This window comes from Amphibalanus amphitrite, unplaced genomic scaffold, assembly GCF_019059575.1.
Source record: "Amphibalanus amphitrite isolate SeventyFive unplaced genomic scaffold, NRLGWU_Aamphi_draft 000936F_arrow, whole genome shotgun sequence".
Lineage (NCBI taxonomy): Eukaryota > Metazoa > Arthropoda > Thecostraca > Balanomorpha > Balanidae > Amphibalanus > Amphibalanus amphitrite.
The window spans coordinates 5,449-146,763 of NW_024882430.1; the positions used below are offsets into that span (position 1 = coordinate 5,449).

At 49.0% G+C, this 141,315-nt stretch overlaps 10 protein-coding genes across 21 annotated transcripts; 4 read left to right on the forward strand and 6 right to left on the reverse strand.

Moving 5' to 3' along the window:
* Positions 1-10,019: 10,019 nt before the first annotated feature.
* Positions 10,020-39,871, reverse strand: LOC122368287 (mediator of RNA polymerase II transcription subunit 20-like). Its single transcript, XM_043342086.1, has 5 exons — positions 39,706-39,871; positions 35,981-36,123; positions 27,650-27,921; positions 27,154-27,264; positions 10,020-10,766 (listed from the first exon to the last, which is right to left on the reverse strand). Exons 1-5 carry the CDS (start codon positions 39,717-39,719, stop codon positions 10,674-10,676), a joined length of 633 nt encoding a protein of 210 aa, XP_043198021.1. The 5' UTR covers positions 39,720-39,871; the 3' UTR covers positions 10,020-10,673.
* Positions 39,872-41,829: 1,958 nt separating this feature from the next.
* Positions 41,830-48,165, forward strand: LOC122368286. Its single transcript, XM_043342085.1, has one exon. It carries the CDS (start codon positions 41,985-41,987, stop codon positions 47,559-47,561), a length of 5,577 nt encoding a protein of 1,858 aa, XP_043198020.1. The 5' UTR covers positions 41,830-41,984; the 3' UTR covers positions 47,562-48,165.
* Positions 48,166-52,047: 3,882 nt separating this feature from the next.
* LOC122368288 (keratin-associated protein 16-1-like) lies at positions 52,048-53,102 on the reverse strand. The gene is made up of 2 exons (XM_043342087.1): positions 53,033-53,102; positions 52,048-52,766 (listed from the first exon to the last, which is right to left on the reverse strand). Exons 1-2 carry the CDS (start codon positions 53,100-53,102, stop codon positions 52,048-52,050), a joined length of 789 nt encoding a protein of 262 aa, XP_043198022.1.
* Positions 53,103-57,575: 4,473 nt separating this feature from the next.
* On the forward strand, positions 57,576-62,027 carry LOC122368284 (transmembrane protease serine 9-like). Of its 3 annotated transcripts, XM_043342081.1 has the most exons (6): positions 57,585-57,839; positions 58,318-58,515; positions 59,738-59,907; positions 60,159-61,104; positions 61,412-61,537; positions 61,614-62,027. In XM_043342081.1, the coding sequence occupies exons 1-6, from the start codon at positions 57,752-57,754 to the stop codon at positions 61,760-61,762; spliced, it is 1,677 nt and encodes a 558-aa protein (XP_043198016.1). In that variant the 5' UTR covers positions 57,585-57,751; the 3' UTR covers positions 61,763-62,027. The 3 variants fall into 3 exon arrangements, with proteins under 3 accessions (XP_043198015.1, XP_043198016.1, XP_043198018.1); XM_043342080.1 differs by having other exon boundaries at positions 57,576-57,839; positions 61,412-62,027; XM_043342083.1 differs by lacking the exon at positions 57,585-57,839 and adding an exon at positions 57,975-57,993 and having other exon boundaries at positions 61,412-62,027.
* A 138-nt stretch (positions 62,028-62,165) lies between these two features.
* Positions 62,166-71,535, reverse strand: LOC122368285 (microspherule protein 1-like). The gene is made up of 12 exons (XM_043342084.1): positions 71,263-71,535; positions 68,565-68,640; positions 67,889-68,038; positions 67,417-67,511; positions 66,998-67,182; positions 66,347-66,496; positions 65,358-65,426; positions 64,911-65,049; positions 64,473-64,599; positions 63,773-63,929; positions 63,266-63,481; positions 62,166-62,902 (listed from the first exon to the last, which is right to left on the reverse strand). The coding sequence occupies exons 2-12, from the start codon at positions 68,621-68,623 to the stop codon at positions 62,807-62,809; spliced, it is 1,443 nt and encodes a 480-aa protein (XP_043198019.1). The 5' UTR covers positions 68,624-68,640; positions 71,263-71,535; the 3' UTR covers positions 62,166-62,806.
* Positions 71,536-72,085: 550 nt separating this feature from the next.
* Positions 72,086-75,640, reverse strand: LOC122368289. 2 transcript variants are annotated; one of them, XM_043342089.1, is made up of 4 exons: positions 75,492-75,640; positions 75,157-75,210; positions 73,450-73,627; positions 72,086-73,097 (listed from the first exon to the last, which is right to left on the reverse strand). In XM_043342089.1, the coding sequence occupies exons 2-4, from the start codon at positions 75,199-75,201 to the stop codon at positions 73,033-73,035; spliced, it is 288 nt and encodes a 95-aa protein (XP_043198024.1). In that variant the 5' UTR covers positions 75,202-75,210; positions 75,492-75,640; the 3' UTR covers positions 72,086-73,032. The 2 variants fall into 2 exon arrangements, with proteins under 2 accessions (XP_043198024.1, XP_043198023.1); XM_043342088.1 differs by lacking the exons at positions 75,157-75,210; positions 75,492-75,640 and adding an exon at positions 73,980-74,504.
* A 576-nt stretch (positions 75,641-76,216) lies between these two features.
* LOC122368290 (RNA-binding protein 39-like) lies at positions 76,217-96,707 on the reverse strand. 8 transcript variants are annotated; one of them, XM_043342092.1, is made up of 12 exons: positions 96,616-96,684; positions 87,586-87,660; positions 87,279-87,328; positions 86,177-86,226; positions 84,952-85,954; positions 84,287-84,401; positions 83,768-83,920; positions 83,070-83,285; positions 78,639-78,846; positions 78,275-78,413; positions 77,689-77,876; positions 76,217-77,343 (listed from the first exon to the last, which is right to left on the reverse strand). In XM_043342092.1, exons 5-12 carry the CDS (start codon positions 85,455-85,457, stop codon positions 77,234-77,236), a joined length of 1,635 nt encoding a protein of 544 aa, XP_043198027.1. In that variant the 5' UTR covers positions 85,458-85,954; positions 86,177-86,226; positions 87,279-87,328; positions 87,586-87,660; positions 96,616-96,684; the 3' UTR covers positions 76,217-77,233. The 8 variants fall into 8 exon arrangements, with proteins under 8 accessions (XP_043198027.1, XP_043198028.1, XP_043198032.1 ...); XM_043342093.1 differs by lacking the exons at positions 86,177-86,226; positions 87,279-87,328 and having other exon boundaries at positions 84,952-85,212; positions 85,899-85,954; positions 96,616-96,707; XM_043342097.1 differs by lacking the exons at positions 86,177-86,226; positions 87,279-87,328 and having other exon boundaries at positions 84,952-85,209; positions 85,899-85,954; positions 96,616-96,701.
* An 849-nt stretch (positions 96,708-97,556) lies between these two features.
* LOC122368292 lies at positions 97,557-101,632 on the reverse strand. Of its 2 annotated transcripts, none has more exons than XM_043342099.1 (3): positions 101,027-101,632; positions 100,441-100,658; positions 97,557-99,405 (listed from the first exon to the last, which is right to left on the reverse strand). In XM_043342099.1, the coding sequence occupies exons 1-3, from the start codon at positions 101,553-101,555 to the stop codon at positions 97,903-97,905; spliced, it is 2,250 nt and encodes a 749-aa protein (XP_043198034.1). In that variant the 5' UTR covers positions 101,556-101,632; the 3' UTR covers positions 97,557-97,902. The 2 variants fall into 2 exon arrangements, with proteins under 2 accessions (XP_043198034.1, XP_043198035.1); XM_043342100.1 differs by having other exon boundaries at positions 101,522-101,576.
* Positions 101,633-118,047: 16,415 nt separating this feature from the next.
* LOC122368294 (endothelin-converting enzyme-like 1) lies at positions 118,048-127,406 on the forward strand. Its single transcript, XM_043342101.1, has 2 exons — positions 118,048-118,236; positions 124,846-127,406. The coding sequence occupies exon 2, from the start codon at positions 124,872-124,874 to the stop codon at positions 127,323-127,325; it is 2,454 nt and encodes an 817-aa protein (XP_043198036.1). The 5' UTR covers positions 118,048-118,236; positions 124,846-124,871; the 3' UTR covers positions 127,326-127,406.
* Positions 127,407-136,522: 9,116 nt separating this feature from the next.
* Positions 136,523-138,061, forward strand: LOC122368295 (tubulin beta-4B chain-like). The gene has a single exon (XM_043342102.1). It carries the CDS (start codon positions 136,627-136,629, stop codon positions 137,968-137,970), a length of 1,344 nt encoding a protein of 447 aa, XP_043198037.1. The 5' UTR covers positions 136,523-136,626; the 3' UTR covers positions 137,971-138,061.
* Positions 138,062-141,315: the final 3,254 nt, after the last annotated feature.

A 141,315-nucleotide genomic window follows, 5' to 3' on the forward strand; every position in this document is an offset into this window, starting at 1 on the left:
GCGTGGCATCGCCGCATCTCTTATCAGTGAGCTGCGTATGGCATGTGTGGGTTGAATTTTCGATGTTTTTCTTTTAGGGCGAACTTGGCTTGGGATGAATACATCCAAGTAAAAAGTAGAACAAACACGCATAATACGAGCGCACGTGTCGTCTCGTTCCTTTCACGCTTCTCCTCATCCCCTCCCTACCCTTCAGACTGACCGGCATCCATACATGACAGAAGAGGCCTGGCCGGAACTGTCCGCAACCGTCACCCACGTCAGCCGACACAGTCTGAGCGAAGCGACACAGGTGCAGTCACGGGCTCAGGGCAATCTCTTCTGGCAGATAGGCAGGACTCGCGTAACTCCTCCGCGGCTTCGTGGAAAGTCCAAAGGAGGCTCACGGCAGCGCATACCGAACTGGTCGGAGAGTGACAGCCGCATTCTGCGGACTGCCGCGTCATCCGGACGACCCAGCGCTGCCTGGTTGCTCTGTCAAAATTATGAACTCTCAGCTAGGCATTCCGGTCTTGACGGACGGCAGAGGAAGCGCACGTGCTTCGGAGACAGGACGCGCCGACGGCCGACGGCGCTGAAACGTTCCATGAAATACCAATATCTATGAAGACTGTCATAGTGACAGTGTTGAATGACAGCATGTACGGTGTCAATGTCAGGCGTCAGCGGACTGACGTCTCGTCACTGTCACTCACCAAGGGTCAGACCTATGTTCGACGATAATTCCAGCCTTTAGATTTTATCGCAGCCAGAATCCACAGAGGTATGAGGCAATCAGCCAAAATGTGCGGGATACGAAAATATAGATTTAATTTTAATCACTTATTAACTGATACTCGAAGCAACAAAAGAAAACACAGCACAGTGCATACGCCGATTTCTACAGTCCTGCTTGAACCCAAAGATACAACTGCGACCTCTCAAACCTGCTTCCGGTAGTTTGACATTGATAAATATTACCCTCTGACACACATTGTTTCAGTATGAGACGCACGTAACACAAGCCAGACATCACCCAGCCTCCGCCCGCCCCTCTCTGACCCTCCGTGCGTGCCGCTGCCTCTGAGGACAGTCGCACCGCCCGACCACCGAGCGACGAGCAGCGGACGGCGGGCGGCGGGCGGCGGCGCGGTCACTTCTGTGTCAGCCGAACAAACAAACACGGCACCTACTACACGTCTGGACACGGAGGCGGACGGGCGGCGGCGGCACTGGCCGCGGGTGGTGGTACCGCAGAGGTCGAGCGTCCGACATTTGCCGAGGAAATTCAAAAGTCGAAACCAGTAGAGCTAGGGATGAGGACCTGGAGACAGCATATTTTAGTTAGGCCCCCGTTGCCCGCGCCACTATCACCAAGCGTTCGCCTCAGTTGGCTGTCAGCGGCCGAAACCACTCGCGTCGGCTCGTTTGTAGGGTAGGACGGCCCCTAAAAAACGCACCGACGGAGTGATAACGACGAGGTATATAGGTCGGGATTAAGGATATGCAGGTTTGACGAATCTAGAAGTCGCATCTATTAAATAGGTGAGGGTGGGTGGGAAACTTCTCGCCCACTCTCTGCTCCACTCGCCGTCCGTCGCAGTCGACGACTGCCGTTCGCGCCTCTCAGCTCTGCTGCCAGCGGCGCGCCCGTTCCTACACTCCCCTTCGCACCACCCCTAGTCAGGGTCTGCCCCGCGTCTGTCGGCGGGGTGATTTATCTGTCTCCGACCCCCGTCTCCCTTTGCTCCGGTCACGTTCAGTGGCGCCCGGGCAGGGTCCTAACCTTCCATAGCCGCGTCGCCGCTATGAGTTGATTAGGCCCCCGTTGCCCGCGCCACTATCACCAAGCGTTCGCCTCAGTTGGCTGTCAGCGGCCGAAACCACTCGCGTCGGCTCGTTTGTAGGGTAGGACGGCCCCTAAAAAACGCCAAATACACCCAATGGAATGAAAAAGTCTTAGGCTAAGCGTCCGCTGCCCAAACCTTTCTCGATCTCTGCTGAGCAGTTAATGGTTTGACCACGAATCCGGGCACATGCCGCATGCGGAAAGGTTCCCAGTGTGTTCCGCTGGCGGTGCCCGGTCTGTTATTGCGGCATGGCTCTTGGTGGTGAGTTTGGGTCGAACCCTTAGTTAGTGTGAACCGGGGCGGCGAGGGACTCCCTCCACCCCAAGGTCGGCTCCCGTCCTGAGTCAGCTGTGACTGGACCCCATACTCCCCGCACAGTGCCGCCAGTGACTCACTGTCGACCGGCGTGGGGGCGCCGCGACCCACTAATGGAACGTGACCGTGTTCGGGGTGTTCGTTAGTCGTCTGCCTCTCGTGGCCGCCGGGGGACCAGCGGGGGAGCCGGGTCGTGCGGCGTCGGCTGGTATCAGGTTGCGGCGGGCGGCCCTTCCCGCCGCTGTCGCCTGGTTTGAGGACCGTGGCGGCCCCACTGTGGGCCTCTGTGGCCCCGCGGACAGTACCGGCAGGCGGGCCCGCGGCTGCCCCGGCGTTGACTGTCTCATCAGCCGGTCCGGTGTCGTGGCGGTGCCGGGGCTGTGCCAGCGGCCGGCGGCCGGCTCTGGCTCCGCCGATGGCTGTCTTTTCTGACTGGCGGTCGGCGCGGGCGGCCTTGGGGGGGGGGGAGGGGGGAGGGGCGACTGTGGTTCCCGGCGGCCCTGCTGTGTCGTTCGCTGATATTCCAGTGTGTGTGAAGCCATGCCTGGACGCACTGCGGTCAGGGGGGGGGGGGTCCGATCCGATGGTTTTGTCCCCGTGTCGGTCTTGGACCCCCGTGTTCACGGCCTCGGGGTTGTGATGTTTAGCCCCGCACGCTTCCCGGCGCCTAAACCGACGTCATCGGTGCTGGCTAAAATGGAATGCCGCGAATCTGGGATCAGTGGCCTGGTTTCGCCTTTGATATCGTGCTGCAGATTATCTAGTCGTCGGCAGCGGTCCCGTAGACCTATGTTGCGCGCAACTTAGCCGCGGCGTCGGCGGCGGACCCGGTTTACGTGCTCATACGACCGCACATACATAAATAAGGTTTGTATGGCCATGTGGCCGTGAATGACTGGTAGAAAAGGTTGTGCCTGGATTCCGGTGCTGTGATGGCACCGCACGCAAAGCACAGTGCCTCACGGAAAGTAGGAACGGTGCATTGTTAGCGTACTTTAAACGCACCTACCCCTACCTAAGAATCACGTGCTGTTCATGAGGCCTGTGAGCACGGGCGCCGATGACTTTTCTGCCGCTCCGTTCTGGCCTGCGGGATGACGACTTTGCATTGCCAGCGCATGTGGGGACTCACATTTGGCAGCTGCTCGCACGGGTTACCGTGGGTGGGCAGGGTTCGCGAAAGTGTCGGCTGCCAGCTTGCCGCAGATTGCAGTGTCGCGACGCTTACTCGGAGTCTCGAGATTGGGGAGCCGGCAGGCAGCGGCGTAGTCGGTGTATTTGTGTCCGGGCATGATCTTGCATGCATTTTGTCTGTGCTTGCTCGATTCCTGCACTCAGAATACACTTTGAGAGCAGTTTGAATAAAGACTCAATTGAGCGCTGAGACCAGCCTCAAATGTGTCTGATTTTAAAACGGTTTCAGTAAGGCTTCCTAAGGGCTCATGTACCCGAATACTGGATTCAAGCGATACCGAAACTGGGGTTCGGACTGGAAACTGGTTTCATAGTGAGACTAATTTTTAAAAGCTTGACACCGAAAATAGGTACCGACTGAGCTCTGTTTCTGCGATCAATGGCGTTGCTCAGAAAATATTCTCAGAATGTGTGATCTGTTTTGAATCGGGGACATTAGCCCGAAACTGATCTCTGAGACCGAAAATGGAGAAACTGTTTTCTCAGTGTGTGCGGATTGTTCGTTCGGTCTCGTCTGCCACCGCTGAGCCCAGTGTTTCAGACATTGAACGAAAGAAGTTCATAGTCTGTCGATAGCTAGATGCCTGTCGAGTTGCGGAGCAGCCGATGCATGACGCAGACCGGGTGTGTATGTGTGTGTGTGTGGGGGGGGGGTGCGTGTGTGTGTGTGTGCGTGTGTGTTAAGCGCAAAGTGGCCGAGGCGTCGGCAGCGGACCAGGTGTGTAGTGTAGACAGAGTGGCCGAGGCGTCGGCAGCGGACCGGGTGTGTAGTGTAGACAGAGTAGCCGAGACGTCGGCAGCGGACCAGGTGTGTAGTGTAGACAGAGTAGCCGAGGCGTCGGCAGCGGACCAGGTGTGTAGTGTAGACAGAGTGGCCGAGGCGTCGGCAGCGGACCAGGTGTGTAGTGTAGACAGAGTAGCCGAGGCGTCGGCAACGGACCAGGTGTGTAGTGTAAACAGAGTAGTCGAGGCGTCGGCGCCGGACCGGATGTATGCGTATGTCGATTTGCAGAAATACGGAGGCGGCCACTTAGAAAATACTTGAGACCTTTTTACGAAGAGACTCCTTGAGTGCTAAACCGAGCCTCCAAGGTGAATGGCTGAGATGTGTATCTGCGGCAGCGTATGTCCATCAAGTTGCGTTCGGAAGCGCTTCTCGAAATGCGTGGTCTGTTTTGACAAGGGGCATTATCCTAAAGCTGGTCTCTGAGACAAAAAAAAAGAGATGCTGTTTTCCAGTCCCGGCGAAGAAAAAAAAAAAAGAATGTCGAGTTGCGGAGCAGCCGAGGCGTCGGCGGCGGACCTGTTGTATATGTATCTACGTATGTATGTATGTATGTATGTATGTATGTATGTATGTATGTATGTATGTATGTATGTATGTATGTATGTATGTATGTATGTATGTATTCACGTCATAGGGCACATCCACGTAATTGAGGCTTTCCTGTACCCTGGAGTCGTTAATATAAAACGGACGATCAGTTGGGTCAGCATACACATACATACACATGCACACATCTAACCAACCCCCCACGTTGCCTCGTCAACAAGTGCTGCTTTATCTCGCTATTGAAGCGGCTCCCGGGCAGGTTTCGTGTCACGCTTGGCAAGATGTTATATGCGATGACAATAGCGTGTCTGAACTACGCCTGCCAGACTCCGATCGAATCGCCGGCGTGACTAAATGGTCTGCGTTCCGTGTTGTACGGTACGGCGGTGAACATCTCCACGAGTGACCAGGTCGCCGGCGATCGACTCAGGCTCTGATGTCACTAAAATGCGCTTTAGTAAGCTAAGTGCCTACCGTGTTGCAGAGGGCCGAGGTGACGGCGGCGCACCTGGCGCCTGTAAGTTGCAGAGTAGCCGAGGCGTCGGCGGCGGGCCTGATGCGTGTGCATGGGTTGCAGATTAGCCGAGGCGCCGGTGGCGGACCCGATGTGTGCAGGGGTTACAGTGCAGCCCAGGCGTCGGCGGCGGGCCCGATGTATGTGCATGAGTTGCAGAGTAGCTGAGGCGTCGGCGGCGGTCCTGATGTACTTACGTGCAAGGGTTGCAGCGTAGCCGAGGCGTCAGTGGCGGACCTGATGCGTGTGCGTGAGTTGCAGAGTAGCCGAGGCGTCGGCGGCGGGCCTGATGTATGTGCCGTTGCAGAGTAACCGAGGCGTCGGGGGCGGACCTGATGCATGTGTGTGAGTTGCAGAGTAGCCGAGGCGTCGGCGGCGGACCTCATGTACGTGCGAACATGGGTGGAGAATTGTTTTCAAAGTTGGTATGGCGCCAGTTGCTTGAAACAATAATATCGTGTTTTATTCTTATCAAACTGAAATCCTTAAATTTCGTAGCTTTTACCCTGAAAAGTTGGTATGGCATTGCCATACCATCTTTTAAGTTGGTGTGGCGCGTGCCATGCCTGCCATACCATATTCTCGACCCATGTCGGTGCAGAGTTTATGGGGTGGCTGAGGCTATACGACGGCGGGCCTGATGTGTGTGCATGAGTAGCAGAGGAGCCGAGGCGTCGGCGGCGGACCTGATGCATGTGCATGAGTTGCAGAGTAGCCGAGGCGTCGGCGGCGGACCTGATGTATGTGCGTGATTTGCAGAGTAGCCGAGGCGTCGGCGGCGGACCTGATGTATGTGCGTGATTTGCAGAGTGGCCGGGGCGTTGTCGGCGAACCTGATGTGTGTGCGTGGGTTGCAGAGTAGCCGAGGCGTCGGTGGCGGACCTGATGTATGTGCAGTGCAGAGTAGTGATGTCAACTACGGAAAATCGGAATACCGATACCAAACCAAGTACCAACCTAGGGTGCATTATACCAACAAATTACCGAACACATTAGGAATCAAATACCAAGTACCGAGTTGGTATCAGTATGGTATCGGTATACCGAAAAGTTGTATCCGAGGACATCTCTACTGCAGAGTAGCCGAGGCGTCGGCGGCGGACCTGAGCATGTGGGTGCCGAGGCGTCGGCGGCGGACCTGATGTATGTGCGGTGCAGAGTAGGACGTCGACTACGGAAAATCGGAATACCGATACCAAACCAAGTACCAACCTAGGGTGCATTATACCAACAAAATGCCGAACACATTAGGAATCAAATAGCAAGTACCGAGTTGGTATCAGTATGGTATCGGTGTACCGAAAAGTTGTATCCGAGGACATCTCTACTGCAGAGTAGCCGAGGCGTCGGCGGCGGACCTGATGCATGTGGGTGCCGAGGCGTCGGCGGCGGACCTGATGTATGTGCGGTGCAGAGTAGGACGTCGACTACGGAAAATCGGAATACCGATACAAAACCAAGTACCAACCTAGGGTGCATTATACCAACAAAATACCGAACACATTAGGAATCAAATAACAAGTACCGAGTTGGTATCAGTATGGTATCGGTATACCGAAAAGTTGTATCCGAGGACATCTCTACTGCAGAGTAGCCGAGGCGTCGGCGGCGGACCTGATGCATGTGCGTGCCGAGGCGTCGGCGGCGGACCTGATGCATGTGCGTGCCGAGGCGTCGGCGGCGGACCTGATGCATGTGCGTGCCGAGGCGTCGGCGGCGGACCTGATGTATGTGCGTGCCGAGGCGTCGGCGGCGGACCTGATGCATGTGCATGAGTATGTATGTGCGTGAGTTGCAGAGTAGCCGAGGCGTCGGCAGCGGGCTTGATGTATGTGCAGTGCGGAGTAGCCGGGGCGTCGGACGCATTGCAGTTGCAGAGTAGCCGAGGGGTCGGCGGCGGACCTGATGTGTGTGCATGAGTTGTAGGGTGGCCGGAACCAGGTGTTTTGTGTGTATCGCGTAGCAGGTTGGGGTGCCGCGTTGCACGACCCTTCAAAGCGTGCCTACCAGGCTCCCCGGTTTCCTTTACGATTGTGTGTGCGCTTAATATGCCTCTGAATAGCTGCGCGTCAGTCGCCGGGGAACCATCCTCATGGTGGCGCCGCGTCAGTCGCCGGGCAACCATCCTCGTGGTGTCGCCGCCAAGGAACCGCACTCCGCTGTACGTACCCCCGAGCCGTGCTCGATACGCCTCACCTGCCGTGCCGGCGTTAGTGTGCCTGACCATAGAATCCTTGTAGCCGTTGGTACTCCCCACAGCTTCCCTGGCTCCCTTCTCGCTCGCTCTCCGCTCCACTCGCCGGCGGCCATGTCGGCGTTAAGGAGTGCGTGATCGGATAAACCTCGTAGCCGTTGGCACTCCGCACGGATTCCTTAGCTCACTTCTCGCCCACTCTCTGCTCCACTCGCCGTCCGTCGCAGTCGACGACTGCCGTTCGCGCCTCTCAGCTCTGCTGCCAGCGGCGCGCCCGTTCCTACACTCCCCTTCGCACCACCCCTAGTCAGGGTCTGCCCCGCGTCTGTCGGCGGGGTGATTTATCTGTCTCCGACCCCCGTCTCCCTTTGCTCCGGTCACGTTCAGTGGCGCCCGGGCAGGGTCCTAACCTTCCATAGCCGCGTCGCCGCTATGAGTTGAGTAGGTACATAAAGCTGGAGCCGGAGGAGCCACGTATTTTTATATTGAACTTGAGTCGGAATGCTCAAATAAAGCCGTACGAACTCAGAGATTGTTTACGGCTCCGCATTCCGCTGCAAAGATTCACGGTTCACATGATCAGCACTAAGCAGTAAGGGGCAACGTTTTTTTGGCCTTGGGTGCAGGGGTGCGGGAACTACTTTCAGAGTTCAGACTGCAGGGGGCACACCATAATAGAGATAAACTTAGGGTACCCTCAAATATACTTTTCTCGTTTAGTTTCAGGGCATTTATTTTTCATCCCTTGGCTTTTTCAACAAAAGAAAACAACTGCAAAAAAGTGCGGTATTCCGCCTCAAAGTTGTGGGAGCACCGCCCCCATGGCCCAGAGTTGGGGGAGGCAAGCTGCCCCCCCCCCCCCGGTTCCCGCGCCTATGCTTGGGTGTGCGTCTGTCTCCACACATCTGGAACGCACATTGGCTGGTGGTGGCGGCACTGACTGGTAACTGACACATGAGGTGGTGAGGGGCAGATGGAGTGACCGAGCCCGCACTGTACGCAGTAGGTCAGGGGCTGACAAGACACCTCCCGGGCTGGGTTGTCGAAACAAGTTCAGACCGGTCCGGTTCATGTGAACGACAGCCGCGAAATCAACGCGATTCATGGCGAAGGCGTTGTCAAGTTTGAAATGAATACGTTGAGAAGTTCGTTCTAAAATAAAGCTCTCTGTGGTGCCGACTGGTGGGTAGCTTTAAGCGAAAGCAACCGTCTCCGATGCTCCGTCCAACCCGGAACCTTTCTGTCCCGGTAAACCACTCAGGACACCATGGATCGACAAGCCACCCCGGTACCCACCATCCCACCCCTCCACCTCGGTCGTTCCCCTTTGGTGTGCTTACGTTCGGGAGCTCCGTACGGCGGCCCCGCGGGGCACACAACGGGTGGTGCGGCCAACCCAAATACCCACTCTACGAGACCGTGACGCCCGGGGCGAGGCAGGGGCGGGGGGAGGGGAGGGGGCTCTGGGTTACCGGGTCGTGTCCGAATACCGCGTCAGACGCTGACCTGACCAGATGTCAGGCGGTCAGACTGCGTGGCGCGGAACATCAAAAACGCTGTCGTCAATCGGCCCAAGCTGCGGCAGCTGGGGCATCAGATAGTGACGTGAGACATGATTATGCAATTTTGCAGATCGAGGGTAACTGGGAGAGGCAGCAAATGACTGACGCACAGTCGGCCTCGAGTGAAAGAGAGCGCGCAGCTGAGAGTGAAAGGTGTTCTTTTAGCTGTTGCACATTACTCATCGTTTGTCGGTTTCTATTTCGGTTACGTTAGCAGCCCGTGACGACCAAAAACAAACGAAGCAAGTAAAAATACACCGGTCCGGCCCCGAGCAGACGACTGAAAGCGGCAGCATGAGACGCGAAAAAGTAGCAAACAACTTCAGTTACTCAACAGCAAACATCGTCTCGAATAACCAACTATCCATTCTTGGTTTTGTCCTTCAGGCTTCAGCCTCAGCCCTCAGGTTTGCGGGCTGATTTGAAGAGCGTAGAAATGTGGTTGAGTGTTTGGACAGCCGTTCCTCACGCCCCTGATAACTGGATCAGCGACCCACGTGTGTGGTATACCTAGCCTGGTTTGAACGACGTCGACATCCGGCTGTCCACCCCCGGCCTTGCAAGAACGAAGGCATGCGGACTTGTGTGCTCGCAGGCTCGCAGCTATGCAAACTTAGGACATTTCACCAATATCAAATAGATTCGGCCATGGGGCGGTATCAGCTGAAGCGTTCTTGAGCTAGCTGGAGGACTCAAAATCTGTGTATGAAAGCTATCAAGACAACGTATACCATTTCTTTCGCGTACATCTTTAGCATGACTTACCATCTCCAAATCACTACACACACACGTCAAGTTTCAGAAATGTTAAAACCAAAATGTCCACCACTTCCCAGCATTATGTTCCAGAATATTGAAGTCCCTGTCTTCACGACAAACTTATCAGCTGAACTAGTTCCCTGGGCTCCGGTAGGTCCCAGTAGGTAGAGTTATTACCCATTCCAGAGACTTATGATCAACAGATTATGAACTATACGCGGTGCCACTGACTGACCTAAAACTCGCACTCACTCACTCACACACCCCGTGGCCGACCCGTCAGAAAGTCTCCGTCAGCTGAGACTGAAAACACGACGGCTGCAACTGGCGGTGTATATTAGCTCTCGATGATGGCAGCCGGGCGGCGCCCACACGTCCACGTGATGTACACGAGTCTGAGCGAACGGTGCACAGTGCACACTGCAACTGGGGGTGCAGGGCCGCCGCTACGGATACAGAGGCCACCCAGGGCGTCAGGGCAGTGCAGCACGGTGAGAATCCAGGTCGAATACACATCAGCCGCATGGCTGCAGCGGACACAGGAATGACAACAAAATGATGGAGGGTATCTACGGATGACGGTGGATAATGTTGGATGACGCCAGCTGGAGATGAGCGGTATCGGCCGGAATGAGAGAATGACATCGACGATGGGTCTGGTCCATATCCCTTCTGTTTAATGCAGGCCATCACAATATTCGGTAATCATCAATGATCAAACAATACCGAACCTCAGTGCTGGGAACAGACAGGTTTTTGCACCAAATCGACACATTCCCTGCATCACGAGTGTCTTACATATGATACAAATGTCTTCTGAGATGTACAAACTTTGCTTTAACAAAGTCATTACACCCGAGTTGCCAGCACTGATTCGTAACACTCACACAGCACAAGAGGCCGAGATATGACTCGCCGGGCGGGTCACGTCAGTCCCAGCGGGGTCGGAGAGCACGTCAGTCCAGCTACGACGTCACCGTGCCACCGTCTGCTTCCTGAACTCGTTGAACTTCTCTAGGTACATCTGGATGGTATCGGTGGGGCTGAACGTGGCGTTCTGTCGGCTCTGCGAACAGGCAGAAACACGACCTCAATAGGCGCGACGTGACTGTATATGGTCAGAGTGGCGGAGATGAGTTCCAACACGGCACAGATCAGCATCAGTCACTCGTGCCACATTTCTGAACGAGTGACGCAGTGGCCCGCAGGGACACTAACCAGGAAATCAAACACAAAATGGAATACATATACAAACAGCGCTGCCGATCTAGGCTGACAAGCATAAACACATACAGCTGCTATCGGGAGAGCCAAGTATCCCCGTGAGATTATCTTAACTGGATTTCAAACAGTACAGCCCAGTTGAGGGGTGGTTTGAGATCTATGAATTACCAACACTAAACGATTCACTGGAAGGAATAATTCCAAGGAGATCCGAAACATCAAAGCGTGTACAATGCACATTGCACAACTTGGCCACCACCACGGCAGCGGTTGAACAACGAAGCACATTGCTGGACGCGCAGCAATGCGAGTCAGTTGGCCCACAGAGCTCGAAGGTATTCTCCGGGACCAATCTGACATATGGTTTCTGCCGTGGTGATTTGTGGTCTCTGGTGAACAGCTGTCAGCCAAGCCGACCATATTGGGCGCGGAAACTGATGGCCAGTCTCATTTCAGTCTCGATAAGAACCATGTCGCTTAATAGTCGCATTTTTCATGACGTGAAACGTAGAAAAACATCTGCTGCAACGAGACAAATCGCCTCGCAACAAAACAGATAGTAAACAGCCAGCGAATAAATATCTAATTGAATAATAGGTTGACGAGAAAATGCATTCCACTGTTTCATTGCTCTGATGACGAATTTTCCTGCACTTCCACGGGACGGGTATGAATTTATGACTCAGGTAGGCTGCCAATAATAATAATAATAATAATAATAATGTTTATTGCATACCGAAGTCGGTACATATAATACACAAACCGCACACATACATTACACATCATTCATCAATATACACAAAAAATAACTAGTGCAAAACAGCAAGATCCCTAGAACAACTGGTACACAAACCGATCTGCGGCACCATCATTCCCCCTCTGCCGTACAACATTTTCGATGCGCGCAACGAACACATTATTTAGCTCAGAAGGGGAGATGGCGGACAAATCCAAATCATTCAGTTCATACTGCTGACGCAGTCGCAAGTGCGTTTGGGCCGTCAGCCCCGTTTGGCCAGCTGGACTTGCCAACACGGCAGCAACCAGAGTGTTGGGCGAGAGCGAAAGGCGGCGCCAAAATAACATCTGTCTATATGCTATTTGCATTGGACAAGTCAACATTCCAAGGTCATGGCAGAGTTCGTGATTACGTGCCCACTTCGGAACCTTGAGAAGCCTTTTCAAGCAGTTGTGGTACGCAACGCACAGCTCGCGAGCTGCTTTCTGAACACGATACGCTACCCAAAGCTCGCATCCATACAGGCTGGCACAATGTGTTTTAAAGAGATTCGTTAGAACATCTCTCTTTGCGAAGCCAACAGTTGCTAACAACATGTTCACATTGCTGTACAGAGTGCGTTTGGCCCTACACATATCGTCAGTATCACGCAAGTCTTCTCTGATCACATGACCGAGGTACTTAAAGCACGGCACCCATTTCAGTTGCAGCCCTGTGAGTAGTATTTGGGGTGGCCTAGAATGAGTTTGGAATACCAATGAATGAGTTTGGAATACCAGACAACTAAATACCACAGAGCATACTGCATTATGAATTGATTGCAACGATGCAATGCCTTGCGATATTTACATGCACCTGACTGAATAAGACACGAACGACAACACCTAACAAAACTACCGTGCATTTAGATAATAAAAACATCATTGTGACATTTTGATAATGAATGCCGTTAAAATCAAACCCATCCATCATTAAAAGTGTTTGTCGGCCCATAACAGAACAAAAGCAGCCGCAAAAGATCAACCGGCGATTAGATGACCATCGAACAAGCCCCAAATGTTTTGACATGTTTGATCTAAAAGTCATACCGATGATAAATTATTGGCGCTGTGCGGGTTGGTATTCCTGGAGAGCAAGGTTTCCACACACACTGAACACTGAACAGGGCTTCAGCGGACAACGTTTGGAAACAGGAATGGTGAGCGTTGTCACCCGTATTCACCGAATTCCATCGCAAAGACACCAGTGACAATTAAATTTTATTAAAAGAACGCCTGGGTGTGACCAACTGCCAGGTCCAGGGCGCTCTGGTGCGCGTATGGTTTTTAAACTTTACACTTTTTTGCTGTGTATAGTGTACACTGTAGGCCATTCTCAGACTATGATAGCAAGAGTTGCTTAAAGCGGACGCCAAAAGACCAAAGCGTCATGTCGGCGATAAACGATCTAGGTTTCAACGTTTCTCTTGCAGTCAATCGTAAATTATTCCAAATACACGAACTAAACCGGGCCGGAATTCATAAAACTAAATATAAAAACATTCATCTAAAAACTTTTTGTACCACTATAGGCTGCAGCCCCTCCCGTGACCTACAGTGGACCCGACACTGACCACCGTCGCCGGGCCCATCCGGCCGTGAGTCACCGTCCGGCGACACATTCCTCCTGACCACCAGAGAACATACACAGAGCGGTCGAGCGGGCCATGATCCGACCCAGGGCGGCCGGCGCGGGCGCAGCAGACCGCCGCCGGACGCTCGACTGCCGCCCGGTCCCGCGGCGCGCGACACGCCTCCAGACGGCCGCCGCTTCCGGTCAGAGTTCGGGCCGGGATCTGTCCGCCGCCACTGCTGCCAGATGGACGGGCGGACGGACGGATGACCGCCCACTTGGACAAAACATCGCAAAGCGTCGCAGAACCGCAGCCGAATCGCCGTCGCAGAGAGCGTAAACTTGAATAGCGCACGGCGTGTTGAAATAAGGCCGTGGGTCGACCGGCTGGCCCTGGCAACTGTCTGATCTGAGGACGTAACCCATCATATTTCCCCACCCCGCCCTCCGAAGCGCTGAGACACGGCGACGGTGAGACACGGTGATGAGACACGGCTATGAGGCATGACTCCACGTAGAGCGGGCGTTTCTCTGCGAGTGACGCTCGGCGGCGGCGGCGGTGCCGAGGTGATGTCAGCCCGTGTCACCCGCCCGTGACCCGGGGGCTGCCGACGTTAGGAATAGTCTGCCGTCTGCCCTGCCGCCGACCGCCGCCAGCCACAAACAAACACACCTACTGTGGACGTCAAACCGCGTGGGACGCGACTTTTTCGCAATAACTTTTGAATGCGTTGCCTCTCAAGAACGAAACTTCGGCAATGGACGTTTCAGACCCCGGCCTAATTTTTATTACTAAGGTTTTTCAATGTCCGATCAATATTTAGGGCACTTCCCGTTCACTCGTAATGTTAAATTTTGCTCCCGAAACTCTCTCGGTGAGCAGAGGCTACACCACAAGGGGCGGAGCCATAGTGTGACGTTGGAGCTAAGCTCCGCCTCGGCTGGCCGTTGCCTGAGGCGCTACCTGACCCGAGACCGGTCAGTCGCGGTCCGTAGGGGTTGGTACGGTTCTCCAGGGTATTAGTCGTTGGTCGCTCGGCGAGCGGGAGGGCAACCAGTTCCGCCCCTGTATCGCGTGACCCCTTGCTCCGCCCAGTTACGCACGAGCGTACTCCACGCCGCGTAGTAGCGTGGGGAGGGGAGGGTTAGAATGGTGGCATGTGTAGAGGCTAGAACCGGTTTCCATCGCCATGCCCCCGCCCAGCGACATGGAGCGGGGTCGGTGACCAGGGCGCAGGGAAAGGTCAGAGGTCAGCTATAACGTAGAACTTTGTGTCTCTCTCCCCTCCGCGTGTAACGACCGCACGACAGCGGCCGGCCGCCGATCAGGCTAGACATGTCAAGGTCACCCGCAGTCAACGGGCTCAGAGGGTTGGTCGAGTGCGCGTCCGTGGCTGAAGACAGTCTCGACCATGTGCTATGGTGCCGATAGACTAGCGTGGGTAATAAGTTTTTGTTCAGGCTGCTGGGGTGTGTCATCTTGATATGATGCTTTGTAACATGTATGATACGCAACCTCGCTGGCAGTGGCCGAGAGGGGGGGGGGAGGCGGGTGCCGCCTTCACATGATTATTTCTGTTGATAGCTGCGAGAGCTGAAATTTGGCAAGCCTGACCTTTGGTTCAAGCTGAATTTTTATGACAGCAGCTGTATTAAAGTATTTTCACCCTCGCCCATATTGGTGTTTTGCCAGCGTCTATCGTAAAGAGGGGGAGGAGGGTCCGTTGGACCCCTTTGCCGTTCAGCCCCTAATCGAGCTAGAGCTTCGCGGAAAAAGAGCGTGTTGCCCGTGACGAGAGGAGGCCGATGATACCCAATTTTAACCCTCGCCAGCACAGGGGCGGTTGATGCAACCCCCCTAAGGTTTTTCGCGAATAACTCGCGTAAAAAGCGGCCGATCGCGACGAAACTTTCAGTACCCTCGCATTGATCAATTTTACGCCTACCCTGAAATTTTTTTGACCCTGACCCAAATGACCTTTGACCTGTGACCTCTTTTCCGAGACCATGTTTGGCCGGAATCGCGATTCGGCGTATGTCGGCTCGCATTAGCCGCGCGTTTGCAAGCTTTTCGTGGTTTCAAACGTTCAAACATGTGATTTGATGTTGCTCCCATACATTAGGGTGGGTTTCAAGGTCAGCTGAAGGTCAGGTCAGGTCATTGACCTTTGGTGACCTCGGGTGACCTTGGTTCACTTTTTCGAGTTTTACATGCTTCTAGGCTAGTTTTTGGAGCTGAATTCGAATTTGGCAACCATTTGAACATTTACGAAGTAGTTTTGGTGCCTTCGTAACATGTTACGAAGCTGTCAGAGGCGGTTGACACGTATTACGAATACCCGTCACAACCCCTACCGGTTGACCTGACCTGACCTGACCCGACCTGGTCTAAATTCTTAAAGACATCATCTCTGATCAAAACTAATACGATATTCGTGATCAGCACCCCGGAAAACCACATAGCAGCCACACTTTACGACTTTCTAACAGGTCCCGATTTTCCCGCTTTTTGGGTCATTGACCTGACCTGGAAGGTCACCCGATGACCTAGGACCTTAAAATTGGGTATCATCGGCTTCCTCTCGTGACGGGCAACACGCTCGTTGGGACCTGTTAGAGCTTCGTAAAGTGAAGCTGTTATAGGGTTTTGAGGGGTGCTGATCACGAAATTCAAGTTAGTTTTGATCACAGATGATGTTTTCGGGCATTTAGGCCAGGTCGGGTCAGGTCAGGTCAGGTCACACGTTACGAGTGAACCAAAACTACTTCTTAAATGTTCAAACGGTTTCTAAATGCGAAATCAACTCCAAAATCTACCCTAGAAACATGTAGAACTCGAAAGAGTGAACAAAGGTCATCAAAGGTCAGTGACCTGACTGATCTTCACGTGACCTTGAAACCCACTAGAATCCATGCGATCAACATCCTTTCACATGTTTGATCGCTTAAAGCCACAAAAAGACAATAAAACGCTTTCTACTCGAAATACGCCAAAACGCGATTCCGGCCAAACATGGTCTCGGAAAACAGGTCACAAGTCAAAGGTCTTTTGAGTCAGGGTCATGCAAATTATAGGGTAGGCGTAATATTGAATAACTCGAGGGTAATGAAAGTTTCGCCGCAATCAGCCGCTTTTTGCGCGAGTTATTTGCGAAAAACTGAGGGTAGGAGGTCTGTTCGACACCCTCCTACAATTGCGAAGGTTAAGGTCAGGCTGTTGACCAATGGCGTCAAAAGTGAACCTCTGTAAGGCCCCAAAATGTCGCGACGTCGCAGCACCCTTCGTGCCAGGGGACTTTTCAACGGGGAATGAAGCTTATATGATCTAGTACTATCTCCCAGAGGCCTCACAACTTGTATGTAGCTATCTCGTATTTTTCTTAAGAGTCACCTGAAGTCAGGTCGGTCACGCAACCTCACGATTATTAATCAATTGGGAAATATGAAAACTGTTATTTTGGCGCCGGGAGCCATCTAAAGCTGTTTAAGCGCATGCATTCGCGATTTTATACAATTTTTGCAAGCCCCAGCATTCACTTTTCCATTCTTAAAGTTAGGCGACTTCATTTATGACGTCACTAAGGTCACAGGAGATTTCACCAAAAAGTCCCGATCAAATTGAGCTAGCGAGTCGGGAAGCCACCAATGGACTTGTAAGGACCTACCGCATCGAAGAAGCGATATGACCTCCTTGAGTCAGCCTCGTGGCCTGAGTGGCTCTGCCCTGACATGACCTGAGGTAAACACCTTAAATTGACCTCAACAAAAACAAAGCGTAAACTATTCGACGCGTTTTAGCATGCAAAACTCTTGGCTCTGTAGTCTGTAACCACTTAAGGTGAAGTTGTTTACCAAAAACCGATCCCGCGACTTGGAGCACTTATACTGACCTCAGAGTTTATCGGTGGACCTGAGACATTCAACTCGGGTACCAGTTGCTGCATCTCATACGACGCACGCGCTCAGTTTTATCCGCAAGGCGCTAGCTCAATTAGGGGCAAAAAGACGGAGAGGGGTCGTAATCGCCCCCCCCTCGGCCGGGGTATATGCAGAAAACCCAAAATTCCGTTGAAGGTTAAGCACTGAAGTGATATATTATGATGCGAGAAGGTATAGGTAAAAACAAGTATGCACACGAGCGGATGTGAATTAAACTGTGTTTGAGGTATGCCTTTTTATTATACATTCGATTTGCTTTAGTTATTGGTAAGAACAGATACAACCAAGAAGAGCGCCCCTGAAGAAAAGGTGGCGCACCGGACGGGTGCGATTTTAAGGTCCAAGGTCAGTCGGGGACCTCAAGTTCGGATCAAGCGCTGCATGTTAGGGTTAAAACTTAATAAATAAAAAAATGGGAGCAAACAAGCATCCCGATTTTGGCAGCATTGTCCGGCTTTGTCACGGCACTCATCCACTCCCTCGGCCGAAATATTAGTTCCTTTTTGTATGAGTTCTGGCATAATCCCGCACATTATGGTGCATGTTGTTTGCCATGAAAAAAGCATGTTCAGCTACGTTCTACGCAGTACGCACTAACCTAACCACCATCCCATCATCCACCACTAGCCACCATCCCGTTCTGTGATCCGTTCCACCCCACACGAATCAGCCGAGATACTAGTCAGTCTGGCTAGCGCTATCCTCCCCTCCCTTCCTGACTGCACAGCGCTAAAACCCAGAGCCGAGACTTCCCGAGCGCGACCTCTGACCCCACGCGGTCCGAAGGGTCGGCCGATGCCTGAGGGCGCGCCGCGCGCCGGCCACCCGGATAGCCTCTGCCGAGTCTCCCTTCCATACACCGTTTACTACGCGCTCGATTCATTCATGATTCTGTGTTTCCGCGTCCCTCTCGCTAGGTGGCACCATGGATGTCATAGGCGATCCCAGGAAGATTGCGGCCAGAATACCCCAAACGGCAGAAAGTGAGGTTTTTGGTGGATATCTCGGAAAGTATTTGGCATACAACGATGAAATTTCACAGTCTCGTGGTAAATGTGCATATACATAATCCGGGTTGATACTTATGCATTTAAACATTATATAGGACCAGATATGTCCGAAAAAGCAAAACCAACAAGACTTTTACTGGAGAGCCGTACGCGGTGCTTCCTGCCAACACACCCAGCCGCATGGCGTACGGTTCTCCAGGGTATTAGTCGTTGGTCGCTCGGCGAGCGGGAGGGCAACCAGTTCCGCCCCTGTATCGCGTGCCCCCTTGCTCCGCCCAGTTACGCACGAGCGTACTCCACGCCGCGTAGTAGCGTGGGGAGGGGAGCGTTAGAATGGTGGCATGTGTAGAGGCTAGAACCGGTTTCCACCGCCATGCCACCGCCCAGCGACATGGAGCGGGGTCAGTGACCAGGGCCTCGTTTCATAAAAGGAATTACTTACGGCGTTCCGTTAATTATGCCAGATTTGGCGTATTTGATGCCAATTCGGTTTCATAAAGCCGGAGACCGGAGTAATTCACCCCATCGAAAGTACGGAGCTTCATTTACGGCAAATGCTCGATTCCGGACCAATTGATGCCATTTGGGTTTCATAAAACGACGTAATTAACGCCAAATATTTTATCAAGCTCTTGATATCAGTGGTGTAAACTACGCACAAAAATGTTGCGTGATTTTGAATTAATGTGAAGATTCGAAGCTAATTTTTAATATACCTATTTTATAATGTTGAGCCCGGTGAGGAAGAAAGAACAGCCAAAATGAGAAAAAGAAACTGCAAATCTTCTGTACCAGTCGCTTTTTGTGGCCACTATCGGAATTTTGTTTATTCGCCGCGCCGCGCCACTTTCGTAGTTAGGCACTTCTGCTTAGCTGGCTTTCTGCTGTTTTTAATATATTGTTTTAATAAAGGATGGTCATCAATATCAATTTTGTTTTTTCATACATAATTTTTTAAGATTTAAATTCAACATCATTGTTTTATAAATTCTCGTAAAAAAATAAGTGTTGACATGAAATTGTAATTTGTAGAACGCTTGATAAATTACGGTAACTACGCAAATGTGCTTAGTTACGAAGGTGTAAACAATTCCAGTTGTGGCTTTGTGAAACGGATTTATTTGCGCTCCGTAGTTTGAAAGGGTGTGAATTACGGAAAGGTGTAAGTTACGGCAGAGTTTTATGAAACGAGGCCCAGGGCGCAGGGAAAGGTCAGAGGTCAGCTATAACGTAGAGCTTTGTGTCTCCCTCCCCTCCGCGTGTAACGGCCGCACGACAGCGGCCGGCGGCCGATCAGGCTTGACATGTCAAGGTCACCCGCAGTCAACGGGCTCGGAGGGTTGGTCGAGTGCGCGTCCGTGGCTGACGACAGTCTCGACCATGTGCTATGGTGCCGATTAGTGATGTCAATTACGGAAAATCGGAATACCGATACCAAACCAAATACCAACCAAAACCGTGTAGAAATACCGAAAGTCGAAACCAAACCAACTTGGGAACATGAGGAAAATACCAAATTTTTACCGATTTCTTAGCCTCCTAACCATTAGCAAGGGTTCATGATACCAACAAAATACCAAACACATTAGCATTGAAATACCAAATACCGAGTTGGTATCGGTTTGGCATCGGTATACCAAAAAGTTTGTATCCGATTGACATCTCTAGTGCCGATAGCCTAGGGTGGGTAATAAGCTTTTGTTCAGTGCATATGGCTGCTCGGGTGCGTCATCTGATATGATGCTTTGTAATGTGTATGATACGTTTAAAACCTCGCTGGCAGTGGCCGAGAGGAGAAGAGGGGGCGGGGGACGGGTGCCGCCTCCACATGTCTATTTGCTGCGAGAGCTGAAATTTTGCAAACCTGACCTTTGATTCCAGCCGAATTTGTATGACAGCAGCTGTATTTTAACCCTCGCTCATATTGGTGTTTTTCCAGCGTCTAGCATAAAGGGACCATGTTTGCGTTGACCATGTGTTGGACCCCTTTGCCGTTCAGACCCTGATCGAGCTAGAGCTTCGCGGAAAAAGAGCGTATTGCCCGTGACGAGAGGACGCCGTTGATACACAATTTTAAGGTCCTAGGTCATTTGTTGATAAGTCAATATATACTCAAAAGTCGGCAAAATCGGGACCTGTTAGAGCTTCTTAAAGTGAGGCTGTTATAGTGTTATAAGGTTTTGCGGGGGTGCTGATCACGAATTTCAAGTTAACTTTTATCACAGATGATGTTTTCGTGCATCTAGTCCAGGTCGGGTCAGGTCAGGTCAGGTCACATGTTACGAGGGAACCAAAACTACTTCGTAAATGCTCAAACGGTTTCTAAATGCGAAATCAACTCCAAAATCTACCCTAGAAGCATGTAGAACTCGAAGCAGTGAACTAAGGTCATCAAAGGTCAGTGACCTGACTGACCTTCACGTGACCTTGATACCCACTAGAATCCATGGGATCAACATCCTTTCACATGTTTGATCGCTTAAAGCCACAAAAAGACAATAAACGCGCTCATAATGTGAGCCGAAATACGCTAAATCGCGATTCCGGCCAAACATGGTCTCGGAAAACAGGTCACAAGTCAAAGGTCTTTTGAGTCAGGGTCATAATAATTTTAAGGGTAGGCGTAATATTGATTAACTTGAGGGTACTGAAAGTTTCGTCGCGAACAGCCGCTTTTTGCGCGAGTTATTTGCGAAAAACTGAGAGTGGGGCGTCTGTTCGACACCCTCTTACAAGAGCGAAGGTTAAGGTCAGGCCGTTGACCAATGACGTCAAAAGTGAACCTCTGTAAGGTCCCAAAATGTTGCGACGTCGCAACACCCTTCGTGCCAGGGGACCTTTCACTGGGTAATGAAGCTTATATGATCTACATAATACTATCTCCTAGAGGCCTCACAACTTGAATGTAGTTATCTCGTATTTTTCTTAAGAGTCACCTGAAGTCAGGTCGGTCACGCAACTTCACGATTATTAATCAATGGGGAAATATGAAAACTGCTATTTTGGCGCCGGGAGCCGTCTAAAGCTATCTCAAGCGCATTAATTCGTGATATTATACAATCTTTACGAGCCCCAGCATTTACTTTTGCATTCTTGATCTTAGGCGACTTCATGTATGACGTCACTAAGGTCACAGGAGTTTTCACCAAAAAAGTCCCGGTCAAATTGAGCTAGCGAGTCGGGAAGCCACCAAAGGACTTGTGAGGACCTACCGAATCAAATAAGCGATACGACCTCCTTGGGCCAGCTTCGTGGACTGAGTGGCTCTGCCCTGATCATGACCTGAGGTGAACACCTTAAATTGACCTCAACAAAAATAAAGCGTATACTATTCGACGCGCTTGAGCATGCAAAACTCGATGGTGCCATTACCTTGGCTCTGTATCCACTATGGTGAAGTTGTTTACCAAAAACCGATCCCGCGACTTGGAGCACTTATTCTGACCTCAGAGTTTATCATTTGACCTGAGACATTCAACTCGGGCACCAGCTGCTGCATCTCATACGACACACGCGCTCAGTTTTATCCGGAAGGCGCTAGCTCAATTAGGGGCGAAAAGACGGAGAGGGGTCGTAATCGCCCCCCCCCCCGGCCCCCTCGGCCTGGGTATATGCAGAAAACCCAAAAGTCTGTTGAGGGTTAAGCACTGAAGTGATATATTATGATATGAGAAGACATAGGTCAAAACAAGTATGCGGGTGTGAATAAAATTGTATTTGAGGTGCCTGCCTTTTTAATTATACGTTCGATTTGCTTTAGTTATTGGTAAGAACAGAGGCAACCAGGAAGAGCGCCCCTGAAGAAAAGGTGGCGCACTTGACGGGTGCGATTTTAAGGTCTAAGGTCAGTCGGGGACCTCTAAGTTCGGGTCAAGCGCTCCATGTTAGGGGTAAAAGAATGGGGGCAAAAAAGCATCCCGATTTTGGCAGCATCGTCTTCGTCATGCTGTGTCACGGCACCTATCCACTCCCTCGCCCGAAATATAGTTCCCTTTTTGTATCAGTTCTGGCATAATCCCGCACATTATGCTGCATGTTGTTTGTCATGAAAAACAATGCATGTTCAGCTACGTTCTACGCAGTACGCACTAACCTAACCACATCTCACCATCCATCACTAACCACCATCCCGTTCTGTGCTCCCTTCCACCCCACACGAATCAGCCGAGATACTAGTCAGTCGGGCTAGCGCTATCCTCCCCTCCCTTCCTGACTGCACAGCGCTGAAACCTAGAGCCGAGACTTCCCGACTCGCGAGCGCGACCTCTGACCCCACGCGGTCCGAAGGGTCAGCCGTTGCCTAAGGGCGCGCCGCCCGCCGGCCACCCGGATAGCCTCTGCTGAGTCTCCCTTTCATACACCGTTTACTACGCGCTCGATTCATTCATGATTCTGTGTTTCCGCGTTCCTCTCGTTAGATGGCTCTACTGATGTCATAGGCGATCCCAGGCAGATTGCGGCCAGAATACCCCAAACGGCAGAAAATGAGGTTTTTGGTGAATATCTCGGAAAGTATTTGGCATACAAGGATGCAATTTTACAGTCTAGTGGTAAATGTGCATACACACAATTCGGGTTCATACTTATGCATTTGAACATAATATAGGACCAGATATATCCAAAAAAGCAAAACCAACAAGACTTTTACTGGAGAACCGTACGTTATTCATGCTTGCCCTAAGGGCTGCAAGAATGTATTTGCAATGCGCCTCTTGTCGGTATTTAACCGTGAAGGAAGCCGCGATAAACTGCTCATCAGCCTATCTACCTACATAGAGTATTCTTTTTAGAATGGACCGAGTGTTGACTGTTCGCACTTCTATCAATGAAATATTTTCTTCGACTCGCTAAGATTGTCACCCAGATAGAAAGACTATACCTACGCGTACGCCAAATATTACGATGTTTAAGAATAACAGAAAATAATTAAATGATTATTTAATAAGTTTGTCAACGTAATTACGTAAATGAGATACATAATAATATAATATATTTAGGTACACAGTCAAGTTACTTTTTTTTAATTAAAATTTTAATTTTAGGTTCTTGTAGATATCAAACCGCCAGGAACGTTAGTACACTTCGTGTTATCCTGCCAAGCCCCAATATGCCCCAACTTAAATGTTTCCGTAATGCACCGGTACGCATAGCCGGAGGGGAGCCGGATCCGCCGGAGCCGTCATATTTTGTCCTGAGTGGGAGCCGGAGCCGGAGCCGTATTGCCATTTTACTCAGAGCCGGAGCCGGAGCTGGAGCTGACTCAAATGTTCAAAGCTCTGCATCCCTGCTGCTAAGTCAATAATTCGTATAGTTAATTTGGTAAATGACCATACTGAACAATCTCGGTTTTTTTTCTCGGATTAAAAAACCTGGTAAAAGGCCATACTGAACAATCTCGGTTTCGAGATGTCCGCCCATCTGAGACCCGACGCACACAGCATGCAGAACCGGTTCTGAGTGAGGATCGACCGACAGATGGCAGTCGTGTCTGAACTGTAGATGGCAGGGAATTCGTAGTTAGTAGGCGGGGCTTCGCGAGCAGCCTGACGATAGCCGCCATCCGGGCTGATATTTCACTTAGCATTACGAGTGAACGGGAAGTGCCCTAAATATTGATCGGACATTGAAAAACCTTAGTAATAAAAATTAGGTCGGGGTCTGAAACGTCCATTGCCGAAGTTTCGTTCTTGAGAGGCAACGCCTTCAAAAGTTATTGCGAAAAAGTCGCGTCCCACGCGGTTTGACGTCCACAGTAACTCAGAGGGTAGGGTGACCACCGGCGGCAGCCCCGGATATCTTCCATGAAGCGGACCTCCGGTGGAGCGGTCGAGAGTCCAGATGAAAGAGGACACTGGACAGTGAACAGTGTACCGACTTTCTCCATACCACTCGTGAGTCGACACACGCTCAACAATCATCCAAACTTGAAACTCGTACTTCAAAACTCGACTATCCATAGCAGAGAGTACTTCAAGTTTGAGAGCTCGCATCCAACAAGTGTCCTTCCACTAGAGATCCATTGTCGTCAAAGAGGCGTGCCCGGACGCTGTCACTGTCGGCGGGGCAGATGAGACAGGCGGCACGCGCGACAGACGAGAGCGGTGGCCACGCCACGAGGGGCTGACAGGCTCGCCACCTCCTGCCAACGCCCGCTCACTCGAGCGTTACCTGAGGGCCGCCTTTTCCGTCCCACTCCTGGCACACAGGCTGACTCGTATGGGGGTCGCGTGGCTGGCGCAGGGCAAGAGTGACCACTGACCAGTAAAGCCACCTGACTACGTGGGGAGAGCAACTGCAGTGAGTCACGGGGGATGACGGGATCCGCCGCGGCCTCCGCCGCTGCGCGGGCGACTGACTGCCGAGTCGGATCATTAGTAAAACTGGGAGCCGCCGCATTCCCCGCGGACCTCCCAGCCACCCGTCGCGGAGCGCGCGGCGCCGACAACCAATGACCTGTCCCGCTGCGCTGGCGAGGCGCCTCACCCGGCTCCGGGAAACGACCGAAAATACGCCCCGGGGAGACAGCGGTCGTCCATCGCCGAGAGCCTCTGTCGCCCGAGCGGCGGGCAATCTTAAGTCACACCATCGGCAGACAGTATGTTACAGTCGAAAGGTCATACGCCATGTGTATCACTAATTGGGTGTTGTGTTTCCAAAACAGCCCTAAACGAGAAGGCAATGCTGGCTAATGAACAGCAGTCTCGGAGGCCAGGCGCGCTCCGACCGGCGCCCTCGAGTCGCCGAGCGCACACCTGCTGTAGGCCGTACTCACAATCAGTGGCCGTATCGGCGCCTCATTAGAGATAGTGCCGCTGCGACGCGACCAACGGGCTGACAGTCGCAGATAAACTAGCTGAGAATCGAGGATTAACTAGCTGAGAGAAGTGGTTCTAGAGACTAGGAATCGGGTGCCGCCTCGGCGCTGGAATCGTGTCGGTTTGAGTCGTCAACCGAACGCCGGTCGGATTCGGTTAGTACGGTGCCCTGCGCGGCCGTCATGGGCGCAGCCATCCGTGAGAGGTCACTTAGGGCCATCTTCAGGCCGTGAGGGTCAAAGAATTGAGGCATGGTGACACGGTGGTGACATAAGCCCGCACATAAACGCACCCAACGGTGTTAGCTGACACTGGACAGTTTTGTAGCAGCAGCACTGAAATGTGTTAGGTGACACTGATGACATTGTCTGGCGACAGTGAGCTAAGTACCGTCTGGTGACACTAACATGTGCCATAGTTGCCCGATGAGTGGTGGCGCTTGTCAATAAATATCGCACCCTAGCTTGACTGGACAGATACACTTTCGTTCGGCGTCACTGGATTACTCATTGCACAGCCCTGACACCATCACTTAGCAACAACGAACTTCAACCTCCCTCAGCAGTTCTGACGAACGTGTTCAGACACACAAACGTCAGTCAACTATCCGTCAACCACCCGACATCCATCCGTCACCTTCTGACAACCGCCCGACAACCATCCATCCCAGGGTATCATCCATCCACCCCTCACACCGCCGCCCGTCCACCGGTATGCGACGATCCCCCGTCGCTAAGCAATGTCCGTTGGGTCCGTTGGGCGGCGGCAAGAGTGGCATGTGCAGTGTTTATCATCGATCCTCCTACTGAGCTGATGTTTGTTACCGGCACGATCAGACTGGACACTAGCCGGCGTTGATGGATCACTAACCGGTGCAGTTAGATCAGCCACGGCCAGCTGACGCAAATGATGACGCGTCCGGGGCAAATGCAGCCTCTGCGAGCCGCAATAATGAACCCAGAGCGCCAAAATCCGGCCGTGATTGACCATCGAGAGGAGCCAAATTGAACGCGAATTGACTGATGCGTGGATTTGGTGATTAATGGTAAATGTCCGGTCGGCGACAAGACTGATTAAAAGCGAGCGATTTAGGGCTGTTTGCAAGCAATATTGGCACAGGTATTTGTAAAATATTTGTTAGGTCGTTATGTCGCCGTACATTATCCAAATAGGACAATTAAATTAGCAAGGTACAGCCCACCGCTTAAGTAATGTAGGGTTTTACCAATCTCAACGGTTGGCTTTGACTGGCGATTGTTTAATGCGGAGTGATCGAAAAGAAGATGTCAGTAGCTAAAGTTGCAGCTGCAAGGGTGACGATACATATAAGCTACATTCAAAGTTTCATTGTAGTCTGGTAAATCGTTCCTAAGCTTCAGAAGCAGAACATACCCATGACTGAAACCCCACATTACTTCTGCTGTGGACTGTACATGGGACAATTTATCATGCTTAGAACAATCATGGTTTAGTAAAAAGTGAATGCAATTTTGCTGCTAATAAGGGCACTGATGACTAGCTGGTTGCATGACTAAAAAAATCATCTTGATCTCGAAAATGTGATGTCACGCGACATAAAAGGATTTTGGAATAATTAAATATCTTTTAACTATCTTAACTAGGTACTTGAACTTACTATGAGCTTCATTAGCTATTATCATTCTAATTGAGACATACGCATGAGAAAAAAACATTTTTACATCCTTCCAGTGTCATCGACATTTTCATTATACGGAAAGCCCAAAGCGTAGGTGGCAACGGAAAACTACGTACTGACAACATATAAACAAGCCTAATAATCACACCTCCAAACGAGCTGATCATACGGAGCGACGGCGGCCCGTCTCACGGACAGACCTAATTGGCCCAAAAGCTGCCGTCAATTACACCCAGCTCCATGTAAACAGACGGCTTACACACGTGGTGGCATCTGATACTGGTGTCTGCAGCGTGTCAGCGGCAAAAGGAGCCGATTTAACCGGCCTGGGCCATGTGGGTGTCGACACTGGCGGTGACGAGCGTCGGAGGTTCGAGCTCGTGGGTCGAGAGGCGCCGTCATGACCAGCTGCAAGAGTAGCTACTAGCTAGTGAGTGGGAGATGGGGTGTGCGCTTACCTGAATGTATGGAGGCAGTGTGGAGGGTACTGTGCTGCCCAGGAAAGACTGCATGAACTCCCAGACCATCTCCCAGCAGAGGGCGGGCACCACGCAGGCCAGGTAACACACCTGAGGGTGATGGGCGGGCGTTAGATAACGAGATGGTGACTGAATGATGATGACGAAATGTGTGTTTAATGGAAGGCAAGTCAGACTGGAAGGCAAGACACAGCGGAAGACATGTGCGACAGAGCGGTCTTGGCAGTTCAGATCACTTCCCATAAGAGCACACACGGAAGATCGTACCGTATGGTTGAATTCGCTGGCGTCGCACGCAGCCCATAAAATAAAATATAAAAAGTAGACGCGACGTTTGTCTCAATAACATCTACACCTACATTGCTACTTCACCAGCATTTATCCAACCTTCCCCTCCCAAACATTTCCCTTCTCGCTCACTCCCCTCCCCCACACCCACACCATCCTCATGTTTCACACATCCATCCACCCTCACCTCCACTAGTATGCCCTTGAAGCTGCCGGACATGGTAACACTACCCAGCTTGACCACGAAGTCGCCCATCTCGTATCGATTTCCCTTGGACTCGATACGCGTCTGCTTCTTGTTGGATGTGTATAGGACGGCCATCTTGGGCAGCAGCGCGTCCAGCAGGGTGTCTGCCACCAGCACCGGCTGCTTGGCGCCGCCCTCGAGGATGGCGAACACGCTGGCTGGTTCCTCCGTGTTGTGTAGCACGTTCAGGACTCGCTGAGAGTTGCCCGGCACTGCAACACAGGGAGGAAGGCGTCAGGAGGGTAGCATAGGCGGCGGAACGGGGGGGGGGGGCACCGGGGCACCGTGCCCCCCCTTGAATTCTGCAAGGGGGGCACCAATAGCAAGGTGCCCCCCCTTAAATTTGATGTATTAGTACCAGGGGCGGATTCGGGAAAACTCCAAAAGGAAGGTCATGAATCGAAGTGGTGCCCCTACCTATACCCAAAATTAAAACCTCAACGGATTTCGGCCACTCAATTTTGGTGGTGCCCTATTTTCAGTTTTTATATTTTCTTTATTTTTGGTTAGTCATGTGATGACTGGTGCCCCTGCTAGGCCGCTGGTGCCCCTGGAAATACTGTGGAACCTAACTACTCTGCCCCCTGACAAGCCTACGGTGGGCCCTGACATGACTTAGGTGCCCATGGGCCCTGACAGGCCCGTGGTGCCCCTGACAGGCCTGTGGTGTCCTTGCTAGGCCTGTGGTGTCCCTGGGCCGTGGCAGGTCTGTGGTGCCCCTGGCGAGCCTGTGGTGCCCCTGTTAGAACGCAGGTGCCCTTGACAGGTTTGTGGTGCCCCTGGCAATCCTAAAGTGCCAACGACAGGCTTGTGGTGCCCTTGACAGGCCCATGGTGCCCTTGCGAGGCCGGTGGTTCCCCTGCGAAGCCGATAGTGCCCCTGGCAGGCCTCTGGTGTCCCTGGCAGGTCTGTGGTGCCCCTGGAAGACCTGTAGTGCTTTTGCTAGGCCGATGGTGCTCCTGACAGGCCTGTGATGCCACTGACAGGCCCGTGGTGCCCCTGCTAGGCCTGTGGTACCCCTGGCGGGCCTGTGGTGCCCCTGTCGGCTGTCAGGCCTGTGGTGCTCCTGGCAGGCATGTGGTGACCCCAGGCCCTAAGTCATGACCCATGTGACCTCCCCCCTGGGATTCGCCAATGATTAGTACCTACTGCGATGGCTTCTTGGGAATTTGATACATGTAGGATAAATGGAATTTATCAAACGACAATAAGGAAGAGACAAACACATAGGTACTTGAGGATCAGCTAAAAGTTAACCACACATACGGGGGTGAACTGCCATTTTCGTTTAGTAAAAAAAAAAATAAAAAAAAATCATCGTGTCAGGGCTGTGACGAAAAATAAGTGGCCTTAATTCGATGAGAAAACAGGATTTGGGGGTACCCTAGGTTAGGCTCCTCGAGCTGGTGCCCCCCCTTGTCTCAAATCGTTCCGCCGCCTATGGAGGGTAGTGTGAGGTTGAGGGTGAGGGCGAGTGAGGGTGGATGAAGCAGGGAGGTTTTTGGAGTGTAAAAAAGAGCGTTAAAGAATGTGTGAGGGGGCTTAATGATAGGGGCGATGGGTGTTACTGCAGACTCGACGCAAGCATTCTGTGGTAAGGAGTAAGGACACTACGTAGTCGAATGCAGCCAGAGGGAGGAAGAGAAGAGGATGACAGTGCTAAAAAGAAAATACTGACCTAAAACAAACATAACGATGACTACGGGATATGACCTCTGCGGACCAATTATACATAAATAGTTTGCCTTGTATGGTGCATGGATGGAAATTTTCATTCGATTATTCATTCTAGCGTTTAACCTCAATATCTCAGCCCCGCTTGGAGCCGACGGTGCGCTGACATGGTAGGGGCCGAAACACTAGACAGACTCTGAGACAATCCATATCGTATCGACTTAGACACTAGGCAGACTTGAATAAAGTTGTAGCTACCAGCCGGATCCATTGCGACAGATCTGTTCCAGGCCAAACCGGATCGAATCGATACAGGATAAAATTGCGAATAAATAAACAGCGGAGGAAACAGAGACCATTCAGAGATTGTGGGAGCGGGCAGGACTGCTGGTAGAACTCTAAGCTAAGTAACCAGAAAGCGGAGCATCGCTTTGTGCTCAGCTACTGCCAAAGATACTGCACAGTGCACGGCTTACAGTCAGCTTCACTGTCAGTCAGTTTTAGCAACAGCTTAGAGTCAGCTTCACAGTCAGTCAGTGTTAGCAAATACCTAAACCGTTTGTTTGCCACAGTTCAAAGCCGCACGCGGTAGAGATTCGGTGCGATACCAACGGATGTCTATTCAGCATCACGCACCATCGGCCGAAAAAATCGGCTCGCTGCGGTCTCAAAAGGCCAAAATAGTGACCGCTCTGCACTGCGACCTTGGCTCCACAATGTGCTAGAGTCGAGAGCGGCGTGTTTCGCCGCGAGGTTGGCGCCGCGGGTTCGTTTACGGCGCTGGGATCAAGGCGGCGAGGTCCGGCCGGTTGTCTCGGCGCCGTCATCCCCGGCCGACCCTGCACCCGTGAGCGGCTCCAGACGCCCTGTTTTGCGAGCAGGTCGGCCCGAGCTGCGTTTAAACAAATATCTGTGCCCGGCAATAATACCAATTATGAGCGTTTGACGTCAAATACCGCTTCCGGTTGGCAAGGCCCAGTGCTGATTAGAAAACCGCTGAGATGCACCAGCAACAGAGAAAAGGATTAAATTGGTAGATTGCATCAGGCAGACCGGTTTCGGGCAGTTTATTTAAAGCGAGATCTGGCATTCATGACCAGCCGATTCGGAGAAGGGCAGACGTTCAGAATGGCTAATTGCAATAATGGCATTGACAGCAACACGACACACCGTTCCTTACATCCCATTCAAGGAAAACGTGGGCCTCGTGATCATGATCGATAAAAACATACGCTGAGCTTTTCAACCACCGTTCACATAATAATTGTGAGCCACCTGGATTGCCACAAGAGTTGACAACAGTCTTCAAGTGCAAACACGAATTCCGACTGACGGTACATACACCCAAACATGCTAATCAAACGGAATTATTTCAGCATCTCATCGCTGAAATCAAGTATAGGTAGGGAAATTACCATTTCAAGCAATGATGGGTACCTACCATTCTGACTGTAAAAAGTAAGCACCGAATTCAAGTAGGATATCATCCTCCGTTGTTTTGTACTAATAAATTCTTCCTAATGCTGTTGTAGTGTGTACGTATGCCTACCAAACACTACATCCGCTGTAACACAGACCACAATCAACGCTCCAGTCGCAATATAAACCATCCCACACACAATGCTAAGGGTCATGGCCGTAGCGTTCGACGACCATGATCAGTGACGAAGTGACAGTGATCAGTGACTCCAGAATCAGAACAAAGGAGCATTGTCACTTCTGGCCACCGGTTAACAGCTCTGCGATTGCTATCGAAGCTGTTGGCTGATATCTGCCACGTTTACATTTGAGGACGACGGCTGGACGTACCAGATGGGTGAGCCACCACATTGGGAGGGGACGCGCCGCCAAAACGCTGCTCACAGACCAACGTGCAGCCCCGGGCTACAGTGATCGATCGATCGCCGGATGCTTCAAATTCAATGAATAACAAAATGGATACGCATGGCTGAGTTACTTCTAAAGAAGATTAGTGCTTTGAAACAAAAACATTAATAAAGTCAGCTTATACTTATACGTACAGCTCATAAAATAGTAATGAAAATCCATGGCCAGTCAGTAAAATATGTCTGATTTGCATAGAGTCATGATTCCATCACCCGGAAGTCGTGGCCAGTTGGCTGTGTTCTTGGACACATTGGGACTGCAAGACAAATTGTTAGGGCACTGACATGTAAACGTTTTAGCAGCTTAGGAATTAGGAAATAAGAACTATGGTGGCTATGATTCGTAAGATGTTTTTGCCACTCTTCAGCTTATCTTTCCTATCAAATTAGGATAGTATGACTGAATCACTCTAAAATTTACAGAAACAAGAGAGCTTTAACAAACAGCGTCGCCGTTCCCTCCTGTTTTGTGTTACCCTAATCCAAAAAGGCCATTGACACGGTATGTACTTCAACACGTGCTCCACGAATGTCCATTATCTGTCGCTTAAAAACACCGATAGTCTCCAAACATATCATGAGCAGACACAGCTAGCTAAAGGGCTTGTGGCTATAAGTAAGAGCTCGACGCCGGTGGGCGAACAGTAGCAGCCAAAGCCCTCCAATCCCGAAAACTGGTTTCCCGCCGCGAATACATATTCGGTCCATGTCGTCAGCATGCAGACATGCTGAAAATGTGCACATTTACGTATCCTAGCCCGAGGCAGCAGTTGCGCCATCGCTTCATGGAACATGTTGACAATCCGCTTGTATCAGAGCCCGAGTTCATACCCTGTCATTCTATCCCAGCTGGACCGGAGCACTACATCACGGTAAATATGCGGCGAGCAACGCCCTGTTGATAAGAAAAAAATAAACGGACGCAGAAATGCGGACAAGGTAAAAATGCTTGCGTCTCTTAAATAGTACCGCTTTTATGGCTCAAGTCGGTGCTTTTGTATGCGCCAAAGAATTCATCTTTTTACTAGCAAAGCAAAAACTGGCCAAAAACTCCATATAAAACCGCCGCCAGATCACACCAGACAGCTAAAAGACCGGCACGAATTGTTCGCGAGTAAGCATCTCAATTGTGAAGAGCCGCGAGTTCCTTTCATCGCCAAACACCATCAGCGTTACGGCACCTAGGAAAAACCTCCCGAGAACACAGGGTTTCTTTGTAAGCCGCCAATCCGGCGGAAAACTGCGCGCAAGGCCATTGGGCGGCTTTGTCCGAGCACGTGCCGTCAAAACAGGGTGACAAAAACGGCCGATCGCCTAAAGCCGGCCCGATGAAGCGGTATCACGCAGGCCGTCCCCAAACACCGGGCGTTTGAGGACGACAGAGAGTGGGTGGACACTGGACAGTGGACACCGTGCTGTTGGGACTACCGCAGCTCACGGTGACGTCACACCGGCTGGACGTGACGTTACAGCAATGAGACGTGACGTCCGGGCGGTATATGTAAATAGAATTGCCATCGCGACATCTTGTAGTGAGCCAGTGGATGGATATGCTCTCGCAAGTCGCATTTTTACTGTGATTATAAAATCAGTCACAAGAATAAATTAAGCACTTTCGATTTCTCCAAGCGACTATCCAAATTTCCCTTCACCAGCCAGTAAACAGTAAAACGGCCAACAATGGAAAGGAGCTTTCTCAAGTCTCTCAAAGGTCCCGGTATCTCTCAAAGGTCCTCGTCCTTGCTGCGTAACCCAGTTGGCGCTGCGACAGAATCAATCGTCCCTGCTGCGTGCGGTAATCTATGGCCCCGAGGCGCGTTCATCCCAGCCGCCTCTCAATGAGATTGTGCAGGGGGGGGGACGGACGGGGAGCGGGGGGGGGGGTGAGAAATGGGTGGAGATGGGCTAACAGAGAGTGATGTCGCACCCCGAGGGCGTGAGATTTGGAGGAAAATGAGAGGCTTTGGCCAAGGCCGATGGGCAAGACAGATAGGAGAGAGATAATAGCTAGATGGATGTTAACCCACGAGCCGCTGGGGGGGGGCATAAAGTTGCCCCCCCTTTACGTTTTGTGAAATATCTCCGAAACCTGTATTTGTATTTGTATTTGTATTTACATTTAAGAGCGATCCACATACAAAGTGCGTGGCGATTACCTGATGATGAGTTACCTGATGAGCTACGAACGTGAAACTTGGCATAGCTTCAAATGAATACCTAGGCAATGTTTGAGGAAAGTTTGGTGGTTGTAGCACCTAAGATGACGTCACAGTGACGTCATAAAGTTTTGCCGTTTTCTGATATGGACCGTTTCTGATGACGCTGAGCATGAAACTCAACTGTAAATGAACTAGACAGCACCTGCTGTCATCCTAAAACATCTAACTACACTTCCATCTAGTTTCTGACCAATAATTGACCGTTTATATTCGGTCCCATATATCTGATGTATCGTGAGGAATATGAGAGTCGCAAATCTATAATTTCACTTCTGACGTCACTGTGACGTCACTTCAAATGGGATCGACACCAAATTTGGACACAACCTCGGCTAGGTATTCAGAAAGATGTGTGCAAAGTTTCGCTTCTCTATCTCTTCGCGTTGCGACGATATCGTCGCAGAAGTAAAGGGGGGCAACTATATGCCCCCCCCCCCCCCCAGCGGCCGGCGGGTGGCGCGGAGGCCCAGCGGCCGCCGGGTTAATGGACGAATAAAAGACAATATCTGGAACTATCTGGTGACCAGAGGAACAAGCCATAGGCGGCGGAACGGGGAGGGCACCGTGCCCCCCTTTGATTTTGACATTTTAACATTAGCCCTATGGGCGTTGCACGGAAAGAATGGGACCAAAAGTCGGCAGTGCCCCCTCCCCCCTTAATTGAGGGTGTTCCACCGCTACTGGTCACTGGAACAAGCCAAAACATATTAACCCTCGCCCGTATAGTTAGAGGGGGGGGGGTCGAACGGACCCCCCCATGGTTTTTCGCGAATAACTCGCGTAAAAAGCGGCCGATCGCGACGAAACTTTCAGTACCCTCGCGTTCATCAATTTCACATCTACCCTGAAAATTTCATGACCCTGACCCAAATGACCTTTGACCTGTGACCTACTTTTTGAGACCATGTTTGGCTGGAATCGCGATTCGGCGTATGCCGGCTCGCATTAGCCGCGCGTTTGCAGTCTTTTCGTGGTTCAAGCGTTCAAGCATGTGATATGATGTTGCCCCCATGCAGTAGGGTGGGTATCAAGGTCACCTGAAGGTCAGGTCAGGTCACTGACCTTTGATGACCTCGGTTCACTTTTTCGAGTTTTACATGTTTCTAGGCCAGTTTTTGGAGCTGAATTCGAATTTAGCAACCATATGAACATTTACGAAGTGGTTTTGGTGCCTTCGTAACATGTTACGAAGCTGTCAGAGGCGGTTGCCACCTACTACGAATACCCTTACTGGACCTGACCCAACCTGGCCTAAATACATGAAGACATCATCTGTGATCAAAACTAACATGATATTCGTGATCAGCACCCCGAAAAACCCCATAGCAGCCACACCTTACGACGTTCTAGCAGGTCCCGAATTTCCCGCCTTTGGGGTCATTGACCTGACCTGCAAGGTCAACCAATGACCTAGGACCTTAAAATTGGGTATCATCGGCTTCCTCTCGTCACGGGCAACACGCTCGTTTTTCGCGAAGTTCTAGCTCGATCAGGGGCGAAACGGCAAGGGGGGGGGGTCCAACGGACCCCCCCCCCCTTATATGTTCGCGGCTGGAAAAACACCAATACGGGCGAGGGTTAAACAGCAAGACCTCAATCATCTAGTTTGCACTGTGCATATTCACCTCCTAATACCAACCACACTCCTCCAAAAACAGTACCCATAACGACTGGTCTATGGTGGTAACATTTTAGGCATGGAACATCTTGTCAGACGAAAACCAGCAGGTGCTGCCATCATTCTACACGGTGGAAAAGTTGTATGATTCGCGGATGAAGTATGCGTTACATAAGAACGTAGGACAAAAGTACGTACGCAAATATTCGTGCGCAAAAATACGTAGGCGATTAAGTATGGAAGGACAAAAATATGCATCGCTTGTATTTCAGTTGAGACAAGTATAATAACACAGAACAAAAATGATAGTTCCGTGTTGTTTTGTTTCGTGTATACCAATACGTATCGCTAAAAAAGTATCACCAGACGTGACCTAGCCTAGCTTGACCTAGCTCCGAACAAGCCTAACTAACCTAACCTAGTCCGACCAAACATAACCCAATCGAACCCACCCTAACCCAGCCTAAGGTATGAACTGCGCATGGACAAAAGTACAGGTTGTATACGTCTTTTGTCCATGCGCAGTTCATACCTTACGCGCATAAGCGATATGTATTTTTTCCTATGCTCTTTTGCTGATACACGCCTGCCACACGTACTTTTGAGATACATATGTACTTTTGGCCGCAGCAAAAACTAGATTTTATGCATGGAACATTCAGTGGGACGAAGACCATCAGGTGCTGCCATCTACCACTCTGTCTCTGCTGCCCGCCACCAGTTGTCGCTAGAAATTACGAAAGCCGTAGACTTCCGTTACCGAAACCCCTATGTCCTAACCACTCCAAAGCGAAGCATTCCAGAGAGAATATCCTCTAGCAGGCCACAGCTACCGTACGCACTTCTACACAGTACACATGCAGGCTGTACTTACACAGCGACGGCGCGGAGAAGTAGGTCTCGCAGTCGACCACAAACTGGCCCGAGACGCGCGCGCCCAGCGCCGTGATCCTCTTGTGGAGCACATCCAGCGTCTGGGGCCCCGTGAGACCCTCGATCAGGGGAAACGTCTGCAGCCTGTGGATGAACGGATGGATGCGTTAGCGATCCATAAGCTGAGGCATTACCAAATACCATGGCATAGAGCCTTACATGCTTCTTTTATGCCTGTGGATAAAGTGGGCCTACTGAGATGGATGGTTATTGGTTAATACTGCACATTTTGACAAGTGGTATGTGAAAGGTTGGTTCTGGCAGTGCCAAAATGAGGTGAATGAAAATTCTATTTATGAATGTTTTTATCAGCTCCTGTCGTCATTTGTACATCCTTGAATCTGGGATATGATAAAACAGTCACTCTTTTCTTGATTTCTTGCATCTATACCACGTTCCTGTGATAGCAAAAAAAAATCCATTGCTTTGAATTTTAAACAGCGAGCAAACATACCAGAATTGACTGTCTGCCAGGACTGCCAGGACTGCTGGTAGAACTCTAAGCTAAGTTTGCACTTTGCAGTCTCTTTTGGCACAAGATACAGTTCTGAATCATAATTATGGGCGAGAGACAGCAATTTCATAAGCTACCACACAAAGGTATTTTACAAGCAGTCAGTACCATAGACATATTCAATGTAAATATTTTGGGAATGGTATATTGTGTTGGCTAATGATCTCCTTAACTGAGAGCATGAGAGCTGAATTTAACCCTCGCACCGACGGAGGGGGGCGGATATCCGCCCCCCCCCCCCCCTGAGGTTTTTCGCGAATAGCGGGAAAACCGCGGCGCGTAGCGCCGCGAAATTTGGTATGACTATAACCTCATCAATTTTACACATGGTGTGCAAGTTTGAACCTCCTACCTTTTAAGGTCAGGTCACCAGGTCACTTTGAATGACCCAACCTCAAGTCACTTTTTTGCAACTTTGTCACCGTGCCAGAGCTACAGTAGATGTCGGAGGCCTTTGAAAGTCGCAGGATATTATTAGGTCATTAGTAGCTACAATTTGTATATCTCGGAATTTTGATATCGGTGACCTAAGGTCAGGTCGATTTCGCGACCTCCCCATTATAAGTCAATGGGGGAAAAATCAACTCCCTGTTTTTACCACTAAAACGGGTCGGAATGGCCCCATATACCATACATGACTTCATATACGATCAACCTTCACTACCTTGAGGTCTGTTTTGCTGTTGGGCAGCTGTGAGGTCATGTGACGTCATCAAAGGTCACCAAAGGTTTTTGGCCAATAACTCCGTACAGGAACAAGATACAGACGCGTGGATGGTCTCATTGTGTTCAGCTCGTCAAGACGCATCGAATGATATACATGATGACCTCGAGGTCACGTGACCTGAGGTCAACCTTTGACCTTGACCTTTCGAGGTCAACATATATATCATTCGATGCGGATTGACGAGAGGATCACGATGATGCCCTTAGTTTGTTCCTATATTGACTAATTCGAAAGTTATTCGAGAAAAACTATCTCTGTATCTAGTGCCGCCATTTTGACTTTTTCGACCCCTTTGACGTCATCTTTGACCTGACCTGAAAATGACCTTAGTAAAAATTGTAGATCTTGGCCGTGCGTATCCGATGCCGTTTACCGCTTGTCGCTATCTTGCTTCGTTCTCGAGATCTCAGGGGGGGGGGCGGTCATCCGCCCCCCCTGTCGGTGCGAAGTTGGCGCAGACCCCAGTCGGTGCGCGGGTTAAGCTTTTGGAAATAATATGTTACCAAATACCAAGGTGGTGAATGATGAGAATACGAGATAAACCTTGAGGCCACAGCAACGTGACAGTATTTAAATGAGACAAAGCAAAAGTTGAGAAGCCTATGTGGTGTTCCGTTCCATGCTATTATATCAGTAGGCGGAACTATGGTCAAGCGTACCCATTTTCGGGAACGCATTTTCGTTCCCATGTTTGGGAACGATAAACCCAAATATGGGAACGCCATGTAGGCATTATTTAAAACAAGAAAAAGAACTGTTAAATGACGTCCAAAAAATATAAAACGATCGTGAACCGCCTGATAGTTGTCTCAATATTGTTGGGAAAGAGTTTGATATTGTAAGGCCCATCGTAGTTTCAAATCGTTCCCCTATTTCTAAAGCAGTCCATCACCCGGGCCGCGAGCCCAAATTTGGGAACGCTGTCGTACACTGGCGCTGCAAGCGTTCCTTATTATGGGAACGGCGTACCCAAAATTGGGAACGATTTCACCGACGCCTTTCAGGGGCTCTTTTCATTAACAAGCATCACGTCCAACGCCGCAAATTATTGTTAACGCAACAATCATCAGATGACCTTTCCGGCAAGACCGTTGCATGTTTCGCCCGGTCTTCTGCGCTTTTATTCCCGTCGATCTCGCAGCGGGCACGCCCCCCTCTGCAGGATTACGTAATCCACAACGCTCAGCGATGTTCAACAAGGTCTTCCATACCTATATCCACCGTCCGCGCCGAGGGTGGAGACATGTCAAGCACCTGTCTGCTAATCACCGAGAGTTGACGAGCACAAGAAGTATCCAAAAATGGGAACGCTGAATATGTTACACCCTCAAAACACCTAGTCCCAATGAAAATCTAGTTTTTTCCTTTCTTAATGAGTGTAAGTGGCAAAAGGCCTGGTAGGATGGGCACGACGTATGATCGAAATCAGCATAAAAATTATAAATAAGCCACACAGAGCGACCTATATCAGAGAAATTCCCCCAACCGATCATGCTTAGAAACGCCGAAGACAAAAACCACGCTCATGACACTGCTTATAAAACAACGCTAAACAGCTAGCATCCAAATAAAATATGTCTTTCAGGGCTGATAAAATACAGCTGAATGATTTTAAACCACTGAAACTGAGTTTACAACAGTAGTTCGGTAAAATCACTGACGTTCCACGCGGTCGATCGCCCCGACACCAAATGTCAACAATATTACCTCGGGACTGTCCGCGTGTTCGCTTGCATATGTCATCATCTGGTGTCGCTAGAATGAAACTTCATAACCAGGCGAAAATTATTATACTTGACCTCAAAATGTAAAAAATGCTTCATTTTCCTTAAACTTGCATGTTAAATGTCGTATAACCCATATTTCCACCATTCTGTCATTTTTAAAAAATCATTAAAAATATCATTCCACGGTCAATTTCCTTGTTCCACGGTCAGATTAAAGATAACTTTATGGAGATTTAGTAGATACTTAAATCAGCGTGCACTTTTTTGAGACGTGATGCACTTTTGAGTTTTAGTGGGCGAACGGCCGAAAAATTGCCTTCCGTTCTCATAAATGGGAACGCCCGTTCCCATATTTGGGAACTCCGTTCCCAAAAATGGGAACGTTCCTATATTTGGGTACTCATGACCATAGTTCCGCCTACTGATATCCATCTTGTACCAATAATCGCATGAGCAACAACAGAAAACATGTTTGACTTTCACAATAGCACTTCCCTTAAATACTAGCAAACTCTAGAAAAACATCATTATGATATAATTAAATTAGAGCACAGACAATAAAACCATTTAGCTCACATGGATACAAAATATTAAGAATTCCCTCCCCATAGTGATAGAGAAAATTGAAAAAGAAAGGAACATTAACACCACTCGATGCTATACGATGCTAAGTAATGTATAAACGTAAAAATACTTACGTGGAAAATCCCATTATGATTATACACTCAAAAACTATAGTTTCGAATAAGATAGCATTAATTCAGAAACGCTCCAGAACGATTTCAGAAACGCTTTCAATTCAAATTTGCGACTTTTCATCTCAATCTTGCTTTTCATCCTGCATCAGTCGAAAATATATGACCGGCATTAGAGTGTTCAGCTGTAAACGTTGTTGACCGCTTATGCCAATCTTCATTCCAGTTGCTGCCTTACGATCTGTAAGTGAGCACAAAAATCTTGGCTGCTGAACAGATTATTTCATAGCAGGTGCGCCACATCTGTACAGCTAGTCAGACACCATATTTAGAGAGATTGCTACCATATATTCAAATAAAACCTCCGCTGTTTCAAAGCTCCCATTCAAACGTTAATCTTTTCGATTTCGACATTTTTTTCACAAACGGCAAGCGCATTACTCGTGGACTAAAGTTATATTCAACATCGTGACAAAGCATTTGATGGCCTTTTCCAAGCTCTTTCGTTTCTGACTGACGACTGTCGACGAATAGTCGACGCACGAGCTGCGAGCGAGGAGTTCACTAGAAAGGTTCCTAAACGCTTCTGGCCTATATCCCATTCCCTTACTTCGTAAACAAGTTAGAGTTCATGTCCTAAAATTTGTTCGTTTATCTTCTGTCGTCAAGAAAGACGTCGACAGATTAGGCACCACCGTACCTAAAGGTTTTGACCTAAAAAAATCACGCTGAAAATTCGACCTGAGATCACGACCTGAAGGAAAAGGCTATGTATGCTGCACAATCGATGCGTGCTGCTGATGTCACGAATGCACGGCCCCTTCGCTCGGCTACGTATTCATCGAAAGTTTGTTAAAGAAAGCTGCTGGTGACCTCTTTTGACCTAACATGACCTTTTGAGTGACCGCTAACCGTCTGCTCTGTACCACTACCCACTAACCATTATATAGGTATAGGAATAGCTGGGATTGGAAAGATGTCAAATTAACCCATTTATGCCCAGGAATATTGACCATCATGAAAATCGATGAAATCAAGATATGTTACGCTTCTACCAGGGCCTTGCATGGAATCGAAAATAATTTTTGCCGGCAGCAAAAGTTTTTCGAGAAAAACGTAAAAAACGTGCGTTGCGAAATCGCAACGAAGGGCACACCGGGCGCCATCAGCGTTGCGAAAACGCAACGACGGGCACATCAGACGGACATAAAGTACACTAAACCGCCGTATATGCTAGTTTGTTTTAACATATATTTCACCAACCGTTGAAAAATATTGCTTGAGAATGCGGAACCCACATCCCTCATGCTTTATTACCCGCCTAAGAGCCTCAATGAGGGAGCATAACTTAAGGGTTCGCGAACGGGGAGATGGCAACAAACGGTCATTATCAACAACAATTGTCCATTTAAAGTACCTAGTGGTCGGCACGTACCCTGGGCGGTGCTTTCTTTTTGGAAGTTAGACAGAGCCATTAGCCCATTAGGGTAGAGTGGGGCAAAGCGCCCAGGGCGGGTCAAACGCCCACCCCTCTTTTTTATGAAGTGCTCGACTTTTCGAAGAATTCTCGATAGCCATTTTCAAGAACGAGCAGGAATCTACTTTTGCCCCCTTTTTCGGTTCTACAAGTGGGTTGTTCTGGACGTAAGATAAAGATTAGTTTATTTCAGACAATTTTTAGATATTACATGTTGTCGCGACCGGGGGGTACTGTGCGTTTGTTGCCTAGCAACGAAATTGTTGTCATATTTTTGTGCTTAGAAAATTAAGGAAAAGGGGGCTTTTTGGATGAGAAACTGATTGAAACGGGGTCATTATTATAGCTCATTCTGAAACAGTGAAAGTAAATATGCAAAGCCAAGGACGATGCATTCACTGATTAACAAGTGTCAAAGTGACATTCAAGAAGGGTTTATCTTGATGTTTCAACTTATTTCTTAGTTTATTTTCTCTCGTTAGCCGCAATGTGCGACTTTTGGAACGGTGTTTTTCACTTCGATCAAGGAGCGAAGTGGATCAAGCCTGTACCAAAATAAACATTGATTTCGAAAAAAAAAAAAAAAAACATTGATTTCGAAAGTGCATTTGCGGCATTAAGTTTCATATTTTTTAACGGCTAACGGTGACAGTTCCAAAAATGTTTGCAAAACTCTAAGATGAACTGCACAGCATAAGTTTAAGAGAAGCTGCTCAGATATAAAGTAGCATGATGCAAACCAATGTAGCGTCTGAATTCAAGTTATCAACTTTGATTAAGATACACTGATTTATTTGCACCAATCATGTCAGCATCTGATTTCAAAAGGAAGCGTGGGAGGATGCTGTCAAATCTCACCAGAGTAAGAAGACGAGCCCTAGTAATGATTGAAAATAGAGGCTCTAGGACGCAGCTGGTCGACATGCTTAAGGAGCTGGACGCTGCACTTGAGTCTTTAGAAGAAGTGAACGAAGAGCTCAAAGAAGCAATAGCAGAAGATGAAGCACTTGTTCAAGAAGCGGTCGATTACATGAAGGTTGCAGAGCAGCAACACGACGAAGCATATCAATGCATACGAGAATATTTGAAATCCAGACAAGGTGAAACACCATCTATAGTGTCGGGCTCAATTCAGTCTCACCAGTCCAGCAGCTCGTTAGCTGCTCGAAGCGCTGACATTGCTTTTCAAGTGAAAGAAAAGGAACGTAAGCTTCTGGAGCGGCGACACCTGAGAGAAAGGGAAGAACAAGAGTTGCGAAGAAAAAATGAGCTTCAAGCCGCTAAAGATGCCGAAGAGTTAGCCAGGCTAGAAGCGCGCCTTACCGCAGCTGCTGAGAGTGAGCTCAGCTGGGACCGCAGAAAGGATTTTGATGGTGAGGCATCCGCAGTTGAAGAGCAAGGAGCTCAAACCGAAGGCGATTCCCCAGCTGAAAAGGAGTCTGAAGATGACAGCCCTGAAGTGCATGTGCCTATTCTGCCGTCCAGCGCCCGTCCTGTGCCAACGCAATCTGAATCTCTGTTCGCAAGAAGTCTCCCAAGAATCACGCTGCCAAACTTCAGTGGTAGTCCGGGAGAGTGGCCAAGATGGTTCGCGCTCTTCCGAACATTGGTGCACGATCAAGCAACCTTAAACTCCACTGAAAAAATGGCGCATCTACAAAACGCAGTAACGGGTCCGGCGCAGCAGCTGATCAGTGGGATGCTCTACGAAGGGACTCTCTATGAAGAAGCGCTGCACGCGCTAGAAAACCGCTTTGGCAGACAAGAGGACATTGTGCAGGCGAAAATGAAGGCTATCTTTGCATGCCCGTCGCCAGCAGATCTAGATCTGCAAGGATTGGAACGGTTTCACTCAGCTGTTCACTCTGCCGTAACAGTTCTTCAGAACCTGAAGTACGAAGGAGACCTTCAAAGCACAGAAAACCTGCGTAGAATAGTGGAGAAGTTGCCGCAAGAAATGAAGCGCGTTTGGAGCGCACACGTCGTTGAAATGGAGCCGGCCCGAGCTACATTGATCAACTTCGACCAGTGGCTCACAAAACAAGTGAGGATCTCTCAGAAGCTCACTGCCGTGACAATTCAAGACACTGATCAAGTCAAAAAACGCGCCTGGCAGTCCAGACCAGCAACTGGAGCACAACATCAAAAGACAAAAGAAAAGACACTGGCGACACTGGCTACAAACACTACAGCCTCACTCGATTCTGACACTTGTGTGTGTTGCAGCGGGAAGCATCATTTGAAGGACTGCGAAGCATTCAGAGCGCGAGACGCCAATGGCCGAGCTGAGCTAGTGTTCAGCTCAGGAATGTGCTTCATCTGCTTAAAGAAAGGCCACATGAGCAGAAATTGTGTCTTTTCTAAGAAGTGTGGAATAGACGGGTGCAGGATGAAACACCACAAGATGCTGCACGGCAGTCACCGTGTAAGGCCTCACGGTGGTGACCAGAGAGTCATAGCCGCAGTAACGGGAAACCGACCAGCAGAGGGAATGACGCTTCTCCAGATAGTTCCCGTTCGAGTGCACGGCCAAGATGGAAGATTTAGAGACACGCTGGCCCTGCTAGATCCAGGATCTCAGACCAGCTTATGCTCGGAAGCAATCATCAGAGATGTGAAGATTTCAGGCGAAGCGCAGTCGCTATGCATCGAAAATGTTGAAGGACGAGGAAGTACCAAGAGGTCTGAAAGGGTCCAGCTGACTCTGAGTCCTTTGTGCGAAGGTCAAGATGTTGACCGCAAGATCCTTGTTCCTGAAGCGTTCTCTGTGCCGCGAGTAAACGTCCGAGCACAGCACATTCCTAAACGATTGAAAGATGACTGGAAGCATCTACAAGGCATAAACATACCTGACTGCTCACAGGGAACAGTGGAGGTGCTTCTAGGCGCTAATGTCCTTGAAGCCGTTCTTCAACGCGAAGCCAAAGTTGGACGAGCAGGAGAACCGGTGGCGGTGCGCACGGCATTTGGCTGGACGTTGACCGGCACGATCGCTGGTTTCGTCCCACCTCAAACCAGAGAGGTGATGTTCATCCACCGTGCGGACACAGAAGACAGGCATCTCGGAGAGTGTGTCGAAGAGTGGTGGAAGACTGATTCATTTGGCACGAAAGTTGAGCTCAAAGGGGAAGCTTCAGCAGAAGACCTGCGGGCATTGCGTCTCCTAGATACATCAGTGAAGAAATGCGGAGACCGATACGAAGCAGGACTTCTTTGGAAAGGCAAAGATCAGAGAATGCCTGACAACAGAGCATCAGCCATGAGAAGACTTCAGAGCCTTGAGAAAGGCTTGTTACGTAACCCGGAAAAGGCTAAGGCGTATGAAGCCGAGCTCCAAGCTTATGTTGAAGCGGGGCACGCACGCAAGCTGTCTCAAGAAGAAGCCGATCAGCGTTTGAAAAAGCGCTGGCTTCTACCACATCACGCGGTAGTAAACCCCAATAAACCCAAGCTGAGGGTAGTCTTTGATGCTGCAGCGACACACCTGGGAGTGTCCCTGAACAGTGAGCTGATGAAGGGACCGGACATGCTGCAGAATCTGGTTGGAATTTTGCTCCGCTTCAGAGAGGAACAGACTGCCATGGTAGCAGACATCAAGAAGATGTTCCACCAGATCAGGATTCGCCAGGAAGACCAGCCAGCATTAAGTTTCTGGTGGCGAAACCTTGACACCACACGACAGCCTGATATGTACCAAATGCAAGTAGCAATATTTGGCGCGAAGTGCAGCCCAGCGATCGCAAATTTTGTACTACAGAGAGCGGCAGAAGACGGCTGCACTGGCACAGAAGAGTCCACAGCAGCCAAGAAAGCGGTTCAGACCAGCTTTTACATGGATGACTTCGTCAAGTCAGAATGTTCCAGTGAAGCTGCACTCAATATGAAAAGAGAAGTCTCCAGCATCCTCGCCAAAGGAGGGTTTTGCCTCACGAAGTGGATGAGCAATGAGGAGAGGGTGCTGGCTGAAGTCCCGGTTGATGAAAGAGCTGTCTTGAAGATAGACTCGTCGGGCAAGTCGTACTGCAGCGTTTTAGGATGCAAATGGACCCCGCAGGACGACTACCTGGCCGTCAAGTGTAGCGTAGTCGCGGTGCCGCCGACGAAGAGAGGAATCCTGAAGCAAGTCGCGTCTATGTTTGATCCTTTAGGGATCGTGGCGCCCTACACACTAGTGGCGAAGAAACTGATCCAGAGTCTCTGGGAAAGAAAGCTAGGCTGGGATGAAGGAATCACAGGAGAAACCCTACATATCTGGAGACGCTGGCAAGAAGAGCTTCAGCATGTTGAGGACGCATGTGTTCCACGGTGGTATGGCGCGCCGGAACAAGAAGTTGACGCTCAGTACGAGCTGCACATGTTCAGCGACGCCTCCGAATTAGCGTTCGGTACCGTAGCATACATCAGAGTATTGTCCAGCGGCTACTATCACAGTCGCTTTGTGATGGCTCGCACTAGGCTCGCACCTCTGCGACAGCTGTCGATAGTCCGACTTGAGCTGCAAGGTGCCGTCATGTCAACAAGAGTAGCCAGTCTTATCAAAAGGGAAATGAACTACAACTTCAAGCGAATCGTCTTCTGGACAGACAGTCAAGTGGTGCTGCAGTTTTTGAAGAACGAAAGTCGGCGATACCACACATTTGTGGCGAATCGTGTATCTGAGATTCACGACACGACAAGCCCAGATCAGTGGCGCTTCGTGCCAGGCTCAGAAAATCCGGCAGATCTCTGCTCAAGAGGAAAGTCTCTGTCAGAGTTGAAAAACCAGCAAGAGTGGTGGCTAGGCCCAGCGTTTCTAGAAAGCAAAGAAGAGCACTGGCCACCACAAGAAGACGTAGGAGACATCAGTCCAGACTGTGTAGAAGTCAAGAGGTCAGCAGCCATCTGTGCGACAAGTCATGCTAGTTCACCAAAAGAAGAGATCACTTCTCTACTGTCCCAGCTCATAGACCCGGCGCGGTTCTCTTCATGGACTCGTTACAGACGCATTGTCGCATGGATAAGGCGATTCATCAGCAACGTGAAGAGCAAGGTTGCTGGCACAGAAGTCATTGATGGTCCACTACGCAGCGCAGAAATTGATGCGGCTGAAATCAGCATAATAAAGGACGATCAAGAAACCTGCATGAAACAAGCTAGTCTCGACCACCTGTCTCCATTCCGAGATCAACACGGCCTCATGAGAGTTGGTGGGCGCCTGAGCAAGACTTCGTTAGACGAGTACACGAAACACCCCGTCATTCTTGACGCCAAGAGTGAGATCACCAGACTGGTCATTGTCGATGCACATCAGCGAGTCATGCATTGGGGATTGGAAAGAACACTTTGTGAGCTGAGATCGAAGTACTGGGTGCAACGGATGCGGTCAGCTGTGAAGAAGCACCTGTGGAAGTGTGCATTCTGCCGTAACCGCCGCGCCTCGCCTCAGCCACCCAGGATGGCAGACTTGCCAGAGGCCCGTCTAGACATGAGACGTCCGTTCAGCACAGTCGGACTCGACTTTTTCGGACCTCTGACGGTGAAGAAGTTTCGAAAGACAGAAAAGAGATATGTGCTGCTGATCACATGTCTCGCCACTCGGGCCATCCATTTGGAGCTAGCTGCTTTGATGGACACCAGTAGCTTCATCATGGCACTGCGCCGCTTTATCGCACGAAGAGGTAGACCTCGAACTATCTACTCGGACAATGGCACTAATCTAGTCGGAGGCGAAAGAGAACTGCGAGAAGCCATCGAACATTGGAATCAGGCACAGATATCCGATGCTTTGAGTCAGAGAAACATCCAGTGGGTGTTCATCCCGCCAGCCGCCCCGCATATGGGCGGTGCATGGGAGCGTCTGATCGCCTCGGTGAAGCGCTCCCTCAAAGTGGTTCTAGGAAACAAATGCGTCTCGGAGGACGTTCTTCAGACGACCCTAGCGGAGGTCGAATTCATGATCAACGGCCGTCCTCTGACCTACATTAGCAGTGATCCTCAAGACCCCGAACCTCTTACGCCCAACCACTTCTTGTTGGGCTCATCTGATGGAAGAGAAGGACTACCGCCAGGGGTATTCAATGATGCTGATGCTGATGTTGTTGGACGGAGGAGATGGCAACAAGTACAGATCCTCGCTGAACATCTGTGGAAAAGGTGGCTCAAGGAGTACCTTCCTACGCTGATAAACAGACAGAAATGGAAGACAGAGAAGAAGAATCTGCAGATAGACGACGTAGTTTTGGTCGTCAACAGTCAGAGTCCTAGAGGATACTGGGAATTGGGACGCATCACAAGAGTCTACCCAGGCTCTGACGGAGGAGTCAGATCAGCGGAAGTGAAGACAAAGAGTGGGACGTATGTTCGCCCGACAACGAAGTTGTGTCTCTTGGAGAGTCTCAACTAAGCCTCTAAATCGGAATCATCGGAGAATCCGTGCGACGGGGTGCACGGCCAACTGGCCCAATATGTGATGCTCATGTGAGACGAACCGTGAAAGTAATGTTGATCTTGATGGAGGGGGTACGTTCTGTGTTCGAAGACATTGATAATGATCCGCGTGGCTAGCACCCACATTTGTGACCTGCGTAAGGTCAACGCGAGCCGTGACAGAATCGGCATGGGCCGTTAGTGCTCAGAGCTGACACGGTGTGGTCGTTAAGTGCAGAGTGAAAGACACCGAGGGGTGTCAGGAACGTGTGGCCTGTATCGCGAGTGACATGTTTCGTGTTCCCCCTTGTGAACACTGGTGGGGGAGGATGTCGCGACCGGGGGGTACTGTGCGTTTGTTGCCTAGCAACGAAATTGTTGTCATATTTTTGTGCTTAGAAAATTAAGGAAAAGGGGGCTTTTTGGATGAGAAACTGATTGAAACGGGGTCATTATTATAGCTCATTCTGAAACAGTGAAAGTAAATATGCAAAGCCAAGGACGATGCATTCACTGATTAACAAGTGTCAAAGTGACATTCAAGAAGGGTTTATCTTGATGTTTCAACTTATTTCTTAGTTTATTTTCTCTCGTTAGCCGCAATGTGCGACTTTTGGAACGGTGTTTTTCACTTCGATCAAGGAGCGAAGTGGATCAAGCCTGTACCAAAATAAACATTGATTTCGAAAGTGCATTTGCGGCATTAAGTTTCATATTTTTTAACGGCTAACGGTGACACATGTTTTCATACTACTAAAACTTTGTCTGACAGAGATTAAAGTAGGCAATGAAATTTAGCTACGCAGAACCTGCGGATTTAAGCTACGTTTTGAGCATTTACTGGTTTGCAACACAATCGTCAAACGCTTAATTTTGGTGGACTTCGTTTTGAATGTGCTGTTGGGGTAATACGCCCACTTTGGTGTGGGGCAAAACGCCCATCATGGGCGTTTTACCCCAAATGGGAGTTATACAGTACGGGTATTTGCGAACATTTTTGGCTGAAAGTGAGTGTCGGGATACGTTTCTAATGCTCAGGATTCTTATGAAATATGCAATATGCTGGTTAGTATCGCCTGGAACAATTTATTCGCACGAACTAATCTCCGCTCCGGCGGCCGCTGGGCCTCCGCGCCACCCGCCGGCCGCTGGGGGGGGGCATATAGTTGCCCCCCCTTTACTTCCGCGGCGATATCGTCGCAACGCGAAGAGATAGAGAAGCGAAACTTTGCACACATCTTCCTGAATACCTAGCCGAGGTTGTGTCCAAATTTGGTGTCGATCCCATTTGAAATGACGTCACAGTGACGTCATAAGTCAAATTGTAGATTTGCGACTCTCAGTTTCCTCACGATACATCAGGTATATGGGACCGAATATAAAGGGCCGATTATTGGTTAAGAACTAGATGGAAGTGTTCTTAGATGTTTTAGGATGACAGCAGGTGCTGTCTAGTTCATTTACAGTTGAGTTTCATGCTCAGCGTCATCAGAAACGGTCCATATCGGAAAACGACAAAACTTTATGACGTCACTTTGACGTCATCTTAGATGCTACAACCACCAAACTTTCTTCAAACATTGCCTAGGTATTCATTTGAAGCTATGCCAAGTTTCACGTTCGTAGCTCATCAGGTTTCGGAGATATTCCACAAAACGTAAAGGGGGGGCAACTTTATGCCCCCCCCCCAGCGGCTCGTGGGTTAAGGCGGTGACAGCCCGTTGACTGAATGAGGAGTGGGGTGGTAACAACAGTGTTCAAGATGTGTTTGGTGGTGTAATCTATCGATTTAAAGTCAAACGAAATGAGAAATGATAAATACTGCATTCTTTTGTCAGAGTACCGAGCGTGTAATGAAACGTTCAGGACTGGGCGTTATGCCCCACTCATATGGGCGTTATGCCCCATGGGTGGGGCAAAACGCCCGATTTGTAGTCCTCTCAATTCGGATGGCATATCTCAAAAACCATGCATGCCACTTGTTTCTGATGTGTTATTCGAAGAAAGCCAAGGTAATGAGCTACCAGATCAGCTACCTAGTTGTCTTTCAAATTTGTAAGATAAAGAGATACTGGGGCTGGAAAGTTAGGGTGGGCGCTTTGCCCCACTCTACCCTACCCTCTCATATGAGAACCCCAAACTGAAAACAATTTAACCGAGGATTGGGAGTCAACCAGTGCCTCGCCTAAGCGCCTATCCGCAATACCATTGTTAACCACCCTCCTAGGAGTAAAGACAAATTCAAATGCAGGGTAGTCGTGCACACTCTTATCAAAAAATGAACCTATCCGGCTTTCACAAATTACCTGCGTAAGGCGTAGAGCGTCATAGCAACTCGGCTTAAAGTGTCTCCCAGGACCCATTTTATCACTTTTACACCTAATCCAAAATTTTCATTGTCCCACTCTCAGCGACCTTCACACTTGTAACCTCTTTCTCGAGACAATGCCAGGGCAGACTGGTGATTCGACGCAGTTCACACTTTCCAAGTGTTTCGTCAATCCGTCCTTTCCATCTTTAGGATAGTAGAATCCTTCTCCATGCCTCAACCTTTGTTTCGAGCTGGACGGGCAACTACATAGGTATATCGCATTCGAGCAGCTCCCATAGGAGCACAGGTCTGTAGCCGGATACAGAAAGTGCTTGGGAAGGGGGGGCTGGTTCATGGGTGGCCTGGATGGATGGGCTCAGCCTCGACGATTCACCATGCCCGCTCAGACCTATGTTTTCCCTAATTCCAATAATGCTTCTAGCTCTAAAATGGTCTGATTAGACAAAAGGCCTACCCTCAGTAAACAAACAAGCAATGCTTCACATCAACCACCTTATCAATCCGTGCAAACCATGAATTCTAAAAATAAACTATTATTTTCCAGACGCCCTCATCACTCCTGCCGAAGGGGTCTGTTGCCCCCCCCCCCCCCTGAGGGGGCATATCCCACATTTGCCGCTTCTGGGAGTTATCTTTTCTAACGTAAGGGCCAGCGGATTGCATCCAGAGAATGACAATGCCTATCTGTCGTCTGATACCAGACTATACGTACCCATTATTTAGTACAAAGTAGATCCAATTTTCAAAGTACCTCGCTATCTCTCAGCTCCGTTAGCATCGCCGAGCGTTTGATGCAGGTCCTTTTCCTACCATGCGATTTTCAGATGCTCGAAAACCCATTGCTCGAATAGCCCGATAATCTGTGAGAAAAAGAAATGAGTGTTTGATAGCTGTTTAAGTGAGTTAATGTGAAACGTGTCGCAACATTCACGTGCAAATGCACCTTGCACTTTACATACCTACACATCCCTCACGACTACAAAACGAGAGAGAGAGAGAGAGAGAGAGAGAGAGAGAGAGAGAGAGAGAGAGAGAGAGAGAGAGAGAGAGAGAGAGAGAGAGAGAGAGAGAGAGAGAGAGAGAGAGAGAGAGAGAGAGAGAGGGAAGGAGAGAGAGAGAGTTGGGGGAGCGTGGAAGAGAGGGAGGAAGATTGGGGAGAGAAGGAAAGAACCCACACCGTATCTCAAGTGAAGTCTATTTGATGTTCCTTTACTTCCGCTGCCCTGCCAATTTGCCCCTCGTTGCGTTTTCGCAACACCCCTGTCTTTCCGATGTGCCCAACGTTGCGTTACCGCAACACGACTGTAGTCATATTTGAAAATAGTCACAAACCCTATTTGCAGCATAATTTGTTAATAAAATGTATATTCTAGCTATTGTAGGGACTCTGCAGAATATGTTCACACATTATTCATTACGATATAATTAATCACTTAATCTACTTATTTTGGTTTTCGTGACGTCATCACTGACGGGACCTTTGACTTCCCTCTGGGAGCTCTGGACGGTAAGTTACCGGCCGCACAGACTTGTAACTGCGTAGCATCATGCGCAGATCCATGCTAAACGCGCTGAAACTTGTCTCATCGGTGAGACGTTATTATACACTTCTCAAGATTTGATCACGTCGACGCTTGCTTGTGTTGCGAAAACGCAACGAAGGGCGTAAATGGGTTAAACACGAACGGAAAATCATTTACCGTAACTACGATAAAATCATGCAGGTAAAAGCAAGGTAATACACCTGGTGAAACATTTAAACAAATACATGCCTACATCAAACATAATGTTTATTGCAGATGCGATAATATGCATACACAGCAAATGACGATGACATTGAGGACTTAACAGAGGCGGATCCAGCTCAGAGGTTTGGGGGGGGGGCAAACCATAAAAATTTATCGATTCTTTTCATGCATCGTCCATAGGCGTAATGTTAAAATCATGCCGTTTGGGGGGGGGGGCAAATGCCCATTTTGCCCCCCCTGGATCCGCCACTGTGACTTAATGAGTTTTAGTTCACTTTTGAGAAGGCATGCGAAAACGATATCTTATGAGTTTTTAAACTCCCAAGATAATTGAGCTGCCATCGATGGCTTTCTCACAAGTTGGGTCGGTTCCCGTGGTTCAACTAACACGGGAGGTTGCCGGCATCGACTTGCCGCGCATCATCAGAACAGTAGAACTGCTTGCCGGATAGACAGAAGAACGTGTCCGGTTTGCAGACGAGGTCGCGGCAGCCGGGTCGGCCGTTCTGCACGGCGCACACCGGGGCCTGGGGAGGACAGTGGATGTCGGCGCACGGGTCCGGGTAGGCGGGCGCCACGCACCGGCTGCCCGGCTGTCCTGCCACCGGACAGCAGAGCAGATCGCCCTCACACGAGCTGTCCAGCCTGCACGAGGGGCCCAGTTTGGTGAGCGCCCAGGCCAAGTAGGTCGGCGCCGGACAGAAGCCCGGCTTCGGTTTGCCGGCCAGCACACATTCCGCCTTGAAGAAGCAGCTGGGTCTGTCGGTGCAGCTGGGCCGCAGGTTCTCCGTCACGCGGCAGACAGTGCCCGGGGCACACCGGACCGCGGCGCACGTGTTACGCGTGCAGACCGGCTGAGGGTGACACGGCGGTCGGATGCAGATGACTGTCTGCAGGACACACACCTCGCCCAGCGAGCAGCGGACGTGCGCGCAGCTCGGCGGCCGCGCGGCCGGCGGCGGCTTCGGGTGAGGTTGCGGCGTGTTCACACACTCGTACTGTGTCTGGTGTGAGCCGTAGTACGAACCGTAGCCGTGAGTGACTCTTCGGGGCCGGCACGTCTGGCCGTACCGACAGGGAGGGCTGCAGCGATTGGCAGAGCCTGACGGAAGGGGCGATGCGGAATGTTACAGCGGTCATGGCAGATAATCATAAATGTATAATGAGATTGGTGACTACAAAGAAAGCATACCTGGTTTGCGGACTGGTTGAACTACAAGGAAATCATGTTCATAACAGTGATAGATAGCAATCAAACGGTGAAGCTCTATACCAAAATATTCAACTGCAACTAACAAAAGTAAGCCGCCAACACTCCGCAAAAAAAAAAACATCAGGGCTTAGGAGACGGGAGTCGACAGAACTCACCGCCGGCAGACAGGGGGGCAGCACAGCTCAGGAGCGCTGCAGCGCTCAGCAGGAGATAGCCCGACCCCATCGTGAGCGGGTGTCCGGCGTCGGGCGAGAACTGAACGGAGTTTGGAGACCGGGCCGAGCTATATGCGACAGGCGCACAAGGACGACCGCTGCGGCATCTCCACTAATCGGCACCCGTGACAAGGGATTAGTCCAGCGTGAGCTTCATATCGCAGCGGTTTGACATTTGTGAAGAGTTATCAGAAATAGCACTGTCATAGCAAGAAAAGTGGCGTTTGACATCCGCGCGCGTGGGAAACATGATTCTCCGAAAGGTTTTCTTATTTACAAAAAAGTCTCGGATTTCGCTCCCTCGTGTTTTGCCGAGTAAAATTAAATGCAAACTTTTTGTAACGTTAAGTTTTCTTTTTATGCAAAGAAAAGATATGTCGGCATGTCATGACACAATAAGTAGGTAATATATAGATGGGTATGAAACACATGGATGAGTCTTGTAGACACCGGATGAAAACGTTGTTACCCTCATTTTACCAAAAAGTAAAAAAGCAGGTGTAGCCCGCCAGCACCACCTTCATACGCACGATTGCAGATGGTCATGTAGAATATAATCTCCCGCCGGCAGAGGGAGACCAGCACTGCTTGAGCACCACCTTCTAGTAGATCTAGTAGATCACTTATGTTTACTTTTTGAGAGCACTCACATAGTTATTAATTGCCCAAAATGGACCGACCACGGGTGCTAGCGGGTGACAGATGACTGCTCCTGATATCATTTTCGGCGCTGATGGTGGGAACTGGGAGCCCTGGCGCGCTATGGAGTCGGCTGATCTCATACGAGCTTATACAATCTTATTAGCTGATACTATGGTATTCTACAGGATAGCTTACAATATTGCATTATGATCTTATAAGGACTTAGCATAATGATATTGTCAGACGAACGATTGCATATAATCATACGATTGCATATGAATATAGTCTTCAATCACAAAAAAATGCGTACAATCAGAGCATACCTAAAATCTTACACTATGAGTATGACCATTGGACATTGACCATTGTTTCGTTGGCTTTTAACCCTCGCCCGTATTGGTGTTTTTCCAGCCGCTAACGTAGGTAAGGGGGGGTCCGTCGACCCCTTGCCGTTTCGCTCCTGATCGAGCTAAAGCTTCGCAGAAAAAAACGAGCGTGTTGCCCGTGACGAGAGGAAGCCAATGCTACCCAATTTTAAGGTCCTAGGTCATCGGTTGACCTTCCAGGTCAGGTCAATGACCCAAAAGCCGGGAAAATCGGGACCTGTTAGAAAGTCGTAAAGCGTGGCTGCTATGGGGTTTTTCGGGAAGCTGATCACGAATATCATGTTAGTTTTGATCACAGATGATGTTTTCATGCATTTAGGCCAGGTCGGGTCAGGTCAGGTCAGGTCAACCAGTAAGTGTATTCGTAGTAGGTGGCAACCGCCTCTGACAGCTTCGTAACATGTTACGAAGGCACCAAAACTACTTCGTAAATGTTTATATGGTTGCTAAATTCGAATTCAGCTCCAAAAACTGGCCTAGAAACATGTAAAACTCGAAAAAGTGAACCGAGGTAATCAAAGGTCAATGACCTGACTTGACCTTCCGGTGACCTTGACACCCACCCTCATGCATGGGAGCAACATCATATCCCATGTTTGAACGCTTAAAACCACGAAAAGACCGCAAACGCGCTGCTAATGCGAGCCGACATACGCCGAATCGCGATTCCGGCCAAACATGGTCTCGAAAAGTAGGTCACAGGTCAAAGGTCATTAGGGCCAGGGTCATGAAAATTTCAGGGTAGGTGTAAAATTGATTAACGCGAGGGTACTGAAAGTTTCATCGCAATCGGCCGCTTTTTACGCGAGTTATTCGCGAAAAAACCGATGGGGGGGTCCGTTCGACCCGTTCGACCCCCCCCCCCCCCCCCCTATACGGGCGGGGGTTAAAGGACAAGACACAGAACAAACATAACAAACCTTTGGGACAGGTCCAGTCGCACCAATGTCTTTACCTAATTGAGGCTATTGCACCGTACGACAATATTTTGCTCCCTAATATGTGTCATTAGATGCATTCCGTATTGCTAATCGCACTCATAGCTAACTAACTCTATCAACATTACTTGACTGCCATCAGCCCAATATTCCCGCATGCCGAGGTGAAATGGCTGAGAGTCCGTGGTGGAACAATAAGTGATAATGCCACACCCGCTGTTGCAGTCTTTCTTTGGGAATTGCCTCGCCTCGGTACTCGCCAGGTGATATAGTCCGTCTCCCAGTCGCAGTCGCCGGTGTTAGGTTTGTGTGCCTGAGATGCAGTCTCTTGGCTAGCAGGTGCGTCTGCGTAATGTGTAGTGCGTTGGCATTTATATGAAGGCAAGAGTAGGTATGTGCTGGTGTAAGTAGGTACATAGCTGTTAGAAGTGTTATTCTAATTATAATAAGAATGAATGAAAACCTTTGCTCGTAACTAAGCGTCGTCATTCACCCTTAACCCTATTCCTGGCGGGCTCCGCCGGGACAAGAAACTGGCGGGGGGGGGCCGATTCGGCCCCCCCCCTGAGATCTCGAGAACGAAGCAAGATAGCGACAAGCGGTAAACGGCATCGGATACGCACGGCCAAGATCTACAATTTTTACTAAGGTCATTTTCAGGTCAGGTCAAAGATGACGTCACAGGGGTCGAAAAAGTCAAAATGGCGGCACTAGATATGGAGAGAGTTTTTCTCGAATAACTTTCGAATTAGTCAAGATAGGAACAAACTAAGGGCATCATCGTGATCCTCTCGTCAATCCGCATCGAATGATATATATGTTGACCTCGAAAGGTCAAGGTCAAAGGTTGACCTCAGGTCACGTGACCTCGAGGTCATCATGTATATCATTCGATGCGTCTTGACGAGCTGAACACAATGAGACCATCCACGCGTCTGTATCTTGTTCCTGTACGGAGTTATTGGCCAAAAACCTTTGGTGATCTTTGATGACGTCACATGACCTCACAGCTGCCCAACAGCAAAACAGACCTCAAGGTAGTGAAGGTTGATCGTATATGAAGTCATGTATGGTATATGGGGCCATTCCGACCCGTTTTAGTGGTAAAAACAGGGAGTTGATTTTTCCCCCATTGACTTATAATGGGGAGGTCGCGAAATTGACCTGACCTTAGGTCACCGATATCAAAATTCCGAGATATACAAATTGCACATACTGGTACCCTAACTAAACCCTGAAGAGAAGAAATTGATCGGTCAAAAACTCTAGCTCTGGCGTGATTGCAAACTTTTCTGAGGTAGGGTCACCAAACCGCCTCTGGTGACCTGACCTGAGGTCAGATCAACTCAAAATTTTCAGACATGTTGCGTAGAAGCCTTTTAGGAAAAGTCAGAAAATTTGAGCTTCCTAGCTCAACGCGTTTGGGAGAAATAACCAAAAAACCTCAGGGGGGGGGGGCTCCTGAGGCCCCCCCCCCGCCAGGAATAGGGTTAAGGGCCTTATTACAATAAGCAAGCTAAAAAACATTTCATGGACCATTTAAATTCTAAATCCAGAGTATATAGGTATTTCTGTATGTGTGAAATGCACACAGAGCGTATGCTCCAGCATTGGCTCGTTCAGATGCGCAGTACGCACAAAGCCGTCTCCTTCAGCTCCGTTCGACCCATATGTAACCTGACATGAACATTGAACATCCCATATCGCAATACGCAGCACGCCGTCCAGCCAGGTTTTTATACCTATGGTCATATAATCTTGAGATTAAACAAGGTCCACCACCAAGCTATGTTTGTTGTAATCCTTTGAAGATTTCGCAATGCTTCAAGCAAGGATAGCAAATACGCCCGTCTAAGCTGTAATTAGCTGCGTTTGATCCGGAGCTTCATGTATCTTGTCTTGTCATCTGCGCCGTGCTCAGCTCAGTTGCAAGTTGTCACAAATGCGCCATAGAACATAGATATCTGTATGTCCGACGAAACGAATCCGTTAGAATCGTAGCGGGGTCTCTGTGACGGATCTTGAGACTTCGGCAGCCTCTCATCTTCGGACGTCTAACCATCGAGGATTTTTGAAAACTATTTAGGATGAAATCAATGGCTCGATGCAATTACACGACAATGGTCCCATGAATATTGAAGAATGTGATATGATATCAACGTCACCGTCCTGCGTTGTTTTTAGCCGAATACTACAATGTCTAGCTTCAGAGATGATCTTGAACGTTACCTCTTGCGAGCGTTGAACCCAGCACGTACAGGTAAACAGCGGATAAGAACCGAGGACAGCAGCGGGCGAGGAACCGAGGAGCAGCGAGTGAGGACGGGGAATTCCCGGCGCACTCCCCGCTGCCCCCTGTGACCCGCACGCCCACCGCAGCGGTCCTTTGCACAGCGGGCGTCGACGCTTCCCACAGCGCAGCGCGGCGGCAGCTCGGCGCATAATCGGAGCCGCAGGGCACGTGGAAGACTGACGGAGCCTACTTAGGGGCGCGCCGCGGCGGCTCGCGACCAGTGGCTCCGCGGCGCGGGCGGCGCGGACGGTGGCACCTGGCGTGCGCAGTCGGTCATCGCTCGTCGTGCTCTTTTAGTCTATTTAGACGACGAATAAGACACACCACTCAAGAAGGCGACGACAGAGATCGGACTGTGCGTGTGCCTAGCGATCTGGCCAAGGTTCCGCCGGTGACGACGATGTTGTTTTCCGTCCTGACTGTGACCGTCCTGGCGGCGCTGATGACGGTCCCAGGACAGGTGGAGGCCCAACGGGGGAGAACTCAAGGTCAGTGACCGCAACGGCAAACGACATCAGCCCGGTCACCTCTGTTGCATAAGCGGCAGATGCCCTGCATAACTCATAAGCGCTGCTCAAGTTTTGTAGCTGGCACGGTGTGGTTAGTTACCCGTTTCCAGCAGGGCAAGCTCGGTTGACTGTGGTTCCTTACTGATGCTGGTTCAATATTTGCTCAGATCTTACATTCTGAATGACCCCCACTGACCTTACTTACTAATAAATGATAAATTCGTGGCATTTTGGTACCCTGCTGAAACCTAATTATAAAAAAAAACATTTTGTTGGTCGAACTAAACACTTAAGTATCCAATGCATGTGCCTTCATACAATAATTTTGTGTTCGTTTTAGTCAACAATGAGATAAAACAAACCACGAACAACCTTCAACCTGTCTGCGCCATTGCAGAATGTTTGACTCCGACCGGGTTCCTGGGGTCGTGTCGTTACGGCCTCTGCGTCATTGCAGAATGTGTGACTCCGAGCGGGTTCCTGGGATCGTGTCGCTACGGTCGGTGTCCATCCGACGGCGGACCGTCGCCCGTCTGTGCCCGCGGCTACAGCTGCTGCGTCCAGGTCACCCGAAGTCGGCCCCGGGGCACCAACCGGCGCCAGGGGTTGGGCCCGACCAGCTTCGGACGAAAAACGCTGCTCAATCCGCAGTTTGGTGAGTTTTGTGACGTGGGGGGGGGGGAGGGAGTATCAACGGAGTTGCTGACCACAGTCCCAATATGTTCCCACGTCTGAGTTGAAATCATGCGATCCTCATTCTAGGGCCTTGAGTGTGCCCAGCTCTATGTAAAGCACTAAAATCAGTTTATTAGATGTTGCTCAAACAAGCCAAGCTAAGTGGTAATAAAACTTTTTCACTGTATATCCAGTTCTGATGCAACTGGCCTTCATCACGACCATAACACCAAGCCACTGTAGAAAAGAACACTTAATCGTGCGGTTAGCTCTCACGTCATCTCTCGGTTCGCAATTTGCTCGATCGAGACAAAGCGACGTGCAATTGTTATGTTATTTATTACTTTGGGAAGGATCAAAAGTGATTCATTGAACAAATTATCATACGCCGAAGCAAGTTGGAGCTAGACCTTTTACCGATGTCTCTTACCAATGTCAAAACGTCTAGCTATGAGTGAAAGGCAGTGAGCATCGTAAGAAGAATACGTGCCTTACGGAGTTTCGAGACATCGAACAACTTCATGCACAAAACCTAAGAGCATCCATAATTGATCACAGTTTCACCGAAAACACACATCATAAAATTCCATGTCGAAGGCCACATACCATTTAGGGAGCGCCTCGTCAAAGTTTTATTGTAGCCACGTTGCAGCCGGGATTTCCAGCTGTAAGCTAGTTTTGTCACGATAGACCCTAGCTGAACGGCAGAGTTGAGTGTTAACGACAAATACGGATCAATTTCTGCCCATTTTTTAGTGTTATTTTGGATGTTTGGGAGCTCACAGCCCTTCGAATGGCATGAGATCCATTGTTGTTACCTCAAGTCCGTGTATCCCCGGCTCGTCAGCGATGGTCAATAAAATACTTCCGCAACCAGAGAAGGATAACGACCTTGAGGTTCCCAAATCCGCCCTCAATTCTTTCCCTTTGGTGAGCCTGTATCCGTCAGAGTGTCTCCAATAAATACATACTTCACCGGCGACAACGCCAAACAAAACTTTGATGTTGGGGGCTGGGGAAACATCTCCAGACAGCAGACTGTGTTTGCGCATGATGTTATACCAACATCCCACCGAGCCCACCTCACAACCTACCCCGCCGGTTCACTGACGCCTGTATCCTCCATCACATCACCTCATCTGAATGCTGCACAGCACCGTGAGGCCCCTAACCGGACGCCACCTGATCTGCCTAATCCGCAGAGTGCGGCGGCGAGCCGGCTCCTGAGCCGATGCCTGACCCTTCGGCCATCGTGTTTCCGCGCACCAAGAGACAGGCTCCTAAGCCGGGCGCACCCACCCCCGCACCGGGCTCGGGCGCGCTCTTCGTAGCCGGGGGAGCTCCCGAGCCGAGCACCAATGCCGTCGGAGTGGTAAGTGAATGAAGACGAAAACGATGCCATGCTCGCTCACAGTCGGGCATTTTTAAAGCATATGTATGTGTTGTGAATTTCACTCAGGGTTTTAATGAGCATAGGTGTCAGCTTTCACACTTCCGCCCGGTGTCACAACATCTATACACAGATAAGGCACAAATTCCTGGTTTACAAATATGTCCGACGTAGGTACGAGAATCCTTAAGTGGTTTGGTTTGTTGAAAACCCGCCCACTTTCTTTCTTTCAGGGAGTGATCAGTCCCCAGAAGCCGAAGCGCCCAAAGCCGTCCATTGGCGATATCCTGTCGCGAATCCGCAAACCACCGGCAAGTTCTGCGCCAATCCCTCATCCGCCTCGCTCTTCTTCCAGCTCCTCCAGCCGAAGAAGCCGGCCGAGTCTGTTCTCCAGACCAAGACGACCGAACAATCCGAGACGAGGTCGATTCCAGGGGTTCTTCGGCCCTCCCAGGCGGAGCTTCATCAAGCGTCGGGGTTACGGGCGCCCAAACTACCGCAGGCCACGCCAAAACTACTACCGCCGGCCCAAGCGCTACCATGGTCCTTCGAGAAACTACTGCCCGGTCCGGGGATACCACTACCACCATCCGCGGCGAAGCTACAGCCGGCCTCGGCGCGGGTTCTTCGGCCACCTTCTCTCCGCGTTCAGTCCGTCTCGCCGGCGCTACAAGCGCTCTCCCCAGACCGCCGAGGAGGCTCAGGCCTTCGAGTCTGTCTGGCAGGAGTATCAGGAGCGCGTCCGTGCTGGTGACGCGCCCGCCGGCTACACCCGTCAAGAAATCCTCGAGGCGTTCCGGGCGGCGTCGGCGGAGGCGGCTCTGAACCCCGACCCGGCCCCGGGTACGTCTGGCTGGACGTGCGGCGCCGTGCTCATCTCAGAGCGCTTCATGTTGACGGCGGCACACTGCCTGCTCGGCGGGAGGCCGCAGGTCGTCCGCCTCGGTGATCTGAACCTGACCTCGACCGGCGACGGCGCGCCGCAGGAGTACCGGGTGCTGGAGGTGATCTCACACCCCGAGTACCGTCACCCGCACGTGTATCACGACCTGGCACTGCTGCGACTGGACCGTACCGTGCAGTTCAGCGAGTTTGTCAGGCCGTTCTGTCTGTTTGATGGACGCAGCAGCCTGGTGGACAAGGTGTCGCACGTCTCCGGATGGGGCGCCACAGAGTTCGGTGAGTGCAACTGATTTTATAGCAAGACTGGAAAGACTGCATCAATTAAAGCGATGTTAATTGATTTTCCCTGTTTTTTTTTTTCATGTCTCTAGTAGATCCCTCCCATATTTTTTTATTATTTCTTTCTTTATCGAGCTTGGCAACTCTTCAGCCTTTAGCTTTGAAAGATAGTCTATAAATAAGCCATAAGCTAGAGCATGTACACCAGTTAATGCTGGAGTAAAAGCATCAGTCAGAGCAACATTTAAACAGCTAGCAACTACCACCGCCACGCCACTAACACCTCGTCCCCTCCCCCCCCCAGGCGGTGGTCAGAGCGACGTCCTGATGGGCGGCAACGTCACCATCTGGTCCCAGTCCCGGTGTGCCGAGGTCTACGAGCGCCAGCTCACTTTCAAGCGCCAGCTGCCCGACGGTATCACCCCCGCGCTGCTGTGTGCGGGTGGCGAGGAGCAGGACGCGTGCCAGGGCGACTCGGGAGGCCCGATGACAGTTCTGACCGAACGCGGTACGCGGCTGGTTGGTATTGTGTCGGCTGGTATTGGATGCGCGGCGCCCGGCATACCGGGGCTGTATGCCAATGTGGCTCACCATCTGGATTGGATTGATGGAGTGGTGTACGGAGGGCAAGGAGCGTAGGGGGAGGGAAGGATGACCAAATGGGCATTAAGGTCAGGATGTGATAGCGGGTTGGCTTTACGATCGCACGGGCATTTAAGTGCGGGAAAATGGTCGTTAACTGTGGACTTAACTGGCTTGAAGCATTCACAGTTTCATGTGAAAAGGCTACGGATAGCGAGTGGTAATGCTGACACGATGGCTTTGTAAAACAGCAAACTATTTGTAGATCACACAAACTATTGTTGGTAGGTAGGTAAGTACAACTAGAACAGCGGACATTTATAGCCATACGGCCGTTGTTTTAGCCATGCAGCATTATACAAGCTAGACTGAGCAGTGGACCATGTGTGAAACTAAAACGGCCACGGGCATTGCTATTTTTTTTTTTTTAAGCTTCGTCGTCAGTCGAATAAGCTCAATTTTAGAAGACGCTGTTATCTGTAACTAGGCATTATATTGTCGACTCATGTTGGATGTTAACAAATACATTACGTGTTACAAACCTCGGTGGTCTGAGAGGCAACAACTTCCAAAAACTATCTGCGAAAGGAGCTGTAGATATCGCGAAACTAGGCCATACAAAACTACACTGAATAGCACTAAAGGCTTAAGCCCCGATGAACTTATTCGAAACTAAGTAAGCTTCTTACAAGTACGTCACAACAGTGTTCGACCATTACGCTCTGTCTTTGATGACACAACACACTGTCACACTGACACTGTGTCACTGTCACAGTGTACCATCAGCAGTCAACAACACATACAGGCAGGCACGGACACTTCACACAGACCACAGTACGTCATCAAACCCTCGCAGCTCTCACTGACAGACGAGATCAATCCACCTTTCTACCTAGACGCCAAGTCATTTTCACCCATCGAACCGGGTCCCATCACTGTATAAGCAACCGACCTTTTCACCGTCCTCACTTGTCTTTCCAAACCCTATCCCAGCCCTCTATCAGACAAAGTTTTACACTACGGTCTTCTCCAAACCCGCGCGTACAGACTCAGCTGCGGGTGGCGCACCGGTTCGGTGATCTCCCTGCAGAGCTGTGACCGCGACTCGGCGACTAGCTCAGGGCAGGGAGATGGGTGCCGAGGCCGAGTATTTCTGTCTGACGGCGCCCACCAGCTCGTGGTGAATGACGAACGTGAACCGCAGGTGGGCGATCTGTGAACACGGAGACACGCCCGGCTTTAGAACACGTGCGGCGATGTAACGAAGTGATGACCGAACAGAGTCGGGTTGGACTTCTTACCCGGGAATACCCAGTGGAAACGGACCGGTTCCTACGAGACCTGGCCCAAGACGGCGAAGAATTGAAGTAGGATGCAGTTGACAAAACGGAATGCCCTATACTTTACATTAAAGTCTTACAACAAATACATAATACATTTACCTCATATATAAATATTGCTTTTATCATCGGGTACTACTCTGTAAGATCGAATCGTTACTTTCAACTAAATATGTTTGCCTTTTTTGTCCGGTCGGTCGGTGTCCTCTCAGCTTTTTTCCATTTCCACCACTCACCTCTACCACCGAGTTGTCATTCAGTTTGTACTTGTTCCCTGCCAGCACCGGTTTGCCATCGACAAAGATCGGCCGCTTGCCCGCGTTAGCGATGAAAAACTCTCCCGAGTTTCTGAGTTTGATGATGCCCTGTTTGCGGGATACCTTCCAAGCCGGCCCCTCGAGCGACAGGTCGATATCTACGGCTGAGTCCTTCGTACTCCGACCCAGGGTGATCTAAGGCGAGACGGAAGCGGCACGGAGATTAGGGACACAGTAATGTATAAGATACGCACGATATAACGACTACGGGTGGATTTCACGTGATAGGCTAATCATGAGGATTTGAAACCGAGATGAATGACACTCGTGTTCAGTCTATGAAATGCGGCGGGTAGAGTCGCTATCAACACAAGTCGCCAACATGAGGCGGATCGAACTGTTACCAATACGAATCGATATCATTTGGAGTCACTAATTTGTTGGCAAGCCGAGCACACGCATCCTCCATCACCCCTCCGCACCCACCTCAGCGGAGCGCATCAGGTAGCGCACGGTGCGTCCGCGCAGAATGGCCAGCGTGCCGTTGTCGAACTCCGGCGGCGACACTCCAGTTACACCGTCCACCAGCACCTGCCAGCGGCGGCTCTCTGTCTCCAGGCGGCGGATCTCCTGCTTCGAGCGCCTGACGAGGACGAGGTGAGTTAGTGCTGTTATTGGTTTTGATTCAGGGATTCTGGTTGCAGGACGCTCGAGCCACAGCAGTGCATGCCAGCCCAATCGAAGGCCGTGTTGTGTAACGAATCGCGTGGCTAGGTAGGTAAAAAGTCCCTGAATTCGTTGCGGTGTCTGGAAGCGGACAGACGACAGATTACATGATACGGAGTTATACAACAAGAGGCCCACTGTCCATTTATAGTTGCATTACATGTTGTGGTGTTTTTGAGAACGCACGGCAAGCTGTCAGTGGTGGACAATCACCTACCACTAATCCTTGGAACATCACCTAACGAACAACTAGAGTACTTGGATTTGACGTGTATGTTTCGAAGAACGTGAAATAAATGCTACACTCGGGGGAAAAACAACTAAGCGTCACTTGACTCCCATTCCTAGTCCTATAAACCATCATTAACGCACATAGCTCACCCAATAAACTCTCAACCCTCATGGACACCCCGACTCCACCGCACTAGCTCGATCACCCTCTCGGCGTCGCCCCACGCACCGGTCTACGATGTCCAGTTCGCGGTCCAGCTGCTCGTCCGGCGGCGTCTCCAGCAGCGCCAGGTCGTCCATCGCCTCCTCGGCGTCAGAAAACTGCAGCGGCATGTCCTTCACAGTGGCCGGCTTGGCTGCGATGGGACAGGGGGATCGCAGTCAGTCACGGTCACATGTCCTTCATAATGGCCGGCTTGGCTGCGGCGGGAGAGAAGGATCGCAATTAGTGGCAGTCACATTCATTGGTGACTAAATAATGAACGATAAAATGGTAATACGAGAGTTCAACGTCTCGCGTACGGTCAAGCATATTTTGAAAGTCACCTAAGCACGATATAAAATTAATTACGAAGACACAGCAGAGCATACCAAACACACCAATACGACGACACGACTTTTGTTCCCTCTCTGCACATCACCCCTCCCCTCCTCCCCGCACCCTCACCGGACTGATCGGTAAGCAGCTGGTACAGCTTCAGCTTCTCCCACCGCTCCCGGAGCCGCTTGGCCGTCCGGCTCGAGTGGAACGTCTCCGGGTGGGCGTCCAGCAGGGTCTGCAGCTGCTCCAGCGTCGGGGGCGACGACTGTCGGCGGCGACATGGTGGTAGTGTGGTCAGCAGGACACAGGGAGTGGTATCGCGGAGTCACAGTTGGCAGTGATAACTCGTAAGTGCTTCAAGGCAGCATAGCTGATATAGTGGTTGTAAATCCTGTCTTGCATTGTGGGGGTCCAACAGTACTGCTTCACCCAGACGCAGCTGATCCAGCAGTTTAATAGTGTTTTGAACGGCAGGGACGAGCTACTGATATGCATCAAATCCCATCGAAGCCGCAGTGACTACACAGTTCCATGACACCAAACGGAATTTACATGTGGCAGAGTGCAACTTACCGAGCTGATGGCCTTTAGCAGATCCTCTTCGGCTTGCGAATACAGCGCCTTGCTTTCCACCTCGGCAATCTGGGAATCGGTGCATGCCATAAATAGTAGCTGCGTTTTCCGAAAGTACGTGCGCTGCATAAAGACGCACAAAAGGCGCCCGTTTGGAACAAATTCATGAGCGTATGTTTTATTCAGCCGGAAAACTTCGCTTCCAGGACACGGTTCGCCAATGTCGATACCGTCATCCTGAGGCGGGCAAGTATATCGGGCAAGTGTACTTTATCCGTAGCGAGATAAATCATTGGAGCAGCATGGCTGATTGATTAATATGGAAACCCCACAGAAACAGGAAATGCGTGTTCGGATAAACTAGAGAAGTCACCAAATCAATCCATATAAGGGCAGTCGGCAACCAAACCACAGCTTGGCTGCAATCGTATATACTACATACATTCCTAAATTTAAATACAATTTTAACAAAAGCTCGGCATAGCACGCCACCTTAACCCGCGAGTTGCTGGGGGGGGGGGGGCGTTAAACGCCCCCACTTTTTTCGCCGCGCCATAGGCAAAAACGGCGCGCCGCAGGCCCGCCAAAATTTGGGTACCTGCAGGGAATTGATTGAAGTTTATTGTGACAAATTAAAAAAAAAAAATCGGTCGGAAATTTTTTGAGATATTAAGGTTTTAGTGACGTCATAATTTCTTAGTTTTCGACCAAAAACGGCATATGTTCAAAAAATCATACAAAATCACAGAATAGACATACAGACATTCCGTAAATGTGACCTCAAAATTCAACATTAAAGTACTCATCTGAAGCGTCTAGTCGCGTTCTTTCGTTTGCCGCCTCGTGCGTTTCGCTGCGCCTATTGGCTCTCGAGTTATCGGCTGGGGGCGTTTAGCGCCCCCCCCCCCCCCAGCAAACGGCGGGTGGCGAAATACCCCAGCAACTGCCGGGTTAAGAGTTTTCCCAGAAGCCCGCAACCGATGCATTACCTGTTCCGGGTGAAGATTTCTCATGGCGGTGACGGCGAGTCGGGAAACTGAGGGATCGTACAGCAGGGCGTACCACCGCTCCTGGATCTCTGACAGTGTGAACTTGCAGGAGAACTTGACTCCCAGGTGAACCAGCGTCAGATCACAGGCCTGCCGGGTCGGTGAGTGAGCGTCATATAATGTCCGAATTGGGAGAGTGGGATGAAAGACGGGTCCCTTATCGACATCTAAAATGGGACGGCAAATGACGCAACCGACACCAAGAGCGATGAATACGGAAGCGATTTAAATATATCTATGGAAAATCATTGGAGGCAATACATTTGCATTTCCATCCCGCTGAGCCAATCATAACTGTGCGGTCATGCATGCCTCAAATCAGTATGGGCGCAAAGTGACCCGCCCTAAAGCCCCAATAAACGAACTAAACAAAGCAACAAACAAACCCCAAATCCAAAACACAAAACTTCATTCTCTTTTCAGACGTCACCCCCATTCACCCCAGTCACCGATAACCATTTTCTTCCACTTTCCTTCTGTTATAACTCACCTCCCATCTAAGCTACCGATCCTGTCCTTTGGCCGCCCACCCAACCCTCAGCCATCGTCATCACAAGCGCCCTCCCTCCCGACCACTGACCCTGCACTGACCTGTTGAACAGCATTGATAAGCGCCAGGTCGTCAGTCGGCTTCCAGCGGCCGATGTCCTTGAGCGCAGCGGCTGCGGCGCGCGACCGCCGACTGCGGCGAGATGTGGCGCGCGCCGGCCGCCGCCGCAGCGGCTCGTTAACGCCACTCAGTCCCATACTGCTCAGCTGGTAGTCGACGCTCTGGGCTGTGATATCGCGTCGGGCCCGTACACGTCAGGGCACCGTTTCAGGGCGGCGTAAAAATTATCATTTCATGGAATTTATCCCAAAATATGATACAATTCAACATTACAGGATAAAGTAAATCACTGGTCTACCACATCGCGCAGGAGTTAGCACTGAGCAAAGCAATATGCATAGCTCCACAGGAACAAAAATCAGCATTTTTCACGAAAAAAGCAGCGGTAAGTTATCCTTACTTCTGGCCGCCTTTGCTGGGGGAAGTGGAGGCAGCGATATGCCCGACTCGACGATCTCATCATCAAACTTCTTCCGCTTGATCGATCTTGTGGAGCTGCGAAATTCCCGCAAATTTATCGTGAGAAAAAACTGGCAGTCGGTAAAAATAAACCAACGGGCAACGAGCAACACGAATTATACCCATCTACATATTTAAACCAAAGACAGCATTGTTACCAGCATCATACATGTGGGATCTTCCATCGATCAACTGTTCCACAGGCAGGGTAACTCCATTATTTTCCCATGGATCGCATTTCTTTCCCTTTATCTACGTTAAAATAAAATAATGACCGATTTTCGTCCCCGTTTGCGCACGGCAGACGTACAGTTAGCTCGGAGCTTGGAGGTCGGTTAGCTCCATTCTACATCCCAGTAACACACCGGCTAGGGACAGCTCCATCCCACACCCCAGTAAGATATCAGGCCCACCTGCGCCGGCCGAGCCCGTCGTGCGCCTGGCTGCCGCCAGAGGCGTTGCTGTCGGTCCGCTGGCGGCCTACCGAGGCCCTCCGCCCGGAGGAGCCGCCGCCCGACGGTTTGCCGCCGGGAGCGCGCGGGGCGGCGACCGGTGCCGACCGGCTGCAACACACGGGCACGACAGTTAGATGGTAATATAGTGTGCTGTTGGTAGCATGACAGGGTAGCATGACAGCCAGCCAGCAGCTGATCCCATTCCTAGACACACTAGACACTAGCTGCCTGACCAGATCGGGTGTAGGTGTAGATGTGTAGGACTGAGGACATTTACTGCAACTTCTGATTAGCCAGCCACAATTTTACATTGAGAGTAATGAGTAAAAATGCACTGAAAGTTTGCAATCTTGAAATATAATATTACATAGGCAATGCATGGATAGTCTAACCTTCTTGGTTCTAGACTTCACTGAAGCTGTTGAGTTTATAAGTGGCTTGATGATTAAATAGAACTTAGATTCACTTATTGATTGATCATATTGGAAAAAAAAACTTGTTATCACTCACAACTGACAGGGCTAACAAAAATGACAAAAATGTTAACTTAGAGTTAAATTGTTTTCACCAGACTAAAGGAAATGACATGCAATGGTCCTTGGTAAAACAGTGGAAAACAAAGGCGTTAACATACCTCGTAGTTGCTGAAGTATCCATATTTGTGCTAGTTGAGGGGCCATCAGCCATACTCATTTCTAGAAGCAAATTTCCTGTGAAAACCAAATACCCAATCATATACTCCCAAAACCAATCCAGTACTTACCTATCACATAAAACGAAGAAGCACAGCATGATATAATTTGATTGAAAATAATAGTCCATCTCTTACTATAAGTTGAACATTTTCACAAGGATTAACATCTTGAAAATCACCTTAGTTCCCTATGAAAATTTTTATTTGCTGATTTCCCTGTTACCATGGCAATCTGAGATTGTTTAAGCACCCAAATGAGTCATTCTTGCCACCAGATTTTTATCTGGAGCTCTCCACCTGACTGCATTGCATCTAACACAAACCTCTGACCTTTCACCTGTTTGTCACATAAAACACAACTATAGTGCTAGGCAACAAGTGCCTACCCAAGTAAAAGAAAACTAAGCTATCAAGCATCATCAAAAACACTAAGTTCCATCAAATACCATCATGTAACAAAGTTCAGAACTTGACATCATGCACTATGGAGCCAGTCTACTACTGACGAGTCAGACAGTCCAAAGTCAGAATTCTGAGCTTCTTTCAACTTCTGTGGGATCTCATGTCACCTAGTGATGAATAATATTATGATTAGAAGCAATTGTGTGACTAAATGATATGGTCATGATAAAACACCTTCTAAAAAAATTAGTGAAAATAATTGAAATGAGAATTGATAATTCACAAATTATGAAGTGTAAATGATATTCTCAAGACACATGTAATACTTGGTGGTGTACGGGGACACGCAGTTGCTACTGTACAGCGACCCTGAGTAAATTGTCCCAGCACCCTCACAGGAAACAACGATAAGCTGTCAGAGGGCACGCACAGAAAACCTCAGCTGCTCTTGTACAGGGACCGGCAGTCGATATCAATGTTATCGGTTGTTACTGGACAGGACAGACGGCTAGAGTTGGGGTTCGTGCACAGAAGCAACTGCGGGTCTCCGTACCAGCCTATGCTTCATCCTAATTGTACGATGCTTAGGCAACACGGTATCGGTAACCCTGGCGTCACCGGTAGCTTTTTCGTTCAAGGCTAAGGTTTCCTGTATCAGTCCGCCGTGCCAGGCCGAAGCATGCTGGGACGTCACTGGGTAAGAGAAGATAACGTAAAGAACGACTCAGGCAGACTCAAATCGACTCAGGCAGACTCAAACTGACTCGACCGACTCAAACCGATTCAGATCTACTCAGACTGACTCAAACTAACTAGACCGACTCAACCGACTCAAATCGATCGACTCAAATCGATTCCGATCGACTCAGACAGACTCAGGCAGACTCAGACCGATTCAGATCGACTCAGACGGCAGACCGACTCAGATAGACCCAGGACGACTCAACCGACTCAAATCGTTCCGATCGACTCAGACAGACTCAGGCAGACTCAAACCGACTCAGACCGACTCAGATAGACTCAGAACGACTCAACCTGACCCACTCAACCGACTCAAATCGATTCCGATCGACTCAGACAGACTCAGAACGACTCAGACAGACTCAGGCAGACTGAAACCGGCTCAGGCAGACTCAGACCGATTCAGATCGACTCAGATAGACTCAGAACGACTCAAACTGACTCAGACCGACTCAACCAACTCAAATCGATTCCGATCGACTCAGACAAACTCAGAATGACTCAGATAGCCTCAGACAGACTCAAGCCGACTCAGGCACACTCAAACTGACTCGACCGACTCAAACCGATTCAGGTCAAACCGATGGGTCTGTCTGAGTCGGTCTAAATCGGTTTGAGTCGGTTGAGTCAGTTTGAGTCTGCCTGAGTCGGTTTGAGTCGTTCTGAGTCTGTCTGAGTCGATCAGAATCAATTTGAGTCGGTCTGAGTCAGTCTGAGTCGTTCTGAGTCTATCTGAGTCGGTCTGTGTCGATCTGAATAGGTTTGAGTCGGTCCAGTCAGTTTGAGTCTGCCTGAGTCGATCGGAATCGATTTGAGTCGGTTGAGTCGATCCGAGTCGGTCTGAGTCTATCTGAATCGGTTTGAATCGGCCGAGTCAGTTTGAGTCTGCCTGAGTCGGTTTGAGTCGTTCTGAGTCAGTCTGAGTCGATCTGAATCTGTCTGAGTCTGCCTGAGTCGGTTTGAGTCTGCCTGAGTCTATCTGAGTCGATCGGAATCGATTTGAGTCGATCAGAATCGATTTGAGTCGGTGTCAGTCTGAGTCGACCTGAATCTGAAAGTGTGGTAAGTTATCTTCCCTTCCAGTGACATCACAGCATGCTTCTGCCTGGCACGGCAGTCTAATACAGGAAATCCTAACCTTGAACGAAAACATTACCTGTGACGCCAGGGTTACCCATACCGGCAACACTAGCCACGCACGCAGAGAACAAAAAAGGCGATACCTGCTTTAGAACTACCAGTTTCTTAAGCTGGGTTGGAAATGAAAATGCAGTCCTCCAAGAGGCAAACAACTCTATGAAAATATGCACTTTTGCCAACGTTTTGAGAAACAACCTAAGCAGGCGGCAGCCAAATCTCCTAACATTTTGATTTATTACATCATAGCAAATACAAATTGTTCAACACCTCGACCTTCCTCCATGTTCCATTCAGCTACCCAACACAAATTCAACCCAAAATACCATCGAATACTACATATTTAATACAAAATTACCTTATAGTCCTTTATACATGAAGTCGTATGCGATCCTGGCGCGCGCACGCAGAAAATTTCCAGCCTGTTCGCTTATAATGTGCAAGCTGTTTTTGAAATGACGCTATATGGTTTGATATTTGTCATTTGTCAAGTTCACTGACTAATGAAGAAAGCTATTTCAAGAATTGGAAAAAGTTGTGAAAAATGCAAGGTTTTGTATCCTAAGTCTAATTCGGAGGAAAAACTGTCAAAAACATTTCATTTTAGTCAGTTACTATGACAACAAGCTGAGTCTGTTTCTCACATTCATAATAGAACACAGCCTTTCGCAACCGAAGAATATTTAATGTATTAAAAGCGCCATTACTGTAATAATCATACGATTCCATATGAAGGAAATCAGTCCGTTTTTCGTCTTGCCTGGTCTTGAGCAGTAAAGGAATCTTGGGTCTTGCCCGCCTAGTATCACTTTGTTTAGTGAACAGTGAACAGTCCATCGAGATTCGAGAACAACCAGCTCTCAGCAGTCAGCAATCGCGAATCGGCAGGAACTTCCAACTGGGGCACCGGTGATGATCTCATGGCTGCAGCCCACTCCAACAGCAACCCTATCGACTCTCGGTACAAGAAACTAAAAGGGGCGGGTGACCACTGACCACCCCTCACTATCTGCACTGACCTGAATCCCGCCACAAGGCGCGGAAAGCCGATGGAATTCCAGTCTAGGTGCAGTGCAGGCAGCTACATGAGCCATTTCAGAATATCAGTTGAAATGAAAATTAATCAAAGGCCCCCGAAGCCTCGCCGTAGGAAAAGGGCATCCATTCGCTAGACAACGATGTTACATAGAGGCCATTTATTGCCATAAATAGCTTCCAAGCACATACACCGTTCCAGTAGCTCGAGTCTGTGCCATCACAAAAAGCATGGGCATTCTTTGAGGTGTCGATGTTTTATTACAACACAATCGCCGTTTTTACATGCGCGTCTTCTGACCCACTGAGTAAACGGCGACAGCGAGGAGACGATGGGTGAGCGGAAAAGTCAACGATTTTACAATTATCAATCTTCATTGCGGTTCTCAATACAGTCTTTACAGCCTTGCACTGCGGTTCACTTGTGAACACAAGTAACAGCAGCATCGAATGTTCTGACTCTGAGATACATGAAAAACGTGTACGGCACAGAGGCTGGCTACGAAACGGTTATAAACAGAAACTTTGTACACGTGACGCTAAACGAAACTTCGACTTCACAATCAAATAAAGTCCGTAACCGGTTGGAAAAGTAGGCAGCAAATCACTCAGCATTTCAGCACAAGAAGATGCAATGCCTTGACCAGCGCATATCGCTATGCCTGTCAAACTAAGAACATGAAACACATCGGTCATCGAAGCATATCCGTTTTGATCTATGAGTGATGCTGAAGTTCCGTTGCTGTTGTAGGGAACAGCTGGCATAATTAAAAAAGGCATCTAATTAAGAACGATAGAGTGCCAAACGGTACGGGTCTTGAACAAAAGCCTCTAGGCGAGGCACAGCGATAGTGGATGACATGACTCAATCGCTCAGTATTCCATAATTGATATTAAGTACCTATCCCCGCAGGCCACAACCCATTCAATGAGCTTCTGACGTGCGTCCAAACCAGGGAAAACAAACGGGAGACGCTAGGCTAGTAAGATGCGATGAATGCAAGATGACGAAACCCCTCCTACCGCGGCACAATCTTCAGTCCACGGTTGTCATTGATTGCCTGATAGCTGGCTTCTCCACGCACTGCCCGGGTTAGTCATCCTGATCGTCCCTTGTTCCGCAGAGGCAGAATATGAGGCCGATGACGAAGATGATCACTGTGAAAATGGGAGAGCGTAGGTATCAGTCGAATGCCTTGCAGAATCTCGCCTACACATGACGGAAATATACCCATCAATGGGCAATGAAAAGTTTTAGATGCCAACGTGTATGCGACATGTCAGAACGTCGACTACCAGTGGGCAAACAAATAAACAGCTTTAGCAGGTGAGAGCCAAGAAATCGATCGGAACGTGAAGGAACAGCGGAACTTTACTTTAAAACTAGCGATAAAACAAAACTACATTGTTGAATGAAATGCACCAGTAAAAAAATTCCATAAGCACCCTGCATAGCTCCCACCTCTCGTAAAAAAAGAAAGAAAAACGCCGACGTCCTTAACATACTCACATCCAATGACGAGTGCCACGGGTCCGACGAAGCCGGCTATGCCCATGTCCTGGATCATGACCATCAGGTAGCTGTCGGTGGGCGCGTAGGCCAGCACGGTAAGTACGAAGCCGGAGACGAGCAGCGAGAAGCCCAGGTAGGTGAGGATGATGATCGGCACTGCACCGATCCTCGAAAACTGCCAGCATATGGATAAGAGACGTCAGAAGGGCGGTTGGCATACGCGGGAGCGTATTCATGTCGAATATCAGGGAATGGGGGAGTGGATTAGAACGAAGCAGCGGCATAATGTACGGACGTAATAGGTGTAATTGACGTTATTATAAGTCCCAGATAGGTTTGTTAGCTTGTGTCGTCGGTTTCAAGCAGTAAAAGCAGCGGAAATGGCTCGGAGACGCGAGTCCAGAGTTCCATTGGAGAAAATATTACTGGATGACGCCGCGACGAAGTTTATCGCAACTAGCAAGCATGCACGATAAAACGAATTCGACGAGCAATGCAGAGTTTAGACCAAGTTTAGAGTCACTCACCGCTGAGTTGAGAACAACCCATACAACTTTCACTTTCAGCGTAGAATACAAGTGTTCTAGAACATGTCGATGCTTAAAGTTTATGTGTGGCATGTGAGAACGGAGCTTGTCGATCATAGTCATCTTTGATGTGATGAACTTGATACAAATTATTCTAAATAATCACACCACTGGTAACGGGTACTTCCTTTTCCACGGCGTTCGTCATTGAACAGCATTGCCCATTTGAGTACGATTTCAATAGGCTCGCCATTTCTCAATGTCCTCACACCTAGTTCAGAATGGTCTTTTTGCGTTTTTCCTTTGAAGCAGATTTACAAAGAGTGATACGATCAGGTGCACCCATTAACTTCCTCGGTCAAAAGTGCAGTTCCGATCTTCGCGCCTTCTACCTGCCATGGCCCCATAATCTTAGCCACTTAAGCGTGAGTTTAGCACACCTTTTGCCAAATATATCATGATCTAAAATGATAGCTCTCATATCCGAAATCTTGCGTCTCTGTTTTTGCCTTTTGTATTTGGAGTCGAACATATTTGGACTTTGGAGTGTTTCGAAATTGTCGCTTTGCCTCGCGCATTTATGATGTCGACCGCTCCGTTTAGCCCGAAGTGAAACAACGAATACCGAACGATAAACAAAGGTTCAGACAGGTAGCTACGCCTGCTATCGAGCTGAATGGCTCACAGAATACGGACATATCATACAATGATCATACGAACACCGTAGATTTAGCTTGCGAGCTGCATCAGACCGGAGGTACACACATTGGAGCTAAACTACATATGTCCCGTGAGTCTTATCTAGCGAACACTGATAGACCCTTCTAGTCTTATCATCCATGATAAAACGTTGTGCAACAGATGGACTTTCCTATCATCTAGCTAGGTGTAGGAGCTAATGCAACCCAGCTTAAAATAACTTACATCCGCATGTATCATGTTTCAGCCTACTTGTCAGACATATTGCCTGCCACTTCCTCTCTTGTGAGCATAGCCGGTACATACACATCAGAGCCGCGACACGGGTGAACAAAGTCAGTAGTCACAGACATCTCCAACAAAGCCTAGTTCTACTTGTGCTGCGAGGGACTTTTGAAACTGATCGCAAATATTGCTTCTGACTTTCCTTTGAAAGCGATAAAAACCCACCGCCCTCGTGGCGAAGCGAATTACTCACCGAGTCCAGCACCTCATCCTCATCGTCGTAGCCCCTTTTCATCATCTTGAGGACCTGTGGCAAACAAACGGAGCTGTTAAAAAGATGATAAATGAGTCCTCAGTCCCATCACTTTCACTGTGAGACGAAGCTTAGCTTCAGAATTTGATACAGATTGCGGATGGACCGAAAAAAAAACAGCGAATAATGTCAAACCATAGGTTCACAGTAATTTATTGTATTTCAAATGCAGCTGCATATCAGTACGCAAGCGAAGCATCAAGGCATCAGATGAAACCCTCACATCAGTGACAGTTGGCCCCACCAGTCAGTCTTCCCCCATAACCACAACTCACCTGGATAGATCTCGCTTGTTCGCTGATCCTCCCCGCTCTTCTCCCCTCTTCCTCTCCTCACCCGATCGCTCTACTTTCACCCGAGGGTGGCTGCGATGCTTCGCCGATGGCTGTGGCGACTGAGTTTGAGCGGTGTTCGGGCCGTGCTATCGGTCTGCCGGCTATGTGTCAGCGCAGATAGCACAGAGCTGATAGCGCGTGTCCGATACCGCGACAAAGCGCAAATACCTGCCCGCCTCCCGCTGCCTGAAGGCCGGAACCGGCTTATCGCAAGGCACCAGCGCAATGAAACACATTTGAATAATCTAACGAGTAACAGAACCAGGAAACACAAAACTTTTCAGGGGCTAAGGAACGAACCATCCATTTACATGGTTTCTAGTGAGGGAACCATGTTTTACGCCCCCTCATAGAGTCAGCGCGAGCTACTACGACGTTGCGGAGCCCAGTTTTCAGCACCGATAAGCTATCAGGATGTTGACGGGATGACGCACGTTCCACCGATGTTCAACGGCTACAAAGGTGAAACAGTACTCCTGATTGTACCCACACTGGTACTGATTGCGAAGGCTACTTGCCATGCCACATTTAAATCAGTGTGCCAACAAATGCCAATACTCCTGGATGAGAATTTATGTGTCAAGCAGCCCATGCCACATCAGTGTTTCGCGGAAAATCGGCTGATTCGATCACGCCACAGCAAGCTGAAACATTTCGAAGACAAATTGAAATGTCATTTTGTATTCGAACAGTGTATATCTACATCACAAAATATGTTCACAAATGTGCTTGCGCACATATTGGCTCATGTTTTTTTTGTTGTAAATTTTCAATCATGATTTTTCGACAGTTTCTATTTCAGCTAACACAACTTCTTAAGCTATAGCCACCGATAGCGTTGAAGCGGACAGAGTTCTACCTAAAGTGTTGATGCTACCAACGGCTAGCTTGAAACATTCGCGGTGGCTTTGTTGATTTATTGATACCATGCAAGATGACAGAATGAATACTACCTCCTTAAAACACACACACACGCGCGCACACACACATACACAATTGATCAGCCGGCGTGACTGCCTTTTGTTGGACCGCTGCGCCGACCCGGGTCCCTATGTGCACGGCCCCTCACGGACAGTCCAAAATCGCACCCGACCTGACCTCGGGTCACCGAAATGTGTTTGTGTGTCATGTGTACCAGCTGGTAAAATATACACCTCGTGTGCGAACCCGGCTTCACACAGCCTCCCACCCCGCACTGGCGACCCCAGGACAGCCTCGCTCCAGCTGGAGGACCATCCTCTCCCACCGCCGGGCGCGGCAGAGTGTAGGCGGTCTCCTCAGCTCCCCATTCTCCGACCATGTTCGTCAGCAGCCTTCAACTGCTCACACAGATTCCTGAACAGCACCGAGCGGCGGCTAGAGAGACCGGCGCGGCTGACGGCTCGATGGAACGGAGCGAGCAGCACCACTCGTGGTGAGTCGACTCTAGCTGTGAACACCCTCTCTCAGTCTCCACACCCACCTGTGCTGCCGCCGCCGCTCCCGGCCCGTCCCGGCCCTGAGACTGCGGCTGTCCCGCTCACCAGCCGGGCCGCTCCCGCCCGACCAAACGTCGGTCAGGTTTAGTCAGGACAGATCAGACTCGATCGCGCCGGCCGCAGAGCGTCCCAGCGGACGGTCGAAGATGAAGTGAAACTGGCCAGCCCTCTGGACAGTGAGCTGACCGGTGGACCGGCGGCCGGCTAGAGCCGCTGTGCGCGCAGCGGCAGCAGCAGAGTCTGTGCCGCCATGGCGTCGGGGAACAGGCTGTGGTAGTTGATGAGAGGTACGTAGGCGGCAGTGATCACCTTGCCTGGGGGCGGAGAGGAGGGCAGTGGTTAGAGGTCGGGTCACTGCCTGGAAGTTCAGTTCACTGAGGATATGCTTGGCAGAAATCAAAATGACGACTGCCGTAAGTGACTGCACTACGACCATGAAGATAAACTCCCGAGGATGCAGTTTTGAATATTACGGTAATATGGACCCTAACCGTCTCTTGACTTTACTAATCTCGTTAAGTGCAATAGGCAGCGCCCGAAAGTCCCTCCCCCAATAACCGCTGCTTTACAAATCAACCAGACTAAGACTTGAGCTCATCATACCCCATGTCTTCTACATCCCTCACATTCGCTTCACCATTCCATACGCCCCCACTCACCAGCAAACCACCGTCCGTGCAGCGAGTTGACGGAGGCGGCCGCCGACGCGATGCTCGGACACTTGACGTACACGTTGCCCTGCGGCGACTGTTTGTCCACGTAGACGTGCGTCACGCCGCCGTGCTTGTTGCATTCCTCCACGACGTCGTCGCGGATCTCGGCGTCGAAATTGGGGTTCTGTGCCACACTGCAAGACGTGGTGCAGAATGGGGAATGTCATGAGGTTGTTGAGCTGACAAGTTTAACACTAAGGGAGAATGGAAGATGAAGGAAATGTAGGTGCTAAGACTGGCAGACATTCTTCATTTTAACGGACTAGTTTTAAATTAAGCTGTTACAAAGTCTACGAGAGGAACGAAGATAACAGAAGAACCCAACAACACGAGCACTGATATGTCAATCTAACTACATGATAAACAATGAAAAAAAGAAGAATGAACCAAAGTAACTAAAGTATTGAGCAACAAAAACACAGAAAATATGTATCTTCGCGGTAAAAGAGGCCGCAATCTCCTCCATGACCAATTCCCGCTTAGCCCGCCTGTTACCCTCTATTCTCCGTCCCCTCCCTCCCCGCATACTCACGCGGCAGTGTCGAACATGTTGGAGAGCATGAAGCACTGGGTGGCGATGGGCGGCGCGATATTGGACTGGGCAGAGATGCCGCCCATCTGGTTGGAGTTGAGCGCGTTCGCCGCAGCGGTTGGGATCTGCATACCGGTGCCTGCCGGACAGAAATGGCATAATTGATTTAAAAAAGAGAAATGATCAGGAAAGCAGCCGGGAAGCAATGCACTGGCTAGTTTTTTTTTCCTTCCAGCACATAATTACGCGTCCTAGTTATCTAATGGGCGTCCGATTTACCACGGACATGAGGCCAATTACGAATCATATCAACTTTATTACCAGTCTCATTTTTTCAGCATGCAGTCTCCCCACTGACACTCACCCTCAGCCAATTTGGCCATCAGCTGCAGGCGGCCGGTAGCGCCCAGGTCCACGCCCGACCGGTCCATTTCGTCCGAGTCGAGCAGGTTCGGTCCACCGGCCGCCACCTCGGAGCGCTCCGTGACGTGGCCCACCTTCATCGGCCGGCCGGCCAGCTCGAAACCGTTCAGCTTCTCCAGCGCGCGCTTAGCGTCCTCGGCGTTATGGAACTGAAAGCGAAATGACGAAACGGAGAGAGAGTTAGTTTAGACGTTGCGATGGTTACGAGCGAGCGAGCGCAGCGAGCGAAGTGAGTCTTTCCAATATAACGGAAAAATCTCAGTATGAGCTCAACTCGGTTAGGGTCCCGGCCCGGCCTGTAACGCTTTTGAGAGGCTTATATCTTAGCAACCGCTGGACCGATTGGCATGCGGTCTTTTTTGCTGGGTAGCCCCATTCCTTCTACCCCGTAATTGACTACTTTTGATACATCTCAGTGACCGTCGTGGCACGTGCCACGTGAAAAGTCAAGGGTGTTCAAGCTGTTTTGCAAAAGTAGTGATTTTGAGAGGCCCATATCTCAGCAGCCGCTTGGGCGATTGTCTTGCGGTAATTTTTGTAGGGTAGCTGCATCCCTTCAACCAAAGGTCGGATATTCTTGATCTATGTGAGTGACCCCCACTGCACGTGCAAAATGCAAAAAGAAGAGGTGCCAAATTTGTTCCCATTTCAATAACTCGGTAGTTACTGGGGCGATTTCGCTGAAACTTGGCATACAGGTAGGCACCCACCAGACAATGCATTCCCATGTGTTGCGGTTAGGGTGCTACTGCACGTGCGCACGTGCAGGGGGCGCTCCCAGATCTCGAGAACGGCTGGGCCGATTGCGCTCAAATTTGGTACACGGTTGGGGACCAGTTAGTAGGGTGCCGTGCAAAAGTCAGTTTGGACCCCGTTTGCACGTGCAGAATGCCGCTTCCAGATCTCAGGAACGGCTGGGCCGATTGCGTTCAAATTTGGCACACCGCTAGCCACCGGTTAGAAGGGTGCTTTGCACAAGCCCGTTGGAAGTACCCTCTCGCCCTTCCGCACGTGCAGGGCTCACTATCTCGCTCGTTCGTTCTTCGCCCAAAAGGCGTTTTACTGGTCATATTCGGGTGAGACTAAATGCTTACTTCGAAATCTAAGCTGCGTTGCGGCATTGGCGATTATGTGCGGCGTGTATGCCGCATGATTAGTAAGCGGCGACCACTAAATTAAAAATTCAATAGCTTCGACCTGTTTTCAATGGATAACACTGCATACCAAAAATGTCCATCGCTCTCGTCATAGGATATTTAGATTTAAATAACTAACTTATCTACATCATTGTTTTGAACCAAATTAATACTCAGCCGCGAACGTATAAGGTATAACCCCTTGCCGTTTCGCTCCTGATCAAGCTAGAGCTTCGCGGAAAAAACGAGCGTGTTGCCCGTGACGAGAGAAAGCCGATGATACCCAATTTTAAGGTCCTAGGTTATCGGTTGACCTTCCAGGTCAGGTCAATGACCCAAAAGGCGGGAAAATTGGGACCTGTTAGAACGTCGTAGTGTGGCTGCTATGGGGTTTTTCGGGGTGCTGATCACGAATATCATGCTAGTTTTGATCACAGATGATGTCTTCATTCATTTAGGCCAGGTCGGGTTAGGTCAGGTCAGGTCAACCAGTAGAGGTCCTGCCAGGTATTTGTAGTAGGTGTCAACCGCCTCTGACAGCCTCGTAACATGTTACGAAGGCACCAAAACTACTTTGTAAACGTTCATGTGGTTGCTTAACCCGGCAGTTGCTGGGGTATTTCGCCACCCACCGTTTGCTGGGGGGGGGGCGTTAAACGCCCCCAGCCGATAACTCGAGAACCAATAGGCGCAGCGAAACGCACGTGGCGGCAAACGAAAGAGCGCGACGAGACGCTTCAGATGAGTACTTTAAAGTTGAATTTTGAGGTCACAGGTCGGGTCAAGGTCAGGTCAAACACCTGAAATCGGGCTTTCAGTAGCATGGACTTCAGGACTTCGCAATGGGCGCCTCTCGCCATATACTCTGTCAAAACGGTGCACAATCCATCTTATAAGGCCTACAAGAGTGTCAGCTCCATGTAGGGGTCAGTCAAGCATAGGTCAGGGTCAAGGTCAGGTCAACCGGATAGGCACATATCCCCGAAAATCAAAACTGATATTCGCAGCCTGTGACACATGTTTTATAGGTAATTTGGGGCGAAGAACACGATGGGGACATTTATTTTATCATATGTGTACGTGTTTGGCTCAAAAAGTTCAATTTAAGAAATTCATGTATCATGGTCGTGAAGTAGTCACGAAAAATTGTCAAGATTCAGTTCAAGATTATGGAAAATGCGGAACGATAATCAATAATCAAAGATAGCCATTTGATTGATCATGGTATTGGCAGTCTAATGGCGTTTACAGCATGTCTGTATGTCTATTCTGTGATTTTATATGATTTTTTGAACATATGCCGTTTTTGGTCGAAAACTGAGAAATCATGACGTCACTAAAACCTCGATATCTCAAAAATTTTCCGACCGATTTTTTTTAAAGTTTGTCACAATAAACTTCAATCAATTCCCTACAGGTACCCAAAATTTGGCGCGCCTGCGGCGCGCCGTTTTTATGCTATGGCCCGGCGAAAAAAGTGGGGGCGTTTAACGCCCCCCCCCAGCAACTCGCGGGTTAAAGGAAGGGTGCCACCTTCCGAAATTTTTGTTCTATGAATCTATTTTACTTATTTGAATTTTTAGACGTGGTTAGCGCGTCCACAATATACAAAAAACCGAAACATTGCATTTAATACATTGGCCAAAAAAAGATCGTTGTTTATATCACCACTACAACTCAAGGTCGTTTGATGTGGCAGCTAGGACGGCTGGCATATCCTGTTGTCATGGCAACATATCATTCTGCCATTTGCATTGATGGCGCAACTGAGACAAAAAGATGAACAAATAAAAAGAAAGAAGATAACATGATTTGAACTAAAGGTTTCATCAAAAGAACATCAGAAAGAACATCAGAAAAGAACATCAAATAAGTCGAGTAAAGGTTTTTCCTTTACAATGCTTAAGAGATCTATGGAACCCTTCACCCTTCATGCAACTTACTAGAAAAACTACCCAATTAAAATTTTAAAACTTAAGTGTATACCATAAAGAAAAAATATACCCTTTCAAAATGATAAAACATGCTTCAAAAGTATAACTTTTATACATACCTTTGCTGATTTCATGTTTTATAAAATACCCTTAACACGACGAGGAAATAGTGCTGAAGATTTTTGCCTGCCCAAATGCTGGCAGCAAAACTGGCAAATGATAACTTCACGTGCGGATTCAATGCTGACCGTCTCGAGCATAGGTAAGTGAAGCCGGTTTTTAGGTTCATGTGAGGCTAATCTTGTAAAAACTGCGTTGTGTCCAAAAGGTGGCACCCTTCCTTTAATTCGAATTCAGCTCGAAAAAACTGACCTAGAAACATGTCAAACTCGAAAAAGTGAACCGAGGTCACCAAAGGTCAATGACCTGACCTGACCTTCAGGTGACCTTGACACCCACCCTAATGCATGGGGGCAACATCATATCACATGTTTGAACGCTTGAAACCACGAAAAGACTGCAAACGCGCTGCTAATGCGAGCCGACATACGCTGAATCGCGGTTCCGGCCAAACATGGTCTCGAAAAGTAGGTCACAGGTCAAAGGTCATTTGGGTCAGGGTCATGAAATTTTCAGGATGGGTGTTAAATTGATCAATGCGAGGGTACTGAAAGTTTCGTCGCGATCAGCCGCTTTTTAAGCGAGTTATTCGCGAAAAACCTTAGGGGGGTTGCATCAACCCCCCCCCCCTGTGCGGGCGAGGTCATGTTTTGATAGCAAGACTGAAACAGACTTTTTTGGGTAGCCAGGAAATCGCATGCCAGAGCCTATTCAAATTCTTTTATCGGCCTTTATATGCACCAGTCGCATACAGGTACGGGATTTAGCATACGATTTCCAGACAATCGAACGACTGTTTGGAGACAACAAAGCAAGGAATGAGTGAGTTAAGTTGAAAGTATTAATTTGGTTCAAAATGATGATGTAGATAACCTAGTTATTTAAAGCTGAATATCTTATGACGAGAGCGGTTGGCATTTTTGGTATGCAGTGTTATTCATTGAGAACCGGTCGGAGCGTTTGAGTCTTTAATTTAGTGGTCGCCTCTTACTAATCATGCGGCATACACGCCGCACATAACCGCCAATGCCGCAACGTAGCTTAGATTTCGAAGTAAGCATTTAGTCCCACCCGTCATATTCTTTATCTAACGACAACATGCTAAACAGCTCCGCCTCAGTCAGTCAACACGCTCCCAGCGGCCAGCACTCTCTACCATGATCCAGCACCCACTTCACCCACCGTGAGGAAGCCGTATCCTCGCGACCGGCCCGTCTGCGAGTCCATGATCAGCTGGATGTCGTCGATCTTGCCGAACGGCTCGAAGATGCCCTTCAGCATCTCCTCGGTGATGTTGAAGTGCAGCGAGCCCACGTAGAGACGCATGGAGCCGCTGGCGTTAGGCCGCGCGGTGTTGCCGGCCTGTGCGGCGGCCGCCGCCGCCCGGTTCTTCTCAGCCTGGCGGTGGTCGAGGGAAGTTCGGTCAGTCGGGACGGGCTCGGACTTCGGAGTTAACGGGACGTGCAGGTTAGCGAGTGACTGAGGAGTGGTCACTGGTCAGTGGTCCGTCTGACAGACCAGGAGAAGTACAGCGATACAACGGAGCCGCCAGCTTTGCTAAACGTCTGCACCATGCACGAATATAGATGTAAAAGTAAATGCCGTACAGAGTACAGCTAGGATGCAGAGACTGAGAATCAAATAAGGGTTTAGAGGGAAATGAGTGACATAGGAAACTTATCACGCTTCAGTGGGTGACCTTTGGTGGCCCGTGGATACAAGCGTGTCGACATTTACGGCATACGACCATGCCTGCAACATTTAAGCAGCAGGCTGAATAACAACACTGAACAAACCTCCAGCTCTGGCCAATATCCAGAGGCGGAACTCAGTTCCACTACCATCCACCTTCCCGCTGCAGCTTCCCCATGAGTGCTCACCTGCGAAGGCTGTACCATGATGGGAATACCGAGCAGCTTCTGGCCCGTCAGTCCCAGCGCCAGTGGCACCGACTCCACATCCTTGAACTCGACGTACACGATGCCCTTGAAGCGGCGCGTCTTGTTGCACATGATCATGCGCACGTCAGTCACCTGCAAGGCAGCGAGAAGGACAGGTGAAGTCCATATAACCGACATTTGGCTGGCAGTGAATATTCGGTGGCTCCGCGGTATATTTACGTCTCCTATTGGAATGCCAGCCTGAGTAAATAAAGTAATACTTCTAAGTTTGTGATTAGCAGCTGATAAAATCAAAGTGAGACGATTTTTCTTTAGGTATTTATGCTTCATTGAACAGGGTTATCGTCACCAAATATTTGATGGGATAAATCTAAGCATACTGCAACGACCAAGCCAGTATCTGATCCCCAGCTACATCAAGTTCAAAAATAAAGCTGAAGAGTGTCATATCAATACTACAGCAGACAAGAACGGACGTTAGAGGAGGGCTCGCCATACCTTTCCGACTGAGGAGAAGAACTCCTCGACGTCTTTGGTCTTGAGCCGCTGCGACACCTGCATGCAGAGCACAGTGCGCGCGTCGCGCTCCTCCGGCGTCATGTCCATGCGCTTGCTGCAGACGAAGGCACACAGAGCACGGCGGTTACATTACGGGTAATTAGTCAACAGGCGGCAGAAGCACGACTCACTTAATTGAACTACAGCTAGAATAGTTCAAAGAAATATCACCGAGTAGAACGGAGTTCTACATCGGTGAAGAGGTGACTGAATATAACAACGTAATGGAGTATTTGGAAGAACAGCGGCGTCACAATAGAGAGATTGTGTAATGTCAATGTGTAATGCTTACTTTGATTACCTAAGTAGTATTTACTTTAAATGTGTAATGTTTACTTTAGACCAGTTGCTGAATGGTTCGACAACGAAGCTCTACACACATATAAACAAACTCATGTTTTGTTTAGTTCGCCATAGATAGCGAGATCTGTCCGGTTTTGTGAAGCCGCAGTGCTCATGCTCGCAAACATGTTGAAAATACATTATAACGAGCAACAACATGCCGAGTGTTACAGGTCATGGGATCCATAACCTGTAGACATGGGAAATGGATCACTACGCCGAGCTTACCCCCCCCCCCCCCTACCACCACCCGCGTCCCTCACCTCCTTCCGCTGGCGCCGTGCCGCGGCGAGCGACCCCGCCACCGGCCGTAGCCGCGGCCACCGCGGTCCCGACTCCGGCTCCGCGAGCGGCGCCGATCGCGCGACCGCGACCGGTGGCGCCGGCTGCGATCGCGACTCCGCGAGCGCGAGCGCGAGCGGCGCCGGCGACTGTCGCGGTCCTTCTCGCGGTCACGATCCTTGCTGCGGCGGCGCCGGTCGCGGCTCTTGCTGCGCGAGCGGCTCCGATGCCTGCTGCTGCTGCTGCGCGCACGGTCGAAGGTGAGGCACGGGGAAATCGGGAGTGTGAGGGGCACGGCAAACGAGAAGATAGCTCGTCGGGTAGGCACGCCAATCACAATGATCAGTAATGAAAAATACCGCGTAACGTGAACTTGTGCGAAGTGATTAATTAAATGGTAATCAAAGTGAAAGTCAAAATGGGTGGGTCGCGGCGACGAATAACTTGACACTCGGCTCAGCATACAAATACCTTTCAACTTAAGCATCAATAGCAAGCGATTTACTGTACAAATGTCGAACTAGTATTGACACATCCTGTGACACTTTACGTTGGTATGGAGACTCGCAGATACACTGTGATTGTGTGGTGGTCCAGGATCAACTGCAACTTCATAAAAATACGTGAGCAAAACTTTCCCGTCCAAAACAGCATTGTGGCAACTTGATTCAAACGTTGAACATTAGAGTAGGCATCACACCATTTTCATTACATTTTTATTTTCAAACGGGTAGGTACTAATAAACCTCAAACAAAGAAATCTTTTAAAAGATAGTTTTAAAATGATCCCAAGTCTACCTATAAATAGTTACGGGATCATATGGCTAAGAACGATAATATAATTATAAAGTGACGCATCTACCATTACTTATGAACATAGCATCCCCGACTGACTTAGCTCCCAGCACCGCAGACAGCGACAACTCACCTCTTGGACTTCTCGGAGCTCTTGGTGCCATTCTCGTAGCCCTTGTCGACAGAGTCCTACAGCAGGACAGCACGCGGTGAGCGGACGGCGAGCGGACGCGTGAGAAAGGAGGAGCACACATCAATCACCCTCTGAGTCAACACAGAGCGCGCGCGGCCCGGCCCGGCGCGCGCGTACACACAGACACAGCGAGGGACAAACGGCTGATGGCAGGGTGGCAGCGCCGGCCGGCTGTGCGCACCAGCGAGCGAGCGCTCCCCGCCCGGGCCCATACAAACCTTTTCTTAACGCGCGACCGCTATAAGGCCGAAGAAATGCAACACACAATCTGCAAAATATCCTGGATTCAGTGGTAGAACATGATGGCATGGGCAGTGAGCAAAGCAGTCTAACACTATCCAAGTGAACCAAATCAGTCAGCCGACCATCATATAACAGTCAGAGGGCAAAATGCATTCAAAAGACTGATAAGGTGAAATACCAAGGTGAAGGCAGCTGGACATAAAAGGATATGCTTGATATTAAATAATTATTTCATTAACATATGTCATTGAACTGACTTACAAAGGATTGAACCATCAAATTTTGGATATACACTCAAAACGTTATGAAGAAAATATCAAAACATTGAAAATTGCAGCATTCCATTGTGTGTGTGTGCATTACCTGCTTACTCTCAACATATTATGCAAATGACTAAGAGATCCAATAACCAACGTCCGAGAATGTAACAAGAATCGATCATCAAAGTCCATTGACTATCATATTCTGTTACGATGGTAATGAGCATCAAGCATGACAGCATGAAAAAAGAATGATGCACACAGGGTACATAAAACATCTGAAATTTCAAATGACTTTTTTACTTTACTGACCAAATGCAGGAATTTTCACAAAAGCATTACCATTCATTTAAGCTTCGCATCAAGGTTTGACACAAACGGCAAATGTTATGGGTAGGTATACCAAAACACTCACACTTGGCATTTCACCTATCAGCATGCTGCACCACTGCATTTGGCTTTGACTAGTAGATGTAAAACTGATCAGGTACACCCTTATTAGGTAACAGCTGAGCCTCCACATTTCAAAGAAGTTTAACTTTCATCTGCATTTGAGACATCAAATTGACCTTTCTCTTAAAACACATTGACTTGTATCCGAAATTCATATATCCGGATGTATCCGAAAATATGAATTAGAATAGGTACTACCATAAGGACAACACTTCCAGCCAGCATATGCACACAATCATGAGGAGTCCAGCACATGGGCTGAGTGGGCAGGGGAGGAGGAGAGAACGTTTGGAGGGCTTGCAGGTCTCGCATGAGCTCTGACGCGTCGTCGCACACAATACGGTGATGGTGTTGGTGATGGTACCTAAGAGAAATGGTCTTCGGTTCCGCTAACAATTACAACTGACAAGGGATCTGAAACACAGACGAAACACCGGTAGAAGTCGGCAATCGTATGTGACATCGGTCATAGGCTTAACACCTTTATCCTTCAGAGACACAAGGTCCACTGGTGCACCAAAATCATCCAGGCGGCGCAGCTCACAATCATGGCATTGCAAATGAAAGTTTTAAGATGAAACCATCAATAGGTAAGTGAAGTATTTTAACCACACACACCATACAACATCAAGGAATCTATGAAAATATTGAGGGTATTATGTGATCCGTACCTTTTTTGTGTATGGCGCCTCCAGCAGCTCATGAACATCCAGATCATCAGCCATGGTTGAAGAATGAATAGAGCACTGAAAACAAAGCAGACATGAAATAATGAACCAGAGAAAGAAACTCTCTCCCTGAATAAAAGAAAAACTGGAAGCTTCTCCTTGGATAAGACAGGCCTTAGAGTAGAGAAAATGAGGCCGGATTCTGGCTGGCGGCTGCCCTAAACACCTCTTCGAGCTGGCTACCATCTTTTTTAGACTGACACTGGTTCCATAGTCCATACCTATAAGTGTAGCTCCGAAACACATGCAAGCACTCAACCAAATAATTTTTGCCCATGCACCATACAGGGAATAAGCCTTGTTTCAAATTTCAATGATCTCATAGCAGGCGTCTCAGCCGCTGGCACCCTTTGTAAAAAGTTACTAGGCTCACTCACCAGTCCTTCAGATATTTGCACAAATTTCACATATACCTCGGTCAATTAGGGCAATTACATAGTGATATTCAAAAATAGTTCTGTTAGTTTTAGGTTGAAAGTAGTAAAGCAGGCGTCACACTTGTTTTTTTTTCTAACCAAGGAGAGGCGCTGTGGGTTAGGTTGTAGGTTTTAGGTGGCATGGGACAGGTACAAACGGGATATACACACTCACGGACGTAGGTCTGCGATTTGCCGGACATCGCTCACCAACTTTCCCAAGTTAACCAGGAGTATCGTACCTTTGCACCGCGTTCACACTAGGTCGCGTACGAAAGGTCGATACTTACAAAGATGAAAGAAAATCCAAAGCTTTTCCACGCGTATATCCGCAACAAGAAGATATTTCACTCGACAGTAGGTCCCCTGAGACTTCGATCAGGAGGTCTGACAGATGATCCGACGGAAATGGCGAGTGTTTTTCATCTTCGTTTGCTGGTGTATGTCACCGAGACAGCGAGGTTCCAAACAACCCTGCCGAATACCAGGTATCCGGAGCAGCTCTTGGCCACTGGGACCTGACCACCCGAGACGTAGAATAGGTACTGCTCAACCTTGACGGTAACTGATGGTATCAGTGTTTTATTTGCTGACTTCATCTGTCATTGGGGTAACGCCCATTGGTGAAAAAGGAATAAATGAAATGAAATGAAATGAAACTCTGCGATGGGTCCAGATCACCTTCACCCCATGCTACTGAAGTCATGTGCAACTCATCTTGCTTACCCGTTTCACGTCATCTTCTGCCGGTCCATGAACGAGGGGCTTCTGTCAGCACAATGGAAGAAATCCGTAGTCATCCCCAGCTTTAAGAAGGGCTTGAGATATGACGCGCTGAATTATAGGCCAATTAACTTGACCTCCGTTCCTTGTGCTTAGAAAAACTCATCTCCCGCGCCCTTTACGTTTTCCTTACTGATAACAACATTCTAACCAATGAGCAGTTTGGTTTTCGACCTGGGAGATCGACAGATGACCAGCTCCTCCTGACATACAACCGGATGTATCTTCCTGGCTAGACGAGGGCACATTGGACCTCATTTTATTTGACTTTTCCAAGACCTTTGATGTGGTCTGTCATTCGATCTTGCTTGATAAACTGAAGTGTATCGGTGTAGACGGCCAAGTACTCTGCTGGATACACTAATTTCTCGTAGGCCGCTCCATGACTGTATCAGTAAAAGATGTTTACAGCCAACCAGGGGGAGTCCTAAGTGGAGTCCCTCGACTGGATCATTTTATCTCTTATTTACATCAACCACCTCGCCAGTCGCCACATATCTCTCGTGTAAGTGTAAACTATTCGCTGACGACCTGAAAATCTATATGCAACTCGGTAAAGGTAGCTCGTATCAAACGGACCAAAACACGCTTCAGCGAAACATCAACACACTGCACGACACAGCCAGGTCATGGGGTCTAACCATGAACCTCAAAAAATGCTTTTGTCTCAGGTTCCAACACCGTTTTCACGATATTTCACGCCTTCGTACACACTTGGTGGTAAAGCGATTGTGACGATCCATTCGCAGACTGATCTTGGTGTTACCGTGGACGACAGTCTCAAATTCCATGAGCATGCTCGTGATGTAACCAGGAAAGCCGGAGGTCTCGCCAAGAGCCTCCTAAAGTCTACGGTTTGTCGTTCGGGTGACTTAATGACAGAAGTTTTTAAGGTCGCACATTAGCCCAATACTGGAGTAAGCGTCACTGGTATGGAATGCAGAATACCGTCAGGAATTGAAGAAACTAGAGAGCATCCAAGGACTTTGGACCCGCCAGGTGTTTTGACTCGAGAATGCCAACCACAGAACTCAATTACGCGGGCTTAAGATGTACTCTGTCAAAGAGAGACTGCTCAGGGCTGACCTGATTAAATGCTGGAAGATTTTCCATGGCAATGTACCATCAATCCTGCAGACTTGTGGATAATTGATCCCCCTACTAGAATGCGAGGTCACATGTTCAAGGTCCAGTGCAGGAGATGGCAGATTGACGCAAGAGCCCGCTTTATCAGAGTAAGAGTTGTCCGCGATTGGAACTCTGCCCGCCTCTACAGTCTGTCCCAAATCATTATTTAGTCAAACATCTCAACCTTCTGCATCCTTTACATATGCCAACCTTAGCCCTTTTCTGCCGTGGAAGGTGCCTCCACTTCGTCAAGAGAAGTGGAGGTAAGATGCACCACAGTTCCGGACACTAATCCTCCACGTTCCTAATTTCCCTACAATAACCACCACTATGTCCTATCACGCTACACACATTTTCATCGTTGCTTTTTGACTCATCTTGCTTGCTTGCTTGGCGCTGCTTGTTTGATTGACTTGACCAACTTTTGAACACTAAATACGACAGCACATCCGAGCTCTGTCCGCACCCCGTTTATTTATCAGCAGGCTGCGACCATGCTGCTATTTCTTGGCTCCTCATTGGTCGAATTCAAGTGGTCTATTCGTCAGACCAATGAGAGGCCAAGCCGCGCCAGCAATAACTTCCTTATATGGGGAAAACCGACAGCAAGCTGATATAAAAACAGCGAGCGAACAGGGCCCCGTATTGCAGATGCACACCTCTGCCTCACAAACCACTTGAAACATAACATTTATTTTGAGCTGGCAGGTCTATCTGAAATCAATTTCCCTTTCACTGCCATCAATCTACCTGTCCAATTCATATGGCTGAGGTGGGAAGCCTACCAGACCAGGTGAGTTGACCAGGTCAGTTGGTAGGTTTTAGGTTTTAGGTTGCAGGTAAGACTAGGTCAAAGGACTAAGGTCAGGTATGGTTAAGTTTGGCTTGACTTGATTAGAAAGCATCTCTGGGTACAGCGCCTCTCCTTGGTTGGAAAAAACAGTGTAATGCCTGCTTTACAGCCACAGTTAAAGTCTATGCTAGACAACCTTAGATCTAAATATTTCATTTTAACTGTAGGTAGTAGGTACCAAATGCAAAAATTAAATATTCATATCCAGCCAAACCAAACCCATCCTAAAACTTACAGCCTACACCTTATTTACTTCTATACCTACCTGACAGGGGCACTAAATAAAAATCATTTGTGTCTCCTGAGGGCTGTTCACAGGCCCTGTGTGCGGTCGCAACGCACGCAGCCTGTAAGCTTGAGCTCTGCCCACTGCATCCCTACGTCAACCTTCCGTCACCGCACACAGCGACCGCTGTGGCCGGTCTGGACTTGCCACAGCAGACAGTCCACCGCACGCAGCTGTAAAGTCACAACCACCTACCCATCCCCTGCCCCCATGCCTGGTGCACACACTGCACACACCACACTCAGCAGTTTGTGGTGCCCATAAACACCCCTCTGAAAATGAGCCAATTTGGAAACAGCATTTATTCACAAAGTAGGGCACAGGTGTGCCTTTTACCGATGTTATTGAACTCAGGGAATCCAAACCTGGCTTTCACGGGGATCGGACGTGTCCAATCGAGCTCTCACTCTCACAGGACCCAATCAGTGCACACATAGGTTAGGTACCCACGGCACAATTTCACCTGTCGGCGTATCTTCATGAGCGAAGATGCTAGTCCAGAGATCACCTCAACCTCCAAGGTCGAAACCACAGCGGACCGCAACTGAAAATGCACTCAATTCGACGATCGCAAATGGATCTCCAGCGACGCCATCGACGCCGTCGGATGCAAATGTGGAGGCCGGCGGCGGTAAACGTGGAGGCGGCAACGAGGTGAATGATTTTGTTGCCGAAGGAGCTGAAGGAGGTAAGGCAGGGAACTGTGCTTTTTCTGAACCGTGTGGAATATTTGAGCTAGGTTCCAAGGAAAACCAGACAGATAAAATAAAAGAAGTGGCTGGTGCTGTCGCACGAGCCCCCCAACTGAGCTCACTTGCAACAGATTCCACAGAGGATGAGGCTCCCAAAATTAGGAGGCTCAGTAGTGATGCCTATAAACTGTGGGGCTCAAGGTCTTCAAACACGAGCCCTGATCCGGATGTACCAAACTTGGACAGAAACTCGTGCAAGGGTGGTCCGAGCAACCCAATCTGTGACACTGATGTGAAAGACGGGGAAATGGGTGTACAGTGCTGCACGTGTGATCGCTGGTTCCATTCTAAGTGTCAAGGCATTTCAAAGCAGTGCTACAATGCCCTTGTGAAGCACAAGGTGTTATCTTGGCATTGTTCTGCCTGTAAACAAGGCCTCAAAACTAAGGGGAAGAGTGACGAGGACAACAGGCTTTCTAAGCTGGAGTCAAAGCTCGATGCATTGATTGATTTCATGCAAACAGCATTTGCAAAGTTTGATGCCAACAGTCACCACGAGCACTGTGAGACACAGAGTGGTGTCAAGCAGCTGAAAGATCATGTAGATGAACGAATGGAAAAGGTGGAGAAGGTCATGCGTGCTCATGCCAAACTCATCGGGGATCAGGAGACAATGTTACAGCACTCCTTCAAGAAAATCCAGGATGATAGGGCGTCCTACGCAGAGGCCGTCAAGGGCAGCGCTGAGGTGATGCAAAAAGCAGCCAAAAAGTTTGAAGCGATTCCATCCCAAGGGAAGGAGAATACCAGCTTCTGCACTGAGAAGGCAATAGCAGGTGTCTTTGATGACTTCTTAGAAAAAGAGAAGCGCAAGCTGAATGTTGTAGTGCATAACCTCCCGGAGCCAACAAGTGAGTTGTATGCTGAACGAGTGGAAGCAGACAAAGAAAAGTTTAGGGAGGTAATCCGTGATGCTATGCATCTCAATGTGAGAGTAACAAAGGCATACAGGGTCGGCAAGCCGGGTCAGGACAAGCCACGGCTGTTGATAGTGGGACTTGAAAACACTGAGGTTAAAAGTGACGTGCTAAAACTGGCGCCTCAACTACGGTCGACAGATCTCTGGAAAAATGTATACCTTTCACCTGACCTTACCTGGAAAGAGAGGGAAGAGGGTAGACGCCTCCGAGAGGAGCTACGAAGGAGGACAGATGCAGGTGAAGTGAACCTCACCATCAGGAAGGGTCGGCTTGTGACAAGAAAACTGGACCTGACTCGGACAGTGGAAGCTGAACTCGTTCGAAGTGGGCCACAAGGTGCGGTAGCACCCCAGCAACATGCTGCATCTCAGAGGCGGACCTTGGCAACCCCAGCGACGGCCCAGACGGGCCAGACCCCGGATCAGGAAAGGTGCTGACAATCCAGGCTGGCAGGACCAAGATATGAAGAAGGTCTCAAGGTACTGTATGCAAATGCAGACCAGTTTGTGAAGAAACGTGATGACCTTTGCATGTTTATTTCGGGGAACGAACCAGACTTCATCTTACTCAATGAAGTCATACCTAAAGCCCAACTTCACCCAATATCCCCAGCCCTTTTGTCTGTACCTGGCTACGTCATGTATCTGAACTTTGACCCCTCGGAAACCAAGCTGGGCTCAAGTGGTATTAGAGGGGTCTGCATTTATGCCAAATCATCACTCCGGGTATCTGAAGTTGTTTTTAAGGATTCAACATTCAGAGAGCAGCTTTGGATAGAAATGCCGCTGGCTAGCTCTGATGTCCTTCTACTTGGCTGTATTTATCGAAGCCCCTCTGGTTCTGCCGAAGAAGATCTAAGCAAGATTGGATCTCTATTCAAGCAGGCTACCAGCTCTAGATATACACATGTAATTATTGCAGGCGATTTCAATCTGCCGCAGATCAACTGGCAAGTGGGTCTTTCCTCAGCCCCTCCCTCGCACTGTTCACATGGGTTTGCTGACCTGTTGAACGATGCATTTCTCTACCAGCATGTTGACAAGCCTACCAGATTTAGGCTCGGTGAAACACCCCACACGCTTGATTTAATCTTGTCATCTGAAGAGGCCATGGTTAAGAACTTGGAATATCTGCCTGGCTTGGGGACAAGCGACCACATCATGCTCCAGTTCCAAGTGGCATGCTACTGTCCTCCCACTGAGTCTTTGGAGCGCCACCTCAGTTTCAACAAGGGTAACTTCACACTGCTCAACCAATTAATGTCTGAAGTAGAGTGGCCATCAAGTACGTCTCTAGATACGCACGCCATGTACGATTTTATCAAGGCCAAACTCTTGGAACACTCTACCACTTGCATACCCTTTACCAAGTCAAAACGGAAAAACAAGAATATCTACATTAATGACGAAGCCATTCGGTTAAAGAAGCAAAAACGGACACTGTGGCTGCAGTACATGCAAACCAGAGACACGATCGACTATGCCCGATTCTGTCGTGCGCGCAACAAGCTCCGAACACTCACTCGGAACCTGCGGGCGAATTTCGAGAGACATCTGGCGACGAATCTACGAACGAACGCTAAAGGGTTCTGGCGGTATGCAGGCACTCGACTACGGACCAAGACTAGAGTGGAGGACTTGAAAGCAGAGGACGGAACGATGATTCGTGGGGATCGTGATAAGGCTAACCTGCTCAATCACTTCTTCCACAGTGTGTTCACGACCGAGGACCCCGTTCTGCCGGCACCACCACCTGTTTACCCTGGACCCCCACTGACCAACATTGATATCAGCACTGGTGCGGTCAGGGAGAAACTGCTGAACCTAAAGATAGACAGCTCTCAGGGACCGGACGGACTGCATCCTCGCATCCTGCGGGAAACGGCACTGGTTATGGCAGAACCATGGGCGCGCCTCTTCCGTTCTTCATTGAACAACTCCACCTTACCAAGCGACTGGCGCAGGGATGAGATCGTCCCCATTTTTAAGAAGGGAGTGAAGGACAGCCCTGCAAATTACCGACCAGTGACATTGACGGCCGTGCCATGCAAGGTCCTTGAATCATTGGTTCGTGACCAGATGATGACGTTCCTCATCGATACTGATCAGCTGAGCAACCTGCAACATGGCTTCAGACAGAAGAGGTCGTGTTCTACGCAGCTTCTTGAAACTGTTGAAGATTGGACCCGTGCACTGGAGGAAGGAGACCCGGTCGATGCCCTGTACTTGGACTTTAGTAAGGCGTTCAATTCGGTACCCCACCAGCGCCTACTGTTGAAGCTCCAATCTTGTGGTATTGGGGGTCGCCTACTCGAGTGGATCAGGGCATTCCTTACTGACCGACAGCAGCGCGTGACAATTAATGGTACAAAGTCGGACTGGGTTTCAGTTACCAGCGGCGTACCACAGGGGACGGTTCTAGGTCCCTTGTTGTTCCTGGTCTTTGTTAATGACTTGCCGGCCTGTGTCTCATCAGGGCTTAAGCTATTCGCAGACGACACAAAACTCTATAGAAGTGTCGGTCAGGCTGCGGATACTGTAACCTTGCAGAGAGACCTCGACGCTCTGCTGAGATGGTCCGAAAACTGGCAGCTTCCCTTCAACCAGTCGAAGTGCAAGTCCCTGCACCTGGGTCTTCGAAACGCCAATCATATATACCACATGGGAGACACCCAGTTAGAACAGACTTTGGTGGAAAAGGACCTGGGAGTCAAGATAGACAGCCAGCTCAAGTTTCGGGAACAGGCCGCCGCTGTCATAGCCAGAGCGTCGCACATCCTGACTGTCATCCGACGATCTTTCGGAGTCATTGACGAGATTACACTTCCAATGCTCTACCGGACTATGGTTCGCCCCCACCTTGAGTACGCCAACGTGGTGTGGGGACCTTTCAACCGAGAAGATCAGAAGCGCATTGAGCGTGTACAGCGGAGAGCCACGAGACTGGTTGCCAGCATCCGCCACTTGCCATACGAGGAGAGACTTCGGAGCTTGGACTTGCCATCGCTCTACTATCGGCGCCGACGGGGCGACATGATCTCGGTCTACCAGGTGCTTCGACGGGGAGTGGATGTTGACCCATCCCAATTCTTTACCGCGGCAACAACGACCAGAACTCGGGGACACGAGTGGAAACTGTCCAAACCAAGAGCTGTCTCCAGGGTGCGGCGGAACGCCTTCAGCATACGAGTCCTAAACGACTGGAACTCTCTGCCCCCTGCTGTGGTCGATGCGCCCTCTGTCAACAGTTTCAAGGCCAGGCTTGACAAACACTGGGCTCACGCCAAGTACACCTTACACTTCAACGACTGATGCAGTGACACACTGACACATAGCTCGTCACGTCCGGATCCAAGAGGCCGTAAGGCCTTCCTAAATTCCGCATACTATAAGTATAAGTAAGTATAAGAAAATTCTGGGGAACTCAACCATGTGCAACCTATACCTATTCCTGACAATTTTTGAAAGCCTGATCCCTTAAAAGAAAAAACGAATTAAAGACATCAAACCACGCGTAGACAAATGTGACGCATGTCACTTGAAACACTGAAGTGAAACGCTGCTTTTTAATTGGCAACAACCTCGTTGTGAAGACAGCAAAGCAAGCCAAAATTACAATACTATGCAGGGAGAAATTAACTCATCCGTATCCGAATTATTTACCTATGTGAAGCCGAAACCGTTCGAGCGCACCGGCTAAGCGGTTGGAACTTGGAACGACCATTGGATCGCAAATTGCACAAGCTGACTGAAGTTGCTTGGAAAGGACGATACAGTTTACACTAAATATTTTTTTTGAAATGTTAAATAACAGAGTTAAATAGGGAAATACTCACCTATTCTTTTTACAAATATAGGTGTACTTCCAAATTTTCGTCACGCAGCCCCACGCCGGATTCGCCGCCTTCCTCTTCTTTTAACAAACCAAGGCTATAGAACAACAAACTCCATACATCGATCCAATATCATCCATCAGTCCTGTGACGTCATTGGTTCGATAGACCTTTTCGCGCCGCTCGACCGTAAGTTCTCTATATATACCGTGAAATATGTATCTTGGCTCCCCACCTATCCGTGCTTCTATCCTCAGGATACAGAAATCCTTCTCCTCCACGCCACTACCCCCTCCGGGCTGGACAGGCATCTTTATCTCATGCGGGCTGCTCCCTTGGAGCGGCACCGCTGCTCCCGAGGGAGCGCACCCCGTAGCCGGGTGCAGTGAGTGCCTTGGGGCTGGGTGGCCTGTCCTCTGGACGGGCTCAGCCCCGGCGACTCACTAGGGTGCCTGCCCAGACCAACGTCTCCCCCTAACTCCTATCATCCTTCCGGCTCTGCAATGGTCTTGTCAGACCGAAAGGGCCTAACCCAACAAAACAAACTATCTTGGCTCGACCTCTCCTATCGAATGACTCGTAAAACCCCTGCGTAAAACCACCGACATGCATAGGTGGCGGAGCGGGGAGGCACCGGGCACCGTGCCCCCTTTGATTTTGGCATTTTAACATTAGCCCTATGGGCGTTGCATGAAAAGAATGGGACCAAAAGTCGGCAGTGTCCCCCCCCCCCCCACCCTAATTGAAGGTGTTCCGCCGCTACTGCCGATATGCGAACAGGGAAGGTAAAGGTGAAGCAAAGGTAAAAAGCACTGGTGCCCTGCCGTTTGCAGCTCGTCGCCCCAAGATACAAACAATAAACTACACTTACCTCTAGCTTCACTTTTGGTAGGTACTAGGAAGGAAATAAAATCAAGTAGCATGAAGCAATCCAATAGTTCTGCTCAAGCTCAAATAATATATTTACAAATGGTGACAAGTTTTACACATTCATTGTATACTCGTGCTTGATGCCAAGTGGGCAGCTGTGATGATACCGAGCAGCAGGTGAAATTGACATTTGACACTACAAATCGCGCACACATACACACAAAAACGCATTTTCAAGCCTCATGTCACAACAAAGGGTGGTGGAACGCATGCTGCTGAGCTACTTTCCTCCCAGAAACATCACAGGTTGGTTGATAATACTTGCAAACGCTTCAGCCAAGCCATCAAGAAATCATATGCTACACTTCACGCAAAAAGACAATGCTATCGAAGAACAGAACAATTGAAGACCTCCCAGGTTCACTCGATCGTGAAAGCCCCCGTTTCGATGAAGGCTCGCATATCGGAGCAGTCCATGTCCACGACCATGTTCACGGTTTCACTCTTCTTTTTCGAGGGGCGTCCACGCTTACGCTTTCCTTCTGAGGCACACTGGTCTGATTCCAAAGTGGGCGGTGGCAGCGTAACCAAACCAAGTGCCGAACCGATCGCCAGTATGTGTTCACACAACTTCGCGGAGAAGAACTTTGGGCATGAGCAGCGCATGTGCGAGATGTCAGACTTGTCTCCTGTGTCCACTACCTTCCAAAGAGACATCCTGGCCTCCACAAACTCGTCAAATGACTTCACTTCCCCACCCATCTTCTTCTCAAAAGCCTCCACTTCTTTAACCGTGGCGGCCCTCTGATCGCCAACGGGGACATAGATTGCCGAATCAATGTCCACCATGGTCTTTTCATCGGTCTGAAGTTGGTAAGTGTCGCTCACGAGCTCCGTGTCGGGTGTGATGCTGTGCTCCAGCTGTCCGATTTCGCTCACACCGCAAGACCACTCAAGCACCAGCTCCTGTGCCAGAGTGAGGTAGCGTTCGGGTGGCAGACGTTCCCTCAGCGTGTGCCTGTTCTTCACCGCGTTGACGGCGTGCATCAGGCCCCTGTTGGAGCTTTGTGACGCAACATCAAAGCCCTCGTACCATTCTGGATGGAGCTTCACAAACCGCTCTTCGAATCTGCCCGGGAGGTCAGATGAAGGCAGTAGCCCACGCCATTTCTCGAGCATGAGTTTAGCAGCTAGCTCGAACTGCTTCTGGTCACAGGAGAGTCGAAGTACGCCGACGTCCTTTTCTAGAGCATCTCGTATCTCTTTGTCAATGGGTTTGAGCAGAGCACTCAGCTCTTTCTTGACTTGAAGCCAACACATGCGCCTTGCAGCACTTGGAAAGACGCTCTTCACGGCGTCCGCGACATTGGGATCACCGTTCCCGATGACACAGCTGGGCTGAAATGCAGTGCCTGACGATGCCTCCACGCACTTCTTCAGTACGGTCAGCATCTGCAAATAGTTGTCCGCCGTCTCGTGGCTGATAACTGCGAACATCACAGGAAAGAACATTCCATTGACATCGCTGACGCCAACAAACAGGACGGGGGCGCCGAACCACTTCATACGATGGGAAGCATCCACGCTGAGCGTTGATGCCTGAGCAGCAAACTTCATGAGCCTTTTGGAACTGAGAATGAACCGGAACTGTCGCGAACGAGCATCCGTGTGGTGATCAAAAACGTAGACACGATCAACGTCTCCATCTAGAGCGGCCGTTGGCTTAGTAATGGAGTGTTCTGCACACCACTCTTCCAGGGAGTTGATGGGAAGAGTAGGCGTTGGAAGTTTGTTGCGCTTCTTCAGTCTTTCCAGGAAGTTTCTCAGTTGAACGACTGTGCAATCACCCAGCCCAAGCTTTTCTAGAGAAGCTCTGATGTACCTCGGCTTCTGGACACCCGATTCCCACAGCCGTCTGACCTCCTGAAAAAGGAAATCGCTGTCAATTCTTACACAATACCCAAATTACGCAAACCATTTACATCAAATACGCACATTTCCACACATATGGTTGTGAGAGATATTAACTCTATCGGTAATGGACTCTACCGAGTACGTTAAACGGTGTGTGTGGGGGGAGGGGGATTTGACCCTTGATATCTCGAGAACTTCAAGACACAAGTATCTACGATGTGGGCACCGAATAGCCTGCCTAAAATAGTTCACTATCACAAAACTAAACTAAACTAAAACATCAAGACGCAGCACATGGTGAGTGAATGAACCATGGAGCCTTTTGCATAAGTAGGTCAGAGATCCGGTCATGGTCAGGTCAAGAATACAAAAAAGCAAGTTTCTACATTATCAGCTTTGGAGAACAGTTGTCAAAGAATGGACTTTATTCACTACCTCAAACATGTTTTTTGGCTATAAAGACCAGATGCATTACATGTGATGTCATGCAAAGGTCAATGTGGGGTCAGGTCACCAAAAACGAAATATAGAATAGGACATGTGCAATGCATATTTTATGGTTCACTTTATTCATAGAATTCAATAAGCACACCCAATCAATGATTTGAACCATATTTGGATTAAGTTAATGTTGAGGTCAGGTCAAAGTCTGGTCAAGTGAGGTCAAATTTTGAAGTAATTAAGACCCAAAAAGGCATCTATCTGCAGTTTTTTCATGACAAATCGACTGAATTAATAACCTAACCTGGCCGGGCCCGGGCGGAGAGTACACCAATTTTTTCTGATTTTTGGTCACAAGGTTTAAAATTGATGCCCAGAGGGGCCCTGAAAGCTTCGTGTCAGGATCTGCTATACTTTGGCAGATATCAACTGAAAAGGAGAGGGGGCTGTTTCGCCCCCCCTCCAAAGGGACGCGGGTTAAGCACTACCCATGAAAAATCTTATGGTTGGGGACTGGGGGGGGGGGGGTGGGGTGCAACAAACCCTTCCCCTAGCTGGGCAGGGGTGACACTGTTGAGTGGTGTGTGGCACATCAAGTGTTACCTGCTTTGCTTCTGAAGACAGGCCCCACTTCTTCTGATTTGGTGGATGGAAGTGCGCCTTCCCATTGTGGAGCACTTCCACTTTCTCACTGTAGTTTGGGTACATGACTGTCAGCTCTGCTTTGCAGCCAATGACAGAGCAATGGAAGTACCTCTTTACACTAAGTTTGGTTTCATTCATTCTCTTCTTTGCCCATCTTCCTGGGGTTATTTTTTGCTCTGGAAATAAAGAAAGACACATATGATTACCTATGGCAATGAGGAACAAATTATTTTGCTTCTGTATCAATGGTTCGGCAAAAATGAACAGTCTAACCAGTTCTGCATAATAAAATGTGTTTTCCCATCAAAGCATGCAAGTCTTCACCATACTTCACAAAAATGCAGCAAGTGCCCACACATTTTCAGTGTACATTCTAATCTAAGTTGAGTAGTAATAGACAAATATATATATTAAGACGTCTTAATATATATTCTAATCTTAATTGAGTTAGCTACATCAGCTGAGGCGGTCGTACAATTTAATAGGCTATCTTAATGGCAAATGTATGCCAGTCAAAATGCATATTCAATGAATGATTTGTCACCTGAATCATGCTTCCATTTCTGGAACATTTCTTCTGAATCCAGTGAACAAACATGTTGCCAATCCTGTCCTTTGGAACGTCCCTTTCTTTGTGGATTTTTCTGAGGTGCAAGTGCATCCTCGGTTGCAAAACTATGACATCCACTTGCATGATCTCCACTGCCACCTTCCTCTGTTGTTCCTTCTGGACATTCATCATCCCCAATGTCATCCCCAATGTCATCTTCGACTTGAAGGTACACAGGCCCATCAACTCCACTGCCACTAATAACCTCAATCGTGGGGTGAAATTCCTCCTTTACATCACTTTTTTCTTCATTTTGAACTGAAGAAGACTGAACTGTCTTCTTCGTTGGAGGCGGCGATTGCGGTGGCGAGCGGGGCGGCCACTGCTTCTTCTTTTCACGCCTTGGTCGGCTTGATGAAGCCACTTGCACTCCAATATTATCCGTTTCCTTCTCTACTTCTTCACCAGCGTCGCTCTTCAAACTTCTACCTCTTAGATGTTTTCCTGCATTTTGGTCCGCCATAATGAGAAATAGGCGGAAAGCAGCAAATCGAGGAGCCACAAATGGCGCCGACGGCGTGCGCTCTTGAAGTCGCCACCAACCGCCACCAGGTGGCCTACGCGAGTTGCCTAGCAACCAGCTAGAAAAGCCCGCGAATGGCAAGAAGAGATCACCCAAGATTCTTACAGATAAGATCAGGGATAAGATCACCTAGCGACTGATTTTGTGAATTTCGGTGGGTAACTCGGGTAACTGAGGAATTTGTCTATTGGATGTCTCATTTTCGCGAAGGGATTGGCGCTATCTCATATTTGCGGCCTGTGGCCTGAAGGGGGGGGGGGGCACCTCGAATATTTTCGCTTTGATAAAACCCTTGTTAAGCCCTTGCTACACTGCCGAATTTTGGTACGCGAATGTGCACGAATATGCTGCTGCATGTCATCCTTTGCCACGAATATTTCATGAAAAATGAAAATTTCGTGGCCGTTCGCCGAGCTTATAATAAACGAACATGGTCGCCAAACAGTCGCCGAGTCGCCGTCGACATGTCGCTGCGTGCGCCGACTTGTTGCCAAGGTATCGCCGACTATTCGTCACAGATTCGCCATTCATTCGCGATGTTCGCCGAATCATGGATCAGCTTCGACCCGCGCACGATTAGGGGGGCCCCCACCCGTTTTCTGCAAATCGGGCTCTGTCGGCGAACTGTTCGCCTCTGTCGGTAAACTGTTCGCCGATTTCCTACACGACGTGATTCGGCGACAGGGTCGTGGCCAAAATTCGGCAGTGTAAAGGCCGTGTTACAAATAAATAAATCATCGGATAGGATAAACCAGTATAACGCCTTTTGGAGCGACTAACGGAGCGAGCGAGAGGGTGGGCCTTGCACGTGCGAAATTGCGAGGGGTACCTCCAACTGACTTGTGCACGGCACCCTACTAACCGGTCTCTAGCGATGTGCCAAATTTGAGGACAATCGGCCCAACCGTTCTCGATATCTGGAAGCGGCACCCTGCACGTGTGTACGTGCAAAATGGGTCCCAACTGACTTTTGCACGGCACCCTAAAAACCGGTCCCTAACTGCGTACCAAATTTGAGCGCAATCGGTTCTGCCGTTCCCGAGATCTGGAATCGACCCCTGCACGTGCGCACGTGCAGCAGCACCCCAACTGTGGCACGTGGATATGCATTGCTTAGTGGGTGCCTACCTATAGGGCCAACTTCCAGCGCAGTCGGCCAAGTAGTTACCGAGATATTGCAACTGTTACAAAAGTGACACCTCTTCGTTTTGCACGTGGCAGTGGCACGTGCATAAGGGGTCGCCCACATGCATCGGAAATAGTCCAATACTTGGTAGAAGGAAAGAAGCTACCCTACAAAAATTACCGCATGTAAATCGGTCAAGTGGTTGCTGAGATATAAGCCTCGCAAAAGCGTCCGCACGGCCTGCCGGCCGGCCGGCCGCTCATACTCAGAAATTTCCGTTAATCTACCACTTACCAGTATAACGCCTTTTGGGGCGACTAACGGAGCGAGCGAGAGGGAGAGCCTTACGTGCGAAATCTCGAGGGGTACCTCCAGCTGACTTGTGCACGGCACCCTACTAGCCGGTCTCTAGCGATGTGCCAAATTTGAGCACAATCGGCCCAGCCGTTCTCGAGATCTGGAAGCGGCACCCTGTACGTGCGCACGTGCAAAATGGGTCCCAACTTACTTTTGCACGGCACCCTACTGACCGATCCCTAACCAGGTACCAAATTTGAGCGCCATCGGTCCAGCCGTTCTCGAGATCTGGAATCGACCCCCGCAACGTGCGCACGTGCAGCAGCACCCCAACTCTGGCACATGGATATGCATTGCCTAGTGGGTACCTACCTACATGCCAACTTTCAGCGCAATCGGCCAAGTTGTTACCGAGATATTGCAACAATTACAAAAGTGACACCTCTTCGTTTTGCACGTGGCAGTGGCACGTGCATAAGGGGTCACCCACATGCATCGGAAATAGTCCAATACTTGGTAGAAGGAAAGAAGCTACCCTACAAAATTACCGCGTGTAAATCGGTCAAGTGGTTGCTGAAATATAAGCGTCGCAAAATCGTGACCACGGCCGGCCGGCCGGCCGGCCGCTCATACTCAGAAATTTCCGTTAATCTAAGGAAGGACTCCGCTCGCTTCGCTCGCCCCGTAACTAGGAAAGACTCCGCTCGCTTCGCCCGCTCCGTAATAACCAGTATAACGCCTTGGCGACTAACGGAGCGAGCGAGAGGGTGGGCCTTGCACGTGCGAAATTTCGAGGGGGTACCTCCAACTGACTTGTGCACGGCACCTACTAACCGGTCACTAGCGATGTGCCAAATTTGAGCACAATCGGCCCAGCTGTTCTCGAGATCTGGAAGCGGCACCCTGCACGTGCGCACGTGCAAAATGGGTCCAAACTGACTTTTGCACGGCACCCCACTAACCGGTCCCTAACCATGTACCAAATTTGAACGCCATCGGTCCAGCCGTTCTCGAGATCTGGAATCGACCCCTGCACGTGCGCACGTGCAGCAGCACCCCATAGGCGTCGCCAGAGATTTTCGGTTGGGGGGGGGGGGCAAAATCAACTTTTGTGTTAAAACTTGCCTTTCCCCAGCCTTTACTCACTCGTTTTACATATCATTCGACGCGCAATGATGCGAGGAATCCGATGGTTACAAAGGTTTCCTTCTAGCTATGACAGGTATTTTTTTTACAGAAAAATTCGAAATTTTGAAAGTTCATGACAAAAACGACTGGTAGAATTATAGTATATAGTGGCTGCGATTGCCGACGCACTGCAGAGGGCCCCTGTGCAGACGCTCGACGCTCATGATCATTACCCAGAAAAGGGTGAAAAACGCTCCATTTAATCGGATCATCCTGCTAAAACCTCCATTCACGCATGCATGCAGAGGTTTTACGTGAAATGCATTGCACTTATCCCAGCCGCCGATCGTAGCTAAATTGGGCATTCGGCGGAGAGTGAGTGTCGGAAGTGTGAATCGGAAGTATTTCATCTTTGCTCCAGTGAGAGGAAGTGTTTTGTTCACTCGAGTGTGAACAAAAGTTTCTCGTTTTTCGTGTGAAGGGAAGCGCTGCAAACACGAACAAAAACTGTTAAACGGAACCAAAAGTTACGCACGGCATAGCGGCAAGGGATCCCTTAGAGATAGGTTTGGGACTTCCAGGCCATTTCAGGCCACTCAGGGTCAGTGCTGACTCTCAGAAGCATGCTTAGGATCCCGGAGATCGGCGTGGGTCACCTAAAATATTTACGTGTACGTGGTGCTTTAGGGCTTTCCGAGCCCAAGGTGGGGCCCTCAGAAGCCAGTGTGGGCGGCGGGCGCTAAGAGACTAGGCCCAGGGTGAGCCTGGAGCCCTCGGATAACAGTGTGAACCCTCGGGGTCTGTGGCGAATCCCTAAGGACCCTACGTAGGGACATAATAAACATGCGTTGCGGACCTCAGAGGGACACGTGAGTTGTGACCCCTCAGATGCCGGCTTGGGGTTAGCAAAGTCTGTCGCCTCAAAAGTTTGGCTGAACTATCAGAGGCCAGTTAAGGTTCTCAGAAATGTTCGAAGGCTCAAAGATCCCTGTTTGGGCCCTCGGATAACATGGACACCAGTGGGACTTTCAGTGGCCGGTTTGGGCCCTCTGAAAGCTTCTTTAGGGCTCAGTGGAGCTCCTTAGGAGCCTTTGTTTAACCCGGCCGGGCCCGGGGGGTAATCCCAACCACCGCAGCCAGGGGGGGGCGTTTTTCGCCCCCCCCCCTGTCTAACTCCGTAAATAAGGGAGCTACGGAAACAAAAGTGATACCAAACGAAAGGTCCTTACGAGACGATTCTAAAGCACCTACAACTTTTGACCTCAGGTCAATTTTCAAGGTCAGAGGTCAAGGTCAAAGGCAAAAACCGACACATGTGTAGTGATCTCAAAGTAAGCGTTCTAGACGACGGCAGGATGCATAAAACCGGCAAAATTGGGTGTCAAACGAAAGAAGAGAATCTATGGATTCCGAAAATGTGCTCAAAATCAAAGGTCAAGGTCAAGGTCATGCTTAAAATTGACCTCAAACTTTGCACTTTTTCGTACATCTTGCGTGCTAGCTAACTTCCAAGATGTTTTGAAATGTTTTGATGCTTATCTAACTTACTATTCCAACAGAATCCGTCTGTCTGTGAGTGTGTGAGTGTGTGTGTCCGCACATCGTGTAGTGGGTTCAATTTGTTACGGCTACAGGGCAGACGGTTTGTCGTAGGAGATTGAAATTTGCACACCTTATAGGTGAAAGAGCGGGTCAACGCCTTTTCTAGGTTTTGACTCGCTGGGGTCCACGGTTGGCACGTGACGCGCGCCGGAAGAACGCCAATGAAATTTTGATCGGTTCGTAGATCTTCATTGAGAGCCGGGGTCGACAAACTTTGTGAACTAAATGCATGCCGATCGGCGGCGGGTGCCTCGCATTGGCGGATGGGCAAGTTTTAATTTGAATAAAAAGTGGCGAGAGAATGTGTTGATTTTCGTTCAATGGGAAGATTTTGTGATAGAAGTATAAAAACGCACCGCGTTTGCCGCAATGCGTCACATTGGTCACAAGGCGCCATTTTTGCCGCAGCTCGCACAGTTTTGTCAAATATGTCCCGAGAAGGGTACAATTTGGTGCAAGGGTGCATGCTCAAACGAAAGGTACAGATGCGCCGCATTTGCCGCAATGCGCCACATTTGCCACAAAGCGCCATTTCCGACAAAATCGAGTAAGGGTAATGGAATGGTACGAACAGGGGCAGGGCTGGGAACACTTTAACCCGGCAGTTGCTGGGGTATTTCGCCACCCACCGTTTGCTGGGGGGGGGGGGGGGCGTTAAACGCCCCCAGCCGATTACTCGAGAACCAATAGGCGCAGCGAAACGCACGAGGCGGCAAACGAAAGAACGCGACGAGACGCTTCAGATGAGTACTTTAAAGTTGAATTTTGAGGTCACAGGTCAGGTCAAGGTCAGGTCAAACACCTGAAATCGGGCTTTCAGTAGCATGGACTTCAGGACTTCGCAATGGGCGCCTCTCGTCATAAACTCTGTCAAAACGGTGCACAATCCATCATATAAGGCCTACAAGAGTGTCAGCTCTATGCAGGGGTCAGTCAAGCATAGGTCAGGGTCAAGGTCAGGTCAACCGGGCAGGCACATATCCCCGAAAATCAAAACTGATATTCGCAGCCTGTGACACATGTTTTATGGGTAATTTGGGGCGTAGAACACGATGGTGACGTTCATTTTATCATATGTGTACGTGTTTGGCTGAAAAAGTTCAATTTAAGAAATTCATGTATCATGGTCGTGAAGTAGTCACGAGAAATTGCCAAGATTCAGTTCAATATTTTGGAAAATGCGGAACGATAATCAATAATCGAAGATACCCATTTGATTCTTCATGGTATTGGCAGTCTAATGGCGTTTACAGCATGTCTATATGTCTATTCTGTGATTTCATATGATTTTTTAAACATATGCCGTTTTTGGTCGAAAACTCAGAAATCATGACGTCACTAAAACCTCGATATCTCAAATATTTTCCGACCGATTTTTTTGAAACTTTGACACAATAAACTTCAATTAATTCCCTACAGGTACCCAAAATTTGGCGCGCCTGCGGCGCGCCGTTTTTATGCTATGGCCCGGCGAAAAAGTGGGGGCGTTTAACGCCCCCCCCAGCAACTCGCGGGTTAAGTCTGATATTTTAGTACTGATTGGATCCAATTATTCTGTGACCTGACATGACCCAGCGGTGTTGGTAGGGGTAGGGGTAGGGGTAGTGGTAGGGGTAGGGGTAGGGGTAGTGGTAGGAGTAGTAGTAGGGGTAGTGGTAGGGGTAGTGGTAGGGGTAGTGTAGTGGTAGAGGTAGGGGTAGGGGTAGTGGTAGGTAGGAGTAGTAGTAGGGGTAGGGGTAGTAGTAGGGGTAGTAGTAGGGGTAGTGGTAGGGGTAGTGGTAGGGGTAGTGGTAGGGGTAGTGGTAGGGGTAGTGGTAGTGGCAGATGTAGTGGTAGGGGCAGGGGTAGGGGTAGTAGTAGGGGTAGGGGTAGTAGTAGGGGTAGTGGTAGGAGTAGTGATAGGGGTAGTGTAGTGGTAGGGGTAGGGGTAGTGGTAGGAGTAGTAGTAGGGGTAGGGGTAGTAGTAGGGGTAGTAGTAGGGGTAGTGGTAGGGGTAGTGGTAGTGGCAGATGTAGTGGTAGGGGCAGGGGTAGGGGTAGTAGTAGGGGTAGTGGTAGGAGTAGTGGTAGGGGTAGTGGTAGAGGTAGGGGTAGTGGTAGGGGTAGTGGTAGGGGTAGGGGTAGTGGTGGAGGCAAAAGTAGAACAGTGGCCCGGGCTGATCCCACCGGACGAGAGGTGGCCTATGTGACCTGGCCTGACCCAAAGTGACCGGGGCTGACCCCTTTGGCCCGTCTTGACCCCCTATCAGCCAAATTTCATCCAACTAAGCCCCCAGAACAGCTCTTTTATAATTCTCTTTACATTTCCGTCCAATATCTATGCTTCTAGCCAACACATCGATTTGAAACGAACACCATTCGAAAGCAAATTGGCTGGTGCCGCAATCTTTTCCTACCACGCAGCAAAGCAAGTGGCGCAGCCGCTTGTCTACTATACTATTTGAGGAAGGCGTAGTTTCTGTCTATTACGAAGGTCGCGACATGGTGCTACGTAGCGCGGGTTACAGGTCACACCGTTGCACCTACCGCGCTGAAATTTGCGCAACTCATAGAACAAGGATGGACAACGTGCCTTTGATGGGTCTCAGTTCGATCGGATCGATAGCGAGCGCGTGGCGCGTGCCCAAAAAGTGCAAATTCGCGTCATAGACTTTACATGTATTAATCGGCTGGCAAAAACGGGAGAAAACAGCCAAATTTGCCCGACACGGGTCCGTTCCCCGTGCAATATCTCGGTAGCCGTGCGCCCGATCGGCACGGGGAAAACAGCATCGTGTAGAGAATCGAACGGGCAATCGAATAGTGTGCGGTGCAGGGGTGGCACGCGCCACGTGCACCGGGGAGGACACTTTCTTTTGAAAAATGGACGTTTTGAACGGATTTTGGAATTTATATTAATTTCAGGTGATCGTCAGACGGAATGAGTTGAAACAGCGCCTATTAGCAATAAAAATGTACCGTCTCTCATGGAAAAATTGTGAAAAGCTAATTGATCAAAAACAATGTGGGAAAAAAAACCGCTGAATTAAATGGTATTTGTCCAAAATGTGCCACTAAATAATTACACGGATTTTGCTGCTTAACCTGATACGCTTGACAATTGAAAATGCTATCATTAGAAAGAGCATTCAATTTTCTCCAAGATCCAACCATCACGTTTGCATGACAAGCAACAGTATTCTTAAAAATATAAATGTTTTAAACCTCTGCAAAACGATTTTTAGCGAAAATTATCTACGCCTTTCATTTGTCTTAAAACTACGCACCTCAATTATAAAGCACATTTGACAGATTCTGAAGTGGAAAGTATGCTTATCAGACACGGGCACCTCGATGCGGTGGATATTTTTTCCACAAACCAAAACGTTTAGCCGTCAAAAAGCAATCGACCGAAATGGATAGATAACCCAACCGACACAAGAACAACCGAACACCCGCCGATCGAAAATATCCCTTTTCGCGTTGCGGAGCACGCGGGTCACCCTAGTCAGGTCCCTATTTGTGGTTCATCTTACGATTCAAGGCTGCTCAAAGGTCAAGGTCACAGAAGAGTATCCTTGCTAGAGGCTATTTCACTGATTCAAGTTGGTAATAATAAATAAGACAAATTTGCAATCCAGAGGCTCTAAATGAAGGCTTAGAGGAAAATAGATGCCAGATTCGTGATCAGCGGGTGCGAATCCATCATAAATGACCTTTCATGTGTTAAGGTCAACCAGAGGTCATTCGAGGTCACATGAGGTCAACATAAAACGTGACCTTTTCCAAATAAAATATATATCATTCGACGCGGCTTGACAAGGCGAATGCGATGGTACCACTGCCGTAGCTCTAGGACCATTTTTGTCGAAGTTATTTGCGAAAAACTAAAACCACAGCTCGGAGTCGTTGACCTGACCTGTGACCTCAGGTCACCGAAACTATTTTTCTATTTTTCTCTAGGTCAAACGCTACACAACCGTGCTCGTAATTTGTCTTTATCTCTAAAACTCTATTTTTGGCAGCTATTTGAAGTTCGCGTCTGTGACGCCGAAGTTTGCCATGCAGGGGTCTAGAAAAATCGACCCTGTGACGTCATCAATGGGACTAGGTCCAAATTTTTTACTTCCGAAGATGTCAAATTGATGGGAGAAAAGGTACTGAAAGTTTCGCTTTCCTATCCCTAAGCGTTCGGGAGCTATCGCAAATATTTGCCAGGGGGGGGGGGGGGGGCGAAAAACGCCCCCCGGGCCCGCGAGGGTTAAGCAAGCTCATGAGCCCTGCGACACTTGTACGGCATTTGAGCCTGTCGCAGACATTTGACGAGAGTTGAGAAAGGCCCCGAAGGTTTCGTTTCACGCTTTGAACGAAATTGTGTCAGCACTCCAAAACTTAGGAAAATCAGCTGTAAAATGTAATAAAGAACGAACTAGGAACATGGAATGAATCACAGCATTGACATTTCCGAGTCTGGACTCGGAGTTTTGAAGATTTTGGCGACTGCGAGTCAGACTCTGGTTTAAACTGCACGCTCCAACGGAGTCTGACCTCACAGGCATTCTCAGAAAGGTACCCCCATTTTTTTCCCGACTCCAAAATCTCATCGGATCTGTATCGATCTCAGGGGGTGCCCGGTCCGAGGTTGGGGGGCAAGCTGCCCCGCTTGCCCCCCCCGTGGCGACGCTAATGCAGCACCCCCCCCCCCCCCACTGTGGCACATGGATATGCATTGCCTATAGTGGGTGCCTACCTGTACATGCCAACTTTCAGCGCAATCGGCCAAGTAGTTACCAAGATATTGCAACTGTTACAAAACTGACACCCGTTTTGCACGTGGCACGTGCATAAGGGGTCACCCACGTGCATCGGGAATAGTCCAATACTTGGTAGAAGGAATGAAGCTACTCTACAAAAATTACCGCATGTAAATCGGTCAAGTGGTTGCTGAGATATAAGCCTCGCAAAAGCGTCCGCACGGCCGGCCGGGCTCAGAAAGTTTCCAAGACTCCGCTCGCTTCGCTCGCTCCGTAATAACCAGTATAACGCGTTTTGGGGCGACTAACGGAGCGAGCGAGAGGGTGGGTCTTATACGTGCGAAATTTCGAGGGGTACCTCCAACTGGCTTGTGCACGGCACCTTACTAACCGGTCTCTAGCGATGTGCCAAATTTGAGCACATTCGGCCCAGCCGTTCTCGAGAGCTGGAAGCGGCACCCTGCACGTGCACACGTAGTATCGAAGTCCGCAGTGACGTCTCCTCACTCGAAATGTTGCACCCGCTCCCAAAGAGCCGCTCTGGAGCAGCAGAAGTTCAGGGCTATAAAGAGCGCAATCAACATACACCTCAAAGAAAGGTTCCCGGGGCAGGCACGCTCGGCTGTTCCGCGTTGGCATAGCAGGCATGACTGGGTGGGAGTGATCGTGGATGGATATGTAGTTGGTGTGACAGCTGTGCAGTGTGCGCTGGTCACTTTCAGGGGCATTGCTACGTTCGCAGGTTTGGGGGATGTCCAACCCTGAAACGCACGCCTTTATAAATTAGGCTGCATTACAAAAGCCAAATTATTAGGGGTCCAGAGTCGGACCCCCGCCCCGCGACCCCACCGATGGCGGAACCCCTGGTCACTTTCATTGATAAGTAAAGCAATGAGGAATGCTAGCCTCTACGCTTGTATTGCAGGGGAACGGAACGTGCAGCTGCAAGACATGCTTTTAATGAAAATATCTGACTCAGGTTGATAAAGCCACCGCTTAATAAATCCAAAACACCTTGTCACCAAGGCGGATTTATTAAGCGGATTCTACTGTAGGTACTATGATTGGTCAACGCATGATCAGCTTCCGCTGCAAACATTTAACCTCTACCAAAAATGGAAAATAGTTGGAAAATAGTGGGATGGCCGTCAGCTAAGAGCAAGGAAACGTTCACGAATGAGGATGAAATGGCCATGATAATGAAAAGGTCGGATAAGCACCGTCTCAGGCGCGTGATCCATAACTGACTATCACATGTACTGGACACGCGTGACTTCTTATCCTTAGTCGCGTACAATATTACGGGTAATGGAAGCCACAACGAAAGCCGTAATGGATTGTTTCGTGACATCTTATCTCTGCCGTATACCTACACCATGCTAAGGCTCCCTCGGGAACGGAGGTCAGACGCAGGCGGGTCACGACTCACGGGTCACACCGACGAGCCGTTGGACTCCTTAAGTCCAGACGTGGTGGTGGTGGTCAGCAGTGTTGAGTCGACATCAGACACCGCGGGATGTCGGGCTCTGTGATCAATCAGTTCTCCGCATAGGAGGGCGTTTAGTTTGTTTGCCAAGTGTCACTCTCACTCAGCAAGACACCCTGCTGTCGAGGGGTTCGTGGCTAGTACTGGCCAAGCGACTGAACACTCCCTGGTCGCAGAACGTCCCCGACTTTGGAGTGTCCTCAAAGCGAGAAGATGGCGTGGAAACACGGGAGCCTGTCTCGCCTGCCGCGTCACGCGCTGAAGCTAATCCTGCTGACTGCGTGGCTGGTCCTCACTGGCCACAAGATCGCCCTCTTCCTCGCAGAGCCCACTTCGCTGCACTCTCGTCTTGACAGTGACTTCGAACCGCCTTTGGTGACGGTCTTTCCCGCGTTGCCGTTACCTTTCGGCGTGATCAGAATCGTCAACTTCGGCAGTGATTCACAAAAGCAAGCTCTGTTCGCCAATCGTTCCCTAGATGAATTCATCATGCAGTACAGCATGCCATGGGTGCAGGGGGTACGTCGCGAGCTACACGAGTGTCAGCGAACAAACGTGACCACCCCGTCGCCCGATGGGGTGACGTGGCGGGTCAATCGGCTGTGTGACGGCACCGAGGGCGTCACTATGATACCATCAGCGCCCACCGAATTTGTCATATTTTTGCCGCGCAACACAGTGTTCCGGGCCGCACACAAAAGAAGCCGCTATTACAATGTGGTGCTGCATGGCCTACGCGACATTTTCAATTACGATCCAAGATTGCATGGGGTTCTTTCACTCAAGAACGACGAATTTCAGCCACACATTAGAATCACTGTCGACCGAGATGAAAGGCTGAACCTGAGAAGAGAGCCATGCCAGACCGATCCCAGCTATAGTCTCGATGACTGCGAGCGCCGATGCTTTCTGGCCAGGCTGTGGTGCAGCATGGAGAGGAGCAACACCACCTCGAAACCTCTCTGCATGGCGTCGGACTACATCAATGTCAGAAGTGAGTGTCGAAAATTCTACGGAGCTAACATCAGTGGCCCTGCACCAGTAAGTCGCTGTAACTGTCTCAGGCCTTGCTCGCAGGATCGTGTCAGCTACGCCCCTCAGTCGGACGTACGGGACAGCACCATTCAGCGAATGGAGGTGGCGTTCTCTGTCAGTCGTCTGAGGCGCACCATGTTCACTGTCATCGCCTTCGGCATGGAGGATCTGCTGGCCTACATGGGTGGCTACCTGGGCCTTCTGATGGGCTCCTCTATTTTGTCAATGCTGCTGGAGGGCAACACAATGATCAGGCGTCTGATGGCGAAATGGTTTGGCCGCAACGTCTCGAAGCCAACGGCAGAGAATGACATGCATAATGGATCTGAGGTGTTCGGGTACCCGACAGATACGACAGTCGATTTTCTAACTTCGGAGGACTAGCGCCGATGCTGTTTTTGAACAATTGAAGTGTGCAACGCTATCACTGTGATGCCCGCGAGTGCATAGCGGGATAAACACGAGAAATAATACGAGACCAGTGGTATAGGTATTTAAGTACGGTATGGGTATACCGGCGCCCGGCTGGGGGTCCTGGATTTCCACGCTCTGCGGGGGGGGGGTGTTTGAACACCCCTCCCCCTTCTAACTCGGCTCCTGGGCCACGTAGCATATGCTCCTCTATCCGCCGGAATTGATTCAGGTGACAGAATGTATGAAGTGTAGGTATATCCTGAATCAATTCCTGGAGCTTTACAGACAGGGCTGAAAAAAAGTGTTTCGGTGGTTGTCGTCCGAAGGAAAACGGGCTTATTTGGTTGTCGGCTAAAGATGTCTAACCCGCGCCCCGCTGAGGGTCCTTGATTTCCATGCCCTGCTGGGGGGGGGGGGGGTACAACACCCCGCTCTTTTAACTCTGATCCTGGGTCAAGCAGTGTTAAGCAGTAAACGGCATTCGAAAGAACGTCCAAAATAAGGATGAAAATATGTCATTCATTTGTTAGATCAAGTCAAAGGTCAGGTCACCAGGGCCTCGTTTCATAAAAGGAATTACTTACGGCGTTCCGTCAATTATGCCAGATTTGGCGTATTTGATGCCAATTCGGTTTCATAAAGCCGGAGACCGGAGTAATTCACGCCATCGAAATTACGGAGCTTCATTTACGGCAAATGCTCGATTCCAGACCAATTGATGCCAGTTGGGTTTCATAAAACGACGTAATTAACGCCAAATATTTTATCAAGCTCTTGATATCAGTGGTGTAAACTACGCACAAAAATGTTGCGTGAATTTGAATTAATGTGAAGATTCGAAGCTAATTTTTAATATATTTTATAATGTTGAGCCCGGTGAGGCAGAAAGAACAGCCAAAATGAGAAAAAGAAACTGCAAATCTTCTGTACCAGTCGCTTTTTGTGGCAACTATCGGAATTTTGTTTATTCGCCGCGCCGCGCCACTTTCGTAGTAAGGCACTTCTGCTTCGCTGGCTTTCTGCTGTTTTCAATATATTGATTTAATAAAGGATGGTCATCAATATCAATTTTGTTTTTTCATAAATAATTTTTAAGATTAAAATTCAACATAATTATTTTATAATTTCTCGTAAAAAAATAAGTCTTGACACGAAATTGTAATTTGTAGGACGCTTGATAAATTACGGTAACTACGCAAATGTGCTTAGTTACGGAGGTGTAAACAATTCAAGTTGTGGCTTTGTGAAACCGCTTCGTTTGCGCTCCGTAGTTTGAAAGGGTGTGAATTACGGAAAGGTGTAAGTTACGGCAGAGTTTTATGAAACGAGGCCCAGATGCCATTAACCCTCGCCCATGTAGGGGGGGGGGTTGGTGCAACCCCCCCCCCCCTGAGGTTTTTCGGAAATAGTGCAAAAACGGCGGCGCGCAGCGCCGCCAAATTTTGGGTACCTTATGGGGCAAACCTTGCGCATCTTTTGATAAAAAAAATTTGACCGGGTCATGTCAGGTCACGGAGTTATGACGTCACAAAGGGAACAGCCTCCGGCCGGATTTTCACAAACTGAGTGCCAACGCCCGAGGTTTCCTGCCGGTGGTACGGACATCGGTTGATGGATCGTGATGAAACTTCCCATGCATGTTGGAGCAAGTATTGGCTATCATATGGTATAAGAAACTTGACCGGGTCAGGTCAGGTCACGGAGCTATGACGTCACAAGAGGAACAGCGTCCGGTACTATTTTTGAAAAGCGCCCGAACCACTATTTTGCTAATTCTTGTCACCTCAATGGGAATATGCAGCAATATTAGCTTCTATAGGGAGCAAATGGACCTTCCAAATCCAAAAATACAATCAGATTTCAAAAATTTAAATTTTAATTTTTCGAATTTCTGCCGCCGACTGTGACCTTGCCGACTTCCGGCCCTCCCAACGCGCCATTTTTAGAGCTAGGGCAACGAAATACATACCAAACGATAGAGAATTGATCAAGGAACACGATAGTGAAGGTTTCAAGTCGATATCTCCCACCGTTTTGCCGCAATCGCCGCGGAAAGTTGGAAAAAGTCTATTTTTCCGAAAATTTGACCTTTGACCGGTCAAAAGTAGGTCAAATGTTGACCTAGGACCAAAAAATATACCACCAATCGCGAGATCTCGGCGAGAGCAATCCGTTGGTCTTTTCCGCTAAGCTCTACGACGCTCCGTTTTCAAACGCCAAGGGGGGGGGTCGCACCAACCCCCCCCCCCCCTGCATGGGCGAAGGTGGCAGATCGCCGTTTACGGGCGAGGGTTAAAGGTAGTGTGCCACCTTTGAAAGATTTCCCATTTTATTTTTCCTAGGATAAGAAGCTTCTGTTTTTACCTAATATCGCAAAAAAAAAATCAAAAATGGGCCTGAAATAGTGCCTTTTTCGCCTAAAAGTTTTTCGGTTTTTAGATATGTATAACAACTGTAGTGGGCTCACCTGCAAACAGGCGTCGGGCAACAATCGCGAATGCGGCGCACTTGTGACAATAAGCAAAGGTCATTATAGTGTTACGACCATACGACGCCTACGGGAATGAGTTATCAGCTGTCTAATCGTAGACAACACAATGTCGAGCCTTAAACTGTAAGCCCGTATTGTATTGTTTCTTTTATTTGGCTGTCGAACATTATTTATGGTTTGAAATATGATTTTATGTAAAATAATTGATATGAAAAAGCCGTCTTATAAGTTATGACCCCATTTCACCACACGCAAGTGGCAGAAATGACAATGATCAGCTGACGCATTTTTCTTGGCCGAAGTCAGAGCGCGCGGCCCGACGCACCACGCGTATTTGGAAATTCCGACCTCGACGAGCATCAGAAGCCACCTAACAGGCGTGTTCGAAACCGCAGGAGATGATGATGAACGGGTTTATCGAAACTTGATTGGATGAGCATATCGGTAATAGCGATTTCAGTGTGTGCATTTATTGTTCATAGTGGTGTGAAATGTGGTTGGGGTACGACCGACAACCCGTCGGGGCGAATTTCGCACTGGGGTACTCAAAATTTGAAGAATTTAAGACGTTTCCATGAGTTTTGAAGGTATGGATAAGTTCTAAAAATCCGGTTCTCCTTATCTGGGCCATTAACTCCATACGGTCCATGAAAGCTGGCACACTACCTTTAAATGAAAAATATTGCCTTTTTTAACTTTTTTCTTCGAAACACCGGCCCACAACTCGGGAACCAATTATAGAGCTACGGCGCCGCGGAAAAGATTCGATAGCCCTTTTGACCCGCCTTTCAGTGACTCTTCGACGGTGCCACTGGTCGACTTCCACTCACCTTTCAACAAAACGTGCTCAAGTTAGTACAAGCACTTAAGTCGTGCAGACGCCACGGACCCTGCGTGCGAATACATTCTAATTCCTCTCCTTCTTGATAGCGCAGGGCGCTCAGCTGTCAAGCTCAAATGTCCGACGATCCCTATTCCTCGACCTCGGAAGTCCCGAGACACCATATCCTCGTGGGCATGACATGGCGTGCCCTCCCCGCATCAAAATATTACCGGCACTGGCGCGGTCCCGCCGCGGACCTACCCCCAGGCGCCGCCGGGGGTGGGTATGACGTCACAAAAGGAGCCCCGGCGGATTGGAGGGGACGCTAACTGACCGCCGGCCGGGGGCGGCGCTGAAGGGTGCGGGCAGGGGCCGGCCGAGTCCTGGAAGGTACTAGATTTGCCAGACACGTGTTGCCAGTGGACAACCACGGCGACCACTTGGTATGTCATTGGTCGCCTTTATGAGGGTCGCCGGTCGGCCGTCCGAACGATGGTCGAACGACGCAGTATATACTAGATAGCTACGGGGAGTTGGAATATGTCTGTAGCTACCAGGAAATTTTCCACTGGCGGATGCCGCCGCGAAGGGTGGTCGAGTCGATATGATGGGGAGGGACAGAGAATGGTTTGCGTGGGAGAGGCGATTGGGTTGGGTGGGCAGATACGGATGGATTGCGCGCTTCTAACCGCACTAAGCGGGAGGTCTAAATCAGTTCAGGCGCTGCGCGTGGTCGCCATAAGATCGTCTTCTCGGTTGTCGTCGACAACGACAAAACGATACAATTTTTCACCCCTGTTTACAGAGATAGATCAGTCGGTGTAAATATGACGAGCTTTTTACTTATGGTGAGGTTACTTGACGTGAACTGCGTGCTATTTAGGATACCTACCTATCAATATAATACGCATGGCGGTACCCCTCTTTTGCCGCAGCAGTCTCGCATAATTTCAGATAGGAAACAGCAAACGCCATCGTAAGCAATCACATTACAGCAGGCAGACTTAGCTTTTACCTGTGGACGCGTTCGGTCACAATTTGCATTTGCATTACCAGAATTTCATACCGGTATATAGTGTGCAGCATGCTGTTATAACTTATCATGGACAGGCTGAATTAATGCCACAAACAGCACATCATACCCCTTGGTGTTGTATTCAACGTCATATGTCAGCATACATTTAGCCATTTATTGCAATAAATGCCACCGCGGGTAATCGCCCCCCCCCAATCAGCCTCCTGAGCGCGCCACTGCCACTGACCCTGACCTCTGGGTGGCCAATCGGACTGCCCGGGGCACAGCGCCCGCCAGTCACCGGGCCGCCACAGTCGCGGTTGTGCGCGTGGGCCGCGCTGTGACCTGTGCGAATGCTAAATAACGCATTGCTCTACGATTTACCTTGCACTTTATTATAGGGATTTAATACGAGTGTGAACTAAATGTTGGCACCACTGCGATAAGCACCCAGGATACGTGGGCTTCATAGGTAAGTCAGTTTTTTCTTTCTTTTGATGCAAAAAACTTTGTTGTGATTCATTGGATTTGTTTTTATATAAATCGTGATATTCTTTTATTTTCACGTTCAACGTTGGCAACGGCTGGTAATTAATTAAACGACGAAAGTAGGCAAACGTTTTTTCTACTTTGGATTCGTCGTCAAAGATAATGAAGCAGTCGTATACATACCCTCGGAAATACGGTATAAATTCATTAGGGGCAGTCATTCGGCCAATTCACCTCATGGAAGCAATTTTTTGCAAAGGTAGGGCCCAGAGGGAGACCCATGCCCATCCCATGTCAGTGGGGGAAACTGTGGTCAAATCTTCTATTTTTGGAAGCCTTCCATTTTTGGAAGGACCTTCCATAAATGGGTATGCATTTTCCAAAAATGGAAGGCTTCCAAAATTGGAAGGTCTAATCTCAGTGTTCCCAACTGTGATTCACATTCTTTGATTTAAGTTACGGCCTTTTTAAATGTGTAACATTAATAGTTGATTTTGCCATTTATGATCATTGATATAAGGAGAAGCAGCAGTGCTAGTGTTGGTAATACAGGCATGCTATGTCAATGTACATAGTGATATAATAGCATGGTGTCCTGGCGCACTGCTCTCTTTTTCTACTTCTAGAGGACACATAGAAATTCAGAAGAGAAAACAGCTGGTCAATAACCAACCAGGAGGAACACAGCTATAGCCCTGACAAAAAATGGTTTAAATTAAACTTACTATTCCTCATAGAAATTGAAGATTCATGCTCCTTCGATAGAAAGTAACACGAAAAACGGTGCAGCAACGCCTATTTAATTCGTCCCATATTCCGGAAAAAACATTGAAAAATGACGAGACCTCCACCCAAATGTTTGGAAAAAGCCTTAAAAAATTGAAATCAACCACACAATATGCTAATAAATGCAGAAAACGGCAACAAATACAAGTTTTACTCGCCACTACACTCCCGAAACCGCCGCACTCTGTCCAGACAATTCCGCACTGTAAATAAAGTCGGCGGTATCGAACAAGCATGGCCCGTCACTAAAGTACTTTTAAGGATATTTACTTTTCGTTTTTGATGCTTTTTGCTTACAAAATGTTTGATAAAGTCTTATAAAACCATCGTTTGTCGGTAAATTTTTGTCAATTTTCCACGACTCATTACTTTGAAAAATTACCTAAAATACATCCACGCTAGGATTTAGGCATCCACGCTAGATTATGGACACTTCACTATGGCGAATAGAAAGCGACCAGGGGCGATAGTCGCATTTGCCTCATGTTCGGCGGAAATCGGTAAGTTCCAACATATGCGCAACATTTTCTATATTTGGGTACGATGAAGTCGTCAGCGTACCCATTTTTGGAAGGTGCGTACCCATATATAGAAAATCCTTCCAAAAATGGAAGGCTTTCTAAAAATGGAAGATTTGACCACAGTTTCCCCGACTGATGTTGCTGTTTGTACAGTAACATATTACATAAAAACATGATTTACATGATTAAACAAGAAGTACGAGTTTAGTACGGCTAACTCCAGCAAGGTTCGAAAAAAACATTACCTATCTTATGCCCCCTGTAGGTAGTTACGGAGCGAGCGAAGCGAGCGTAGTCTTTCCTTAGATTAACAGAAATTTCTGAGTATGAGCGGCCGGCCGTGCGGACGCTTTTGCGAGGTTTATATCTCAGCAACCACTTGACCGATTTACACGCGGTAATTTTTGTACGGTAGCTTCATTCCTTCTACCAAGTATTGGACTATTCCCGATGCATGTGGGTGACCCCTTATGCACGTGCCACGTGCAAAACGAAGAGGTGTCAGTTTTGTAATTGTTGCAATATCTCGGTAACTACTTGGACAATTGCGCTGAAAGTTGGCATGTAGGTAGGCACCCACTAGGCACTGCATATCCATGTGCCAGAGTTGGGGTGCTGCTGCACGTGCGCACGTGCAGGGGTCGTTTCCAGATCTCGAGAACGGCCGGACCGATGGCGCTCAAATTTGGTACACGGTTAGGGACCAGTTAGTAGGGTGCCGTGCACAAGTCAGTTGGGACCCATGTTGCACGTGCGCACGTGCAGGGTGCCGCTCCCAGATCTCGAGAACGGCTGGGCCGATTGTGCTCAAATTTGGCACATCGCTAGAAACCGGTCAGTAGGGTGCCGTGCTAAAGTCAGTTGGAGGTATCCCCTCGAAATTTCGCACGTGCAAGACTCACCCCCTCGCTCGCTCCGTTAGTCGCCCCAAAAGGCGCTATACTGGTTATATGAAACAGAGATCTAATGCATGGGCCTATGTTGATGTCATAATGCATAATGCATAGGCCTACTATGTCTATCGTTTCTTTCACAGGTATGTTAGTGAAAAGACTTTCAACGTCAAGACTTGCTATGACCGTAGATGAATCTACTAGATTGATCTACTTCTAGATTCTAGATTCATCTACGAATTTCTATAGATTAATATACCTACAGTCATGGCAAGTTTTGACGTTGAAAGTCTTCACTAACATAGGGAAAAGTGGAGCACGGTTCGTCGGAAGGTCATCTCAGGCTCAAAAGAAACGGTATATACTATTCGAAAGCTGACGGTGAGCTGAATCCAAAAATGTATATTTTATCAAAATCGATCGATGGCCTTGTTTGAAAATTGCGTTTTTGTAAAAAAAACTTTATTATTTTTTAGTCCCGGGCATTCTTGAAAAAAAAATAAACATGTTTTTTTCGAGTTTCAGTGCAAGCTGAACGCCAAAAGAACAATATTTAGCGAAGCAATATTTCCAAACATTAATATGCGTCTCCCACAGCCGACAGTTAGGCGCAATCGCACAGCTCATTGTCACGATGGACCAAAGTCAGCCACACAGAAGCGTGAAATGACCCTTATCGACTCGCAGACCCGGCGCTCTCGGCCCTCCTGACCAGCCACGAAAAGAACGTTCGGCTCTCGTTCTACTACACAAATGCCATATTTTTCAGTTAAACTGTCTACATCGCTATTAGTTATTCAGGATACCTGTGAAGAAAATTAATTGTTCTGCTTGATTTACAACATGCTTTAATTTGCATTTTTCTTATACATGTATTGTTCCATCCAGCTGCGCTCAGTGCCCGCGCAGGGGAAGTGAGCGGGGTTTCACTGTCAGAGGCTGTACTGGTGACAGAGCTGCTCGGCCGTGCGACCGGTCAAAGGTTACCCTGCCCCACCGGGCGCAACCCCCACTCCACCCGAGCTGAGGCCGGTGCAACCTCTGACATTTCAGCGCGGCCAATTTTCCTTATATGGGCATGATACCAACCTCAATTGAGCAAAGTAGACATGAACAAATGAAAATTACTGCATGATGTAAAGATGACAGAGCAATGAATTCTTCTGCTCATGTATCCTGAATAACTCAAGTACCGACTTGAATCGTTAAACTAACAAATATGACGTTCGTTTAGTAGAACGACAGCCGAACCTCCTTGCCGTGGCCGGTCAGGCGGGCCGAGAGCGCCGGGTCTGCGAGTCGATAAGTGTCATTTCACGCTTCTGTGTGGCCGACTTTGGTCCATCGTGACACTGAGCTGTGTTGCGCCTTACTGTCAGCTGTGAGAGACGCATATTAAATTTTTGTTTTGTTTTGTTCGTTTTTGTTTGTTTTGTTTTGTTAAAGTTTGGAAATGTTGCTTCGCTAAATATTGTTCTTTTGGCATTCAGCTTTCACTGGAACTCGAAAAAAAACATGTTTATGTTTTCAAGAATGTCCGGGACAGACCGTTGAATAAAAAATTATAAAGTTTTTACAAAAACGCAATTTTCAAAAAAGCCATCGATTGATTTTGATAAAAACTACATTTTTGGATTCAGCTCACCGTCAGCTTTCGAATGGCATATCGTTTCTTTTGAGCCTGAGATGACCTTCCGACGAACCGTGGGGGCAAAAAAGCGGCGACCCGGGGCAAAGCGGCCACCCATCGTTTTAGCCCTTCACAGCTCAAGCTGGCTTCAATCCCAATTTATGGATTCCAATTCAAATTATACTTCTCTTCGCAGTCGTTCGAATGAGCCAGACAGGAATATTTTTGTGTCGGACGGTATGCGCGGCCGGTGCAAGTGGCCGGTGCAAATTGGCCAGCCCCCAAATGGCCATAAGTTGTTTCCGGCATTGAATTATGTATTTATTTACTGAATAATTAAGCGTCTGCGATAGACGCGTCCATTGACATCTGAGGTAGATTTCCACAATAGAAACTATAGGCATTCATGCGGCTGAAAACAACCCAGAATGATTTGGTACCCGAAGCATTTTAATCCTCGCCCGTATTGACCATTTTACAGCGTTTAGCTAATAGAGGGAAGGGGGGGGGGGTCCGTTAGACTAACACCCCTTGCCGTTCAGCCCCTGATGAAACTAGAGCTTTGCAGAAAAAACGTGGGTGTTGCCCACGACGAGATAAAGTCATTGCTACCCAATCCTAAGGTCTTAGATCATTGGTTGACCTTTCAGGTCAGGCCAATGACACACAAGTGGGGAAGATAACAAACAGCCAAAACAATGGGATTTAAAAATTGCAATTATGGGAGAAATAACTTTTGGCCATTAACCTTCCAGGTGGTGGGGGAAGGCATTCTTTTGCCCCCCCCCTCCTTTAGTTTTTTTTTTCGATATATCTAGAACCGCTGCGCCGATCGTCACCAAACATTCAGTACCCTCCCGTGAACAGCTATTGCACATTGTGACCAATTTTTTCTCCAAAGGCTATGATAGGTTGGCCGCTAATGACGTCAGAGTGACGTCATTTTTGCCATTTTTGACCAAAAAAAGTTTCGCGGGAAGAGCTGTTAGGCCTACAGCTTTAGAGATACATAAAAAATATTTCAGACATACCTAAGAGGTGTAGAATTAGGAGGGCTACAAAACTGCTGTCTCGGATTTTTGAAATTTTTGGAATTTGACCCCCAAAAATAAAAAATAGATTTTTTAATATAATAGCCAAAAAATCCAAAGTTTTTGAATTTCGAAAAACGGGATATATGTGATAGTCCCTACCGCGTTCTAGCTACATACCAAATTTGATATCGATACCTATTTTTTTTTGGCCAAATTATAGCGAAAAAACTGGCCAATGGAGGGCTGGCCAATTGGCACCGGCCACCTTACCCCGCGCATACCCACCGTCGTTCGCCGTTCGGCACAAAAATATTCCAGCTCAGCTATTAGTTGGGTAAAAAGAATTAAAGTTGGCGAAAAACAGGAGGGGGGGGGCAGATTCTCCCCCCCCCTCCAGTGGGGCGCGGGTTAACAAAAAAAGTTTGTATCGGAATGTCTCCTCTTATGAGTACAAAGTCTACCACTTTCATAGTCTCTCGCCTGCGGCCTGACCAATATGTTTTATGGTTTTACATACTTAATGGAGTTTGTAACCTCTGTTTCGCCTCAAATTACACCAAAGCTGCGTGAAAAGCGAACTCCTTGGTCGTCACAAGTCGCGGCGATTTGTTCCACATTTAAAGGCCTCGGGTCAGCCAAAAAACTCCAATCAAAACCAATCAGTTTTTGTCATTATACCAGTAACTTTTTAACATAATTTCGCTTGTCATGGTGAGCCGCGTCAGATAAAGGAGCAGTTTCGTTCACTTTTAACATGGGGTTTTGAACTGGAATAGCAGTTTCGCAGCTTGAGCTGAGACTAGCACAAATCAGAGCTTTCACGGCCCAAAGATCACCCTACTAGACGAAGATATTCCATTTCTCGTTCCGTAAAGAGTGCCTTGTGGAGGAATGCGTGCCTTGCTGAGGAATGCAGTCACGTCATCCGGTCAGCGGCAATCAGCATGCTGCTTACAGCCAATGCAGCACGCGTAGGTTTGAACTAAACAATATGATTGGTCAACCCGTAATAATCTTCCGCGTCAAACATTATTTTATATAGAATATAGTTCTTCTTTTATCAAAATTTCGAAAATAATCCTTTTTATAAAAGTTTTTATTTTATTTTCTGATCATTTTGAGCAAAACAAATCATAAATCCATTGCAAAAACTAATTTCAGGAAAGTGAACACTTCCCTTCAATGTGCCTACTTTTTCTTAAGTAACAATCGGGGTGTTGAGCAAATGCCAAGGTCAGGTGAACTACGGCCCGGGCGGGCCAAGAGTCTGGTATGAAGGGATGAGGAAAGTTGGGCGTTTATTTTACGGCAACTCTAAAAGGCGTAAAATATTTAGCAGGTTTTGGTTTACATTTAAAGCATGCATTTTCTAGTAACGATCGATTTCTACATAATTCTTGGTCATCTATACCTACATATCGCTTTCGAAGAGTTATTACCTACTTATTTCACTAGCATAAATTTTACATAAATATGGCATTGGGATGAACTGTAACACGACCATGGATGGAGAAGTAAAGAAGTTTCCACTCGTGATTGATTATGACGGGTTTTGGTTCCCTAGAATATTGAATTTTCAACCCCAAAATGACCGAGTACTTACAAATTTCGTAGATTTTCCAGCTCAACCAAAAATTCGAATCAATTGTAATTGAGGTCTCCTTATTACGATTTTACGTTCCAAATGGCAGCACGCAACACCAGCTCACGTGTACCACCTACCTCCAGGTGACACCGCCAGTCGGCCGTCGGCGATGATGACTCCGGAGCAGACAGATACCACTGATGACGACCGCCAGGTCGGACAGGCGGGCCGGAGCGACGTGGTCGGCCGGCTGGATCACGCTGAACCGAACGGAACATCGACGACCTCGGTCCCGTTGCTGTGGTGGCTGTGCTCTGCGCGGCTGAAACCGCTGGTGTCCCGTTCCATAATCCTGCAGGTCACACTGGCCGTCATCGCCTGTGCTCTGTTCGTGGAGCTCAGCGCAGGTCCCAGGCCGACGATTGCGCCAAAGTCGCAGACGAGTGCATCAGTCCCACTGGCTGCGGCCGCCCCGCGCGTCTGCGACAGCCTGGGCTGTGTGGTGACCGCGGCTCAGACGGTCCGCTACGCCAACCGCTCCGTCGATCCGTGTACAGACTTCTTCCACTTCGCGTGCGGCCGGTTTGCCGAGGCGCACACGTCCGACTCGCGAAACGCGCTCGGGGTGCGTGACGTTCTCCGGCGGCGGAACAGAGAGCGGCTGCTTCAGCTACTGAGCCAGTCTCAGCACTTCAACAGCTCGTCGGCCATCAGCAAGGCGCGCCTATTCTTCTTCTCGTGCGTCCAGGCGTTCAGGGTCAGCCTGAACAGTGTGGCTGACCTGGTGAGTGTTCTGAAGCCGCTCGGAGGTCTGGACCTCCTGAACACCTGGCGGCCTGACCAGTGGGACTTCAACACCGTGCTCGCCAACGCCAGCCGCCTTCACCTCACACAGGCATTCTTCACGCTCACCTGGGACCGTGAGCTTGACGTGCTGGATGTGAAGCTGCCCAAGCTGTCAGCCGACTTTCCGCGCTGGGACGTGGGAAGCAGCCGGTACCACGCCGTCGAAGCACGTGTCGGTCGGGCGATGCGCGAGGTGTTTTACTATATGGAGAAGGACACAGAGGTTCTGATCCGCGACAGCAAGCAGCCCAACGCGGCGGTACCCCGAGACTGCACACTCAATGCCTCTAACAGTTCAGACATAAACGCTGTGTCCCCTTGCGTGGAGGAGATCGTCCGGGACATCCTGTCTGTCCAGGGGGAGCTGTTTGCGATCGACCCTAAGCGTTGGAGTCAGTCGTCCTTTGCGCCTCCGCTTAGAGTGAAGGTGACGTTCGCTGAGATGGTCCGCCTCGTGCCGCAGATTGACTGGCGTCGCCTGCTGGACGCCCTGTTCGGGAAGAACTCTGTGCCCGACTCGGTCCTCTTCCAAATACCCTCTCGCGAGCACATGGTCGCAGTGGGTCGCATCATAGAGAACACGCGCATCAAGCGGCTCCATCACTTCCTGATGTGGCCGGTGATCAGACGCTACCTGGTGGCCATCGGACCCATTTACGCCACGCTCGGCGAGGAACTGAACCGCAACTATGACTCTGAGCAGCTCAAGACCCGGGAGGAACAGTGTCTGGGGCTTATGGACGAGCACATGGCGCCGGCCGTGCACGCTCTGCTGCTCTCGCTTCACATCGGTCAGGATAGTGTCAAACATGTTCGCAGACATCTGCTGAACGACGTGATCGATCAGCTGAACGAGAGCTTTGGCTGGATGTCCGAAGAGACGCAGCGTAAGGCACGGTTCGCTTTGCACAACCTTAACATCAACTTTGGCTATACCATGCTAATTCAGCTCGAAAATGCACTGGATTTGTTCTACAGACCTATCGATTTCCACGTCCTTGACTTCTTCGGAAATTTGAAGGAATTATACGAATTTAACCGGCCAGGTAAAATCTTATATGAGTTTCCGACCAAAGGTCCACCAGAGAGCGTCCGAATCCAGCACATATTCGCTCACAACACGCTGTGGATCCCGTTCGGAGCGCTCCAAGCTCCCTGGTACCATGTGGACGTTCCAGCAGCGCTGAACGCTGCCTCGCTCGGCTCCCTGATCTTCGAGGCGCTGGCAGTGCCGTTCATCCAGATCCACATGTCCCCGCAGAATCTGACGGACATCTGGGATCGCGAAACTGAGAGTCGCTTCGAGCACTACTACAACTGCTTGCTGGAGAAGGTCCGTGAGCGACCGATTCGCCAGGAGCTGGCTGTGATTGAGCCTGCTCGCAGCGGACTCCGGTTCGCAGCGTACAGCATGCGCGTCGACCCAGTGCCGGCCACCTACTACATGATGGCAGACCAGTTCGCCTACCAGCTGTCCTACAGGCTCTTCGAGCGTCTGACATCCCAGAACAGCGAGTCCTCGGTGCTGGTGCCCGGCCTTCCCATCACCAGCGCCAGTCAGGCCTTCTTCATGGCGTTCACGCAGGCCCGCTGTCGGAACGACTACGCTCTGTGGGACGAGTCCCTGGTGGGAGCCTCCAAGACGCTGCAGGTGCCTGAGTCATACGTCATCAACCAGCTGGTGCAGGATGATCCTCGCTTCAGAGAGGCGTTCAAATGCGAGCCGCTACCACCGGCAGGGACTGACAGGGAGGTTAGGCAGTGCTCCCTGTTCTAAAGCGACCTGATTATCTTGCTGTTGCTGAGACCAAGTGCCAAATTGCAACCAAATATATGTCACGTTTGTCTGGGAAAGGTGTTCTTGTGTTTGCTTGCTGCCTAAATCAAGATCATGTGGTAATGCGATTACGTCTGTAAAGGCCTGGCTACACTATGCGTTTTCTGCTTGCGTTTTTTTGCGGGTTTACGTTGTTTGCGTAATATTGTTCTAGAAAAAAATTATAAATAATATAAGTTTTCTATTAGTTATCTACCAAAGGTGATATAACTCATATATTATCTAGCATTTAATGTAAAAAAAAACATCCAAAAACGTAACATCGTTATTTTTTTCTATAACGATATTACGCAAAACCCGCAAACCCGCAAAAAAAAACTCACGCAGAAAACACATAGTGAAGCCAGGCCTTAATGGTTATGGGCACACCGATCCTACACTTCTTCGCAAACATAATCTCATCTTTTTGTTCAAGTGTGCGAAAACCCATAATCGAAAACCCCCATCTCAGTCGAGCGTTCGGCCGATTTTCTTGTATCCGTCGCGTTTTGCCTTATTCGACTAGTTTGCAGAAAAATTCCACTTTAACGAAGCACATGTAGTAACTACCTCCATAATGACGCATCTTGCATGCATAACCGCACGTAATTTGCTGCGAACACCACCGCCAAACCACTACGCCATACCATTGAGCCTTCGCGACAGGATGAAGCATTACCCCGGACATCCATATAACACAGATCACAATTCCTTAGCCGACACGCAATCCACGGACAGTCGGACGGGTGATAATTACGCCCAGCGCCCTTTTGCATACCGTGAGATGCCGTTGTGTGACGCAACCGTCTCTGCCCGGGGGCACAGACGGCCGCACGGGCGCGCAGCTGTATGAGCGGCCGGATACGCGGGCCGGAGGCGGCCGGCCAGGTGGCTGCACCAGACGCCCTGCAGGTATCGCTGGTTACTCGTCGCAGACAGGTGACGAGAACGGTCGGCCGGCCGGCAGGAGGGGAGTGGCGTAGCGACCGGCGCTGCGCCGAGAGCCGATCTGTTATAGCTACACTGGCTACAGCTAGGCCGGCTCGAAACCTGTTGAGAAATATGCTTTCTACTGTCCAGTTGCATGTCCATCTAGACAGGGAAGCTACCGCATGCTTGTGCGGTTGCGTGAATAGAATTTGAAGTATCACTTTTCAGTAGTCAGTGGCGCGGGAACTTCTTCCAGACTGGGGGGGGGAGGGGGGGACTGAACCATAATAGAAATCAACCTAGGGTACCCCCAAATCTAGTTTTCTCACCGGTTTTAGGCCACTTATTTTTCAGACCTTGGCCTTTTCAACAACAAAAAAAAAACACAAAAATATTTTCAAAAAGTGAGGTACACTGAAAGAAAAAATGACACCCTGTACGCGGTATTGACGGTCATGTCAAAAATAACACCCGAGTGGGGTGTTTTGAGGGGAGTCGCTGAGCTATTATAAATGGGGTGTTTGGCGTACACCCCAGGAGGGTTTCGACGCATAGTGGGGAGTCGCAGCCCCTAAAGGGGGGTCAGCGCCGGCCCACATGGGGTTCCGTTAGACTCCAGGTGACACCCCTCAAATATCAGCCGAGCACCCCTTTTTGGACCCTAAGCACCCGACGGGGTATCAAATTCACAATTTAGAATGTACAAGACAGCAGCTCAACTCCCCTGTTCTCCTGAAATGACTCACCACGCTTCCCCCACTTTCCACGCGGGGATCGCGGGCCATTAGAATCAAGAGTCGCTCAGAGCATCTCTATTCGTTTTAAATATCACAAAACCTCAGGCGAGAAGTTGTTGTAACGCGGAACGAGAATCTCAGAGTATACACTGAAAGAAAAAATGACACCCTGTACGGGGTATTGACGGTCATGTCAAAAATAACACCCGAGTGGGGTGTTTTGAGGGGAGTCGCTGAGCTATTATAAATGGGGTGTTTGGCGTACACCCCAGGAAGGTTTCGACGCATAGTGGGGAGTCGCAGCCGCTAAAGGGGGGTCAGCGCCGGCCCACATGGGGTTCCGTTAGACTGCAGGTGACACCCCTCAAATATCAGCCGAGCACCCCTTTTTGGTCCCTAAGCACCCGACAGGGTGTCAAACTCCCAAATTAGGGTGTAAAATATAGCAGCTCAACTCCCCTATTTTTCTGATATAACTCCCCATATTGTTCCTGACCCCCACGCGGGGAACCGCGCGCCTTCAGCAGGTCTCAGAGAAGTTTCACTCCCCTATACTTCCGAAAAACTCCCGGCGAGGATTAAATGTCCTTCGGAACGAGAATCTCAGACTATATTTATAACCGGGTGAGGAGTTACTCTTTCCGTTCGCGGCCTTGCGGCGCCCTATAGTGTGCACGACCAACGTATGTCACGGTAATCAGTCTAGATATCATCATGATATAGTTGGCCACTCTACGCTATGCACGCTTTTGCCTTAGCTCCAAACATGCACCAGCCATTCGTGAAAAACAGGTCCCGATTTTACCAACTTTAGTTTGCGCCATCTATCGGTAGGATTTGAAGCTCTACCTTCGGCCTACCGATATTATCCTTCGATACGACGCACACAAAGCACGTTAAAGGGACCCTCCCACCTTCAAAAAAGTTAATGAATTGGCACGAAAGTGATGTCGCTCGGTTCAGAAAGAGCGAAAACGAATATCTACCAAATTTCATCGAAAAATATTCACCGGTTTTCAAGATATTAAACTTTTACTTTTGTTTACTTTTGGGATCTCCGCTGTTCCTAGCGACTTTATTTGAAAGTGCGGCATTTGTTGCGCGCAAAGCAGCATATACCACCGCGTGCTACCAAACGTTTTAGTAAAAGATTTAAAAATCGTTAGATCTCCGCTGACGTCACAAATTCTAAGGGGGCATACCAATGCACTAGCCCCTTAGAATCCGAAAACTGCAAGTTTGAAATTCCATATCTCCGAATTAAAGCATTTGTCGATGTTGTGAGTGCCCAAACCGGTATTTGCAGGCCATGGCCACCAGTTTGGCTATCTCAACTCAAAACTAATGTTAAGGTGGGAGTGTCCCTTTAATGAACACGAATGATGCTGCGAGAAAGGGCGTCTTCAACACCTTCGGTGAGGCTAAAAAACATTAGCAGTTTACGCGTCCCGAAAGAAATATAGCCGATCACAGCGCGGAGACGGCGCCCGGGGCAGATGGCAGCACCTGTGTTGGTGGAATGCAACACGGGGTGACTCCAGGATAATGACACCCCAGAGGGGTTTCAACGGGGGTGTCTCAGCGACACTCCAATTTTTTGGCCTGCAATTTTTGGGGAGTTCGCTAGCCGAACCTCTCCCAAGGGGGTCATGTACATTTTGGGGGCGTCAAAAGGTAATGGGGCTCCCGTGTCGGGTGTCACAACTCACAACACCCATGACATCCTAAAATCATGAAAATGGAGCCTAATTTAGGAGTATTTTGGAGTATGGGGTGTCAGATTGTAAGAAATGGGGTTCCCCGATTTCTTTCAGTGTACTCCGTCTCAGCTGAGTGAAGAAACTACCGTTTTGGCAAACTGGAGTAAAGGTTTTAATCTGCCAAATGAGTTGCCGAGCCAGTGAAATAGGTGGATTTTTCACTTACATGCTTTCTTCCTTTGTGACCCACAACCCCTAATTTGGAGAGGACAAGCTGCCCAACGGTTCCTGGCCTCATGAAACGTTGTGGGGCACCGCCCCCACGGCCGCAGAGTTGTGGGGGCAAGCTTCCCCCACTGCCCCCTCCTCCGGTTCCCGCGCCTATGTATGAATCTATGAAATTATGTTGGTAGATTTCCGATTTCGATTCCTCCAGCTGGGGGGGGGGGGCTCAAATACATTACGAGCCCCCCCCCCCCAGCCGAAAAGCTGGGGGGGGGGGCTCAGCCCCCGCTAGCCCTCCCCCCCGTTCCCGCGCCACTGTCAGTAGTGAACTGTAGCCGTTTTCAAACTTGTTCCGACCCATTTGAAGCTGTACCTACTTGCACGTCAGTAAAATACTATTTCATTTTTTTTTCTATTTCATTTCATCTTTTACAACACAGCATGCCTTGTTTTAGTGCCTCCGACGACTCAAAAGCACGTCAATATTTGATGAGAAAAAAATTACACTAAATCGATTAATTACCTATTAACAATCAAAAGCATTCTGTCCCTATATATATATAAGAAACAATAATGAAGTTAATTAATAAAATAAAACGGCATGCCTACCTAGCAACAGAACAACTCTGATTACTCGAGGGCAGCGCTTTTCGAGGAGCGCTGTGGCCCGAAGGTTTGGACTTTGAATTGTGAAAAACGCCCGCCCGCCGGAAAACGCAAACACCGCAAAACGCGCAAAACGCACGCCCGAAACGCCAACGCAAACGTCGCAAAAAATAAACAAACGCCCGCCCGCCGCAAACCGCAAATAAAAAACGCAAAAACGCCGCAAAACAATAAAACCGCCCGCCAACCGCAAACAAATTTAACACCGCAAACGACGCAAAAAAAAGAAGAAAACCGCCCGCATCGCCCGCCCGCCCGCCCGCCCGCCGCCAAAGACAAACACCGCAAAAAAACACAAAACGCCCGCCCGCCGCAAAACGTAAACACCGCAAAACGTGTAAAACGCACGCCCGAAAAGCCAACGCAAACGGCAAAAAATCACCCGACCGCCGCAAACCACACAGAAAAAAACGCCGAAACGCCGAAAAAATAAAACCGCCCGCACCGCACCGACGCTAACTGCTAACCGAAAACGACTAAAAGTCGCCCGCCAGCCGCCAAACGCAAACACCGCAAATAAGCGCCCGGCCGCAGCAAGATAATAATTTATCAGCGGCTGGCATACCGCTAGGCTGGTCATTTTCACAAATCAAAAAGATATCTGCAAAAATCTCCTAGATGAAAGCGCCCGATTAAAAAACGGATGGCACGTGCGTGTTCCTCGCCCCCAACTTCCTTCAGGTCAATCGTCATTTGGGTCATCTAACGCATTGACGTATCTGCAAAAATCTCCTAGATGAAAGCGCCCGAGTAAAAAACGGATGGCACGTGCGTGTTCCTCGCCCCCAACTTCCTTCAGGTCAATCGTCATTTGGGTCATCTAACGCATTGACGACCGGCTGGGTGGAATGAACATTGCGCCAAGAAACGTAAGTATATTGTCAAAAAGAATCCCCAGAGTGGTGGATCCCAAAAGTTTGAAACTACCACTTTGGCCCACTGGACGACACCTTAACCCGCGCCCTGCTGGGGGGGGGGGGGTGTTTGAACACCCCCCCTTGTGGTTTTTCGCGAATATCTCAAAAACGGCGGCGCTCCGCGCCGCCGTTTTTGGTACACCTTATCATACATCAATTCTACACATGCTGTGAAAATTTCAGACCAAGGTCATTCAAGGTCAGGTCACCAGGTCACTTGAAGTGACCTCACCTTATAAAAAGTTTCAATGTCTGTCATAGCTACACCGAGTGACCGATCGCTTTGAAACTTTCAACGATTGATAAGGGTAACAGTATCTATAACATGTATATCTCGGAATTTTGATATCGGTGACCTAAGGTCAGGTCAATTTTGCGACCTCCCCATTATAAGTCAATGGGAGAAAATTGAAATGCTCCTCTTTTGGACGAAAGACATTATAAACACTCCCAAACACCGAATTACAAGTGGTTTAGACACACAGAACATGAAAATGGTGTCCGTGACCCTTGTTTATGCCCTGAGGTCATCTTAGGTCACGAATGGTATCTAACAGTTTTTCGCAAATAACTTTTGACAGAGGCATGCTAGAGCAATGAAAACGCCTTAGATGTGTTCAGCTCGACGATACGGATCGACTGATATGCAACATGACCCTTTCCGGTCAGGTCATGACCTTGACCTGAGGTCAAATTTTCAAGTTGACCTTTCAAGGTCAAGTTATAGTTCATTCGTTGCGTCTTGACGAGAGAAACACGATGCCGGTAAAAGTAAGCTCGTACAAGGCTTGGGTCAAAAGTTATTGCAGAAAAACTGTTTCCGAAAAAATCGGCTATTTTTGCAGTTTTTGCCCCCTGCAGGCAAAACCGTTGACGTTAGGTCAAATCTGAGCGAATTACTCAGAAAGGGCGTTAATAGGGCTATCGAATGCGCTTTTCCGCGGCGCTGTAGCTCTATTGGTTCCCGAGTTATGCGTTGGCTTCTTGGAAATTTTCGACATTCGACCTGGAAATCGGCGAAATTTTGCATGACCTCTGGTGACCTGACCTTTGACCTGAGCAAAAAATTGACCGAAGTGATTTCGTCATTATTTTTGACGCTCTTTCGAACGCCGCCTTTTGCGTATCGCTACGTGGCCCAGGAGCCGAGTTACAAGGGGGGGGGGTGTTCAAACACCCCCCCCCCAGCAGGGCGTGGAAATCCAGGACCCCCAGCCGGGCGCGGGTTAAACAGTTGCCGACCGGATGACACCCATTGTTTGGTCACCCACGCCATAGTATGCATCATGGGTGCGCCGAAATGACCAAAAGTCCCAATTTCCGGTGTGCAGGGTCATTTTCAACGGCACGTGGCACGTGGTTCTGGACTTTTCCGGCCACTTTGCGACATACCCATGGGTAGTGCACCGAATGGTGGTTGATCTGCATGTAAGAAAATGGGGGGTCGTTTGGATCGTTTTCGAGCAATCTGCCGTGGAACGCATTTTTTCATTTTCCCCATTGGCTTAACACGGGAATATTTAAAGTCATGTGGCACGTGCACCAGATGGTCCGCGGAGGGGAGACCCATACCAGAACGTAGATCACCTGGCCCACTAGAAATCCTGAAAAAATCAGAATATTTGGACCAGCCGTTTTCAAGAGCATCAAGTTGTACTGATCTCAGGCAGCTTTTGCCAAATTGTCAGGGAACTCAGATTTGTTTTTCAATAGAAAAACACAATTCTAAAGAATAGTGTTTTAACTATTGACAACAAACCTTCGGTTACATTAAAGGTAGTGTGCCACCTTTGAAAGATTTCCCATTTTATTTTTCCTAGGATAAGAAGCTTCTGTTTTTACATAATATCGCAAAAAAAAATCAAAAATGGGCCTGGAATAGTGCCTTTTTCGCCTAAAAGTTTTTCGGTTTTTAGATATGTATAACAACTGTAGTGGGCTCACCTGCAAACAGGCGTCGGGCAACAATCGCGAATGCGGCGCACTTGTGACAATAAGCAAAGGTCATTATAGTGTTACGACCATACGACGTACGGGAATGAGTTATCAGCTGTCTAATCGTAGACAACACAATGTCGAGCCTTAAACTGTAAGCCCGTATTGGTATTGTTTCTTTTATTTGGCTGTCGAACATTATTTATGGTTTGAAATATGATTTTATGTAAAATAATTGATATGAAAAAGCCGTCTTATAAGTTATGACCTCATTTCACCACACGCAAGTGGCAGAAATGACAATGATCAGCTGACGCATTTTTCTTGGCCGAAGTCAGAGCGCGCGGCCCGACGCACCACGCGTATTTGGAAATTCCGACCTCGACGAGCATCAGAAGCCACCTAACAGGCGTGTTCGAAACCGCAGGAGATGATGATGAACGGGTTTATCGAAACTTGATTGGATGAGCATATCGGTAATAGCGATTTCAGTGTGTGCATTTATTGTTCATAGTGGTGTGAAATGTGGTTGGGGTACGACCGACAACCCGTCGGGGCGAATTTCGCACTGGGGTACTCAAAATTTGAAGAATTTAAGACGTTTCCATGAGTTTTGAAGGTATGGATAAGTTCTAAAAATCCGGTTCTCCTTATCTGGGCCATTAACTCCATACGGTCCAAGAAAGCTGGCACACTACCTTTAAAGTAGAACAAAGTATATAAAATATAACAGACAAACAGTAATGAAAACAGTGAAGGACATAGCTAAATAATTTATTCTTTGCACCTACACAATTGTTTTACAGTTTTGTTGTTATCTCATCTGACCGTGTTGCTTACAAGCTCATATTTTGTGACGTCTTTTCGATTTTTTTTTTTACTGAAGCTTATTTTTTGATAATTTCAGTAGATAACTGATCAAGGGAAATCGTCGTTATCCACTTCAAATCATTATCGCACATTGTCCCTGGTTAGGCCTAAACCTGTGGAAAGCAGGGGCGGAGCTTTCTATTCAGTTGGTGGGGCGGCTGCCCTGCACCAGCTTGCCATTTTGCCTCACCAATAAGTGTTTTGCCCTCATCAACGTTAGCTGATTTGTAGGACATTGTTGCTTAGTAAACCAATCTTTTTCGGCTCGCATTGAGGAACTTTGAAATGTCTGCGTAATGCAAAATATTATCTCTGTATAAGTTTTCCGACACACCTGCAAAGGGCGCATTTACGGACTACCCCATCAAAAAGCGCCCATGCCTCTCATGTAAAAGCGCCCTATTAAAAGCAACGGTTTGCTACCTAACTAAGTAGCCTATTTGAACGTGTCAGCCCATTAACCATTTATGCTGTGAAGGCTAAGGTAATGGTAAGGTGAGCGCTCTAATAATCGAAGTGTTCAATGAAATGTGTCCCAACCACCAGATGCTGTTTCTCTGGGTTGAAGAATAGGGCGCAAATAGGGTGGGCGCAATTACGAATGGAACTTATTCTTCATGAGCTTCAAATATGGCGAGGACAGTGAAGCCACGGTGGTGATTAACTTTCAAAACTACCATTAAACGAGCAATTAACAATGATTAATAATTGAATCACTATCTCTAAGATAAACCATGACACTAGCAAAGGTCGAAATAGACTGTTTCGCGTAAGAAAATAGAGGAAATCACAAAAAATGGTCTGCGAGAAAACTGAGACACCTCACCTGCCCCCGTGGACCGGAATAAGAGCGAGTTATTGGTGGTGAAGTAAATGCACACATTCGAGCATTCATTCGAATCGAATTTTGGACAGGAGGAAGGTGTGGCGCATTTAAGAACATGGCGCAATATGACCTCTCTCCCCTAATGAAAAGAATTGATTTAGTGTTGTACTCCATCAAACTTAAGAATCGGTCATTGTAGGTTTGAAGACTTTTTGTCCCACCAATTTCCCTGGAAAAGCTCCACCCATGGTGGGAAGTGCCTAAGTTACGAACTAAAATGTTTTGCTTCGTGAAAGATTACAATTGTTAAAATCTCTTGCTGACGCGCGAGCTTTCAATATTTTTCAGCCTTCGTCTGAGAACCAAAAATTTAAAATCGAATTAATTTTTGACGGAGAAGTTGCCGCTAGGCCATTAAACTTTTTTCAATTCCCTTATTTACACAAAACATTCAAAATGCGCGAAATTGTTCATTTACAAGCTGGCCAGTGCGGCAACCAGATCGGTGCTAAATTCTGGGAGGTAATCTCCGACGAACATGGAATCGACCCGACAGGAACTTACCATGGTGACTCGGACCTGCAGCTTGAACGAATCAATGTATATTACAATGAAGCTAGCGGAGGCAAATATGTTCCAAGAGCGGTCCTGGTTGATTTGGAACCAGGAACGATGGACTCAGTAAGAGCCGGTCCGTTCGGACAGATCTTCCGCCCAGATAACTTTGTTTTTGGTCAGAGTGGAGCCGGAAATAACTGGGCAAAGGGACACTATACTGAAGGAGCGGAACTTGTGGATTCCGTTCTAGATGTGGTGCGAAAGGAGGCGGAGAGCTGTGATTGCCTTCAAGGATTTCAGATGACTCACTCTTTGGGTGGAGGTACTGGCTCCGGTATGGGCACCTTGCTCATTTCTAAGATCCGTGAAGAATATCCTGACCGAATTATGAATACTTTCAGCGTGGTACCTTCTCCTAAAGTGTCCGACACAGTTGTGGAGCCTTATAATGCGACACTTTCTGTCCATCAGCTCGTTGAAAATACAGATGAAACATATTGCATTGACAACGAGGCTCTGTACGACATTTGCTTTAGAACATTGAAACTGACAACGCCAACATACGGTGACCTGAACCATCTCGTTTCGGCTACGATGTCCGGTGTCACCACCTGCCTCCGGTTCCCAGGCCAGCTGAATGCTGACCTCAGGAAACTGGCTGTGAACATGGTGCCCTTCCCCCGTCTTCACTTCTTCATGCCCGGTTTTGCTCCCCTCACCTCTCGCGGCAGCCAGCAGTACAGGGCGCTGACCGTGCCCGAGCTCACCCAGCAGATGTTCGACGCCAAGAACATGATGGCCGCCTGCGACCCGCGCCACGGCCGCTACCTCACCGTCGCTGCCATCTTCCGTGGACGCATGTCTATGAAAGAAGTGGATGAACAAATGCTCAACATTCAAAACAAAAACAGCAGTTACTTTGTCGAATGGATTCCAAACAACGTCAAGACTGCCGTCTGTGATATCCCTCCCCGCGGCCTCAAAATGTCATCCACTTTTATCGGCAACAGCACCGCCATTCAAGAGCTGTTCAAACGTGTATCAGAACAATTCACCGCCATGTTCCGGCGTAAGGCTTTCCTCCACTGGTATACCGGCGAGGGCATGGACGAGATGGAGTTCACAGAGGCCGAGAGCAACATGAACGACCTCGTCTCCGAGTACCAGCAGTATCAGGATGCGACAGCCGAAGAGGAGGGAGAATTCGACGAAGAAGAAGAGGAAGAGGGCGCCGAACAGTAGTTTCGTCACCCCCATTTTGTCCAAATCTCACGTGTATCGTCCACCCAATAAATTTTTGTGCTGCGTGTCAAAAATACATTGTCTGCAACATGCTTGTGTTTAAGAAAAATATTGTAAAAAATTATTTAATCTAAAAATGCTATAATAACGACAGCATGTCTTACCACGAGAGCTTCATTCATTTCATCACCATACAACCTCAGGGGTTCCATTACACCGCCCACAGCTGCACCGGTATGCATGGTCCGATTTCCTCGAACAGGTGATGCGCAACCCGTCACAATTTCCGCCGTCTGTCGGCCGGAGGGCCCCCGAATCCTGCACACTTCCCGGGACGCAGCAGCGGCCAGCCGGCACTCCCAGCAGGGCCCCATCGAGCAGTGTGCCATCACCAGACGGGGTCGGCGAAAGTGTCGCCTGTACGAGCTGAGCCGACGCGGATCAGCGCCGTTCGCATCAGATAATGAATGTCCGTCCTCGCGCGTCGGGTGCCGCTCGCAGGACGCGCCGGCCGCCCGGTGGCGTAACGCGCCGTGACGGATATGTGACGCGGCCGCCCCACGCGTTGCAACGGTGTCATCCTGCGCGCGGCCGGACAGTGGAGTGCAGGCGGGCCCGCGGAGGTTCCAGGGAACCCGTAGCGGCAGGTGACAGCAGGGCGGCTGAGCGATCTGCCGTGACCTTCGGTAGGCACCGTGCGAAGCGCCGCGGGGAGATCGATCTATGTAGTTCGGAGGATGAATGTGCAGAATGAGTCGGTTGCAAAGAGAGTTTCACCGACGATTTCAAGGCTATGCTGATCGTCAATCGACGGACACTAAAATGCTTAAAGGGACCCTCCCACCTTCAAAAAAGTTAATGAATTGGCACGAAAGTGATGTCGCTCGGTTCAGAAAGAGCGAAAACGAATATCTACCAAATTTCATCGAAAAATATTCACCGGTTTTCAAGATATTAGACTTTTACTTTTGTTTACTTTTTAGGATCTCCGCTGTTCCTAGCGACTTTATTTGAAAGTGCGGCATTTGTTGCGCGCAAAGCAGCATATACCACCGCGTGCTACCAAACGTTTTAGTAAAAGATTTAAAAATCGTTAGATCTCCGCTGACGTCACAAATTCTAAGGGGGCATACCAATGCACTAGCCCCTTAGAATCCGAAAACTGCAAGTTTGAAATTCCATATCTCCGAATTAAAGCATTTGTCGATGTTGTGAGTGCCCAAACCGGTATTTGCAGGCCATGGCCACCAATTTGGCTATCTCAACTCAAAACTAATGTTAAGGTGGGAGTGTCCCTTTAAAGGGACCCTCCCACCTTCAAAAAAGTTAATGAATTGGCATGAAAGTGATGTCGCTCGGTTCAGAAAGAGCAAAAACGAATATCTACCAAATTTCATCGAAAAATATTCACCGGTTTTCAAGATATTAGACTTTTACTTTTGTTTACTTTTTGGGATCTCCGCTGTTCCTAGCGACTTTATTTGAAAGTGCGGCATTTGTTGCGCGCAAAGCAGCATATACCACAGCGTGCTACAAAACGTTTTAGTCAAACATTTAAAAATCGTTAGATATCTGCGCTGACGTCACACATTCAGAGGGGTATTCCTATGCATTAGCCCCTCTGAATCAAAATGCTGCAATTTTGAAATTCAATATTTCCGATTTAAGGCATTTCTCGATGTTGTGAGTGCCGAAACCGGTAATTGTGAGCCAGGGACCCCATTTTGGCTATCTCAACTCAAATCTAATGTTAAGGTGGGAGGGTCCCTTTAAGTTTAAAGGCAAATTGTACATTTAATGCCATAGCATGCAGAACATGCATCGGTACCACATTTTGTCGATAGTAAAGCTGCAACGCAGCCGTACTTACGTGAAACCACTCAGTCCTCTTTGAACGACCTTGACCATCGCTGATCGAACTTTCCTCTCCATTTCGTCAGCTTCTGATGCGATCGGCCCCGAAGGGTCATCCCCTCGCGCCACGTGGCCACTTCTGTTCCGAGTCCAAATCAGTCGGTCGTGACGGCGGCCACCGAGATGTGAGCCTTGTGCGGGATAATCGATACCCTGCGCTCACGCACGTTGTGCGTTCTGCCCCCGGGCCGCGATGACTGAGGAGCTTTATGACTTGCGCACGCGGAACAGCTTGCAAGGCGAAAGAAAGCGTAACAGATGTAACAGCTACTTAATTTGGGGGTTGGGGTGACCAACGTCGGTAGGAGTGAAAATGGCAATAGTTAGAGCCCGTTACAATTGCAAGTTTCAAAAAGCAGGAGTCTTCAGACCATAGGTAGTATCTGAAAAAGCTCAGTCCGAATCTCTTACGGGCAGTTGCGAATAGGAAATGATTGAAACACTTTCAAAGCCCGACATTTTCCGAACAGAAGAAGTAGGATCGGAACAAAATTTGCGGCGATCGACACGTACTCAAACAACAGCTAAGCCACTTAATTGCTATTTCCACTCAGTAGATTTTTCTCCCATACAAGACCGTTACGAGTGTACCTATTTTGTTAATTGTATCTCCGTTTTATACCCACTGACCATTCGGATAACGTCTAATGTTTTTTGCTTGTCAACGCATGCAATTAAAGTGCATCACTTCAGTGTACAACCACTATTCGGCGATCGCACCTTATGTTCTCCCAGATATATATCAGACTTCTGAGTGTCGTATACCGATTGCATTGCTGTAAAGCTGCGCAAGGAAATTGATTTCCGACTTAGGTCTTGCTTCATTAATTCAATTGTGACGTAACATGGGACAGGTCATTCTAAGAATGGTTTTCCAAGCTTTTTCAGTCCAGTCATACTTCGCCTCTCTGTAAGGTCCTCGCACAAGGGCATTTCTAGATCAATAATTTCACCATTGATTACATTGAGTTAATTACTTTTACAATGTTTAACCCGCGCACCGCCCCCCCCCCCCCCTGAGGTTTTTAATAACAGGGAAAAACGCGAAATTTGACATGACTTTTCCCTCATCAATTTTACACATGGTGTACAAGTTTGAACGTCCTAACTTTTTCAATGTCAGGTCACCAGGTCACTTCATTTGACCCAACCTCAAATCACTTCTTTGCAATTTTGTCACCGCGTCAGAGCTACAGTAGATAACGGAGGCCTTTGAAAGTCGTACGGTGTAATGAGGTCATTGATAGCTACAATTTGTTTATCTCGAAATTTTGATTTTTGATATTGATGACCTAAGGTCAAGCCATTTTCTTGACCTCCCCATTATAAGTCAATGGGGGAAAAATCAACCCCCTGTTTTTCCCCTAAAAGGCGTCGCAATGGCCCAATATACCATGAATGACTTCAAATACGATCAACCTTGACTACCTT

Coding starts and splice junctions, on each gene's coding strand:
- LOC122368286 (XM_043342085.1), top strand. CDS start 41,985: ATGTCAGCATCTGATTTCAAAAGGAAGCGTGGGAGGATGCTGTCAAAT.
- LOC122368288 (XM_043342087.1), bottom strand. CDS start 53,102: ATGGGGTCGGGCTATCTCCTGCTGAGCGCTGCAGCGCTCCTGAGCTGT. Junction 52,767..53,032: donor TGCCCCCCTGTCTGCCGGCG/GTGAGTTCTGTC, acceptor CCCTTCCGTCAG/GCTCTGCCAATCGCTGCAGC.
- LOC122368294 (XM_043342101.1), top strand. CDS start 124,872: ATGATGACTCCGGAGCAGACAGATACCACTGATGACGACCGCCAGGTC.
- LOC122368284 (XM_043342080.1), top strand. CDS start 57,752: ATGTTGTTTTCCGTCCTGACTGTGACCGTCCTGGCGGCGCTGATGACG. Junction 57,840..58,317: donor CCAACGGGGGAGAACTCAAG/GTCAGTGACCGC, acceptor GCGTCATTGCAG/AATGTGTGACTCCGAGCGGG. Junction 61,105..61,411: donor ATGGGGCGCCACAGAGTTCG/GTGAGTGCAACT, acceptor TCCCCCCCCCAG/GCGGTGGTCAGAGCGACGTC.
- LOC122368285 (XM_043342084.1), bottom strand. CDS start 68,623: ATGAGTATGGCTGATGGCCCCTCAACTAGCACAAATATGGATACTTCA. Junction 67,183..67,416: donor CCCAGCAAAGGCGGCCAGAA/GTAAGGATAACT, acceptor GCGATATCACAG/CCCAGAGCGTCGACTACCAG. Junction 62,903..63,265: donor ATGACAACTCGGTGGTAGAG/GTGAGTGGTGGA, acceptor CCGTGTTCACAG/ATCGCCCACCTGCGGTTCAC.
- LOC122368295 (XM_043342102.1), top strand. CDS start 136,627: ATGCGCGAAATTGTTCATTTACAAGCTGGCCAGTGCGGCAACCAGATC.
- LOC122368289 (XM_043342088.1), bottom strand. CDS start 74,102: ATGACTATGATCGACAAGCTCCGTTCTCACATGCCACACATAAACTTT. Junction 73,628..73,979: donor GGGTTGTTCTCAACTCAGCG/GTGAGTGACTCT, acceptor ATATGCTGGCAG/TTTTCGAGGATCGGTGCAGT. Junction 73,098..73,449: donor CGTGGCACTCGTCATTGGAT/GTGAGTATGTTA, acceptor CCATTTTCACAG/TGATCATCTTCGTCATCGGC.
- LOC122368292 (XM_043342099.1), bottom strand. CDS start 101,555: ATGGCGGACCAAAATGCAGGAAAACATCTAAGAGGTAGAAGTTTGAAG. Junction 100,659..101,026: donor GAAATGGAAGCATGATTCAG/GTGACAAATCAT, acceptor CTTTATTTCCAG/AGCAAAAAATAACCCCAGGA. Junction 99,406..100,440: donor TGTCTTCAGAAGCAAAGCAG/GTAACACTTGAT, acceptor TTCCTTTTTCAG/GAGGTCAGACGGCTGTGGGA.
- LOC122368290 (XM_043342090.1), bottom strand. CDS start 85,457: ATGCTTAAGTTGAAAGGTATTTGTATGCTGAGCCGAGTGTCAAGTTAT. Junction 83,921..84,286: donor TCTTCTCCTCAGTCGGAAAG/GTATGGCGAGCC, acceptor GCTGCCTTGCAG/GTGACTGACGTGCGCATGAT. Junction 78,414..78,638: donor GATGGCCAAATTGGCTGAGG/GTGAGTGTCAGT, acceptor TCTGTCCGGCAG/GCACCGGTATGCAGATCCCA.
- LOC122368287 (XM_043342086.1), bottom strand. Junction 27,265..27,649: donor TCAAGGGCATACTAGTGGAG/GTGAGGGTGGAT, acceptor CATCACCCTCAG/GTGTGTTACCTGGCCTGCGT. Junction 10,767..27,153: donor CACTGCCTCCATACATTCAG/GTAAGCGCACAC, acceptor GCCTGTTCGCAG/AGCCGACAGAACGCCACGTT.